The 114,029-nt window shown below is 39.1% G+C and overlaps 1 protein-coding gene and 1 pseudogene across 16 annotated transcripts; one reads left to right on the top strand and one right to left on the bottom strand.

Annotated features, from left to right (window-relative positions):
• Positions 1-28,000: 28,000 nt before the first annotated feature.
• CCDC150 (coiled-coil domain containing 150) lies at positions 28,001-113,282 on the top strand. 15 transcript variants are annotated; one of them, XM_082689021.1, is made up of 28 exons: positions 28,015-28,223; positions 34,788-34,951; positions 36,295-36,515; positions 36,635-36,813; positions 39,976-40,044; positions 44,545-44,661; positions 45,534-45,663; positions 48,750-48,793; positions 50,420-50,512; positions 54,509-54,616; positions 60,362-60,486; positions 60,734-60,911; positions 61,444-61,512; positions 70,451-70,564; positions 74,432-74,515; positions 81,368-81,475; positions 82,677-82,817; positions 87,038-87,166; positions 87,779-87,948; positions 89,750-89,843; positions 90,617-90,786; positions 91,758-91,884; positions 102,250-102,444; positions 102,867-102,935; positions 103,032-103,193; positions 103,849-103,935; positions 112,250-112,369; positions 112,922-113,282. In XM_082689021.1, the coding sequence occupies exons 2-28, from the start codon at positions 34,794-34,796 to the stop codon at positions 113,036-113,038; spliced, it is 3,378 nt and encodes a 1,125-aa protein (XP_082545147.1). In that variant the 5' UTR covers positions 28,015-28,223; positions 34,788-34,793; the 3' UTR covers positions 113,039-113,282. The 15 variants fall into 15 exon arrangements, 14 of the variants coding, with proteins under 14 accessions (XP_082545153.1, XP_082545151.1, XP_082545152.1 ...); XR_014300177.1 differs by lacking the exon at positions 82,677-82,817 and having other exon boundaries at positions 102,802-102,935; XM_082689022.1 differs by lacking the exon at positions 82,677-82,817.
• Positions 43,380-44,518, bottom strand: LOC309843525 (large ribosomal subunit protein uL23 pseudogene; annotated as a pseudogene). The gene has a single exon. The product of its transcript is annotated as a large ribosomal subunit protein uL23 pseudogene (transcript).
• Positions 113,283-114,029: the final 747 nt, after the last annotated feature.

Genomic DNA, 114,029 nt, shown 5'->3' with positions numbered 1-114,029 from the left:
GATCTAATGCAAACCCCTTTAATTCCTAGCCCATGGCAATCCATTCTGTTTACACTATCATTCCCCAAATACTTTTCCTCCCCAAACCAGAAGCAGCCAGGATTGGTAGAGAGTTCTCCTCTCAGTAGACTCCAAATCTACTCCAAGTTTACCTGCATTTACATTTTGCAAAAAGTTACACAGTCCTGAGGTACTATTTCCATGTGAGCTCTAAGAAAGATGGGTAATATCATCACATCATATCCGGGAACGATAGGAGCTTATCTTTGTTTTTATGTGCATAGACTCGGCTCATTTTTGTGTGCAATTCGGCCAGTCTAGCACCTTCAGTATTCATTTGTTTTCCCTGCCCTTCATCCATGTATCTTATTCCATGTGGAATCCAATTCCACATGTGCACTCAACCTGTCAGAGAAAGTATGTTCTTCTACGAACACATTCAGTCTAAAATAAGGTAAATTTTGTCTCCGTTCTTAATTTTTACAAAATGCAGGGAAAAGACACCCAGGTATCCATGATTGAAATTAAACAACCATTAGCTCTTTGCTATATGTATTTTAGGGTTTTTTTGTGTGTTAAATACTAATTTCAGAGCTGATAGCTTAGATGCAGCTAAAAACCCCTAATTCCTACTTTCCTTCTTGCCTTTCTTCCTCAGAAATAACCACTACCCTGAAGGTGGAATATATCATTCCTGTCATTTTTCTTTTTCTTGGTATTTGCTCACATTTCTTTCCATGCGTGTATATCCAGTCACAATATATACTATGGCTCGATTCTAACATGGCGAGGATCCCAACAAGAAGTTGATGGTGGCACAAAGAGTTCATTAGAAAGAGAGTCATAAGGGGGTAATGCAGAGACTCTCACAGAAGTGTGGGCAGTTTTAAAGAACAAGACATGGTAAAACAGCCAGGGAGTAGTAACAGCAGAAAGCCCTCCCCACCCCTGAACATGAAAGGGCAGGGAGAAGGAGCAATGTTTCCAGAAGCTGCTGTGAGTTGCAGCACAAGACAGGGGTTTGCCAGCAGCTTTGACCTTCAGTAGAAGAATTAGAAGATCTCCATTGTTGTCCAAACCAAGATCTACCAGAAGATCAATATCAGGCCCCCTTTCCTCCCTCTTTTGAACACCGGTCTGTGCCTCCCATTGGCCACAACCAGCTAGAAGGCAGGAGAGCCTGTCTGAAGCTGTCTGTCCAGGCCAACTTCTTGTGGAAGAAAACAGGAAAAAGAAGGGAAGCAAATGGATCTGGAGAGGTAGACAGATAATAACTCAATCGTTTTGTATTTTAAGAATTAACATATTATCATAAAGTACATAAAGTTAGGTGTGAACTGTTTCCTTCCAGAAAACCAAAGTTACAAGTTATTTAACCAAAGTTAAATTAAAAATCCAAGTTACTAAACTCAAAGGTTTATCTCTGAACACTCTTTATCCACACGCATTTGGCAATGAATCAAAGAGGAAGAAAGGAAGGAAGGAAGGAAGGAAAAAGGAAAAGAAAGGAAGAGATGGGAGAGGGTGGAAAGAGATTTCACAATCCCTTGAAAAAAGTAGTGGACTTTTCTCTTTTGCTGTTGGCTTGGAGAAGTAGCAAAAGCACAGAACATTCCAGCTTCCTGTCAACTAAGCATCACTGGCAGATTCTCACTTCAGCTAGCCCTAGTGGAAAATAGAGATATGGCAGCTGAAACAGAAGCTCCTAGCAAAGAAACACTGCTGCCTTTAAATAAATAAATAAATAAATAAATAAATACTTTTTAAAAACCAGCTTTATTGAAATTAAAAGCAGCTCAATTGTTTTTAGTGTATTCACAGTTTTGCATCCATCACCACAACCAATTTTAGAACATTTTTATTTCCCCAGTAACAAATTCCACACGCCTTAGCCATTACTCCAATACTCTTTCCTTTTCAACTCATTCGGTAATATGTAATTACCTAACTTACACAATTTACAACTTTCTTGTAAATTCTGACTCCCAAATCTAAGGAACTAAACCTGATGTACTATAGTGACCTATTGAATGTACTGGTAACATTAACATTCTTCCCTTATGTATTACTTGTCAACACAGATGCTCAGATTAATTTGTCAAACATGTCAATAACCACATATTCCCTTCTTACTCTTGTAAGTTACTATTAGACATGCTCTGAGGAGATTGGGATATGCTTTGGGAGATTTCAATCATTTTTGGCTTCTTTCATTGTCTTAGGTGAGTGACATAGCATTTAGGATACAATATATTATGCAAAAATTTAGAATTATATTAATGAGGGCAAACAAAAAAATGACGAGATACCCTGGAAGTAGTTCTGCTTTGTTAAGGATTTATGATAACCTTTATTATCATATCATGCCATGGGCTAGGAATTTATTAATGTTCAGCCTCTAATTTGAGTTCCTTCATTTGAGTGTAATGAACAGAGACCAATGAACATCCTAAGGAGATTTTTAAAAAGATTACAAGAAGGAGTAGGTATAGAGAAAACAGAAGTGGCACTTGCATTGTTTCATTGTGAAAAGAAGACTAAGGAACACCTTGGCTGTCCTCAAGCTTACGGAGAGGATGTTAATTCATCTCCCCAGAAGCCTACATATACACTACCGTCTCCCCAGAAGCCTACATATACACTCTTTCCGGGAAATATCCTCTGCTTTCTTCATTTCAGCTACTATTTATATTCCACTTGTAGACTGTGGATTTATAGCTCCAGCCCCAAACGCCTCTTTTGCATATCCCACTGGACTCCCATATCCCCCTGGACATCTTTACTTGGATGTTTCATGAAACTCAACATGTCAAAACTGAACTCATCTTCCCCCCATTGTGGCAGACAGACTTTAAGGTGGACCTTGATTCCTGCCACAGTGTCCACACCTTTGTACCATCCTTTCCCCTTGAGAGTGGGTGGGACCTGTGAATTGCTTCTAACCAGTAGAAAATGGCAAAGATGATGGGACGGCCCGTCCGGGACGTGATGTTATAGAAGATTCGCTCTTGCCAGCTGCCTCACTCTACAGACTCTCCTTGCTGGAGTAACAAAGTTAGCAGTCATCTAGGAGAGTCCACATGCCAGGGATCTGTGGCCAGCTTCTAGAAACTGCAACGGGCCTCAGGGAGCTGAAGGCAACCTTGCGCTGATCATCACCAATAATGTGGGGCCCTCAATCCTACAACCACAGGACATGAATTTTGCCAACAACCTGAGTGGGCTTAGAAGCATATCCTCCCCAGTTCAGCCTGCACATGAGAATGAAAGTTGGCCTGCACCTTGACTGTAGCCTTGTGAGACCTTAAGCAGAACATCCAACTAAGTCAATGTCAGCTTCCTGACCCACAGAAACTGTGACATAATAAGTACGTTATTTAAAGTTACTAAGTTCGTAGAAATTTGTTACACAGCAAGGCAGAACTCATACTCTCCCAAACTTCATCTTCTTCCTCTTTTCTCTCTGTCTTTAAATGAGTGTATCTTCTACTCTATCGACCAAGCTATCCCGAATTCCCTCTTCTTCACCCCCACATTCAACCAGTGTCTTCAGACCACCACTTCTGCCTCCTGCATAGCTTCCTAACCCATGTAAGTATGTCACATATAAATCCAGATCTTTAGAATCATGTGCCCAACATCGCTGCAGCCTTTTAATCAGTCTCCCTGCCTCTAACCTTTCCTGTTTCCAGCCCATTCTCATAGGACTATCAAATGTATCTTTCTAAAGCATGAATCAAATGAATTCACTTCAGAACAAATTGACTTCAGAAACACAGAAAAATCAGCTTCAGGACAAAATTCAGAGGTCTTGGCATAACTTTGATCTAACCACCCCTATGTCTTGTCTCCTTTCTCACCACTTCTGCTCTACTCGCACCGCACGTGCTGCCCCCTAAGTGCACCTTGCCTTCTTACTGCAAACACACGAGCACAGATTGTTCCTTCTCCCTGGGGCTACCTTTCCGTCCTTAGTCAACTGGAAAACTCTTATTCATCACTTTTTACTTATCTCTGGCATCATCTCCTCCAGAACCCTTTCTCAGACCTCACTACCTGGACCCTGTCTGCAATCCAAGTCACCTGGGCTTTTCTTGATCACAGAAGGTAGAGGTATTTGTTTGCATTTCAATCTCTCATAAGATAGTGAGCTCCTCGTCTTCTGGAATTTTGTCTTATTAATTTCTTTTTTTAAGATATATTTATTTATTAGAGAGAGAAAGAGAGTGAGCTGAGGCAGGACAGAGAGAGGGATAGGGAGAGAGAGAATCTCAAGCAGAAGCCCCACTGATCGCCGATCCCAAAGTAGGGCTCGATCCCATGACCCCAAGATCATGACTTGATCCGAAATCAAGAGTCAGATGCTTAACAGACTGAGAGTCAGATGCTTAGCAGACTGAGCCACCCAACAGTTTACATAGTTTCTGACCCCAGCAACAAATGGCTGAGATACTAAGATATATGGGAGTTGACAGAGAATGCTATGAACACTGGCATTGTGCTTGGAATTGTCCCCAGCTGTGCTGGACTAACATGGGCAAGGGGGACCCAAGGGTCCGCTCTGGGTTCTAAGATGTTAAATTGCATTTCTGATCATGAATTTGCCCCTTTGCTCTAGCCAGAACTGAATCTCCACAGGTTGTGTACTCTTTGGAAAAAACGTCTCATGCCTACAGAATGTTGCTGCGTTCGTTGAGATGCTTATGTTCTCCTTTGGGCAGTTATCACAGATTAGACCCTAAGAACTGCGGAAGCTTGTGCAAACATTTTCATCTCACACTGGAGAAGAAGTCCCAGAAGGAACCAGACTGGGTTTGACAAAGTTCATCTTGAACTGCACTGCCACTGTCCAGCATCTAGTGTTATTTAAATATAACAACACAAGGTGGGTAGGGAGAAGGTGGTGGGATTATGGACATTGGGGAGGGTATGTGCTGTGAAGTGTGTAAACCTGACAATTCACAGACCTGTACCCCTGGTGCTAATAATACATTATATGTTTATAAAAAATTTTTAAAAACATAAATAAATATAACAACACAGGTTTGGGAAATATTTTAAAAAATTCAATCTTTGCTATTTGAAAGTGAGGCATCAAGGTTGTAATCTTGCAACTGTCAAGAGTGCATCTCTTGTATTGATACTGGGCACCAAGATGTCACTCTGGGGAAGGTACACAAGTTATTATGAAGGACATGGTTATTTTCACAATCAATCATCTTGGGAAGAGAAAGACCCTCAGTGGGGTAAGAAGACATTTCTCTTTCTCTTTTCCCTTTCTCTCGCTCTTGGCCTGAGTTCCAAGAATGTACATGAAGCTCCTCATAAGCAGTAAAGGAAAATGGCTTCTACCACGAAGGTCATGTGGAAACCAGGCAGAACAGCACCTGTAGGATGAACCAGGGTTACAGAACAGCCATATCTGGTAGCCAGTAGTCTGCATGTGCTTCCCTTCCCTCTCGCCTGAGAATATAGTCAAGTCTCGTTACAACATAGAACCATGCTTCAGCTCAGTTTGAAGATTTAAGTCTGTTTGCGCTTGATTTGGAGTGCTCTATTCTAAAACTGAAATGAGGAGAGTGTGCTCAAAGGGGTAATGGTAATCGATGGTGTCATATACTACAGAGAGGTCAGGAAGAATGAAGGCAAAAAATAAGGCCAGTGGGACTCTGCAAGGTAGAAATCAACAGTGCCACTCCGGATGACCCTTAGAGGGAAAGAATGAGACTAATCACCTAATTACAGTGCCTGACGATGGATAGATAAAAGAAATGGAAGCGACCAATTTAGAACACTCTTTCCATTACAAACTAAAGAAATAATAGTTTCTAGTTAAAAATTATTTTAACTTTCATACTGTCAAATTGCAGATAAAGGAACTGAGTTTCAGATTACAACTTCCCAAAGTCACCGAACTAGGAAGAGGCAAATTCATACTTTCTTTCTTTAAGTTCAACTATTTTCCCCACTACCTTTAGGAAATGAGCTGGTGGCTTGAGAACCAAGCTATGCGGCTATATTCAGACCAATGGCTCTGAGCAACTTCTGGGAAATCTCTTTAGGAAGGAGATGTGCTCTTCTTTTTTCCTTCTTTTCTGACTTCCAGAACACAGATGTGATGGCGAGGGCCCGAGGCACTGTCTTGGATGATTTGGGGGCACTTACTTGTTAAGAATGATAGACAAGAGAGAAATCATCTAGGATGCTGGCACTGGGGAGCATCCACCAGGCCTCGACTGTCTACCTCCAGTATTTTCATGAGAGAGAAATAACACCCCCCACCACCATCTTATTTAAGCCATTGTTATTTTGAGTGTACTTTCACTCAAAGCAAGATCTAATAATATTAACTGATGCCGCAGGTAAAGGGGGCGAGTGGGGGTAGACATGCTTATAGGAAGGAAATAGATTGTCCTCTTAGTTGGTAATCTCAGTGGAAATTCAGGGTTATGTATCAATATTATCCTTATTGTGGCCTTGCTGGGTCTAGCTAGTAAAGTGACCAACCATGGTGGACATTTGTTCTCTTTGTCTCATCAGCACCCCTCTTTTCCTGGAAAATTTGTTATGTTTTCCATATGATTCTAGTGGGATTGACATTACATTGTTGTCCTCCTATTTAAGGAGGTCTGGAAGTCACTCAGGCAGTTCTGTCTTACGATTGTGCCCCCTTCCATTTATTGGGATAATTGGTTCAATGTTAAGCACTTGACCCAAGCTAATCAAAGTCCTCTGAGATTGTCTTAAATAGCTCTAGCGGGTAAAGCATCATTTGACTCAGGAGATACATGATAAGAAAGGTAAAGCTGGTGCTGGTTGAAGCCTTATTCCTTGCGTCTGTGATAGAAATAATGTCAAGAAGAGATAAGAAGTGAGATTGAGTGGATAGAAGTGGTTGAGAGAAAGAGAAATTGGGCTTCAGACTTGATGGACATAATTTAACTCCTTAGATCCCTTATGCCTGAGCCAACTGCATTAATTTCCTATTGCTACTATAACAAATGGCCAACAACGTTAATGGCTTAAAATATTATCATCTATTACCTTACAATTCTGGAGGTCAGAAATCCAAAACCAGTCTCAGTGAGCTAAAGTAAAAGTTTTGGCAAGCGTTTGTTCCTTCTAGAGATTCTAAAGGAGAATCTGGTTCCTTGTTTTTATCACATGCTAATGGCTACTTGCATTCTTTGGTTGTGACCCTTTCTCCATCTTCAAAGCCAAGAGTGTAGAATTTTCAAATCTCTCTGTCTCTGTCTGTCTCCATTTTTCTTTCTAAACTTCACTTCTGTTATCTCATCATCTCCTTCTATCATTCTGACATTCCCATCTCCCTCATTCCTTGTGATTACATTATATAACCCAGATAATCCAGAAGAATCTCTCCAGGTCAAGATTGTTATCTTTATTGGCAAGGCCCCAAATTAACATATTCAAAACTTTTGGGGGTTAAGCTGTATACATCATTGGGGCTTTCCACCACAAAACCTTTCTGCCCAAAAGCCTTTGGGTCCCTCTATTGTTAATCTTTCTACCACACTAAACCATCCCTGAACTTGCGAAAAACAATTATCTTCCTCTTCTCTTCCTCTTGTCACTTGCAAACCAGAGTCCTAACTGATCATGCAACTTCCCACATGAAAGCTGACAGAATAAATATTTGAGTTCACTTCGCGGTGTCATTGCCATAAGCTTCTTCCTGCAGGCAGGTCAACGTGGCTTCATCACGGAAATTCATCCACCTGCTCTACTCCAGTAAGAATTCTCAGGACTCATGACTACTGATGGTCCGGGGTAAATTAAGCAATGATACTGCATTTTCCGTATTCTTAACCCCAAGAAGTTTAAGATATTAGAGTAAAATTACCACCAAATAGTAACATGTGGATTATTAAGACATTGTTCAGGATGTGCTTATCCCCTGGAAAGCTCAACCTCTTAGTTCTTTGCAGGACCTAAAACCTTATACAAATAAAAGCTCTACACAATATATGAAAAGCAACTACCTGAGAACTCTAAGTAAAAAGCAGCAAATAGATTATGGAGAAGTCTGAAAACCTGAATGGCCTGTATAGCGGTGAATTTGTTCTTCTTTTTTTCTTCTATTTTATCCATTGTTTTAGTGTTGAACTAAAGAAAACTGCAATTGTATGTAACTATGCATTAGAATGGACAATTATTATAACTCTGAAAGAAACCCATCTTTCTAGCCAGAGGACTGGGAAAAAGGGGCTCTCAGAAGTTGGAAAGAATAACAGAAATATCAGAGTGCAGACAGCTGGAGAATAAATTCTAATTCTGCGTATAAGCCAACATAAGCCCTAGGTTCATTCCCAATCTATACATGCATGAAATAGATGTCAGAGCCTCACCATACAACATTCTAAACATCCAGAATATAATCCAAAGTCACTCAACATGTAAAGAACCAGGAAAATATGATCAATTTTTAAGGAAAAACACAATCAACAGATGCAAAGCCTGAGATAACACAGATCAGGGCAAACTTTTTCTGCAAACAGCCAGATAGAAAGAATATTTTCGGTTACGTGGGCCATATGGTTTCTATGGTTATGTGGGCCATATGGTTTCAACTCAACACTCTCATTGTAGTACCAAAGCAGTTACAGACAATAGTGAAATGAATGAGTATGAAAGTATTCCAACAAAATTGCATCTATGGAAACAAATACTTTATCTGAAATGAATGTCAAGAAACTCAGAAAATCCTCAAATACTCTTAATAATTCTCTGCTCCACCAAGATACCCAATAGGATTAAATAATTATGAAGAATGAAATTATGAAGAATGAAACATAATTTCTGAAGAATGAGCTTTTATAGTTCAGGACCTCAGACCTAAGCTTATAGATATTAGATGTTATTTTATTCTTATATGCACTGTGTGGAGGCCAAGAAAAACAAGGCTGTGCCCACCTCGAGTCTAGCCCTGACATAAGTGCAGCCATCTTGATGTTCCAGATTATCAAAATATTTCTTGGGTTCTAACCTACTCAGGTTAGCACTTTAAACAGTCCCTCTCTCCTTTAATGATAGATGTTAACCCCTGGATTCAGCTGCCTCTGTCTTTCATATCTTTCATATCTACACATTCCCCAACAAAACAATGTTGACCCAAGTAGGTAGGGACAACTCTAAGCCCTTATTCAGCAGGAAGAAGTTAGAGAAGATGAGACCTTCCCCCTTCAACTACCTTAAAGATTTAAGGGTCAAAATTGTTCAGGGGGAAATGTGGAGGCCAAGAAAATTAAGACTATCGCACCTCAAGTTTAGCTGATGTGGGAAACAGAGGCAGAAGAAAATCATTAAAATTCCTTACCTACTGACAAGCCCTTGAAACAGACAGAGTGGCTCTCCCCTGGGGATTTAACTGCCCTCACCTTGAGATTTTGCTAAGGACAATCCTAGCTTCACTGACCCCCTACCCCAACAAGTCCAACCAGGATTCTGTAAGTCTACTTTAACAATTCCTTTATCTCTAAACCTCCAAGATAGTGTTGAGAATCATTCCCAAGCATATGGCCCACTGATATACATCTAAAGGGTCTCATGAGAAGATTTTTATTATTGGTAATAAATAACCTTTCTCCCAACAATAGCTAGCCCCTCAAGGTCCGGGAGACCTTGCTTCCGAGAAAGTCCTTGGAAACTTACAATCATCCATAATCCCCTCTGTCCTCACCCACCGCTGAGTCCACCCCGACTCTGCCTTTAAAAACTCTGACTGTAATCTGGTTCGGGGTCCAAGTCCCTACTCCGCTGTGCCGGGTATACCTGGGCCCAAGCTTAAGCTTGTCAAATAAACCCTCATGTGATTGCGTCGGTGCCTGGCTCCTTGGTGGTCTCTCGGACGAAAACTCGGGCATAACAACTGGAGAAAGGGAATAGGAAACGTGTTCTCAACTAAACAATACCTGGAAGATAAAAACATTTTTGTCATTTTTAGTATTTTTTTGTTGTTGTTTTTGTTGTTCTAGCTTTATAGGGCTTTAAGAGTATACATACCTAGGGGTGCCTGGGTGGCTCAGTGGGTTAAAGCCTCTGTCTTCAGCTTGGGTTGTGGTTCTGGGGTCCTGGGATCAAGCCCCATGTCGGGCTCTCTGCTCAGCGAGGAGTCTGCTTCCCTTCCTCTCTCTCTGCCTGCCTCTCTGCCTACTTGTGATCTCTGCCAAATAAATAAATAAAATCTTTTAAAAAAATAAAGAGTATACATATCTATAAAAAATTTTCCAGTGATACGGAAGTATTTATGTTAATACATGAAACATGAAGTGGAAGGAAGTTATTTCTCATCTCTCAACTCCAGTCCTGAAAGAGAAATACCGAAACTTTGTGTATCTACTCAACTATGCACATAAAATAAATGTACTCAAAAGTTTTTCTTCTAAATAAAAATAGGGTCACATACCTATCTTACAATTCATTCTTTTCATCCACTGATGTGATATGTACATTTTCCATTTAGAATATTCAATTTTGGGGCATCCGGGTAGCTCAGTAGGCTAAGCTTCTGCCTTCAGCTCAGGTCATGATCTCAGGGTCCTGGGATCGAGCCCCACATCAGGCTGTCTTCTCATCAGGGAGCCCGCTTCCCCCTCTCTCTCTGCCTGCCTCTCTGCCTATTTGTGATCTCTGTCTGTCAAATAAACAAATAAAATCTTTATTAAGAAAAAAGAATATTCAGTGTTTTTGATGGCTATTTAGTGTGAATATTTTGTTATTACCTAACAACTTTCCTATTGAAGATTATGGTAAATTAATTTATGGATTCCAATTATCCATTCTCCTGTAGTACATCTAACACCCTTACCATGGCTTCCTAGAGGGCTTGGTATAATTTCTGGTATCTTGACTTCGGCTTGGCCAAGTTGCTTACTTTGGCTATTGGAATGTTATTAGATGTGACAGAAGCAGCAGCTTGAAATATGCTTCTGCACTCGTACTTGCCCTCTGGTTCTTCTATTATTCCCAAGAAGAGCATGCCCCAAGGAGCCACTGACCCCTTTTGCCTACCTCCCCGAGAAGGAAACCAAGCAGAGCTTTCCCAGCCAACCTATAGACATTGTGAGTATGAGAATAAATGCTTGCTTCTAGATGGCACTGACTTTCAGAGTGTTTTTGTTAGGTGGTGGAATGATGGCAATAGCGGATTTTGTAATATTATAAAACATACACAACAAGTATCCATCCCTTTAGACATATCTTGCAACTTTAAGCCAGATAAATTCCTAGAAGCATAACAGCTAAGTCAAATCTTATTTTTTTAAAGAGAGCTTCATTTTTTAAAAAAGATTTTATCTATTTATTGACAGAGATCACAAGTAGGCAGAGAGGCAGGCAGAGAGAGAGAGGAGGAAGCAGGCTCCCCGCGGAACAGAGAACCCAGTGTGGGTCTCAAACCCAGGACCCTGAGATCATGACCTGAGCCGAAGGCTGAGGCTTTAAACCCACTGAGCCACCTACAACCCCCAAATATTAGTATTTTTTTTTAAAGATTTTATTTATTTGTCAGAGAGAGGGAGAGAGAGCGAGCACAGGCAGAAGAATGGCAGGCAGAGGCAGAGGGAGAAGCAGGCTCCCTGCCGAGCAAGGAGCCGGATGTGGGGCTCGATCCCAAGACGCTGAGATCATGACCTGAGCCGAAGGCAGCTGCTTAATCAACTGAGCCACCCAGGCATCCCAAATCTTAGTATTTTTGAAACCAGCTAGATAACTTTGGTGGTGATAAATGTTAACATTTCTTAAACATTTTCTACACTCCACTCTAAAGTCTTTCACACGTGTCCAGAACTGTAAAGGGTCTGAAATGTTTTCTATTTGCAAACTAACAAGTTCTCCTGCCACAGTTTTATAGAGGGTGACAGAGACATGAGACTCCTGAATCACAGGACATTGTTACTTATGAGCAGCGGCATAAGTGTCAGCATGTTTTTCTTTGTTCCCCTTGCCCCCAAAGCACCAGAAAGGTGTCACCGATTGGCCCAGACGGGTACCTGCACATGGATTGTGTTATAGGAGGGGATCCTTGAGTTTGGGAACTGAAATCTCTCTTAATAGATGGTAAGCAAACCTGCCTTTTACTCCAGAGGCAGACCCTATCTCTATTTTCCAAAGTTATTCCCTCTATAAATATTCTCGAAAAGATAGGCCCGAACAAAGGGAAGTCAGTGCCTGTCCTCACAAGTCATAAAGAAATATGAGCGAGTATGGACAATTGTCTCCTAGTGGTTTTATTAACTTAATCTTCTCTACTATACAAATATGGAACTAAAGCACAGAGAATTTAGTAATTTTCCCAAAAGCATATAGCTAAAGGGTAGGAGAGTCAGGTATATTGGTCAATATTTCTAAGACAAAGATAGATTTTTAAGAAAAATCTTTAATATTATAATTGTGGAATAAAGAATGTATGAACCCAATTTTTTCATTATCATGTAAAAAGTAGTCCTTTTGTCTTTATTAAGCTGTTCAGTTTGTATAAGAAAAGAAATTGTATCTTGATTGCACTATAGCTAGAGAGAACATTTTCCATAAATAATTCTTTTAAGAAGTCAGAATGCTTTCCAGGAAGGGAGTGTTTGGGGGTAGAAAATGAAACCAGCCAAGCTGTCAAAGGCTTCAAGAGACAATAGGCATTTCAGAGCTAATGTAGAAGCTTGATTTTATCATCAATATGTTTGATTAAATTTACTACCTTGGCGGGTCCTCTGCACTGATTTTTATAGAGAAACAATGAAGAAAGAAATGTAAATATGGATTTTGCTATTTGTTGAGAACCAGAGGAGAAACAATTCTACATTGTAATATAGTCTTATTAAATAATGTTTTATAATGATTAAGGCTTTTATCACTTAATAATTTTCATACCAAGATATACAAGTAATACTTTAAGCTCAACTGAACTTTTTTATAAGATTTATAAATTGGTTGTTTAGAATCCAATGTCTGGGTGAAATGTTGTGTTAATTTTCACTTTTTCACCCATCTGATGTTTTCTATATTTTGGATGAGAAACATTTCTCTTGTAGTGTTGATCCATAGCTTCCCTCAGAGCTTTGTATTTTGAAGGACTGGACTAATCTTTGATGACTATAACGAGGAGCATTCGTATTCTTTTCAGAAATACTTATTGAAATGCATTACTTGCATTTAAATCATCAAATCAGTTAATATATGAATGTGTATATTTTTAATGTGTTCTTAAGAGAGTGATGTGACTTTTCCCAAACCACAGAAAAATAAATAATGTTATCCTTTTCGTTCCATAAATAAAACAATTTTAGGTTCTTCATCTGACTTAATGACTCATGGAATCCAAGGACATACTCAATCTCTAAGAATGTAACAAATCTCAGAAACAACTGGACCAAGGTCCTGACTACAGTTATGATAACATTTCACCAGACATTGAATGCTCAACAACCACTTTATAGATCTTATTTCTCACCAGTTTTACCATTATTGCGTAGGTTCTCCAGGCCAAAAATTAAGCCAAAGAGAATTCTGTGCTGGAGATATACATACAGAACCATGTATGAAAATGGAGATCCCCACAGTCACCATGGAGATGAGGCATAGGTTGTGAGGAAAAGCAGCAGAGCTGGGAGACCCTCAGAGGGACTGTCAATGAGAGCCTTTACCTTCCCTCTGATTTTCTAAAGCAAGTTAGAGTTTACTCCTTCTTTGTGTGTAAAATGCCACAAATAATTTGGAAAATGGGCAAAAAAAGAAAGAGATATAAATAAAAAAACTAAAATAACTAAATATGTGAGGATAATAGTTATGTTCCCAAACCTGCAGGTTAGGAATACAGAACAAACCAATCATTCAATTCTGATATATATGTTGCCAACATTTAGAGTTAATTATATAATAATTATCCCATTTTCTCCAATAAAACTCAGATAATCCCCGTCCTTATGGATGGATTCATTCATTTATTCAACTGCATACGTTGAGATTTTACTATATGCCAGGAATTTTACCAGATTCTGAAATATAGTAGAAGTACATTAAAGGGGCGCCTGGGTGGCTCAGTGGGTTAAGCCGCTGCCTTCGGCTCAGGTCATGATCTCAGGGTCCTGGGATTGAGTCCTGCATTGGGCTCTCTGCTCAGCAGGGGGCCTGCTTCCCTTCCTCTCTCTCTCTGATCTCTTCCCTTCCTCTCTCCTATTGTGATCTCTCTCTGTCAAATAAATAAATAAAATCTTAAAAAAAAAAAAAGAAGTACATTAAAGTATATTTATTTTATTTTGTGAATAAGTCATACATCCAAATGATTTAGAATCAAAATAATAGTAAGATACATGCACTGAAAAGTTTATTCACATAGAAGTTCCCATTTACCTTTGTCTTTATCCTACGTATCTTACAAGCAGGGTGACATACGTCTAGGTTTTCCTGGAACATTTCCAGTTTTTGCCTTTTGTATTGGTTTAATTATTAAAAGTGTCCCCTTTTATTTTCAAAAGTGTTCTTGTTTAAATAATAAACACCAGAGAAAATAATCAATAAATTTGAAAACAGAAAAACAGTAAAGAAAATCAATGAACCTAAAAGCAAGTCCTTTGGAAAAAAAAATCAATAAAATTGATAACCTTTATCCAGATTGACCAAAAAAAAGAAAGACAAAAATTACCAATATTAGGAATGAAAGAGAAACTATCATGACCCCATGACAGATCCACACTGAGAGTGAAAGGATAAGACAAGACCACCAACAACTCTCAGCCTGGAAGTCAACAACTTAGATAAAATGGACAAATCGTTAAAAGATGCAACCTACAAGGGACACCCGTGTGGCTCAGTCAGTTAAGCATTTGACTCAATTTCAGGTCAGGTCATGATCTCAGGGTGATGAGAGTGAACCCTGCATTAGCTTCCACACTGGGCGTGGACCCTGCAAGAGAGGGACCCTCTCTCCCTCTGCCCTTCCCCCCACTCATGTGCAAACATGCTATCTCTCTCTCTCTTTCTCTCTCACTCTGTCTCAAAAAGGAACAAAAAAAGATGCAAACTATCTGAACTCACTCAAACAAAACAACAAAAACCCAAACAAAAATACAAGTCTTAGAACTATTGAAGAAATTGAATTTGCAGTTAAACATTCTTTCAACAAAGAATGTTTCAGGCCTAGATGCTTCACTGGCAAATCCTAAAAAAATACTTAAGAAAAAAATAATGTCAATTCTGCACAATCTCTTTTAGAGAATATAAGAGGAAGCACCCATACGTTTTATAAGGCTAGAATTATCCTACTATCACAACCAACAACCAAACACATTATTATAAAAAAAAATAAAAACTAATATCCCTCCACAAACAAGACACAAAAATTCTCAACAAACTATTAGCAAATCAACTCTAGGAATATATAAGACAGGGTAATGTAGATTGACCAAGTGTGGCAAATCCTGAGAACGCAACTGGTTAAAGTTTTGAAAAACCAATGTAATTCATCAGATTACCAGACTAAAGAAGAAGAAAAAAAAAGGATTATCTCAATTTGACAAAATTCAGTATCTCTTCACGATAAAAACTCATCAAACTAGGAATGGACAGAAATTAAATTAACCTGATAAAGAACAACTAACCCTTCAACTAATCAAATTTAGTGGGAACAAAGCAAGAATATCTTTCTTTTACCACTCCTAGTCATTAGAGTAAAAATCCTAGCCAATGCAAAAAAGTGAGAAAAATAAAGTTATTCAGATTATAAGGGGGAGAAATACTCTATTTGTAGATGACAGCATTGTTTATGTAGAAAATCCCAAGTATACAAAAAAAGCTCCTAGAACTATTAAGTGAGTTTAGCAAGGTCATAGGATAAAATATCAAAATATAAAAGTCAATTATATTTCTATACAGTATTTCCATATTCTATATATTTCTCTATTATAACAAAAAACAGTCAGATTTGAAATTTTTTTTTTTAAAGATTTTATTTATCCATTTGACAGAAATCACAAGTAGGCAGAGAGGCAGGCAGAGAGAGAGGAGGAAGCAGGCTCCCCGCTGAGCAGAGAGCCCGATGCGGGACTCGATCCCAGGACCCTGAGATCATGACCTGAGCCGAAGGCAGCGGCCTAACCACTGAGCCACCCAGGCGCCCTCAGATTTGAAATTTTTAAAAAATTCTAGTTTAAATAATATCCCAGGACCCCCTGGGGACTCAGTCAGTTTAAGCGTCTCACTCTTGGTTTGTACTCGGGTCATGATCTCGGGGTTGTGAGATCAAGATTGAGCCTTGTGTCCAGCTTGGTGCTCACCGGAGAGTCTGCTGAAGATTCTTTCTCTCAGATGCCTGAGTGGCTCAGTTGGTTAAGCATCTGCCTTTTCTGCTGTTGTTGTCATGATCCCAGGGTCTTGGTATGGAGTCCCACAGAGCCTGCTTCTCCCTCTGCCTGCTGCTCCCCCTACTTCTCTTTCTCTCTGACAAATAAATAAATGAAATCTTGAAAAAAAAAAAGTTCTCTCTCTCCCTTTCCCTCTGCTCCTCCCCTTGCCCTCTGCTTGTGCATGCTCTCTCTCTCTCTCAAATAAATAAATAATCTAAAAATATAAAAATAAAATCTAAATAACTATGTCCAGGACCTATACACTGAAAATACCAAAATACTAATTAAAAAAGTCAAGGAAGACCTAAATAAATAAAGAGATGTATCATATTCATGGATTGATAGACTCAATAATATTGTTAAATTCTCCCAAATTTGATATATAGATTCAGCATATTTCCAATCAAAACTCTAGCAGAATTTTGTATAGGTATTATTAACAAGCTGATTAATTGATTTTACTTTGAATAATTTTCTTTGTTGTTAAAATATGGATTATGAAATAATTTTTAAGTTTTCTTTTTAAATTTAAATTCATTAGTTAACATAGTGTAATATTAGTTTCAGGTGTATGATATAGTGATGTAATGATTTCATAATCACTCAGTGCTCATCACAACAATGCACACCTTAATCCCCATCATCTATTTAACCCACTCCACCACCTACTTCCCCTCTGGTAACCATCAGTTTGTTCTCTATATTTAAGAGCCTGTTTCTTGGGGCACCTGGATGGCTCAGTGGGTGAAGACCTCTGCCTTCAGCTCAGGTCATGATCCCAAGGTCCTGGGATCAAGTCCTGGGATCAAGCTCTGGGATTGAGCCCCGCATCCAGCTCTCTGCTCAGTGGGGAGCCTGCTTCCCCCCCTCTCTCTGCCTGCCTCTCTGCCTACCTGTGATCTCTGTCTGTCAAATAAATAAATAAAATCTTTTTTAAAAAATCTGTTTCTTAGTTTCCCTCCTCTCTATTTTTTCCCCTTTGCTTATTTGTTTTGTTTCTTAAATTCCACCTGTGAGTGAAATCATATGGTATTTGTCTTTCTAACTTCTTTTGCTCAGCATAATCCTTTCTAGCTCCATCCATATCTTTACAAATGTCAAGATTCCATTCTTTTTTATGACTGAGTAATATCCCATTGTATATATGTACACCTACAACATCTTCTTTATCCATTCATCAGTTGATGGATGCATGGGCTGTTTCCATAATTTGGCTACGGTAGATAATGCTGCTACAAACATCAGGGTACATGTATCCCTTTGAATTAGTTTTTTTTGGTATTCTTTGGACAAATACCTGGTAGTGCCATTGCTGGATCATAAGCTAGTTCTATTTTTAACTTTTTGAGGCTCCTCCAAACTATTTTCCATAGTAGCTACATTGTTTGCTTTCCCACCAACAGTGCAAGAGGGTTCCCCTTTCTCCACATCCTTGCCAACATCTGTTTTTTCTCGTGTTGTTGATTTTAGCCAATTTGACGGTGTGAGTTGGTATCTTATCATAGTTTTGATTCGTATTTCCCTGACGATCAGTGATGTTAAGCATCCTTTCATGTGTCTGTTGGCCATCTGTATTCTTCTTTGGAAAAATGTGTAGTTATGTCTTCTGCTGATTTCTTTTTTTTTTTTTTTTAAGATTTTATTTATTTATTTGACAGAGAGAGATCACAAGCAGGCAGAGAGGCAGGCAGAGAGAGAAAAGGAAGCAGGCTCCCTGCGGAGCAGAGAGCCCAATGCGGGGGCTCGATCACAAGACCCTGAGATCATGACCTGAGCCGAAGGCAGCGGCTTAACCACTGAGCCACCCAGGCGCCCCTTCTGCTGATTTCTTAATTGGATTATTCATTTTTTGGGTGTTGAGCTTTATAAGTTCTTTGTATATTGTGGATACTAACCCTTTATCAGATACATCATTTGCAAATATCTTATCCCATTCTGTAGATTGCCTTTTAGTTTTGTTGATTGTTTCCTTTGCTGTGCAGAAGCTTTTTATTTCTATGAAGTCACAGTAGTTTATTTTTGTTTTTATTTCCCTTGCCTCAGGAGACATATCTAGTAAGAAGTTGCTACGGCCTGTGTTCTTCTCTAGGATTTTGATGGTTTCAAGTCTCACATTTAGGTCTTTAATTCATTTTGAGTTTGTTCTTGTGTATGATGTGAGAAAGTGGTCTGGTTTCATTCTTGCATGGTGCAAGCATGTTAGCAATTTTTGGTGAAGTCTTTTTGGTTTTCTACATAGAGTATCATGTAATTTCCAAATAGTGAAAATTTGACTTTTTCTTTGCTGATTTGGATGCCTTTTCTGCTGTTGTTGTTGTCTGATTGCTGAGGTCAGGACTTCCAGTACTACACTAAATAACAGTGGGGAGAGTGGACATCCCCATCTTGTTCCTGACTATAGAGGAAATGGTCTCAGTATTTCCTGATTGAGGATGATATTTTTTTAAGATTTTATTTTATTTGAGAGAGAGAGAATGTGAGAGAGAGCATGAAGGGGGGAAGGTCAGAGGGAGAAGCAGACTCTCCGTGGAGCTGGGAGCCTGATGCGAACTTGATCCTGGGACTCCAGGATCATGACCCAAGCCAAAGGCAGTTGCTTAACCAGCTGAGCCACCTAGGCACCCCAAGGATGATATTAGCTGTGAGTTTTCATTAGCCTTTATTATGTTGGGATATGTACCCTCTAAACCTACTTTGTTAAAGATTTTTTTATCGTGAATACATGTTGTACTTTGTCAAATACTTTTGCTGCATCTACTGAAATAATAATATCGTTCTTATCTTTTCTTTTATTAATGGGTGAATCATATTGATTGATTTACAAATATTGAATCACCCTTGCAATCCAAGAATAAATCCCATTTGATCGTGGTGAATGATTTTTTTTAATGTACTCTTGGATTCAGTTTGTTAGTATTTTGTTGAGAATTTTTGCATCCATGTTCATTGGGGATATTGTCTCGTAGTTCTCTTTTTTAGTGGAGTCTTTTGGTATTTTTTTGTTTTTGGTATCAGGGCAATGCTGGTCTCAGAATGAATTTGGAAGTTTCCCTTCCTTTTCCAGTTTTGGAATGGTTTGAGAAGAATAGGTATTTACCCTCTTTTGAATGTCTGGTAGAATTTGCCTGGGAAGCCATCTGGTGCTGGATTTTTATGTGTTGGAATGTTTTTTGACTACTGATTTTCTTTGCTGGTTATCTATCTGTTCAAGTTTTCTATTTCTTCCTATTTCAGTTTTGGTAGTTTATATATTTGCAGGATTTTTTTCCATTTTTTCAGGCTGTTCAATTTGTTGGCATACAGTTTTTTGTAATATTCTCATATAATTGTTTGTATTTCTGTGGTGTTGGATTTTATTTCTCCTCTCTCACTTGAGATTTTATTTGGGTCCTCTTTCTTTTCTTTTTGATAAGTGTGGCTAGAGGTTTATCAATTTCAATTATCAATTGATAAAATAATTAAAATAAGCTAAATTGACTAAATAAATGGAAAGATGTATTGTGTTCATGGATTGATAGACTCAATGATATTAATGTTAAATTCTTGCCCATTTTGATATATAGATTTGGCATATTCCCAATCAAAATCCTAGGAGAATTTTGTGTATCAACAAGCTGATTTAAATATCTCGAAGGGAAAGGACAGGAACTAGAATAAGAAAAACTCTTTTTGGAAAAGAAGAACAAAGTTGGGAAATCACACCTGCTGATTTCAAGAATTATTATAAATTACACTAACTGAAGAAAGTGTAGCACTGATGGAGAGAGAGACATGAAGATCAACAAAACAGAGTTGAGAGCCCAGAAATAGACTCATGATTTTTAAATAGATTGATTTTTGAAAAGATGCAAAGGCAATTCAGTGGAGGAACAATGGATAATTTTTTTCTAACAATAGTGTGAGAATAATTAAATGTCCATAAGAAAAAATAAAAACAAAATCCCTCCAACCTATACCTCATATACCTTATTTTTTAAAATCCACTTTAAATGGATCATAGGCCTAAAGATAAAACAGAAAATAATACAACTTTCAGAAGAAAATGTAGGAAAAAAAATCTACATGGCCTAAGATTAGGGTAGGAGATTTTAGGTATGACCTCCTAAGCACCATTCATAAAAGAAAAAACTGTTAAGTTATACTCCATCAAAATTAAAACTTCTGCTCTGCAAAAGACGGTGCTCAGAGAATGGCAAAACAAGACACAGATGGGGGATAAAATGTGGTCAAAAAATATTTCGATAAAGGACTTGTGTCTGAAAATATCCGAGAAATAAACCATTTATTTAAGAAAACAAACCACTCAATTTTGAAAGTGGGTAAAAGATATATATGTGTGAAAATATGTTCAACATCACTAGTCATCAAGGAAATGGAAATTAAACTGTAACAAGATACCACTGCTCACTGACTAAAATGTGTTAAAAAATGCTAACTGTATCAAGTGTGGACAAGGATGAGCAGCAACTAAGAATGTCACACATTGTTGATGGATATGCAAAATGAAAGAGCCATTTGGGGAAGGCAATTTGGCAGTTTCTTAAAAATTTACCTAATATATAATGCAGCAATTCCGCTCATAGGTGTTTATCCAGGAGAAATGAAAATTTTATTTTCACACAAAAACTTCTATGTTAATGTTGGTAGCAGCTTTATTAATGATCACCAAAAACTAGAAGCGACCCAAATATACTTCAACCAGTGAATGAATAAGGAAACTGTGATGTATACATACAGTGGCACATTAGTCAGCTACAAAAGTGATTATTATTTTTTAAATAAATACAAAAACCCACTTATTTCTCACAGTTCTGGGGGCTGGGAGATCCAAGATCAAGATGCTAACAGATTCCATATCTGGTGAGGACCCTCTGCCTAGTTTTCTGTTGGCTGCCCTGCTGTATCCTCACATGGAAGGGAGACAGAGAGAGAGAAAATCTTATGTCTCTTTCTCTTTTTCTAAGAGCAAGAATCCCACTCTAAAGGGCCCATCCTCAGGATTTAGCCTAACCCTCATCCCCTCTCAACAGTCCCACCTCCAAACACCATTATGTTGGAGATTAGGGCACCAATAGATGAAATATTGGGGACAACATCCAGTCCATAGAACATTCTTCTGCTACATCATGTTTTCTTAAGGTTTGTCAGTGAAAAAATGAGAGAGCTATTGGTAGCCTTTTAGGGAAGCAGTGTCAAGTCAATGCGTTTTGGGGATTGTGGAGACTTCGAGTCTACTTTTAGGCCTATGAGAAGGAACCAAGTGGAGGATGAAGGTGGGTAAGTGGTGGAGTAAGATTCCTGAGAAGTTATTGGAATTGGAGTATGCTGTGTCTCTATAGGAATAAGCAATTCTATGTATTAGTCATTTTTTATTCAATTTGCTCTTCCTTGGTGTCTTCTTGTGATATCATTATCAATCTTTCAGCAAGCTTATTAATTTAAAGTAGTAGAATACTTTAGGTAATCTCCAAGACCATAGTTTATCTGTATAGCTTTTTCTATAAAGTCTACCATCTCAGAACTGAAAAGAATTTTCTGTTAAAAAATGAATTATTGATTCATGTAACAACATGGATGAATCTTAAATACATTGGTGACTGAAAGAGGTTAGACACAAAAGCGCTTTGACTCCATTAGTATGACATTTTTGAATAGCAAAATTATAGGCATGGAAAATAGATCAGTGGTTTCCAGTGGCCAAGAGGTGAGGGGTGGGGTGGACTATAGAGGGGAAGTGTGGAATTTTGAGAGTGAAGAAACTGTTCTGTAAACAAGTATGGTGGGACAATAAGTCTGTAATAAATTGTCAAAAGCCATAGAACTGTATACCACAAAAAGTCAATTTTACAGTATGTAAATTAAATAAAATCAACCGGGATATAGGCAGAACACAAAGTGCATGCAGACTGACCCGCATGAATCTAACTGTATCACAAAGAAATCAAACAGCCGTGCTGAAGCAGGGGGAGAACAAAGGAGCTGATTTTCGTCCCTTTGGAGAACAGTGTTTTGACTGGATACTGTAAGAGTAAAGCAAAAAGAATAATGCTAACGCAATATGCTCTAGATTTTTGTTTTCAAATATTTATTTATTTGAGAGAGAGAGAGTGAGCAAGGGGAGCGGCAGAAGAAAAGGGAAAGAGAGAACCCTCAAGGAGACCCCCTCACCCCTGGGCTCAACCTCAGGACCCAGACAGAGATCATGACCTGAGCCAGAACCAAGAGTCAGCAACTCAACCAACTGAATCACCCAGGTACCCCCAATATACTCTAGTTTTAAATTTGTTTCTCTCTGGGTATGGCTTAGCAATTTTAAAAACTACTTTATATGTGTACTAGGATTGAACAAACAATAGATGCACTGTGGATAATAAGAGTCAGGGTTCCTACAGTCATAGACAGAAGTTAAAACTCATGAAAGGGCAAAGGTTAGAATAAGTTGTGGTGCTGGATTTGAGTGGCATGATTGGTAGGAATTCATGTTTGTTTATGCATATATATGTAAATACATAGAGAGATAGATACAGAACTATAGATACTTATGTATACACATGGGTTGGTATATAAATGTGCATTTCCTATCTCTATCTTTTGAGAGGAACTATCAGCAGTGATTTTATTTTTTTTTTCAGCAGTGTTTTTAAATACCATTCTTCCATAAAAAGGAACAGGGCTCCTTGGAGAATTGGTTGAATCTAGGGTTGGGCAGGGAAAATACAAGATGAGTGTGGAAATCTTGCAGTGAAAGAAAGTAAGGAAGTGCTCAAAATTTTTTTAACAAAAAGGAAGAGGGGACACAGCAGTTCCTTCATGATCTCTGAATGGCCAAAGCTAGAACAATTTTATTGCTGGAGCAATAAATAATGGTAGTATTGAATTTTAAACCAAAGAATAAAGCAAATATCCATAAACCCACACTGATATAAAGAAATGACTGAATAAATCTGAACAAATCAATGGGAGAAAACATACGAATCCTCTCTACAAAACAATTCCAATTAATAAATAAGAAACATGGAAAGTCACTGTTAGCACACCATAGTAATGACTGCTCTTGGCAAGACAAACTGGCTAAAATTAGTGAGTGAAAGTTTAAGGAGAAACAAGATATTTGCATAGCCTCAAAGTATCCCTCCCAAATATTACAAAGAGGAACACAGTAAGATTTTACTGGAGAAATCCAGTAGATATCCCCTAAGCTAGTGATGGACCTTAATTTCAACAATAATAAAACATACATTGTGTACCCCCAGGTATCAGGCACCAAGTAGTGCATCTCAAAGTATCTCAAAGAAGTACTCATCTCAAAATGCATAATCTTGTCTAACCATGAGAAATGATTATAAACTCACACTGAGAGACATTTTATAAAATAACTGCCATGGTCTTCAAAAATCCCAAGGTCATGAAAGACAAAGACTGAGGAAGGAGTCAGGACAAGTAAAAGCAAGGTAAAATCCTGAATTACATCCTGGAACAGAAAAATGATGTGACTGGGCAAACTGATGAAAACCAAATGAAATTTGTCATTAGTTAATTGTATCATACCAGTATTAATTTCTTCATTTTGATCATTATATTATGATTATGCAAGATGTTAACATTAGAGGAAGCTGAATAAAGGGTATACAGGCATTCTCTGTGCTGTTTTTGCAGCTCCTCTGGAAATTAAAATTATTTCATAATACAAAGTTTAAAAAAGTTATATATAAGATGGAAAATTATATGGTTACTCTACCTGCAGAAATAATAAAAGATATTATTTTATTGATTTCTTGGGCATCCTCTCAGTGATTATTTATACAAATACAAAATACTTATCTCTACTATTTCCACACACCGTGCTTTTTTCATTTAAAATATATCCTAGAAACTCCCCATATAAATACACAGACTTGCTTCATTTTCTTTTCATATTTTTTATTATGAAAAAATTTTGAGACATACAGAAAATTGGGATGGCTTAGCATAAATACTCACATGCTACCACCTGTATTTCCTCATTTTCTTTTATAAATGTATGGTATTCCCTTGTGTGGAGTTAATGTACATGTATTTTTTTAAGTGGGTTCCATGCCCCGCAGGGAGCCCAATGGGGGGCCAAAATCACAACCTTGAGATCAAGTCCCTGAGATCAAGACCATCAGACCATTTAACCAAGTGAGCCCCCAGGCACACCAGCTCACATGTATTTCTCATCTCATAGATGCTGAAATTTCTGTCTTGACCCACACTTGTCAAAATGGAGTAGAGAAATGGTAGGAGATAGAATCAAATTGAAGAGCAGAACTTTGGAACCATATAGACCCTAATCTAAATAACCATTCTGTCACTTACTGGCTGCATGGCCCTAGGCAAGTTACTTAACTTCCCAAATCTCGGCTGCCTCATAGGAAAATACAATGACATCTTAAGGTTACAGCCAGGATCATGTGAGATGATATATATAATGCACCAATTCAACAGGTGATGCACATTGTTATTGCTATTATTTAATCGGAAAAGTTCAGAAATATCAGGCAGTTGATCTGTGTAAGCCAATTTCAAAAACACTCATGTTTCTTCCTCTTGCTGATTATGTATCAACCTACCAAGACAAAAAGAGTAATCTTAGGAAACATAAAATAGTGCTGCAGCAGTATCACCATAACCTTGATTGTTCTGAAATTCAATAGATAGAACAATGTGAAACTCTACTTGGCCACAAATTTAGTTGGTAAAAATAAGTGCCCTTATAAGAAGTGTTGTTACTCTTGGCTGATTCAAATGACAGATTCATCTTCCCAGCCCTGGGCCAAAGCACCAATTCATTAAAAAGTCTGAGACTCCTCCAAATTTTGATCTCTATACTGAGAACCAATACTTTACCAAAAGGTCTGGACTACCCACAAAATGTGTTGGACCAGTTAGTGAACTTGCCATTATTTCTCCATTGTACCAACAAGATAAGAAACCCTTGAGCTTTTTTGTTAGCATTTCTCTATCCACAGAACACATTTCGAGTCCCAAGGGGAAGTGGTTGCAGGTAACTTTGGTAGCACTTTTGTAATTGCAATGGCAAATCATTGCCAGCTCTGGAAGAGAGCAGGCGTCTTTCTTTCTTTTTTTTTTTTTGCCTACAAACAGAATATGTATATAAGTAGTCAAGAGAGTGAGAAATAGCCTCTGTCAGGAGAACCATTCAAACTTGATTCACTCAACAAGGAGGACTTACCAAGACTCTATTGTATGCCAGGCACTGTGCTTGGTGTTGAAGATAATAAGATCAAAATAAGAATAAAACTCTTGGCTTCAAGTTACTTAAGGAGAGATAAGACACACTGACAATTATAAAGCAAAGCGGTTGAGTACTTTTGCAGGGAATAGAATGGCATCACTAAAGCAGTTCAATTTCTGTTGGGTTCAGCATACAGACAAGAAAAAGGGTGTGCTGGCAGAGGAGCACAGCCTGCAGGCACAGAGACATGCTGCTAACCTTGAATTCAAGTTTCCTTCAGGCTACGACTTGCAGATGTGGCTGGTGAATTAAGCTGAAGTTATAAGAAGTTTGGTTTCATCCTGCTCACTGGAAAACTACTAATTCAAAAGTAGAACTATTAAATGTTTTTAAGCAAGGGACTAAAATTATTGAGATTTACAGTTGACTTTTGAACAACATGGGTTTGAACTGCATGGCTCCACTTATATGTGGATTTTTTAAAAAGATTTTATTTATTTATGTATTTGACACACAGAAAGAGATATCACAAGTAGGCAGAGCAGCAGGTGGGAAGGGGGGCGGGAAGTAGTCTCTCTGCTGAGCAGAGAGCCTGACGTGGGGCTTGATCCCAGGACCCCGAGATCATGACATGAGCTGAAGGCAGAGGCTCAACCCACTGAGCCACCCAGGCGCCCCACGGAGTTTTTAAAAAATACAATACTGTAAATGTATTTTTTCTTTCTCATGATTTTCTTAACATTTTTTCTCTAGCATACTTTATCATAAAAACAAAAAGTATATGTTAAGTAACTCTACATGATCAGTAAGTCTTCAATAGTAGACTATTAAAGTTTCTGGGGTGTCAAAAGTTATATGAATTTTTGAATGCATGGGGTGTCAACACCTTTAGCCACTGTGTTGTTGAAGGACCATCTGTACTTTTTAAGATCATTTTCAAAGCTGTACGAAGGTTGCATTGGGAAGGGTGATCAGAAAACCAATTAGAAGTTTACCGTGGTATTATAGTGAGAAAGGAGATGGTATTCATGAAATCTCAAGATTTCTGTGACTGAAAAGACCTTGTTTTATCAATGGGTCAGGAAGTATAAAAAGCCTTTATCAATAGAAAATTAAGAGTGAAATCAGAAAAAAAAATTAGTATGTTTAGGCACTTAAATAAAAACAGACCTTTTATGTAATGAATTCTCAGGTATCCAGGACTGATTCTCTACCAGATGAATTAGTTTATTGAAGAATTCAGATTCTTTTTTCTAACTTTGTAATTGCTTGATTTAAGTTCTTATATGTTTTGCCAGATGGTGGAAAGAGGAAAGGAAATGGAAAACAGTAAATTTCATCAATTTGGCTCCCCGACTGCTGCTTACTATGGAGATTCAGGAAAGTGAGGGCCTCATTACATTGAAGTGTGTGGCTATCTGTCGAGTGCATACACATACCCCTCATCTCCCAGAGAAATCAGAGACCACTGAAAGAGAAAATGTACATAAAGAATAATTAGCTTTTTGTGTTAACGCTCTAGAGTACTTTCCCACTTTTCCTATTAAAAGCTTTATTTGGTCCCTTCACCTGAATAATGTATGCAGATAGATTCACAACCTACAGCTGTGGTCTGATGGTCACTGTATTTCGTCTGGAGGTCTGGTTATCAGAAGAACCGGAACAGCAGGAGCATTTCAGTCCTCGCTTGCTTGGCAAATGACGACACATCCGGACTCTGACTGCCTTCGTCTGAGGCTAAAGCTATTCTCAGCAGCGCCCCCAAGGGAAGGAGAGAAATGCGTTAATTGCCCTGATGGTGGTAACAGGTGTTAGTCCTGTTCAGTCCCCTAAACGGAAAGCCCTTTTGTCTTCTCACGTAGAAGGCTTCTCGTCGTTAAGTGTGACTTCCCACTCTCGGAGCAAAACAACGCTGAAACGGCTGCAGTATTATTTTCAATGCTTTCTTGTTTCTCAGCTCTTTACAGTCATATTTAGAAATACCCATTCACTACCCTGTCGAGAAGGCGAGAAATCTATTATGCTGATGAGACAAAAAACAGGAGAACAGAAAACATGTGTTTGACTCTCTGGCCATCATGGACGAGGATGAGGAGGCTTTTGGCTTTTCCTTCAAAGAAAAGAATGTTTGAACTTTGTATTTTTACCATTTCTTAGGCTCCCTAATGAAATCTGTTAACTTCCTACATTTAGAAGTTACCTGATACGTTAGTCCTCCTAAAACTAAAAACACCTTCCAGTCAGGGAGTCTCTCCCGTTGCGGGCCTGTTTGCCACGTTGCCCAAACGCCGCACGTTCGCCCAGGAGAGACCAGGAAGTCTGCAAAGCCGACAGGACGATCTGGGAGGTGAGTGGGAGGAAACTACATATCCCGCCATGCCTCGCTCAGGAGCACAATGGACCCTGTCGTCATCCGGGTCACCGGGCTGCGCGTTCCGTGCGCGCCGCGGGATTCCGGCCTGGGTGCCGGCCCGGGCGGAGGGCCCTCCTGGGCCGGGAAAACTGCAATTCCCGGCATGCGCTGCCACGGATGCGCCTGCGTACAGGAGCGACCGCGCCGGAGCGGGTTGGTTTAAAGCGCGGTGTTAGTTCCATGGAAACCGGCCTGACGGCGGAGGGACCGAGCTCCTGGCGGGCGGACGGAGTGTGAGGTAAGGCTCCCGGCCGTGGACGGGGTGCCGGCCCTGCTGGGGGAGTTGGCGGCTCAGCCAAGACCCCCATCACCTCCTCCTGCCGCCCTCTCACCCTCTTGTCCGAGTTTAGTATCGCCCTCCGGACCTCGGGACCCGGATTTATGGCGCTTCTGCGCTGGATGCCGTGAAACCCGTTTTTAGGAGCTAAGTCTGCATGGGACTGGCTCTGAGGGACGGAGGACCGACGCCCGGGGTCGATAAGCCCGAATACCACTTTTCTTTCTTTGTTAGGTTGGAGGTTATGGGTTCTTAGGAAAGCCATTTCGACGGGTTTTTTGGGGGGGTGGGGTGGGAGGACGGGGGGGTGTTTGTTTGTTTGTTTAGTTTTTGTCACCAGTTACATCCCCGGATCTGCTGGTTAGAATGTAGGCGAGCCGGCATTCGTTCACTGACGTTTTCCCGGTACCTGGCACCGGTGCTGGCACAGGATGGATGTTCCTTAAATTTTTGCTGAGTTTTCCGGTTCTTTGCCGGCCGCGGTGCCCCGCGCGCTGTGCGAAGCTCTGAAGATGGGGAGGAATCCCTCTGACTGCCTCGGAGAACCCGGACTAGCTTGAACGCCCACAGACGCAACAAGTCCCCCTACTTGTTCATTGTGAGCTCCCAGGGACACCCCGTTCTCCCAGTCCTTGCTGTTCTCTGTGAGCGGGTCTTGGGGCTTTACCAGTGGCATGTATGCTGAGACCTGCAAAATTTCTATCCCCAGCGCGCACCTCTCTGAACTCCGAATTCACACGTTCAGTCTTGTATGGGTCATCTTTCCTGTTTTCAATTTAACAATTCCAAAACAACTCAGTCTTTCATTAAAATTAACTCTTCTGACAGGCTTCTGTTGTCTCCATGAATGGCCACACCACCCTTCCCGTTGTTGCCTTGCTCTCAAGTTTCCTATCAAATCGATTGGCAAAACCAATCTTTAAAACATGTCTGGACTCTGGCCAGGTCTTACTCTTCCGTGGCTATCACCCCGGTCCTGGCCAGTGGCACTTGCTGCCTGGATTATTGTGGCAGCTTCCCAGCGGGGCTTTCTACCTCTGTGGTTGTCAGCGCGCCCTCGTGGGAGGGTACCCAGAGTGATCCCGTCAAAAGGTAATTACATCCCAGCACTCCTCTGCTCTGCACAGTCCAATGGCTCTGAGAGTCACTCATGGTAAAAGCCAAAACTTTACAATAGCCTTTAAGACCTCATGTGATCTGGTCCCTTTATTACCCTCTGACCTCCCCTTCTAGAGTTCTCTCCTTCACTTACTCCTCTCCAGTCAGACTGAGCTCCTTACCGTCTGTGAGGATCTTTGTACTCACTGTGTACTCTTTCTGGACTTTTTTTTTTTTTTAAAGATTTTATTTATTTATTTGACAGAGATCACAAGTAGGCAGAGAGGCAGGCAGAGAGAGAGGGGGAAGCAGGCTCCCTGCTGAGCAGAGAGCCTGTTGCGGGGCTCGATCCCAGGACTCTGGGATCATCTTTTCAGTCACCTGGCTCTTACTAGTATATTACCTAAGGCCTTGGTCTTGTTCACGCCATCCTTTCAATGAAGTAACCTACTTAGGAGCTGAATAGAAATACTCTCCTAAATACGAAAACAGAATTGTATTAAATAATGATACATTGATGAAAGTAGCTATGAATGCACTTTTTAAAACTAAAAGTTTATATCTTAGTATTTTTACTATTGCTACCATCAGGCATCAGGCCTTGGGTTCAAGACTACACTCAATGATATTTGCACCTTTTCAAAGACAGCAAAGCAAACGGAAGTCAAGCTATAGCGTCTTTGCCACAATTAGCAATTGGCAATTAGCAGTTAGAGCTAGGTTCTTTTCCTGTAAGACTGTATGTACTTATTAGACTACGAGCTTTTGAGCTATGGCTTTTGAGGATCTGCCACGTGGCCAGTGGACTGTGTGTGGGGCTTGCCAGATGAGGGAGGACAGAGAGATGGGAATCTGTATCCCATTCAAAAGATATAGGAAACTTGTATTCCATTTCTTGTATTTTTTCCCCTAAAATGGACTAATGTTTGTATTAGTATTTTACACTTGGCTTTTGATGTAAATTAACCGAGGCCACCCTTAACATTCTAACCAGCTGCCTCAGCCTACCAGAGTTGCCAGGGAAATTGTCCTCTCTAACATCACCCGCACTGTTCGTCCTTTCTTCTACCACTTCCTTCTACTTGTTTCCACAAACTGTTGCCTGGGGCTGCTGTGTTTCAGAAACATTTTTGTTGCAAGCAACAGAAAAACATGACTAACACAAAAGGCAAAAGTTTATTTTTCTCAAATAAGCAGAGGTTGGTTGTTAATAGTTCTCCAAAAAAAAAGAAAAGAAAAGAAAAACGAAAAAAGGTCAGGTTAATCTGAACTTCTCTGGCCTTTCCTTGTATTTCTCAGATTCTGGTGATCCGAGGCTCTGTTATTTATATCTAAAAATGAGGCACTGCATGGCTGACTGAAAAAGAGCTCTGAGAGCTCTGGGCCTCAGATGTGGAAGTAAAGGACCGGTGCCATCATTTCAGGGTTTTTTCCTATCAGGAAAACAAAAGCCTTCCCAGAAGCTCCTTGCAAACTTTTTGCCTAAAGCCTCATTCCAGAATGTGTCACATGGCTGTGCCAGCTGCAAGGGATGCTGGGACATGAAATTTTCAGCTTCTTTTATAGAGAGAACAAGGGAGCCAGTTCTGTCTACCCCAAATCTTACTAAACACTTTAAGTTTTCTCCCTACTTCAAGCCTGGTATATTTCTAGGTGGGCAGTAACAAGACAGCAAGTGATAGAAAGTAGAAGGAAGGTAAACCCATGTGGTGTTTCTCCACTGTTACCCTTCTATTTATAACCCTGGTGTCATGGAGGCTCTTCCATTACCTGAGGAACACTAGCCTGCTACATGTGGTAGCCTGAGCAGGAATCTCCAAATCTGCCTTTTTTCAGAAACCTAGATGAAACTTACTTCAAGTCTTTGTATGTCCAAAGACAGTTACAGTCTATATATACCTTTGTCTTTCTCTTCAGGAAATTTTGAAAGCATGATAGGAAATTAATAATAGCTTCTTTGCCCCCATGTCCTTAAGCTGATCATTAGAAAATCTTTTAACAAATTCAGATTATATGTGTCAGAAATGCTTTCTGTTTCATAGAAGAGAACCAAAGAGAGAAATCCTAGTCAGAAGCACTAAAATGAAAGTAAAAAGAAAATTTGTACCCTTTGACCTACATCATTCCATTTCCCCCTCCCTCCAGCCCATTCTACTATGTTTCTATGAGATCAACTTTTTTCTATTCTGCATATAAATGATATCAGACAATATTTTTCTTGCTCTGTCTGGTTTATCTCACATAGCTTACTTAATGCCCTCTCAATTCATCTATATTGTTCTCAGTGGCAGGGTTTTCTTTTTATGGCTAAGAAATATAATAATTTATATCACTTTTTCTTTGTCCATTCATCTGTTGAAGGACATTTGGGTTGTTTCTCTGTCTTGGGCATTATGAATAATGCTGCACTGAACATGAGTGAGCACATAACCTCTTCAAAATCCTGCCTTTGATTCCTTTGGATATATATGAAGGAGTGGGATTGCTGGATCATATAATAGTTCTATTTTTAATTCTTTGAGGAACTTCCATACTGTTTTCCATAATGGCTGTACCATTTTATATTCCCACCAACAGTATATGAGGGTTCGCTTTTCTCCACATCTTTACCAACATTTGTTATTTGTCTTTTTGTTTTGTTTTTAAATTTATTCATTTAATCAATTATCTCTTCACATAGCAAATGTTTCTTAAGCATTTGACATATGGTGCACAGTAGATGTTAAAATGTATTACCTGTTACCAAGGAGTCTGGTAGAAAAATTTTTCTTTTTTACATAAAACTATCGCTTTATTTTTTTTATACTACTCTATCTTTTTTTTTTAAATTTTTTAAATCTTTAAAATTTCTTTTCAGTGTTCCAGAATTCATTGTTTATGTACCACACCCACTTCTCCATGCAATATGTGCCCTCCATAATACCCACCACCAGGCTCACCCAACTTCCCACACCCACCCCTTCAAAACCCTCAGATTGTTTTTCAGAGTCCATAGTCTTTCATGATTCGTCTCCCTCTCCAATTTCCCCCAACTCCCTTCTCCTCTCCATCTCCCCATGCCCTCCATGTTATTCCTTACGCTCCACAAATAAGTGAAACCATATGATAATTGACTCTCTCTGCTTGACTTCATAATCTCCTCCAGTCATGTCCATGTTGATACAAAAGTTGGGTATGCATCCTTTCTGTTGGAGGCATAATACTCCATAGTGTATATGGACCACATTTTGCTATTTGTCTTTTTGATAATAGCTATCCTAACAGGTATAACAGGTGTGAGGTGATATCTCATTGTGGTTTTGATTTGCATTTTCCTAGTGATTAGTGATGTTGAATGCCTTTTAATTGACCTATTGGCCATCTGTATGTTGTCTTTGGAGAAAATGTCTGTTCAGACTCTCTGCCCATTTTTAAAACTTTCTTTGCTTTTTTGCTGTTGAGTTATATGAGTTTTTATGTATTTTAGACCTTAATCGCTTATCAAATCTGTGGTATGCTATTATTTACTACCATTCTGTAGGTTATCTCTTCAAGTAAGTTCTGAGGATCTAATGTACAGCATGGTAACATAGTAGTATGTTGTATAGTTGAAAGTTGTGAGAGTGGATCTTTAGCACAACACACACAAAGTTAAACTATGTTATTACCTGTGGGAGGTGATGAATGTGTTAATTATTTTGATCTTGGTAACCATTTTACAGTGTACATGTATATCAGATCATCACATTGTACACTTTAAATATACACAATTCAATTATTCCTCACTAAAGTTTAAAAAAAAAAGAAACTAGGCTATTCTCTGGGACCTTTGTGGGGAGATAAAAGGTGATTGGAGAGCTATTTCAAGAAATGTTCTTGATGTAGTATATATATATATACAATGGAATATTATGCAGCCATCAAAAGAAATGAAATCTTGCCATTTGCGACGGGAGGATGGAAGTAGAGGGTATTATGCTTAGCGAAATAAGTCAATCAGAGAAAGACAACTGTCATGTGATCTCACTGATATGAGGAAGTGGAGATTCAACGTGGGGTGGGGGTTGGAGGGTAGGAAAAGAATAAATGAAACAAGATGGGATCAGGAGGGAGACAAACCATAAGAGACTCTTAATCTCATAAAACAAACTGAGGGTGGCTGAGGGGAGGGGGTGCAGGGAGAAGGTGGTGGGGTTATGGACATTGGGGAGGGTATGAGCTATGGTGAGTGCTTTGAAGTATGTAAACCTGGAGATTCACTAACCTGTACCCCTGGGGCTAATAATACATTATATATTAATTAAAAAAAAAAGAAATGTTCTTGATATTGTCAAGAAGCTCAGTCTCTTCACTGCCCCTCATCATGCTTCTCACCCCTTTTAAACCCTGCCACCATTCTTCCCCCTTATTTAATTCTTTCCTTGAGTGATGGAGACTGCTTTCAGTTACTTGGTCCTGAGGTAGTCACCACTTCCACTGCCTGGGAGGTGAGGGGAAGGAGAGATATCTGATTACACAGCAAATGGGAGAGAAAAAAATGTGTTCCTAATATCCAAAGTGGGATCTTTGTGAACATGTACCCATAGGAGCACTGTTGCTAATAATGGTTAAGGTTTGTAGTTGGATTAGTATAGAACCATCTATACAGGTCGGAGTTGCAGGAAAATGTCCTTTAAATTTCTTTCCCCAGTGACCTTGTCTTTGAACTTTGGGCCCATGATTCATCTATTTGTTGGGACTGCTTCTTCTATGCTAATTCTGCCTAATTCTGTCACTAATATTTCAAAAAGTACACTTACACAGTTTTGGGAGAGAAGACAGGATATTTTATGTCAATAGCTATAGAAGAGTCTTTGCTAGGCTATGATTAAATTTGCAAATTATTTTTTTAAATCACTGCTTCAGTGTAGTTGAAGCAAATGCTCAGAAGTCTAAGAAGTCTAAGAAGTATAGGATTTTTTTTGAAAGATTGGTTGGAATATGTTAAAATGATGATGGCTGCTAATGAAAGAAGTGATAATTCCCTTAGCCAAGTCATAGGTCCTAGTATGTGTCTAATAGTAGCAGACAGGCTAGAATAGATTATGATGCAATAACAAACTACTCAACAATCTCAGTGGCTTATAACAACACACACTTATTGCCCTCTCACACTGGGTGTCATGGACAGGCCATAGCGCTTCTTCGTGTCTTCACTGTAGGATCTTGGCACACGAAGCTGGCCGTATCTGGGTTGTTGCTCATCTCGTGGAGGGGGGAAAAGAAGGAGGTGATGAATGACAAGTTGGCTCTTAAAGTTTCCACCCACATTACATTGACCAAAACAGGACACATGGCCTTTCCTGATTTCAATGGGACAGGGATGTGTAATTCCCCCACAAGAAGGGACAATGACTATTTTGAACCATAATAAAACCTACTGTACTAATATTGTGACTTTAATCTCAGGTGCATATGGAAACTACAGTGTCCAGACCAGTCCTCTCTCCAACCCACATCAATGCTACAGCTTCTGAAACTTTCACGGTACTTCAGGAAAGGATGAGAATAGTTGAGGAACAGACCAGTTCTCTGAGGGATGACCTAATAATGTTGGACTTTGGTGAAAAAAGGTAACAAATGGAAAATGAACTAGATCTTTGTAGGCTGAAGGATTCTTAGGAGTCTTAGTGCAAATGGTTTGGCAGATGAAATTAGGTATTTATAAAAGAATTGAGAAAAAACAGTTTCCATTTGAACATTAATTAGAACATTAATGAACAGTTTCCATTTGAACATTAATTTGCAAGACAGAGTTGCCAACTTGTAATAGAGCTACTACCACTTCTCCCCTGAACAGATATTTATTTATGTGAAGAGGTGGGTGGGGGAATCAGGTAACTAGGTGAGGGCCATTAAGGAGGGCACGTGATATAATGAGCACTGAGTATTATAGGCAACTGATGAATTCCTGACCTCTACCTCTGAAACTAATAATATGCTGTATGTTAATTAATCGAATTCAAATAAAATTTTTAAAGTGTGCTAATTAGGTACACAAACTTTGATAACCTGCTGACTTTCAAAACTTGGTTGAAAACCAATATGGAATTTTTGTATAATTAGAAAAAATTTAGTTCTTATCTTTTTAAATCAAAAATAGATTTTGGTATTAGTTAAGGTGAACATCTGAACTTGATTCATGCCATTGATACAGTCTTCATTTTCTTTCCCCAGACTTACTGTAAATTAAAAGAAAGCTTTTAAGTCCTTAAAAAAAAAAAAATCAGAATTTAGAATGAGGTACTCAAAAAAACAAAAAACAAAACAACAACAACAAAAAACAACCACCTTTTTTTCCCCTTGGCTAAAGAATGTATTGCCATTAAAAGCTGGAGTATTAATGGCCTGAGGAATCTGGGTGCTTAAGCAACCAATCTCAAATTTGCTGGTGTGATTTTCTTTAAGATTATAATATATTTCCTTAGTGTCTCTTATGAAAACCCAAGATTATTATAGTTGGTATTATAGCAACCATAGAAAGAATAATTCTTCAGTAGTTAAAGATTAAATTTGCATAGATGCTGAGTATGTTAGAAGTAGGAATGTTTATTATGATCTTATTTTAAAATTTTCTAAAAATATGTGAATATATCGACTCCATGCTAACTTTAATTCTTAGTTTATAATTATAGATTTCGCATTTAACATGTTTTATGTACCACGTAAAAGTTTACAAAAAATTCACATTAAAAGAAACAATCGTTATAAAGTCAGTGGTCTCTATCCATCTGACATTAGTCTCATCCTCTTTACCTAATGGTGCTTTCTATATATAAATCTGGAGAAGGTAACAGGTGCTTAACTAAGGAATCTAATTTTTATTCTTGGTAGAAATGTTACATTGACCTGATGGTGGGGATTACCAAGTACACATTGCATTGCATAATATTATTAAATTGGGATCTTTATCCAGAGGCCAACTGGAGAGTCCAAAATGTGTAGAAGAGCCTGTGAGCCAGAATATCATTAGTCCCATCCAGAATGAAGTGATTTGTTCAGGAAAACCAGATATCCTATGGAAGAACTGTGAGTTTTTGGTAAATCGAATGTGCCGTCTGGAAAGCCTCATCCAATCCTTAAAGATGAACATCTTTCGTCTGCAAACTGAAAAGGATTTGAATCCACAGAAAACAGGTACAGAGAGAAGGGAATCATCAGAAATTTGGTCCTGTATGAGTGCTTAAGGGGCTTATGATTCTTTTTCCTTTCCTGACCTTTCAACTGCTCCATGACCCTCCTGTGCTGTCGGGTAGCTTTCCTGAAGGACCGACTGAATGCGATACAGGAGGAGCATTCCAAGGACCTAAAGCTGTTGCATCTCGAAGTGATGAATTTGCGCCAGCAGCTGAGAGATGTCAAAGAGGAAGAAGACAAGGCACAGGAAGAAGTGCAAAGGTTGACGGCCACCTTGGAGATTGCCTCAGAGACAAAGGTTTGAACCCAGATTTCTGAAATACAGATTCACTGTTCTCTGTTAGCTGGAGGAGGCAACAGACGCATAATTGACTTTTAAAAATAGGTGATAAGATGTGAGGATTCTTGACATTTCAAAGTTACCTACATTGATAAACTATTATGCCCTCTCGGTAATGTGGTATTCCTAGAGCCCTTACCCTGTACGCATGAGAGCGGGAGTCCAAAAGTTATGAGGTAGAGTTTCTGCTCACCCAAGGCCATATGCTTGTTGGAGAACAAGGAATATCATGAAAAACTAAATAGAGAAAAAATAAGGGCATAGGAATTGTTAAAAGACAGCGGAGAACAGTAAGTGACTATTGACAAGTGTTTTGTGTTCAGGAGGGTTTGAGAGGGTGGGTACGCCCTATCTAGAGTAGATTAGGGTAGGCTTCAAGAAAGAGATATGAGAAAAAAAAAAAAAAAGAAAGCGATATGAGCTGAACTTTAAGAAGGCCAAGTAGAGAGGTGAGGACATGTCAAGGAGTAGGCACAGAGGCAGGGGAGAATACAGAGTAGGATGATAAGCTGACAATTCTGCTCTCCCTTCAGGGGCACGCAGCATACTAGATGGTCAGTATGTTATTTGTTTAATTTTTGAAAAACCTTATGACAGGATGATATTGTCCCCATTTTAGTAAAAAGAGCAGTGAGCCCCGAGAGAACTCATGTCTCTCAGATCCCAATTCCCTGTCTTTTTCCTGTTACCCAGGTTTGAACTTAGACCTCTGCACTGGTACAGTTAGAGGAAATGCATAAACTAGCCTGAGAGGAGTGAGGATTTGGGGTGGCAGATAAATTGGAAGGTAGCTAGGGATCACGTCATAAGGATTTCAAAATCAAGACTAATTAGGGCTTGATATCAAGGGGGTGATTATCATTTTTGATAATGAAGTGCATAACAAAAACAGGAAAACTAATCTGGCAGAAGGCTAGAGTTTCGGGAAACCAGTTAGGAGTCCATTGCATGATTTGAGGCACAAGCCTTATTGGATATGACTTAGGGGGGCGTTTTGAAAAGAAAGGGATGTTTTATGAAGAAAGATAAGCTAGAATATGGTACTGGACAGGAGCTGAGTATAGGACAGAAGGCAAAGATAACTGAGGTTTTACATCTTGGATTGTGGTGCCATTAATAGTGACATAAAAGAGAATAAATAGTGAAAGATGTATTTTTGATCATTTGCTCCTAAGCACGGATAACATTTGAGGCAAGAAGAGATTGATTACTTAAAAAAAAAAAAAAAGGAATATACACTATAAGAAAAAGTTCTATCAATTACCGGATTCTTTCATTATTGAATTTTACATATAAAGTGAATGTGTTTGGGGTGCCAGGGTGGCTCAGTCAGTTAAGCATCCGACTCTTGGTTTCAGTTCAGGTCATGATCTCATGACCTTTTATCTTTTTTTTTTTTTTTTTTTTTTATAAATTCAGGGGCACCTGGGTGATTCAGTGTGTTAAGCCTCTGCGTTCAGCTCAGGTTATGATCTCAGGGTCCTGGGATCAAGCCCCGCATTGGGCTCTCTGCTCAGGGGGAAGCCTGCTTCTCTCTCTCTCTCTCTCTCTCTCTCTCTCTCTCAAAAAAATAAATAAAATCTAAAAAAATAAAAAAGAAAATATAAATTCAATTAATTAACATGGTGTATTATTAATTTCAGAGGTAGAGTTCAGTCATTGATCAGTTGTGTATAACGCCTGGTGCTCACATCATGTGCCTCCTTAATGCCCAGCACCAGTTACCTTATCCCCCCACAACCTCCCCTTTAGCAGCCCTTAGTTTGTTTCTTATAGCGAACAGTCTCTTATGGTTTGTCTCCCTCTCTGATTTCATCTTAACCTTATTTTACCCTCCCTTCCCCTATGTTCATCTGTTTGTTTCTTAAATTCCATATGAGTGAGATTATATGATAATTGTCTTTTTCTGATTGACTTATTTCACTTAGCATAATACCCTCTGATTCCATCTACTTTGTTTCAAATGGCAAGATTTCATTTTTCTGATGGCTGAGTAATATTCCATGGTGTATATATACCTTTATTGTCTTTATCCATTCATCTGTCAATGGACATCTGGGCTGTTTCCGTAGTTTGGCTGTTGTGGCCATTGCTGCTATACACACTGGGGTGCAGGTGCCCCTTCCATCCCTATGTTTGTATACTTTGGGTAAATACCTAGTAGTTCAGTTGATGGACCATAGGGTAGCTCCATTTTTTTTTTTTTAAGATTTTATTTATTTATTTGACAGACAGAGATCACAAGTAGGCAGAGAGAGAGAGAGACAGGGGAAAGTAGGCTCGCCGCTGAGCAGAGAGCTCAATGTGTGGCTCTATCCCAGGACCCTGAGATCATGACCTGGGCTGAAGGCAGAGGCTTTAACCCACTGAGCCACCCAGGAGCCCTAGGTAGCTCCATTTTTAACTTTTTTGAGGAACATCCATACTGTTTTCCTCAGTGTCTGCGCCAGCTTGCATTCCCACCAACAGTGTAACAGGGTTCCCCTTTCTCTGTATTCTCGCCAACATCTGTCCTTTCCTGAGTCGTTAATTTTAGCCATTCTGACAGGTGTGAGGTGGTATCTCATTGAGGTTTTGATTTGTATTTCCCTGATGCCGAGTGACGTGGAGCATCTTTTTGGGTGTCTGTTGGCCATTTGTTTATCTTTGGAGAAATGTCCGTTTGTGTCTTCTACCCATTTCTTGACTGGATTATTTTATTTTTGTGTGTTGAGTTTGATAAGATCTTTATAGATTATGGATACTAGCCCTTTATTTGATAAGACATTTGCAAATATCTTCTCCCATTCTATCGGTTGTCTTTTAGGTTTGTTGACTGTTCTCTTTGCTGTGCAAAAGCTTTTTATCTTGATAAAATCCCAGTAGTTCATTAAAATAAATAAATCTTTTTTAAAAAATTAAAGGGAAAATAATAGAAGTAATGAATCAAGGTAATAACTTTCTTTTTAAAGATCTCATTATAATAATTATTTTAGACTCATAAAAGAAGTATTTATAACCATATTCAGAATAGCATTTATAGGTCGCTAGAAAAAAAGTCTATATTTGAACTGATGTGCCTATAGACAGTTTCTTTCTTCATTTCAGATTATTTAGAACCTTTTCCCCTTGTACTTTTAGAAGAATGCAGCCATTATTGAAGAAGAATTGAAGACCACAAAACGTAAAATGAACCTGAAAACTCAGGAGGTAAGATACAGAAAGGTTCTGGAGGGTGGAGGGGGCGTTGGAATTGCTGAGGAGAAGTCAGGAAAGTGGAAAGCATGAAAAACTTTGAAGAAGAAAATATGTTACTGTGGAGTAGGGAGATTTTAAAAATATGCCACATGTAATTCAAGTGAAAGTGGCTACACTTATTTGACATTGAGTTCCTTTTGCCTCAGAATGGCCCTACAACCAGAAATAAAGTCAGTGCTTTGTGAGCCAGGAAGGAAATTAGTTACCACAAAATTCATGTGCTAGAGCTAAGTGAACATCTTCATACAAAGACCTTTTAAACTAAAGTTGTGTTTAAAACAAAAAGCTTTTAATAAGACCGCTCATCTAATTTTACCTTGAAAACCTCCCTTTCAGCCCAAGTTTTAGTAGATAACAGATTGGGAGTTGTGAAGTAGGTGGCTGCTAAATGTTGCTGGGCTGAAAAATGGCAGCTGAAAACAGTGGAAGCGTCAGGAGAATTTGTAATCCAACACTCCCTGGCCTAAAAACCTCAATATTTCCTGACAGAATAATCATTGATGTCCATCCAAATCAAAAGGATCCAATTATATTTAAAATACTAAGAAGTAGATATGCCTTTTAAAGAAAATTCTCACGTGAAATTACTTCTTAAGGTATGGTTTTTGGTGCTTAAGGTGTTAAGTATAGCTATCTGAAAAATTCTCTTATGTACTTTGCCAGTAACTACTGATAAAATCATGAATTTTCATAGCATGTATTACATTTCATGTAATTTTATTTTAGTTTTCAGATATTTTAGTAGACTTTTTTTTTTTTACAGAAACTTCACATTTATAGAAAAATTGCACAGAAAATAGTTCTCATAAACCTGCTCTCCCCATCCCTCCAATTTCCCCTATTATATTAGCGTGGTGCATTTGTTAAATTTGATGAGCTAGTATTCATAAATTGATAAGTCATTATTAGCTGAAGCCCGTAGTTAAGATATTAAGATTCACCCTTTCTTCATTACATTATCTTACAGAATAGTATCACTCCCCTAAAAATGCTCTCTGCTCCGTATACCCATCCCTTGCCCCCTCTCTTCCTGAGCCCCTGGAAACCACTGATCTTTTCACCCTCTGTAGTTCTGTTATGGTTGGAATGGTTCAGTGTGTGGTTGTTTTGGACTGGCTTCTTTAGCATATGCACATAACATACCTCCAAGCTTTGTCATGGTGGGATAACTCATTGCCAAACAATATTCCATTGTATGGACGTACCACAGTTTGTTTTATCTGTTCATTTATCGAAGAACATCTTGGTTACCTCTGAGTTTTGGCAGTTGTGAATAAAGCTGCTATAAACATTCACGTGCAGGTTTTTGTATAAACTTGTTATCTACTCATTTAGATAAATACCTAGAGCACAATTGCTGGACCATATGGTAAGCTTTGTTACCTTCATAAGAAACTGCCAACCTGTCTCAAAAAATGGCTGTACCATTTTGCATTCACACCAAAAATGAGTGAGTTCTTGTGGTATATATCTTCCTAAAAGGTAAGATATATATATAATCTTTCTGATAAACATAAAGCTGGTTGCTTTTAATAATGCTTCAGAATTAATACCTCAATAGTATAATTATAAAATAAAGTTTCCTCTGTAAAGGACTTAAATTATATCTCAAGTACATTTTATTATGTAATTTGATCCAGAGCTTAGAAAACTATAGTAAGTTACTCTGTATTACAAAGTAATTATAATTCAATACTATAGTTAGTATTAGATTATTAATATGCACCAAAACAAAAACTGGTTAATCCTTAAGTAAGATTAGAATGATGAGCTGAAGTCTGAGCTGAAGTCTGAGCTGAAGTCAGAGGTAATGATGATAAAGATGATAATGATGATGAAGGATAAGGAACTTCTAAACTTGAAATGAAGGAACAGAATTATAAAAAGTTCAAAAGATTTGAACACATAAGAATTTAAAATTCTACATGTAAAAAAAGGGGGGCAAAAAACAAAACTAGGAAAATCTAGCACAACTAAATATAGTTAACAGTCTTTCCTTGTAAAGAACTTAAAATTAACAAAAAACAAAAAATAGTGGTCAACTAACATTTTAAAAAATATATAATGCCTCAGAAAATATACAGAGATAATAACCATATTAGAAAATGTTTAATCTCACTAGTAACCAAAGAATGAAAAGCTGTCAAGATGTTATTTTTAATTTATTAGATTAGCAAAGATTTAAGAAAACAACAATACATAATACTGGTGGGATTTATTCTACTATTACCAACAGGCTAAAATTGGGAGGAAATTTTATACTACTATTGATAAGCTAAAATTAGAAGGAAATTTATACTACTATTGATAAGCGAAAATTATATACCAAATCTATCAAAAGTCTAAACACTATTAAGCCTTTAACCTAGGGTTTCCTCTAGTAGGAATCAGAAACGCAAAGAAAGATTTATTCACAGGCATGTTCAGCAGAACAATATTTAGAATAATGAAGAGCTGGAAAAACCTTTGATATGGGGATATGATTAAGAACTTTATAGAACTTTGGGGCACCTGGGTGGCTCAGTGGGTTAAAGCCTCTGCCTTTGGCTGAGGTCATGATCCTAGGGTCCTGGGACGGAGCCCCACATCGGGCTCTCTGCTCCATGGGAAGCCTGTTTCCTCTTCTCTCTCTCTGCCTGCCTCTCTGCCTACTTGTGATTTCTGTCTGTCAAATAAATAAATAAATTTTTTTAAAAAAGACTATTATAGAACTTTTGCAAAATGGGCTGTGATGTAAGTTTGATGCCAACACACTTTTCATGTCTTTCAACTTTTCAAAAAGTTTTTAAACACAAAATATATCATCCGTAGAGAAAACACATGTAAAATAAATATGTACAATTTAGGAAAAGACCTATAAAATGTACTCTTACATTATCTTCACTGGGGCTTAAAAACAATTTCTTTTGACTTAACACCACTTCATAAAAGGAATAGCATTTGGCAATTTCCATTTAAGTTTGAAAGGATCTAAGATTTTATTTATTTATTTGAGAGAGAGATCACAAGTAGGCAGAGAGGCTAGCAGAGAGAGAGAGAGGAAGGGAAGCAGGCTCCCTGCTGAGCAGAGAGCCCGATGCGGGACTCGATCCCAGGACCCTGAGATCATGACCTGAGCCGAAGGCAGTGGCTTAACCCACTGAGCCACCCAGGCGCCCTGAAAGGATCTCTTTACCTCATGAGAAAAGAGATTCTTTTTTATATCTTTATCTAACTCATTGTCATTTATGGAGAGAAGAGACAAGGTTAGTGTACCCAGTTCTTTTTTTTTTTTTTTTTTTTTTTTAATCATGAAAAAACTGTATTTAGATTTAGCCAGCTGGACTCAGTTTAGATGATCCCAATTTTGTTGACAACATCCAAAGCATCATAGTCAGGGGCCAGCCGAACGTATGCCTTCTCTCCATCAGGCCTGATTAAGGTGTTGACCTTGGCTACATCAATGTCATCGAGCTTCTTCACAGCCTGTTTGATTTGGTGCTTGTCGGCCTTGACATCCACAATGAACACGAGTGTGTTGTTGGTGTTTTCTGTTTTCTTCACGGCTGACTCAGTAGTCAGGGGGAACTTGATGATGGCATAGTGGTCAAGCTTGTTTCTCCTGGGGGCGCTCTTTCGAGGGTATTTGGGTTGCCTTCGGAGACGCAGAGTCTTGGGTCGTCGGAATGTGGGTGATGTGCGGATCTTTTTTTTTGTGACTGTGGACGCCTTTCAGCACCGCTTTCTTGGCTTACAAAGCCTTTGCTTTGGCTTCGGCTTTGGGAGGGGCAGGGGCTTCCTTCTTAGCTCTCGGCGCCATCTTCCGTGTACCCAGTTCTTGAGTGGTGTTTTTAATCCACTACTTTTAAGTTACTTTGCTTCATTATTTCCTTAGACCTTTTAATTCCAAAACAGAATTGGGACACCTTTCAAAGTTATGTTTATAATTCTACGGGATAAAAAATATTTAAAAAATAATAGGGAGATAAACTAATAAAATATAGAAAAATAGGAGTTAAAAGTCAGAAAATACAGAAGTACGTATATACTAAGGTGTGATATTAATGTTTTTCATCTTTTTTTGACAGGTCTGTTGTGACACATACTGTCACACCATACATAAATAATATACACAACATCTAATGAAGCATTACTTACCCTTCTTTATTACATGCTGTATGCTCTGATATTTCCCCCTTTTAAAGTGCTGCTTGCAACTTACTAACGTGTCTTGACCCACTATTTGGGGGGGGGAAGACACAGTGGGAAGACCGAGGCAACGGATTTGATGCTTCCTTTCTTAGTAGTTTATCCCTTGGGGAGACACTGCAGCTTGTTTCGGGCCGTCGTTATTGAATGAGGAGTGTCGGGGAGGGAAATGGCGTGTCTCGTGGACTTTTCATGGTGAGGCCAATCTTGGGCAAACTGCTGCGATGTTCCTTTGGTCTTGCCTAACTGCAGTTTCTTCTGTAGCTGCGGAGACAACTGTCTCAGGAGAAGTACCTAAGGGAATCTCTGGAGAAATCCGCGTCTGCCATGCTTTTCAAAATACAAGAAATGGAATCAACAGTGGAGGTGGAACGGAAGCAGGTAGACTTTCCTCCCCTTCTGTCAAGGAAGTGAGCCCAAAGAGAAAGCTGATATTTTACCTATAAGTGTTTAGTTTTGCTAATTTTCTCTAGATCAAATTTTTGCCTGTAGTATTACTTGAAATACCTGCAGGTAATTTAGACTATTCAGTTCTAAGTACTGAAGGCAGTTAGTAGTTCCAAATTCTAATAACCTGTATTTGGATTACATAATCTTTACTTTAACCAATGGCTGTCCTTCATAATAAAATTATTTATAAAGGTTCTACTTAAATACTAAATAAAGGTTCTACTTAAATTTGTTTTTGTTTCATTTTTTTAAGAGTTTTTTGTTTGACAGAGAGAGTGTGAGAGACCATAAGCAGGGGGATCAGCCAGCTTCCCACCAAGCTGGGATCCTGATGTGGGGTTGGATCCCAGGATCCCAAGATCATAACCTGAGCAAAAGGCAAACGCTTAACCAACCTACTGAGCCACCCAGGCCCTCCTACTTTAGGAATTTGTAAATGATCCTTTATTGCTCTAACTTGTGCCACCAATATAGTAGCTACTAGCCACATATGGATATTTAAATTTAAATTAGTTAAAATTAAATAAAATTAAAATTCAGTTCCTCAGTCACTCTGGCCACACTTCAAGTGCTCAGCAGTTACTTGTGCCTGGTACGTGTTGTGCTGGAGAGTGCACAGAAAGTTCTGTCAGATGGCCCTGCTGTAAAACACTGCACCCTGCTGAAATCTTAAATGTAATGGAGAAACTCCCCTTCTCCCTCCAGTGATGTGTAGATAGGAAAATCTGCCTTACACATGTGCTCTGAGGTGGTTTGGTAGAAATCTTGACCTTGAAGAAAGGACTTTTTCTTCCACATTACAGGTGCAGATTTTGCAGCAAAACTGCGTTGCCCTGCGCAGTTCTATACAGACCACCCAAGATCTGCTGGCACAGGAGCAACAGAAAAAAGGAGAGTTGGAGACTTCTATCTCTCAGCTCAAGTCTGACCTAAGTATGAAAATAGATGCTAGAAATTACATTTCTGTTAGGTGCTTTTGAGATTTCATGCAAAAGCTCTTAATATCCAAAGTTCTGGAAGAGACCATTGTTACTGAGATTTTCCACAGGACCACAAGTAAAAAATTGTTGATTGCCTTTTTTCTGTGGCACTGGGGAAAAAAAAATGTGTTGGTAATAAAATAGAATTCGATCTTCTCAACTGTAGACTGTTCTATACATAAATTCTTTCTCAGATTTATTTAAGTGTTCATGGACTTGGGAATACTGGGTTTCTAGAAATCTAGATTGAATATTGGAGAATAGAATATTAATAAGGAAATAAGGCCTTTAATACTTGCTAACCTGACTCTAACCATTTATCGTGTCAGGCTCCCATTCAGGTTACCAGTCTATTGATCTGTATTTGTATCAGTGGATGGTTGTAACTTACCTTAGAGCTTAATGTCCTCATTTTACAGATGGGTACACAGAGTCCTTACAGGTGATCGAGCTAGGAAATGGATGAGTCTAGTCGTGATCCCATGTTGTTCAGTCATGGTTCTTCCAACCCAGCAGTCCTTGGCATATTTACTATTTTTTGTTTGTTTGTTTGTTTAAGATTTTATTTATTTGACAGACGGAGATCAGAAGTAGGCAGAGAAGCAGGCAGAGAGAGAGAGGAGCAAACAGGCTCCCTGCTGAACAGAGAGCCCAATGTGGGGCTTAATCCCAGGACCCTGGGATCATGACCTGAGCTGAAGGCAGAGGCTTTAACCCACTGAGCCACCCAGGCGCCCCTTTGCTATTGTTAATATATAGTTGTTGTTGTTTTTTTTTTTATAAGAATGGCTTGATTTTTTTTTTTTTAAGATTTTATTTATTTATCAGAGGGGGGGGGAGAGCAAGCACAGGCAGACAGAATGGCAGGCAGAGGCAGAGGGAGAAGCAGGCTCCCCGCCGAGCAAGGAGCCGGATGTGGGACTCGATCCCAGGACGCTGGGATCATGACCTGAGCCGAAGGCAGCTGCTTAACCAACTGAGCCACCCAGGCGTCCCTTGTTAATATATAGTTGTAAAGCAGTTTCAGCCAGCATCAAATATAGGGATCACATTTCAATGCTTCACATGAGTAACACTTCATGGTTTACATAGAGCTTTCAGGAAAACAATCTCTGTAACATGCTAAACTATCCCTACTTCCCAAAGTTAAAGCAAGGCCTGAGCCTGCATCTTCTAGATCCTGGCCTCCTGCCAGTGTGCCTGCTATGCGCTCTGGCTGTAGTGAGGTCAGGGAATACCAAAAGGGAAATGAAAATTTTAAAAAGCATGGAACAAAGAGTAATCTATTCAGTGTTTTGTTTTCCTGCTTTTAACAGAAAGTACTGTTTTTCTTATAGTTGTAGATTAATGAATTACCTGTGGAGTTCTCGCTGTTAATATCCCAAGATAATTGTCCATCTGTCTGTGATTGTGTGGCTACCAAAAATACATGTTATATTTGATGGTGCTGCCACATTATCTCATTTGACCTTACAACCTTGCAAGATAGTTAAGAAAATACACCCCATTTTGTGGAAGCATAAAAAGGTCTGTATCTAAGGACCCATGGCAAAGAGGACAGCTAGGACTAAAACACAGATTTTTCCATTATAGGAGCAATTTTTTTAATGTTACTTTTTCATTGGCTAAATGCTTTAGTTTTGAATTTTGTAAAGAATATATGGAAGACCATTTAAAAAAGGAAAATTAAACATTAATTAAACCTAACACAAGGAAAAGGAAGCCTGAATACCAACAATATGTTTATATTGAATAACACTCTTTACATGCATGCAATTTGATTAAGGTATAGTTATGCTAACTAGATTAATAAAAGGAATGTCTCTAGATATTTGCTTTAATGAATTTAAAAATGTAATTATTAACAATAAACTTTTATATACACACAGTAACAGGATGAAATTGTTCTCCCAAGTAAGATAAACGTTCCCCTTTCATTCTGACTTTGATTACTGGAACTTTTAAAATGGGTCGTATAATGATCCTTTTTATCTTTAACATATTTTAAATAAACATTTACCTTATTTAAAATGAGTCTTGGACTTACATACTCAAAAATTATAGTTTTTCTGATTATATCCTATGTAAAATGTTTTTATGCGTTTTGTAATTTTCTGGCTTTAGACTATTTAAGTGAAACAAAACTAATAGATCTTTATGAATTTTTCACGAAGCCAAAACATTACTCTCAGAAAAGTTTACTTTGGGCTACTAGTGCACAGTGCCAAACTGTTCCCCTGTTTCTATCTTTGGTTTTTATTTTCACTGTATATACTCTCTGGGTAGTTTCAGATATTTTTTTTTCCACATACGATCCTCTTCCTGAGCTCCAGACGGTATCTTAGTGCCAACTAGACATCAATATAGGGATGTCTTACAGAGACCTGCAAACACACGGTAAATACTTAAACACAGCAATCATTCATACTCGTTCTGTCCCGCGAACCTGCTCCTCGTCCTGCAGTCCCTACTTGCAGAGTCTGCCACCCGCCCCATTGCTTACATCTGGACACGAGATCTTCTCCTTGACTCACCTGTTGCCTCTACCGCAGCAGCCAGCTGCCAAGTCCGACCGACCTCCCTGCTTGCTGGATTTCCGGAGTGTGTTTTCCCTCCGCACCCCCATAGCCCTTCCCTGAAAGCCGCCTTTCAGTGTTTTATACTGTGGTAACTGCTCAGTTACTAAACTGATTTCCTCTTCCTTATTGAGCCTCTGCCAGAGAGTTCTCGCTAACAAAAACCCTCCATCAGGTGTCTCTCCGGTTTAAAATCCCTCAGACACATCAGCCTCCCTGCCTGCAGTAAAGTCTGACCTCGTTTACTATCGCATGTGACTGTGCACTCTTTTCTTGATAATTTCATGACTTCGTTTCCAGTCTATAAAAATATGGTAGAAATACTTGCATTCTCCTTATTTTCACAACATACAGACTGGGAAAAAAAAAGAAAGCAAGCTGTTCCGGGAGAAGATACTATGTGATTTAAATGTCGTTGTAGTAAGTTATTATTACCATAGTTATGTGGACTCTTTGTTTTTAGTTTCTAGAGATGAGGTCATTTCCAAGTTGGTTGAAGAAAATAAGGTAAGTTTTGAGGTTGTAGAGTTCAGAGATGTTCTTTCCTCTTTCACTAAGTAATGTTTCCTCAGTCATGTTGGTTTGCAGTTGTTCTGATTCTCCTGAAATCCTTACTAGAAAAAAGTTGCAGTGTAAATGAGTCGTATGTTCAGACTCATTGGGTATTAAGCTGGGTATTAAGAAGTCATTTCAGCACATTATTATGGTTTGAAAAAAAAGATGAGTTAGCAAAAATTATGAGATGAATTTGCATCTTATCTTTATTGTAAAATAATTGCTATAAAATTTATGAAATATGAAAAATATTAACTACTTTTGGTTACTATAAGAAATATTAACAATAATGTGAATATACTTAATGCCACTGAACTTAACACTTAAATATTTTTAAGTGAACTGTACATTTTAAAATGATTAAAATGTGAAATTTTTTTTTTTGAAGATTTTGATTTATTTGACAGACAGAGATCCACAAGTAGGCAGAGAGGCAGGCAGGGGCTGGAGGGGAAGCAGGCTCCCTGCCAAGCACAGAGCCCAATGCGGGGCTCCATCCCAGGACCCTGGGATCATGACCTGAGCCGAAGGCAGAAGCTTTAACCCACTGAGCTACCCAGGTGCCCCTAAAATGTGAAATTTTATGTTATTTATATTTTATGAAAATAAAAAATGAAAAAAAAGAACTATTACCACTTTTATATCTTAATACATTTCTAAATCAACCTTAATGTGAAGATCCTGTTTGGAATAATTTTTCTGGGTTCTATCTCATCCTGTAGTAGGTGATGTTTAAGTCTTGAGATGCTTTTCCTGGAAAAATAGAAGCGTGGTCCTCTCTCTATAGGGAGAGGACTTGCACTTTGCCCTTCCCATTTCAATAACTACCTGTTAGAGGGGAAAAGTAGTTCATATCCCTGTCACCTATTTGGTTGTTTGTTTTTAGAGCAAAGGTGTTTTCTTTTGTTCCACACCCAGGTAATCCTTGATGAAAACATTTTCACCTACAGAAAACTTTAAAAGATCCTTGGATGTGTTTGAAATCACAAAAGATAACTGCTTAGGGGAAAAAATATGTATGTAGTATAACAAATATTCATCTTAGCAGAACTTTCTTGACGAGAATGCTGGTTAAATATTTACATTATGGTTTTAGGCAAATTCTTTCCAGTTTGAAACACTGTATGAGAACATTTTAATTAACAGTTTTTATAATTTATGGAGGATCCAGGTGGTGGGTATTATGGAGGGCACGCATTGCATGGAGCACTGGGTGTGGTGCAAAACCAATGAATTCTGTTACGCTGAAAAGAAATAAAAAAAAATGAAAAGTTTGAGAGTTGAAGATATCAGGATTTTTAAAAATTCTTTACAAGATGCTTATCTATAAATATCATTAGTACTAGAGCACTGGATGTTACACCAACTAATGAATCTTTGAACACTACATCAAAAACTAATGACATACTATATGCTGGCTAATTGAACATAACAACAACAACAACAAAAACAACAAACTTGAACTCATAGTAGCCAAAATACAGAGCAGGTATTTTGATAGAGATATTCATAATAGCTCTTACATGTTAAAAAAATAGAGAGAGAGAGAGATAGAACTTACTATTTTTGCTCTTACAGAATGTGCAGATGTCTTTGAACAAGGAACATGAAGAAAATGCATACTTGAGGTCTGAATTAGTAGCTCTTCATGAAACATCAGAAAAAGCACAGGTAGATCTTATTTCTGTAGTTTTTAGATGTTAATTTTGTTTAATTAAGGAATCAAAAACAAAGATTAATCCTGATTATATTAATTCATACTATCATGGTAGGTATAATTGGTATATAGCATTATATTTCAGGTGTACAACATAATGATTCAATATTTGTATACATTGCAAAATGGTCACAGTAATTCTAGTTAACATCTGTCACCATATTTAGTTAAAAAAATTTTTTTTAAAAGATTTTATTTACTTATTTGACAGACAGAGGTCACAAGTAGGCAGAGAGGGAGGCAAAGAGAGAGGGGAGGGGGAAGCAGGCTCCCCGTGGAGGAGAGAACCTGATGTGGGGCTTGATTCCCAGGACCCTGGGATCACTATCTGAGCCTAAGGCAGAGGCTTAACCCACTGAGCCACCCATTTGCCCCCCCCCCCAAATTTTTTTCTTGTGATGAGAACATTTAAGACTCACTCTCTTAACTTTCAAATATGCAATACAATATCATTAACTATAGTCATCATGCTGTACAGTACATCCTCCTGATTCATTTATTTTATAACTAGAGGTTTATACCTTTTGACCCCTGTCACCATTTTCTCCCATCCCTTATACCTCCTGCCTCTGGCTCCCACCTTCCTGTTCTGTGTATCTGGGGACTTGATATCATTTTTTTGTTTTTTGTTTTAACATTCCACACGTAAGTGAGATTATATGGTATTTTCTTCCTCTGCTTGACATATTCCATTTAGTATGCATTCAGGGTCCCCCCATGTTGTTGCAAATGGCAAGAGTAAATTCTTTTTTGTGGCTGAATATTATCTATCTATAACTACATGTACACACATACCACATTTTCTTTATCCATTCATCTATTGATGGACACTTAGCGTTATTTCCATATCTCGTCTATTGTAAATGATGCTGCAATGGATGTAGGGTTGCAAATATCTTTTTGCGTTAGTGTTTTTGATTTCTTCATGTGAATGCCCCCGACGAGCAGTTGCGGGATCATACGGTAGCTCTAGTTTCAACTTTCTGAGAAACCCCAGTATTGTTTTCCTCAGTGGCAGTATCAATTTACGTTCCCTTCAACAGTGCCCAAGGATTCCTTTTTCTCCACATCCTCTCTAATACTTATTATTTCTTGTCTTTTTGGTAATAGCCATTCTAATAGGTGTGCGGTGATATCTCGTCATGGTTTTGATTTGCATTTCCCTGATTAGCGACGCTGAACATCTTTTCATGTACCTCTTGGCCATTTGTATGTCTTTTTTGAAAAATGTCTGTTCAGATCTATGGCGCATTTATTTTTTTAAAGATTTTATTTATTTATTTGACAGAGATCACAAGTAGGCAGAGAGGCAGGCAGTGAGAGAGGAGGAAGCAGGCACCCTGCCGAGCAGAGAGCCCGATGCGGGGCTCGATCCCAGGACTCTGGGATCATGACCTGAACCAAAGGCAGAGGCTTTAACCCACTCAGCCACCGAGGCACCCCATTTGGCCCATTTTTTAATCAGATTTTTTTAAGCTACTGTGTTTTATTCTTTATATATTTTGGGTATTAACCCTTTATTAGATATATGATATTAATACATGATTACCAATATTATCTCCCATTCAGCAAGTTGCCTTCTCATTTTGTTGATGGTTTCCTTTGCTGTACAGAAGCTTTTTAGTTTGATATAGTCCTATTTGTTTATTTTTGCTTTTAGTGTGAGACCAAGAAAATTACCTATGTTTTCTTCTAAAAGTTTTACGGTTTCAGGTCTTATGTTCAAGTCTTTGATCCATTTTGAATTAGTTTTTATGTATTGTACAAGATAGTGGTCTAGTTTCATTCTTTTGCATATGCCTCTCTAGTCTTCCCAACACCATTAATTGAAGAAACTACCCTTTCCTCATCAAAAAAAAAAAAAAAAAAGCACAGATAAATCTTCCAATTTTTGTGTTTACATGTTAACATAATTTTGTTCAGTTAAAAAAAACCAAGAACCAAAATTGATTCTAATTGTATGCATTCATACCATTGCCATGATCCATTTTTTAAATTTTCTTAAAATCTGTTTCATCTATGAACCATTATCACATTAACTACATTTCCCATTTCACCAAATCTCCTGTGACACGTAAGTATATGAGATATACTACTAAATCATGCACTAATCTACATTTTACCTTTGTCTGCTTTATATTTTGCTCATTAAATATATAGCTTTCATCTATGCCTATGAACTTCTAAGCAGTCCAGTGCTACAGGCTATGCTTATACTTTCTTTGTATGTTTTATAACAAACAGCGTAGTAGGAACATAGTAAGTACTTACTGGATTTTAGAGTACTGTGTATTATTTTCTGTAGGATGGTGGTTTCCAAATTTAGCTAATGGGGTGTGTGTGTGTGTGTAGGCAAACAAGTTATTTCTCATAGGGTCAATGAAATTGTATTAATCACTTAAAAGAACTTTTTGTTAGTATGATTTGATTGCTTCAATACTGGGATCATAATGTTGCTGTGCTCTCTTTATGATAAAGGAAATAGAAAATAAATGTGTTATTTTATAAAATAATAATGAAAATTACTACTTTTGCTATGATAGTAGTAATTAACATTTACCAAACTCATTCTGTGTTCCAGGCATAATTATAAGCACCTTATGTTACTAACAAATTGCAATGCTTATAATAGCACTATTACAGAAACTTATTATTCTCATTTTAATGATAAGGAAGTTGATATATACAGAGAGGTTCAAACATAGCTAATAAGTCACAGAGTTAGAATTTGAGCTCAGACACTTTGGCTTCAAAGAAAATTAACTATTTCTTTTCAAGGATCAAGAGTTTATCTTTGTCTTACCCCTAGGTATTCCTTAGTGAATAGTTTCTACATTTGGTTATAATTTTCAAATGCCCCTGAACATGGGCCTTCCTTCTTTACTATACTACCACTTATGCTTTCCAGATAGTTTTTCATTTCTTTACTTTCTTAACATTTTTTGAGTGTTTTTTAATTGATCCTATTGTTATTTGTTCCCGTTCTTGAAGAATCTTTTCATTAAAGGTAAGATCCCTGGGGTGCCTGAATGCCTCAGTCTGATGGATACCCAACTCTTGATCTTAGCTCAGGTCTTGATCTCAGGGTCATGAGTTCATGCCCTATATTGGGCTCCACACTGGATGAGGAGCCTACTTTAAAAAAAAAAAAAAAAAGGATCCTTGGCAAATACACTTTGCAAAAATAACTAATAAGATAAATGTTTTCCACAGGAATAAAAATTTCAAATGTCAAAAAGACAACAGAATTATATGATAGATTCCTTGTACAAAAGATCTTAGTTTTAATTTGGATGATCTGTCTTGTGAAAAGGTACAATTATCTATATTTTGCTTTTGTGGATACTGTAATTGATGGTGAAAGAACTTAGACAATTTGTATTATTCGCTAAACAATTCTGAACACTCATCTAATTGTGGGACTGAATTTCTGTAGTACTGGCCAGGCATCTACAATGTGAAGTCCATTCTGTAGATGTCTTACTCTGTCTCAACAGTGTTCAAAATTGTGAACAGCTAATTATTGAATGCTTCGGTCGCTCCACCAAATAAATTTCTCCTTTGATTGAGAATTATGTGGGGTATTGACTCCAAATATTAGAAAGTATTATCTAATGAAATACCAGTTGGAGATAAGTAAATTAAGTTCACATACAGAGTGAAATACTATAACATTAAAAATGCGGTAAGTAGGGGCGCCTGGGTGGCTCAGTGGGTTAAGCCACTGCCTTCGGCTCAGGTCATGGTCTCAGGGTCCTGGGATCGAGTTCCGCATCAGGCTCTCTGCTCAGCAGGGAGCCTGCTTCCTCCTCTCTCTCTCTGCCTGCCTCTCTGCCTACTTGTAATCTCTCTCTGTCAAATAAATAAATAAAATCTTTTAAAAAAAATGCGGTAAGTAAAAGTAATTATTTACTGGAGAGATCTGTAACTTGCTGTGTATACCATCTTAGGTTTCGAATGACCAGCTGACTAGAAAGTGTTCAGAGCTGAACAGCATGCTTGAGACTGTTAGTATGGAAAATGCCAGAATTATTGCTGACCATCAAGCCATTCTGCAGGTATTCGCTTAAAACTTGTCCATTTCTGATAGAATCACAAGAAAACCCCTTGACTAAGAAATTAGGAAATGTGTATGACCAATTGGATATATAAAATATTTTAATAGTTTCAAGAAATTTTCTGAATTACTTTATTTTTTATTAGTGGTTTTCAATTTTCATCAGAGGGATCATTTAGCCTTATGCTCAGTCCTTTCTTGACAGTTTCTTCTCAAATACCATTATTTTAAGAAAAGTGATTACCTGGCCCAAATACTCAGTATTTCCTCAGACACCTGTGGTTTTCCCATTTTGCTTATGCTGTTTCCTTGACTGAGAAAGGTCTTTATTTCATCTTCAGCTATTTCAAATTCTATTTATTAAGCCTCAAATTCATAAGGAAGCTTGATCACTCAAACCAGAAGGATGAGTTTTCTCTGTTAACTCCTACTCCTAGGACATTAAACAGACTTTCATAATAATAGTTCTCACTTTTTGGAGAGTGTGCTTACTGTATAGCAAGCCTTATACTAATGATTATACATATATTACCTCCTTTAATTCTAGCATCCAGTAGGTAGAGGAATATTTATTATCCTCATAAATAAGGAAAATGAGGTTTAGGGAAGTAGATCAGCTTGTCTGAAGCCGCATAGCTAGTAAGGGGTAGAGCTGGATTGAAACCAAGGTCTGACTCCAGAGTCCATGCTTTTAATTTTTGCATTATACTACCTCTCTAGTTTGCACTGTGTAGCAGTGTATTTGCATGGCTCATTTCCTGGATAACACTGTGAGCTTCCTTCTTACACATCTTTGCTATTTCCCATCGTGCTTACTGCTGCACATAGTGTAACACTAAGTAAAACCAATGTTTACTCTGTGTTGTTACAGTACTAGGTCTAGAGGAGATTATAGTCCTGAACAAAATAAAATCTCTACTTTCAGGGACTAACAATAGTAGAATAATGTAATAGTAGAATAATGTGATGCGTGGAAGTAATCCTGTCACAAACACTTTTTAACTTTGGAATGTTACACAGATGGGATTTTTTTTTCCAAAGGTGTGAAGGTTTGCTTTGCAGTCAAGTATTGTTAAGATAAAAGTGTTTTAAAATACGTGTACAGAAGTAATTGTTAATATGTACTATACTTGAAAAAGTTTTATAAATTGTAGGTAGAAGTGATGTGTCTAAAAATGTTGTTTTGAGAAGTCCAAAACGGTGAGCCAGAGAAAATAAATTATGCAAAACAATTATAAGCATATGTTGTTTTTTATTTATTTTTTTTTTTAAGATTTTTTATTTATTTATTTGACAGAGAGAAATCACAAGTAGATGAAGAGGCAGGCAGAGAGAGAGAGAGAGGGAAGCAGGCTCCCTGCTGAGCAGAGAGCTCGATGTGGGACTCGATCCCAGGACCCTGAGATCATGACCTGAGCCGAAGGCAGCGGCTTAACCACTGAGCCACCCAGGCGCCCCTAAGCATATGTTGTTTTATCGTGCTTTGTAGATGATTGCATTTTTTACAACTTGAAGGTTTATAGCGATCCTGCATCCAGCAAGTCTACTGGTGCCATTTATCGACAGCATTAGCTCATTTTATGTCTCTTTGTCATATTTTGGTACTTCTCACAGCATTTCAAATTTTTTCATTATTTTTGTTCTGGTGATGTGTGATCAGTGATCTTTGATATATTATTGTAATTGTTTTCAGATGCCACAAACCATGCCCATTTACGATGGAAAACTTAATAAATATTTTCTGTGTTCTGGCTGCTTTGATCGGCTCTTCCCCATACCTCTCCCTCTTCTCAGACCTCCTATTTCCTAAGACCCAACAATATTGAGATTAGGCCAGTAGATAACTCCTATGATGGTCTCTAAGTGCTCGTGCGAAAGGAAGTGTTTCATGTCTCTTACTATAAATCAAAAGCTAGAAATGACTAAGCTTAGTGAAGAAGGCGTGTCAAAAGCAAGATAGGCCTCTTGCACCAAACATTGAGCCAAGTTGTGAAGGCAAAGGAAAAGCTGTTAAAGGAAATTAAAAATGCTACTCCAGTGAACACATGAATGATAAGAAAGTGAAACAGCCTTATTGCAGATACGGAAAAAGTTTTAGTAGTCTAGATAGAAGATCCATCCATCCTCAACATTCCCTTAGACCAAAGCCAGAGCAAGACCCTAACTCCATGAAGGCTGAGAGAGGTGAGGAAGCTGCAGAAGAAGAGTAGGAAGCCAGCGGGGTAGTTCCTGAGGTTTAAGGACAGAAGCTGTTTCTGTAATATGTAAGTACAAGGTGAAGCAAGTTCTCCAGAAGATCTAGAAGATCATCAATGAAGGTGGCTACATTAAACAACAGACGCCATTGGAAGAGGTTATTTAGGATTTTCATAACTAGAAAGAAGTCAATGCCTGGCTTCAAAATAGGTCTTTTGTTTTTCTCCCACTCAGTGTCAGGGAAACTATTAAAGCTTCAGGGCCATGTGGCTCAGGCAGGAGGCTGACCTGTGGGTGAAGAAAAAGCTGACAGCAGGGCCTTTGTTCACCATCCTCTCGGGGCACAGGTTGTTGGTGTGGCTGTGCTTCCTGCAGCAGTTGACCGTGTGGGCTTCAGGCAAGCACAACACTTGGAGTAGGCAATCTCGTCACAGTTGTATTTCTGGGTGAGCTAGAGGTGGGTAGGCCTTGATGATGCGATGATGCAGCCCCGCAGATAAAGCACCCAGCACAGGGTGAGCTCTTTCTGGACGTTGTAGTCTCAGAACATGTGACCATGGTCTGCTGTTTGCCTGCAAAAATCAGATAATGCTGGTCGCGGAATGCCCTCCTTGTCTTGGATTTTGGCTTTGACCTTTTTTTTTTTTTTTTTAAGAGCAGGGAAGGAGCAGAGGGAGAGAGAAATCGAATCTTTTTTTTTTTTTTTTAAAGATTTTATTTATTTATTTGACAGAAATCACAAGCAGGTAGAGAGAGGAGGAAGCAGGCTCCCCGCCGAGCAGAGAACCTGATGCGGGGCTCGATCCCAGGACCCTGGGATCATGACCCGAGCCGAAGACAGAGGCTTTAACCCACTGAGCCACCCAGGTGCCCCCCCCCCCTTTTTTTTCAAGATTTTATTAGAGAGAGAGAAGAGAGCAGGAATGAGGGAAGGAGCAGAGGAAGAGGGAGAAGCAGAATCCCCACTAAGCAGGGAGCCTGACCTGAGGCTCCGTCCTGGGACTCCAGGATCATGACCTGAGCTAAAGGCAGATGTTGGGGTCCGTGATCAAAGGAACAAGACTGATACAAAGCAAGATCAAGCAAAGCTTTATTTCGCGCCAAGCATCAAGAATCAAACCAACCAGTTGGGGCATCTCTTACAAAGAAGTGACCTCTCCCAGCCTCACAGACTAACTTTTATAGAGATGGTTGAGCCTGGCTATACACAGGTGGCCAATGAGATTGCAATACACAGAGAAAACTGCACAGTTATGCTAGATCACACACAGGTGGCCAATTGAATTTCAATTTACCCTAGTAGATATATGCGGTGCCCCACTGATTGGATGTCTCCACCTGGCCTGACCCGCCCTCGTATCTGGGCTTTGCAAGTAAGTTCCTCTGGGAGGAGCAGGGTCAATCTAAGTTCACTGCATAAACTCAAAATGGCTCCCTCTGGCTAAGTAGGCCCTTACAGCAGACACTTAACCAACTGAGCCACCCAGGCATCCCAGAGAGAGAGAATCTTAAGCAGGCTTCATGCTCAGTGCAGAGCCCTGATACTGGGCTCATTCTCATGACCCTGAGATCATGACTTGTGTTGAAATCAAGAATCAGACACTTAACCAACTGAGTCGCCAAGGCACCCCTTGGCTTTGACATTCTAAGTGGTGTCACTGGGCACAATCTACAGGGTCAGAGTAAGGTTCAGGTTCTTCACAAAAATCTGCATCTGTGCATCTGTTGCTTGGCCCACTCACTGAAGAGAAAGCTCCACGCTGACTTTGTTTGGGCCCAATATAGCTGGCAACTTTAAGTGAAAGCCAGTGTTCCTTGACCATTCCAAATATCTTAAGACCCTTAAGAATTATGCTAAATCTCCTCTACCTGTGCTTTATAAATGGAACAACAAAGCCTGGATGACAGCACATCTGGTACAACATGATTTACTGAAAATTTTAAGCCCACTGTTGAGCCCTCCTGCTCAGAAAAAAAGATTCCTTTCAAAATTGGTCACCCAAGAGCTCTGAAAGAGATGGGCAAGATTAATGTTTTCATGCCTGCTAATACAACATCTGTTCTTCAATCCATGAACCAAGGAGTAATTTCAAGTCTTATTATTTAAGAAATCTGTTTCACAAAGCTATAGGTGCCATAGATAGTGATTACTCAGATGGATCTGGGAAATCGAAAGGAAATCGAAAACCTTTGGAAAGGATTCACCATTCTAGATACCTTTAAGTACATTCGTGATTCACGGTAAGAGGCCAGAACATTAACACTTCCAGGAATTTTGAAGAACTGGATTTCAACCCTCATTGAGTTCAAGGAGTTCTGAACTCCTCAAGGAGTTCAGGACTTAAGTGGAAGAAGTACCTGCAGATATAATAGAAATAGTAGGAGAGCTAGAATTAAAGGAGCTTGAAGATGTGACTGAATTGGTATAAACTCATGACAAAACCTGAATGAATGAGGAGTTGCTTTTTATGGATGAGCAAAGAAAATGGATTCTTAACACTCCTGGTGAAGATGCTGTGATTGCTGAAATGACAACGGAGCATTTAGAATATCATATAAGCTTAGTTGATAAAGCAACAGCAGGGTTTGAGAGGACTGACTCCCATTTTGAAGGAAGTTCTACTGTAGGTAAAATGCTGTCCAAACAGCATCACATGGTACAGAGAAATAGCTCCTGAAAGGGAGAGTCAATGTGGCAAACTTTATTGTTTGTCTTATTTTGCCTTATTGTCTTATTTTAAGAAACTGCCACAACTACTCTAACCTTTAGCAAACACCACCCTTATAAGTCAGTAGCCATCAACACCAAGGCAAGACCCTCCACCAGCAAAAAGTTTATGACTCACTGAGAGTTCAGATGATGGTTAACATTTTTTAGCAATAAAGTGTTTTTAAGTTATGTACATTGCTTTTTTTTAAGACATAATGCTACTACACATTTAATAGACTATCACTTGTATATGCAGTGGGAAGCAGAAAATTATTTGCCTAGGTTTATTGTGGTGGTCTGGAAGTGAACCCACAATATCTCCTAGGTATTCCCATATAGTGCTTCTGTAACAGTAGCTGAGTGAAATTTCAAATATTTTCAAATGAGTTCACAGCAAATTATTAACATGATTGCCCCTGGAGAAGTGGGATTATTTTAAAGGAGGGGGAGTGTAAGTGAAGAGATCTTTTCACTTTATACATATTGATGTTGTTTTTAAAAATATGTATTATATTACAATTTTGAAGTACCAAAATATTCCTAGTAGAATTTTATATCTAAAAATACATTCATGTTAAGAGTTTTATAAATTTTGCAGCAGCCTGGGTAAATAATGCATCTTCACTGTTGCCTGGTAGAGCTATAAAATGACAGAATTGTGGTCAGGTGAGAGTGGGGACAAAGAGAAACCTGAACATTAAATTCTTTAAAAAGAGGTTTTATGTATATAAAAATGTATCTCTCAAAGCTAAGTCACTATCTTTGATCAGTCATTTTCAGTGGCACCCTATTAAATGACTTCCTGGCATCTCAGCTTTTAATATTACTTCCAAAACTCAGGTAGAGAAGAAAATGATGACGCAGACTTTTCAAGAACAAAACCTACTCCTGGATGCAGCCCATGCCAGTATCACTAAGGAGCTAGAGACTGTTCAGAATGAGAAAATCCAACTCCAAACACATCTGTAAGTAAACTAGGCAACTTCTGTATCTTTTGTTCTCGCATTTGTATTTCTTGTCTTTAATGGAAACGTTTAATTCTGCATTTCTTGGGCCAGACACAAAGATAAAATAAAGACTTTGCCCTCAAGGAACTAGTTTTGTTAGAACGTTTTGGCAACTGCTCTCAGCCAGCGTGTTCTGGGAGAACGGGGGTCTATTAAATAAAGAACTCTCAGTCAACGCTCATGTCTCCTCGTTCTCTTCTTACAGGGACCATTTAATTTTTGAGCATAATCAGTGTACCCAGAAAGCACAGGACGCGGAGAGGAGGACAGCCTTGCAGAAGGAGCTGCTAGAAACAACTATTGCAAGACTGCGCGGTGAACTGGAAGCATCAATCCAGGAGAAGAAGTCTCTGCTGGAGGAGAAAGAAAGATTTCAGGGAGAGGTGGGTAGCAGCAGATTTATGTTACCTCCTGGTTGTGGTGGTGATCTTGTTTTAAAACTCTTTTAAGTGCCAAAGATAAGAAATACAGCCCAGATGCAGTTAGTCTGAGTTGCCCATTAAAGAAATCTTGAGGTGGCTAATCTCTGTCCGGTAGCATGTGATGTAGACTGTGCCAAACAGCCCGCCCTTGCACAGCATTAACTAGTGGCTCACATATCCTCATGGTAGCAAAGGTGTCAGATTTAAAAAGCTGATTTCCCCTGAAGGCATGGGATAGTGGAGGTTAAGGGGGAGCAGCTCTGTCTTCCTGCTGAGGAAGGAACCCGCAGAGTCTGACGTGCAGACGTGTCTTTCTAATTTCAGGGCTATTTGTGAAGTCTGCTCTGCCTCAGAGACTCCCTGAGTGGCCCCTTTTCTGAGAGGATGTGCTATCTCGGCAGTGTAGGTATCCGTGAGCAGGGTGTGTCTGCTGTAGTAGAGCCTGCCCGCCGTGCTGACACTGAGCCTTTCTTTGTTTCCCCTCCTCGGGCAGGTTGATAAAACAGAGAAAGAAATAGCGCAAGAAAAATGCAATTTGGAAAAGGAATTAGCCAAAAACAAGGTATTCCGCATTTTATTTGTTGATATTTCACTGTGTTTCCTTCTGTATCTCTGCCTCCTGTATGAGCTTATTTTACTGAGGAGATGGGTTATTCAGTTGATTACCAGGATGTGGAGGGGGAAAGAAGCTACTGAGGTGGGTGCGCCGCAGAGTGCTCCGGTCACGGCTCCAGCCGCGCCGGCACGGGGCTGCTGCTGGGCCGCGTTCAAGCATCTGGTGTTGGCCACTGAGTCACGACAGCCTCTGGCCCTAGTGTTCACTCAGTATTTTAGCCAGGAAGTCCCTCAATGGCCCTTTGGGAGGCAAAGAGATCATTGTTGACAGTGCTGTTTTGTTTTGTTTTGTTTTGTTTTGTTTTGTTTTTTAAAAAGCCAACTTAGGCTTCCTAAGTACCTGTTAGCACTTGTCACTCATTTGTAAGATACTCTCTCCTGGGTTCTAAAAAGATAGAATGGCCAGAGACACAAATACTCTTATTAAAATAAAACAAAAGCCGGTCTTTAAAGCATTGCTGTTTGTGTTTCCAAAATTTGAAAAACATAAAGGTTATGTATCACTGTCATCCGGAATCATCTGGAGCGTCAGGGAGAATTAGCCTACCCCAGATGGTAAATTCTGCGACACGTGTCTGTATAACCATTGATCCTTGATTGCTGCTTGGCTTCTGGCCCTATTAAATAGTATTCATGTTACCAGAACCATATATGTGTGAACCTGTAATTTAAGAAGTTTCTGAGCCCAAGCTCTGATATATATAGTTCACCTCTCTGTCATGTAATCAGTGGTTTAGTGACTAAGCTATAGTGATTTGAAAAATCGTCCAACCTAAGAATCTTTTTAAAAAGCTTACTTCCCATGGTGAGGACTTGCTGGTGTCAGTTTGCCCTCAAATATGCTTTTTAAAATTTGGAAAATTGGTGGATACTATTAAATTCATGAATGCTTTTCGCTTGAATGTAGGGAATGTTACATGGCGAAGGCAAATGTTCTGTGTCTTTGATTAAAACATAGAATCATTTCGCTTGTCTAATTTTATTTGTCTGAACGTAGGCAAAGTGTGAGTTCATGGGGCTGAAAGAGAGGTTCTCTTAGACCAAATGGTAATGCTTATACTGAGTCCTATGTTTTGGGGGGGTCTGATTTGATATTTTTCAAATGTGTGTTTATTGTAAAGCTATGTTTTTCTGAAGTCAGGCTTTTAAGTTATACATAGTGAAATTCACCCTTTTTTTAGTGTACAGTTCTGTGAATTTTGGCCAACACATCAAAATACAGAACACTTTTATCACCTTGGGAAGGTCCCTCATACCTCTTTATCTTTAACGTCTTGTACCACCATCCTTTGGCAACCACTGGCCTGTGCTTCTGTTCCTATAGTTATGTCTTTCCCAGAATATCCTATAAATGGAATCATATAAAGTGTAACACTTTGAGTCTGGCTTCTTTTGTTTAGTGAAAGACATTCGAAGTTCTCCCATGTTCTTGTCGTGTGTTTCAGCTGTTTGTGTTCCATGATACGGGTATATCACAATTTCTTTGTCCATTTGCCACTTGAAGGACATTTGGCAATTATGAATAAAGCCTATAAAATGTTCACATCTGAACACGTATTTTTATTTCTCTTGGCTAATTATCTGGAGTTGGAATTCTAGATCCTATGGGAAATACATATTTGACAAACAATTCAGCAGCTATTTTCCAAAGAATATGTACTATCTTGCCTTCCGTCAATACTGTAGAAGAGTTCTACTCTCACTGCATTCTCACCAGCACATGGTAGCGTTGGTTCTTTGAGTCTTGGCCATTCTAACTGCTGATGTAGACTGGCATATCATTGTGGCATAATTTGCATTTCTCTAGTGATTAATAATATTGAGCATCTTTTCATCTGCTTATTGGTTATTCACAAGTTTAAGTGTCTCTTTGAATATTTTAACCATTTAAATTCCATTTGTCTTCTTATTATTGATTTTTCAGGGATTTTAAAAATATTCTCATGTTGATTCTTACATAAAAAAAGTTCATACTTTTTGTTTATGTGCAGATCTTCCAAGTGCTTTACATATTTTTCTCCCATTTTATGCCTTGTTTTTTCATGCTCTTTCAAAGAGCAGAAGTTCACATTTTGATAAAATCCAACTTGTCAAATTTTTTATTTTTGGATCATACCCTTTGTGTCCTATCTAAGAAATTTTTGACTAACCTAAAATCACAAAGATTTTCCTTTTTGTTCTCTAGAAGTTATATAGTTATAGATCTTATATTAGGTCAATGGTCTGTTTTTAGTTAATTTTCATATATCATGCAAGGTTCGTTTTATTTTCAGATGGATTGTCTGATCTAGTACATTTTATTATTGAGATGTAATTAATACACTATAAATTCACCTCCTTAAAATATACAGTTCAGTGGTTTCTTAGTTTATTCAAAAGTCTGTGCAAACATTACCACTTAAAAAAAATTTTTTTTAATTTCTTTTCAGTGTTCCAGAATTCATTGTTTATGCACCACACCCAGTGCTCCATGCAGTACGTGTCCTCCATAATACCCACCACCAGGCTCACCCAACCTCCAAAACCCTCAGATTGTTTTTCAGAGTCCATAGTCTCTCATGGTTCGTTTCCCCCTCCAATTTCCCCCAACTCCCTTCTCCTCTCCATCTCCCCATGTCCCCCATTTTATTCCTTATGCTCCACAAATAAGCGAAACCATATGATAATTGACTCTCTCTGCTTGACTTATTTCACTCAGCATAACCTCTTCCAGTCTCGTCCGTGTTGCTACAAAAGTTGGGTATTCATCCTTTCTGATGGAGGCATAATCCTCCATTGTATATATGGACCACATCTTCCTTGTCCATTCGTCCATTGAAGGGCATTTTGGTTCTTTTTTTTTTTTTCTTTTTTTTTTTTTTTTCTTTTTCTCGGGCATTTTGGTTCTTTCCATAGTTTGGTGACTGTGCCCATTGTTGCTAGGAACATTGGAGTACAGATGGCCCTTCTTTTCACTACATCTGTATCTTTGGGATAAATACTCAGTAGTGCACTTGCAGGGTCATAGGGAAGCTCTATTTTTAATTTCTTAAGGGATCTCCACACTGTTTTCCAAAGTGGCTGCACCAACTTGCATTCCCACCAACAGTTTAAGAGGGTTCCCCTTTCTCCACATCCTCTCCAACACGTGTTGTTTACTGTCTTGTTGATTTTGGCCATTCTGACTGGTGTAAGGTGGTATCTCAATGTGGTTTTGATTTGAATCTCCTTGATGGCTAGTGATGATGAACATTTTTTGTGTGTGTCTGTTAGCTGTTTGTATGTCTTCACTGGAGAAGTGTTTGTTCATGTCTTTTGCCCATTTTTTGACATGATTATCTGTTTTGTGTGTGTTGAGTTTGAGCAGTTCTTTATAGATTACCACTATCTAATTCCAGAAACTTTTTATCACCAAGAAGAAACCTGGTACCCATTAGCAGTCCCTTCCCATTCTGGTCTGCCTCCAGCCTCTGGCAACCACTGTTCTACTTTCTGTCTACATGGGTATGTCTATTCCCACATTTCATATGAATGGAGTAAACCGGTGTGTGTCCTTTTATGTTTGGCCTCTTTACTAGGTTAATGTTTTCAAGGTTTATCCATACTGTAATATATGTCAGTATCTCATTCCTTTTTATGGCTGGGTAGTATTATATTGTGTGACTATACCACTCTTCATTTAGCCATTCATCAGCTGATAGACATTCAGGTGGTTCCCACTGTTTTGGCTGTGAAGAATAATGCTATGAACATTTGAAATATCTCATTGTGTTTTTTTCAATTAAGGTGAAATTCACATAAAAGAAAATCATACACTTTAAAGTGAACAATTCAGTGGCATTTTGTATACTTACAATGTTGTATAACCACTAACTCTTCTAGTTCCAAAACATTTTCATCACCCCAAAAGGAAACCCTGTACCCATTAACTAATTACTCCCTATTCCCCTCTTCCCCTAACTTTAACAGCCACTAATCTGCGTTCCATCTGTATAGATTTACCTATTTTAGATATTTCATATATTCATACGATATGTGATCTTTTGTATCTGCCTTCTTAGCATAACACTTTTGGGGTTCATCCATCTTGTACATAGCAATATTTCATCCCTTTCATTCATTTTATGGATGAGTAATAATTCACTCTTTGTGTGTGTGTCATGGTTCCCTGGTTCATACCTCAAAGACCAACCACCTGGGGTATTCTGTTTGTAGAAATCTAGGTGTATCTTACATCAGAGGCTGATTTCATGGGTGTACAGAATATTCTGGTAGATATCCAGCTCAATTCAGGGACTAGTTAAAAATAGGGTCCCTTACTCCTCTGCCATCTTTGCAGAGGTTCCTGTTTTTTTGTTTTTTAATAATAACCATCCTAGTAGATGTGAAAAGAGGTACCGTGTGGTTTAGATTTGCATCTCCCTAATGACTACTGATGTTGAGTATCTTTTTATGTGCTCATTGGCCATTTGTATATCTTCTTTGGAGAAATGTCTATTCAGATCAGTAGCTCATTGTAAACTGGTTTGTCTTTTAATTGTTCAGTTAAAAAGAGTTTATATATTCTAGATCGTAGACCCTATCAGATATGTGGTTTGCAGATATTTTTCTCCCATTCTCTGGGTTCTGTTTTTAAATTTTTAGATTTTTATTATGTTCAATTTACTTTTTTTGTTGTTGTTGCTTATGCTTTAAATGTCACATTTGAGAAACTTGCCTAATCCAGGGTCACAAAAATTAACAGTTTTTTATTCTAAGATTTTTTATAGTTTTACATATATAGGTCTTTGTTCATATATGGGTTGAGGTAGAGGTTCAACTTAATTATTTTGCCTGTGGTTATCCAGTTGTCCCAGCACCATTGTTGAAAGCTCTTTTTTCTTTTGAATAGTCTTGACTCTCTTGTCAAAACGCAATTAACCATAGATGTATGGGTTTATTCTAGACTCTCAATTCTGTTCCACTGGTCTGTATGTCTTTCATATGTCAAAACCACACAGTTTTGATTACTGTAGCTTTGTAGCAAGTTTTGAAATCAAGATGCATGAGTCCTCCAACTTTGTCTCCCCCTCCCCCACCAAGATTGTTCTGACAATTCTGAATACTTATGTTTCTATATGAATTTTAGAGTCAGCTTTTCCATTTTTGCAAAAAAGGCAGCTATAATTTTGATAGAGTTTGCCTTGAATCTGTAGATTAGGGGACTTTTGCAATAATCATAATACCTTGTATTTTTTTCTCTATAAGAATGTATCATCTGAAAATAGAGATAGTTTTATTTCTTCCTTTCACATTTCACTGCCTTTTCTTTCTTTTTCTTGTGTAATTGCCTTCAGTAGAATCTCCACTATAATGCTGAGTAGAAACGTTGGAGCAGACAGACATCCTTGTCTTGTTCCTGATTTTAGGGGGAAAGATTTCAATCTGTCACTGTTAAGTACAGTATTAGCTCTGGGCTTTTTCTAAATGCCCTTTAGCAGGATGAGAAGATTCTCTTCTATTCCTAATTTGGAGAGTTTTTATCATGAAAGTATGTTGAATTTTGTCAATTGCGTTTTCTATGCTATCGAGATAATCTGGTAGATTATTTTACATTGTTTGATTTCAAATGTTGAACCAAGCTTTCATTTGGGGGATAACTTTTACTTGCTCATGAGTGTAATCCTTTTTATATTGTTTCATTTGGCTTGCTAACACCTTTTTGAGGATTTTTGAATTGTTATAAATATGGGATATTATTTTATAGTTTTCTTATGATGTCTTTGGTTTGGGTATCAAGGTAATAGTGCCCTCTTAAAATGATTTGGTAAATGTTCCCGCCCGTTCTATTTTTGGGAAGAGTTTTTGAGGGATTAATGATATTTCATCTTTTTAAAAAATATTTTATTTATTTATTTGACAGACAGAGATCACAAGTAGGCAGAGAAGCAGGCAGAGAGAGAGGAAGGGAAGCAGGCTCCCCGCTGAGCAGAGAGCCTGATGTGGGGCTTAAACCCAGGACCCTGAGATCATGACCTGAGCTGAAGGCAGAGACTTTAATCCACTGAGCCACCCAGGTGCTCCTGATAATTCATCTTTAAATGTTTGTAGAATTCACCATAGTTCTAGGTTTTTCTTTGTGGGGAGTTTTAAATTTTATTTCTTTTTAATTTTTATTATTAATTGAGTCTCTTTATTTATTAAAGGCCTATTCACATTTTCTACTTCTTTCTTTAGTCAGTTTCAGTAGTTTGGTCTTTCTAGGAATTTTCCCGTATCACCGAGGCTTTCTAATTTATTGGTATACAATTGTTCAGAGTAGCTCCTTTTCTTCATTTCTTTATATTCAGTGTAATGTTCCTTCTTTCATTCCCAGTTTCAGTAATTTGTGTCTTTTTATTATTGGTAATATAGCTAAAGGTTTGTCCATTTTGTTCATCTTGTCAAAGAACCAGCTTTTGGTTTTAGCAATCATGTCTGTTGTTTCTCTTTTCTGCCTTTTGTTTCTGCCCTAATCCTCATTATTTTCTTCCTTCTGCTTGCTTAGGTTTAATTTGTTCCTTTTCTAGTTTCTTAAGAGAGTAGCTTAGGTTGTTGGTTTATTTCTTCTTTTTTAACATTGGTGTCTACAGCTATAAATTTCCCTCTAAGCACTGCTTTAGCTGCATACTATACATTTTGTCATGTTTTCATTTTCATTCAACTCAAAGTATCCTTAACTTCCCTTGTGATTTTCTTTTTGACTCATTTGATATTTATGTTTGTTGTTTAATTTTCTCATATATGTGACCCTCCCAAATTTCCTTCTTTCATTAATTTCCAATTTTATTTCATTGTGGTTGGAGAACATATTTTGTATAATTCCAGTCCTTCAAATATATTGAGAGTTGTTCTATGGCTTAACATATGGAACATTCTGGAGAATGTTGTATGTGCTCTTGAGAAAAATGGTATTCTGCTATTGTTGGAATGAGTTTTCTATAGATGTCCAGTTCTTCATAGTGTTTTTCAAGTTATGTCTCCTCACTGATCTTGTAATTTTTCTATTCATTACTGGAAGTGGGATATTAAAGTGCCCAGCTATGTTGAATCATTTTTCTCTACCTTTAATTCTGTTAGTTTTTGCTTCATTTACACTGGGACTCTGTTGTTAGAGGCACATATATTTATAAATGTTATATCTTCTTGATGTATTGACCCTTTTTTCAATATGTAATGTCTTTTTTAAGTTTCTGGGCCCAATTACAACATGTGTGTGTGGGGGGGTTCCCACACACATAACACCAAACAGATTTTGGATACCAGCAAAGTGTCCAAGAATTGTACTCAATTCTTACACTACTACCCAGAAATAGCATTTAGTCCTACAGGACTGTTCCCACTCTTGAACTCCTACTTCAGATACAAGTTGCACGCTCCAGGTTGTTAACACCAGGCTGTTGTGCTTCTGACCTATTGGCTATAGATTGGAGGTTCCAACAATCTCCTCCTTAGATTCTTTTAATTTGTTAAAGTGGCTCACAGCACTTACGGAGATACATTTACCAGTTTATGAAAGGATATGATAAATGATACAAATCAACAGCCAGATGAAGAGATAACATAGGACGAAGTATGGGGAAATAGCAGTGAGTTCCATACCTCTCCAGGGGCACCACTATCCCTAATTTCCATGTGTTCACAACCCAGAAGCTCATAGAACTCGGTCCTTTGGGGGGTTTATGGAGGCTTCACTGCATAGTCATGACTGACTAAGTCATTGACCATTAGCTGATTCAGTCTTCAGTCCCTCTTCCCTCCCTGGAGGTTAGGGACTAGGACTGAAAGTTCCAACCCACTAATCACATGGTTGGTCCTCCTGGCAATCAGCCTCTATGCTTGGGTGGGGACCAGAAGTCACCTTCATTAATAACAGGAACACATTTCACCATTATGGCTCTGTTCCACAGTTCTCAGGAACTGTAAATGAAGGCCACATATATCTGCGACATACATTTTGGTCATCTGAGTGACCACACTTATTTCTTATAAACCATTATGATAAAAGGCCTTATTTATCTCACACATTTTTGTTTATTTTGTCTAACCACTCCAGCTCTTTTCAGGTTACTGTTCACATGATATTTTTTTTCCATTCTTTTTCTTTCAACCCATTTGTGTTTTTGAATCTAAAAATGTGTCTTTTATAAACAGCATATAGTTGGATCTTTTAAAAAATTCATTTTGCCTGTATCCTTTTTTTGGTGGGGTGTTTAATCCATTTATATTTATCATAATTAATGATAGGATTTACATCTGCCACTATACTTATTTTTCATGTCTTATATGTTTCTTATTCCTCTCTCCATTACTGCTGCCTTCTTTGTTAAGAAGATATTTCTAGTGTACTTTTTAAATCCCCTTATTCTTTATTTTACTATAAATTTTTGAGCTATGGGTAATAGAGTTATTAACATCTTTTCTTCTCTAATCTATTGATATAGTGAATTATACTAATTAATTTTGAATGTTTGACAAGCTTTGTATTACTGGGATAAATAGTCCTGACTTGTTATCCTTTTTATATATTGCTGAATTCATTTTACTAGTGTTTGGTGGAGACTTTCTGCATCCATATTCATAAGCTGAAATTAATATATAAGTAAATACCAAGTTCCAGAGATTTTCTACTTCTAGTAAATGTGAGTGATGTAATTTGTCATAGCCATCCTGCTGAAGACAACTAAAAAAGCTGAAAATTTTTAAAAGAAAAGAAAAAAGTTTACAAAATTATAGAGCTATCAGACTACAAATCCCTGCATTTAGAGACAGGAGGACATGTCCATGCAATAAGCTCTAAATTACAGTTTAAAATGTCATTTTTAAAATAAGGTAATATTTTTGAATCTAGCATAAATAGATTTCTTTTCCCCTTTTGTGTTTCAAAGATAGATATAAATGCATTAACCCAAAACCTGCGCATTCTAGAGGAAAAGAATAAACACCTGGCAGAACAAATGGCTTCCCTAGAACTTCGGCAAGTCACTTCTGATTACAATGGGGTGGGTATAAAAAGGTCAGTCTAAATTAAGAATTAAGAATTTAAAAATCAAAGTCAGAAGATGGGTTTTCTTCATTTATTGGTGTTTTAATAATTATTATTAAGTCCTGAGTAACTCAGGCTAAATATAACAGAGAGCCTTATGAGTACTTAAACAATAAGAGATTTAAGAAAAGAATTTAAGGCAACTATTAAATATCTGCCTCCACAGATGATCTATATAATACTGAAAAGCACAAATATTTATAATGCTTAAAAATATTTCCTCTACTGGGGCCCCTGGGTGGCTCAGTGAGTTAAAGCCTCTGCCTTCAGCTCAGGTCATGATCCCAGAGTCCTGGGATCAAGCCCTGCATCAAGCTGTCTGCTCAGCAGGGAGCCTGCTTCCTCCTCTCTTTCTGCCTGCTTCTCTGCCTTCTTGTGATCTTCGTCTCTCAAATAAATAAATAAAATCTTTAAAAAAAATATTTTCTCTATCATAAATTATGAGGAAGAAACTTAAATTTTTCTTTTCTTTGTCTAAGAGTTCCATTAGGCAATCAGTAATAAGTACAGTTTCTAAAAGCTGTTTGACAAGGTCAGTGCAAAACAAATAAATGGTAGAGTTCACAAAACCTCTCTCAGTGAAGGGTATTTAAAGAGATGATCATTTTGTTAAACAACTAATAAGTTTTCCTGTGTGCTTTTGAGTACTTGAAAAAATAATTGTTTCTATAGCATGCTGATCACCTTTGAAAATTGCAGATGGCCCCCATGTGAGTCTCTCTTAATCTGAGTTAAATTCTTTCAACTTCTATCATAAGCTTCTCATTACTTCAATTATGAAAACCTAGAGAGTAATTCTAAATCCAGTACATTTTCATAGCTTTAGAGTCAGACTGCCTGTGTTTCAATTTTGGCTGTGACCTCTCAGATCCTCAGTTTCTTAATCTGTCAAAGTAGGGAAATTAATACCTTTATTAGGAAGTTAAGGATTAAGTATGTTAATCCTGTAAAGCATGTAGCAGATAACTACCATTTACTGAACTTTTAGTATCTGAGCCATCCCAGAAAAAAAGCCTTTAAGTTGCTATTACAGCAACAAGTTGCATTAGTTCTAATTCCTCATACTATCTCAGACCAATATTCCCACCCCCAAGTTTAAAGATTTATCCATGTCCACTACTTGCTCATTGGCCATGCATCAGCTGGGCTTATCAACCCACCTGCTTCTGGTCCCTCTGACGACCACATCTCAGTCTGCCTGATTCTTTCATGCCCCACTGCCGGTGAGTAGGCCTGTGGCCTCATCCTAGTAGTGATTTTGACAGATCCTGACAATGATTCGATCAGTCAGTGTTGATTCTTTCCTGCTCATAGCACCTCTTAAGGTCTCCCAGTAATAAACCACACCTCAATTCCGCCTTGCAGTTTTGTGCTTCTTCATAGAATTTTCTCTGACCATGCCTGCCCAGAAGCCCTACCATTTGGCGGTATGAGTCTTGAGAAATGAGGTTGAGGTGTCAGGATTTGGGATTTTGTTTGTTTGTTTTTTTTAATCTCAACAGTATCATTAAACCTATCACCATTCAATGTTGGCAGTGTATTTTTGTTCTTTGGGAATTAACACTTGAAATTCTCAATAAAAGCTGCCTTCTAGTATAACTTCTTCCTTGATTTTGGAGAGAATGCTTATGAGTATGTGCTGTATATGCCACACCTGTGATTTGAACTCAGACAAACCTGGTTTCAGCGCTTGGTTCCATTGACTGTGTGACTTGTGCAAGCCTTAAACTTTAGGGCCTTTGGCACTAAGAGGATCCCTCCTAACCATGGGTTTCCTACAGTACACTGTGCTTGTACATATCAAAATAATAACTTCATTGATTAGAATTATGTATCTGCCTTCACTCTCTTCTAATGCAAGAACTATAGTTACTTATCTTTATACTCCCTTACCTAATATAGTACCTAATACATAATAGGTATTTAAGAAAGATTAATTCAGTAGAATATAAGGAGGGTCATATGTCTTGCCAGGACATGAGGAGTAAATGTCATACTGTATGTAAAGTGCTCATCACAAGAGCTTAGCATACTTTATCCATGTTTAAACCAGTATTTTTTTTTCCTCCTTCACACTGATTTTGGGTTTATTTCTATTATTTCAGCCTTTAAGGATGGTACAATTTAAGTCTCTTAACACAGGGAACCATAGTGAGGAATGATGAAAATGGGGGAGATTTACAATTGAATCCTTGTCAACCTGTCTTTTATATCTTAAGATAATTCTGTTTGCTTCCTGCTTTTTCCAAAGAGTGAAATCTTTGAATCAGTTAAAATGCATATTCTAACCATTAGCATTTTTCTTTGTATGGTTCTTAAGTGATTCTTCAATTTTTATTTTGCTTTGCATATTAATAACTTATATAGTATATTGACAAGATTATTTAAGCAAAGGTTAATCTCTTTTTTGCCTTTCACAACTCAGAATCCAAGATAATCACTCATTCAAGTGCTCTCTAATTTCTGGTCTCCCACTGATTCTCTTATATATAAGGCCTATTTAAATAGTCTGGAAAAAATAATTTAAATTATTGCCTTAATATCTGCTTTCCTTTAGCAACTAGAATAATTTCTTTTTTGTTTGTTGTGAATTTAAATAAAGGACCTTGTGTCAAATATGAATCACATTTTGATTTTGCTAGGTGACCAAAGAAAGGGAAATTATTTTTAAAGCATATTTAAAAGATTAATAGAATTTCTTATGCCTTTGCTTAAAAGAGGGAATTTTATTGAGGTCAAAGTACCACTATTTTAAAAATTCCTGGATACCTTTTATAAGAGACGCAGATCATCTAAAGTTACTACAAAAAAAACCTTTTTCATATTCCAAAAAGGCAAGCAGTTTCTTCTGTTTGTTACAGCTAGCATATTTTAGGTTAAGTCTAGTTCTTGGTGTTTTATACACCAAATCTGCTCTTTACTATACATTGGGTACCTCAATTTGTAGAATTTAGAATTGAATTTTAAATAACTGAGTTTTTATGATTATGGTATATCTTTGTTTTTGTAACATCAGTGGCCAAAACATAATCCCAAATGTTGTGTTCATGGAATATTTTTACTTCAGTTTCCAAAATAGAAGTATTGTGGGAAAGGGGAGTTTCCACTGACAGAAAGTTGATTAATTTTATGATAATATATCGCTATTAGTCTCCTTCTTATTGATAACAATCTATAGCTCTCTTAGGTTACTTTGAAACCAATACTTTATTGGGTCTGAATGCTTTTTAAACATATTTTCCTTTGCATTAGTAGGAAGCACACATAGTGATTAAAAATGAAACTTTAACAGGGCACCTGGATGGCTGCTAAACATCCAACTTTTGATTTAGGCTCAGGTCATGATCTCAGATCTTGAGATCAAGCCCCATACTGGGCTCCGCACGAGCCTACTTACGATTCTCTCCCTCTCCCTCTCCCCGCTTGCACTCTCTCGCTCCTCCCTTGCACATTCTCAAGCGCTCTCTGTCTTTAAAAAAAAAAAGAAGAACAAGGAGGAAAGAAACTTTGAGAGACAATGTACAAATATGTGTAATTATGTATGAAATAAATACTGGTCTGATAGGACAAATACTCAGAGGGCCATAATAGTTAACCTACTGTTGCTTAATATTGGATATAAATTTTTATATTGAATGTGCATAATTTGGGGGTAGGTTGTATAGAAGTACTGGTCACTCTAGGGAAGAGCTAAGAGGCAGCAGAGGCAAATGAATATGTATCCTGGTTTGGGCACTGTAGAAATGCTAAGGTATAAATACTTGTTCAGAAGTGGTTATTCCGTTTTATGCCTCAGTGCTGACACCTGTGTTTGCTTTGTCAGCTTGCCCAGCAGCAAGTGGAAAAGGCCTTGGGAAAAATTACTGAGAGTAAAAATAAACTGGCCTATGAAAAGGGAAAACTGCAGGTATGAGATTTTATTTTCTGATTTGTGTTATATAATTTTTTAATAACAGTTTTCATACTAAATATTGCTAGGTTTTGAGAAATTCTGTAACTTTGGACCAAAGTGTTTGAACGCCCCCCCTTAGTTTGTTGCCTTATTAAATAAAATCCAGGTGACTTCTATTCACATATCTGTAATGTAATACTGAATATGTATGAAATTATGAAACCAAATTTTGAAACCAAAACCCATTCTGTGACTATTTGAAGCTGTATTATAATTGTTTCATGCTTGCATGGTCATTCATGGAGAATGTAGACAGCCCATGCTCTCTTTTTTGCTGATATTTTATAATGTTCTTAAAAAGAAATAACCCTGGGGGACACCTGGGTGGCTCAGTGGGTTAAAGCCTCTGCCTTCAGCTCAGGTCAGGGTTTCAGTATCCTGGGATCGAGCCCCACATCAGGTTCTCTGCTCTGCGGGGAGCCTGCTTCCCCCTAACCTCTCTCTCTGCCTGCCTCTCTGCCTTCTTGTGATCTCTCTCTCTGTGTCAAATAAATAAATAAAATCTTTAAAAAAAAAAAAAAAAGAGAAAGAAAGAAGGAAGGAAAGAGCCCTGGAATTGGGATATCAGGCAATAGACTTAAGTGAATGGGATGATACTGTCTTGCTGCCTGTGGGCAGGAAGTGTGCCGCTGATAACCGGCTCCATGTGGAAATGCTGAAATCTGAATAAGTAGTTCACAGCTTAGCTACACATGACCGTTTGAGGAATTTTTAAACACCTCATTGTGGGAAGTGTATGATGTCTGCCATTTACTCTGGAATGAACGAGAAAAAAAAGAAAAAATCGTTTGGTGGCTCAGTAGAGGAAACTGATAGATGATTTGATACGTGATGAGCAAGTATAAAAAAATGGTAGGATTTGGGTGACCGTGTTCTCATTCACAGTGAAACTTTCTCAATTTTTCTGTCTACCTAAATCCCATGACAAGGCTTGCCCCCCAGAGCAACCGGATCAGAATCTCAGGGACCAGGTCCTCGGCTTCAGTGCTTTTTGAGTCCCCAGGGACTCCAGTGTGCAGCTGTGTACTTGAGGACCCCGGATTCGATGGTATGAAGTGTAGTCCCGTTAGGCTCAGAGACCATGAGCTGATCTGATTAAGTCATCTCCCTACAGACTGTAAAACACGTCAGTGCTAAGCTCATCTCATCTGCTCTGAGCCTGTTAGGAGAGTAGCGCACAAGATCGGCGCAGATATGTGAAAGGCAGTTGGTAAACCATGGCTGTGAAACAATATATTGTCCCCTAAAAAATAAGACTATTTGAGCACTGTTTGTATGCTCTTAATTAATATATTCTGGAGTCCATGATACATTTAAATATAATCATTTATATTTGTATAACCTTGGGTATGTCTTAATTTTCTTAAAATTTCTTTTTTTTTTTTTTTAAACTCAGTTCCTGGGGTACTGAGGTAGCCCAGTTGGTTAAGCTTTGGACTCTTGATCTCAGCTTAGGTCATGATCCTCAGTGTCGTTGTCATGAGATGGAAAGATTCTCTCTTTCAAGGGGCGCCTGGGTGGCCCAGTTAGTTATACGTGGGCTCAGGTCATGATCCTGGGATCAAGCCCCAGGTCAGGCTCCCTGCACAGCGGGGAGCCAGCTTCTCCTTCTCCCTCTACCACTTCCCCTGTGTATCTTCTCTCTCTCAGAACTAAATAAAATCTTTAAAAACAAACAAAAAAATTCTTTCTTCCCTTTCCCTCTGCCTCTCCCCCCCTTAACCCACTTTGTGCACTCTATAAAAAAAAATTTAGTTCTTTTAAAAATCTTTATTAAAATGTTCAGAAATAATTGTGATACTTAAATATTTGTTTCTTTTTTAATGCATTCCATAACAACAGCTAATGGTGTTCTAGTAAACTCTATAATTTCAAACCAGTGATAAGCACAAACAGCTGTTCAAGATATTTGCAGTAACTGTTACGTGATATGAAAATATCTGTGATGTCTGTTGGAGAAAAAGTAAGAGCTTCTGCTAATACTGCTGTGGTTTACTGCCTATATTTTTAAATTTTTAATTGAAGCACCATTGACATATTATAGAACTTTTGACACACAACATAGTGGATCAGTAATTATGTATATTATGAAGTGCTTACCATGGGTGTAGATACCATGTGTCACCATACAAAGTTATTATAACATTATTGACAATATCCCCAATACTGTACTTTTCATCCCTGTCACTTACTTATTTCATAATTGGAAGTTTGTATCTCCTAATCCCCTTCACCTAATTCATCCACCCCATCCTCCCCACCTCTAAAAACCATGTATTTTTGAATCTGTTTCTGGTTTTCTGTTCATTTGTTTTGTCTTTTAGGTTCCACATAGACGTGAAATTGTAGGGTATTTGTTTTTCTCTGACTTCTTTCACTTATCATCACACTCTCTAAGTCCATCCGTGTCATTGCAGATGTCAAGATTTCATTCTTTTTTATGGCTATTCTTCCCAAATATTCCAAAATATAAGAGGAAGAAAAACTTCCAAAAGACAGAACAAATTAAAAACAAAAACAAAAACCAGTAACAGATTCATAAACACAGAGAACTGATGGTCGTCAGGGTTGGGGGTGGTGAAATAGGTGAAGGCGATTAATAGGTACAAACTTCCAATTATGGAATAAATAAGTGACAGGGAAAATTATATAATATCCTGTGTCAACTGTAGTTAAAATATTTTTAAATGTAGGCAATAAACCACTGTAGTATCAGAAGAACTTGTTACTTTATTTTTTTTTTAATTTTATTTATTTATTTGAGATAGAGAGCAGGAGCAGGGGCAGAGGAAGAAGCAGGCTCCTACTCAGCAGGGAGCCCAATGCAGGGCTCAGTCCCAGGACTCCAGGATCATGACCTGAGCCAAAGCCAGGCACTTAACTCACTGAGCCACCCAGGTACCCTAGAACCTGTTACTTTAAGGGTTTGGTGGAAGTCACCTGTGAAGTCATCTGATCCTTGACTTTTGTTTTTGGGAAGTTTTTTGAGTACTGATTTAGCTAGTAATCAGTCTGTTCATATTTTCTATCCCTGATTCATTTTGGGGAGATTGTATGTTTCTAGGAAATTTATCCATGTTTTCTAGGTTGTCCAGTTTGTTGACATATGATTTTTCATAATATTTTCTTATAATCCTTAGTATTTCTGTAATGTGTTTATTTCTCCTCCTTCATTTCTGATTGTATTTATTTGAGTCCTTTTTTTCTTGATGAGTTTGGTTAAAGGTTTATCAGTTTAATCTTTTCAAAGAACCAGCTCTTGGTTTTACTCATCTCTTCTATTACTTTTTCAGTCTTTATTTTGTTTATTTCTGCTCTAATCTTTACTATTTCCTTCCTTCTGCTAGCTTTAGACTTTTTCTTTTTCTAGCTCTTCTAGGTGTAGGGTTAGGTTGTTTATATGAGATTTTTCTTTTGCCTTGCTAGACACTTCCCTCTTAAAAGTGCTTTTGTTGTGTCCTTTGTTGTTTGATTAGAGCACTTAGTCCCTTTACATTTAAAGTAATTATTTTCTTTTCCTGTCTTTCTAACTATGTTTATTTTCTTTCTTTTTTTAAGATTTTTATTTCTTTTCAGCATAACAGTATTCATTGTTTTTGCACCACAGTGCTCCATATAATCCGTGCCCTCTCTAATACCCACCACCTGGTTCCCCCAATCTCCCACCGCCCCCCTTCAAAACCCTCAGATTGTTTTTCAGAGTCCATAGTCTCTCATGGTTCACCTCCCCTTCCAATTTCCCTCAACTCCCTTCTCCTTTCCATCTTCCCTTGTCCTCTATGCTATTTGTAAAGTAATTCTTGATAGGTACTTATTGGCATTTCGTTAATCATTTTCTGATTGTTTTGTTTGAATTTCATCTTTTTCACCTATAAAATGAGGGAGAAGCATATCTCTTATCTCCTTTTCACTAGGAAAATTAGTCAACATTAAAGTCTGGGTGTGTAGATTGCTATTTAACCTTTTATATCTCAATTACATATGTTAGTGGTTATCCTCAGAATCTTAAGGAAAATATAACCCTTTTTCTGCTCAGATTCCTACAACAAGTATTATTTTATTATTAGGGCTTAAGGTTTTTGATAGTCTTTGAAAGCTGAAATACTTGAAACTACTGACTCACTGGTGTTTTTATGTTATACTTTGGGTTGGCACATTCCAAAGGGACTGACCATCAACCCAAGGGAAGTTGCTCTTATACCATAATACTCTTACAAGTTAATTTTAAGGAAGAGCTGCATACTAAACGTGATCAAAATAACCTTCTGTGTTCTCTCTAAATTGAACAATCGATTAAAATATTACCTATGAATCATTTGATAAAAGGTTACTTTTTAGAATTGACTTAATGATTGGTATAAAGACTGGGTTTTAGGTGCTAATATAGACTGAGTGAGAAACTGCTTCCCCAGATTCAGACATGATCTGAATTTTATTTTCAATATAATTCAATGTAATAATTTATAAAATGGCAAAAATAGATTTATTCTTTCTTTTATTGATGGACATTCAGGCAGTTTCCAGTTGCTTACAAACAACACCGATGTGATGAATTATTGTACATGTTTCCTTGTACTCAAATGTAGGAAAATTCTTTAGGCTAAGTATAAATCTCAGGGGGAAAATTCCTGGATTGTAGGATTACAGATTTTGAATTTACTAGAGTTTATGAAATTACTCCTGAAAGAAGTTATACCAGTTTTGAAAGCAGTCTCTGCAAGAGTGTAGACATACGTGTGAAAATGGACCAGTCTCATCAAATAATACTATACATGACTTAGGGACACATTTATAGTCTAATTATTTTTATTTATTTATTTATTTATTTATTTGTCAGAGAGAGAGAGAGCGAGAGCGAGCACAGGCAGACAGAGTGGAAGGCAGAGTCAGAGGGAGAAGCAGGCTCCCTGCGGAGCAAGGAGCCCGATGTGGGACTCGATCCCAGGACGCTGGGATCATGACCTGAGCCGAAGGCAGCTACTTAACCAACTGAGCCACCCAGGCGTCCCTATAGTATAATTATTAAAAAAGATTAAGAATGATAAACTAAAGACCTTAATCTAAATTACCACTTTTTCTGAGACTGGCTGATAAGCTAGTAATGGAAACTGCTTGAATTTTAATGACACCGAAAACCCTGGTCTCTCTCGGGCAGCACAACGTATTTGCTTCTGTGTTCTTTCCCATATGAATGTCCCGAATTCAAAATCATGCCAAATATGATAATACAGAAACTAAAGTGCTTATAAATGAGAAAATGCCATCTGAAAAGTTTCAGGGCATTTTACTGTGTACCTAGAGGTTGAGTTAGGCAAATTATCTGAGAAATATTGTGAAATAAGGATATATTCTGTGTTTTGCTTGAAGAGAAGCAAATCTAAAGGTTTTCAGAATTAATCAGCCATTTTCCATTAGATTCTACAGGCTCACAGCAGTCTGCTTATATTTAAGATAAGAATAATTATTGTATCAATATCTCCCTTTAGAGGTGGCATTTTAATTCTGAAACTTTAAGTGAAAACCATGATGGCTTTAGGGAACCACAACACATATTTTATAATGTGCTTTGTGGAAAAGAGCAACAGAAATAAGCAAGGATAAAAGAAGGATACTAGAGAGATTTCCTGAGACAAAATGTGCTTTTATGCCGTCTTTGGGAAAAAACCAATATTAGCAATCATATTTTTAATAGTTTCTGAAAGGGTCCAGTAACTATAGCCAAGAAATGTTTACCCTCTATGGGTAGGAAACAAGACACAGGGAGAGGGAAAAGTTGATTTAAATTTTTAAAATCTTGGATAAATTTTTTCTGATTCAGGGATAGGCTCAGTAATGTTAATTGTTGATTCGTATGAAAGGGTTAGGTATGATAGGAAGAAAATTTGGAAAAACACAATTTGGAGATTAGTGAGTAAATATGAATGGTTTCATTCCCTCAAATGATCATTTTCTTTAAAGAAAGATATGTCATCTTTCTCAGTGTTAAAATATAATTCATCATTTGAGAACTTCCTTTATTCAGCTTTTATAATTTTGTTGATAAAATAAGACTCTGTCATCTTGCATAATGACAATTCTAATTATCTATATTCAAAATGTTTTTTGAATGTTAGATACCACAATTTTTTTAATTGAAATTATTACTCACAAAGTCTCACTGTTATATTCATGAGTCATGTTAATTTGGAGTTTCCATAAGCAATAGAAACCAAATGAGTCATCTCATTACATGTAAACGGCTGTAGCCTACTTTAAGCTATTGAAATAGCTGTGTTAATTGAGGTAGCATTCTTTGCATGATTAGAAAAACTCAGGATTGGGGCGCCTGGGTGGCTCAGTGGGTTAAGCCTCTGCCTTCGGCTCAGGTCATGATCGAGCCCTGCATTGGGCTCTCTGCTTGGTGGGGAACCTGCTTCCTCCTCTCTCTCTCTGCTTGCCTCTCTGCCTACTTGTGATCTCTGTCAAATAAATAAAACCTTTAATAAATAAATAAATAAATAAATAAATAAATAAAACCTTAAAAAAAAAAAAAGAAAAGAAAAAGAAAAACTCAGGATTGCTTTTATAACTTTAAGAATTCTCTGTGATTTTTCCAAACTCATGACATCTTTTTCCTTTTAGAGTACGTGTGTATGTATAATATATATATCCTTTTAGAGTGTGTATATGTATGTGTATGTATATCTGAATATACTTGTATATATGTGTGTGTATGTAATATATATATTCTTTTAGAGTGTGTATGAATAATATAGATACACCTAAAATTAATAAGCCTTATTTTATTATTCTTCTGTTTTACCCTAGATAAAAGTTAAACAGCTAGAAGAACAACTACATTCTTTTACTGAAACTAGTTCACAGAATGACCATCTACGCAAGTTGAACAAGGCTCTAGAGAGCAAATATGCTCAGGTGTGATTAATAACTACAAACCAGATTGCTGTTACGCTGTTTTAGTTAGGTTTTAAAAAATTGATGCCTCTCTCCCCACCTTACCATACAGTCCCAGAAAGATGAATATTCCCTCACATGACTCAATTGGCAAACATTTTTTAAAAACCACCAATGTCCAGGGTTTTGCTGCACTGTAAGAAGGAAAGATGCCTGAAGCAGGATTGGGACATTCAACTTATTTATGCTCTAATTGGAGGCTTAGGAATATACTCATAAGCTTTATTATAGAATTAAAATTTATGTCTTTTAGAAGCAAGATAGAGTTATGAGTGTTCATAGAGAGCATCATTGTAATGAAAGCATCAAGAAAGACTTTCATAGAGGAAGTGTTTTGATAAATATTGGCAAGTTCAGAACTCAGTGCCAGCAAGATACACTCACAACAGACAGCTCACATGAGAGAGGCATTGGTACAGTGCTTACTTGTTACCATGGTGGCTACTAAGGCTGTAAACCTTTTGTAGATCACATAACATTTTAACAAATGAATGGGGAAAGTTCGACAAAGAAGAGAATAAAACATTTCATGAAGAAAAATAATCCAGGAATGTGTTACCAAGAAAAAGTGATTCGTTTCAATGATTTACAGATTTACTATGTATGATATTAAAAAAAAAATCAGTGTATGTCTAACTTCTATATCGATAATATTTTTGTTTGTATAGCACTGGTAACCAAGGAGTTAGAATGTGTCTTCAAATAGAATACCGTTAGGGTTCTAACCATCTGACCATACTGGAAAAGGGGGTCTCATTAGATATACTCTCCTACAGGGAATTTGATTTAAGGAAGGTCAGTTTCTTCATTAGGACAACTTCACAGTGTGATTTCTTCATTCTTGAAAGCAAAGGAACCCATTTTCAAGTATATTTTCCATCAGAGCTTCATTCAGAATATTGTGTCGCTCCTCCTAATAAAAGGAGCATTCACTGAAAAATAAGTCTAGGTTTAGCCATTTTACTGTTTGTAATTGGTGATGCCTCCAAGAAGAAGGAAATCTCCGGAGAGGCCTGCGTCTTCGAAGTTGTTTGAAAGCTACAGGCCGCATGTAAACAGCGTAAAAGAAAGAACTTCGTCCATTGGTTTGCCCAGTGTCATTCCCAACTCTACACGCCGTGTGACCTTTGCACCTACTCTGACTTCTGTGAGAGCTTCTCAGGATATTGCAGACTCTAGAATCTCTCTAAAGACTCTTTTGAATGCTATTAAAACCATGGAAGGAAGGCTGGAAGGTAAAATAGACATTCTTGCTTCAAGACCATTAATAAACGAGTCACCAAATTTTCTTAAACAGGATTCGGTAAGTGAAGACCACAAATTAAGTCATAAGGAAATTTCAGATTTATACAACAATGAAGAAAAGTAGTAACAATCCAGAAAGATAATGTTTGGAGCAATGAGAAACAACAGGGAAGTTAGGTTCTTCATAAATAAGAAAAACTGACAGTGTATATTGAAACCATCATTTTGTATATTGAAACCATCATTCCACTTATGTAAAATTTTTAGACAAAAAGACTTGGATTAACATTGACACCTTTTTAATCTGATTTTGATTTTTTTAAATTCATGATATCTATATAATGTTAATATTCATGGTAAAATATTTAGATAAAGCCCGCTTTTAAAATAGAAATACATTAATGAAATCCCCATGAACTTGAACATTGGAAATATTTTCCAAAGAAAACTTTTTAGAGCATCCATCTTTCTTTGATATTTAAAAATAGAAATTACTATATAACTTGTCTTCTAGAGTTGATTACTATTTATTTTTTTTTTTAAGATTTTATTTATTTATTTGACAGACAGAGATCACGAGTAGGCAGAGAGGCAGGCAGAGAGAGAGAGAGAGAGAAAGAGGGAAGCAGGCTTCCTGCGGAGCAGAGAGCCCGATGCGGGGCTCGATCCCAGGACCCTGAGATCATGACCCGAGCCGAAGGCAGCAGCCCAAACCACTGAGCCACCCAGGTGCCCCGAGTTGATTACTATTTAGATCTTTTCTGTAAACATTTCTGCTAGGGCCTTTTCATATGTATCTTAAAAACACTGGTAAAATTATAAAAACTATATTCTTTCCTGAGTCCATTTTTAGAACAAAATCCAGGACATTTTTAGAGTCTTAGTTGGCATCTTTTGTAATGTTCTTGGGTCCTTAAAGAGGAAGTATTTCAGATGTTACAGGTGAAAAGTTTTAAGGAAGTATAATAATACTGAAGAAGATGTGGATAAAAGATACTGGGTTTTGTTGCTGTTGGAAGTGTAAAATGTTATGACTTCTTGTGGGGGGGGGTGGATAATTTAGTATCTATCATTTCACCTCACCATTATATTTCTAGGACTTTATCCTGTAGATATACCAGCTTATATATGGCATATTTATAAGATTACTTACTGAAGTATTGTTAACAGCAAAAGACTGGAAGCAAACAGAATTTCATCAATAAGAGACTAGCTAAATAAATCATGGTGTATTCATGATTTGAAATACTGTTTGAATATATGTATTATTAGGTTAAAATAGTCAAGGTTCAGAAGAGTATATGCAGTATTTTAACATTTTGTGTAGTAAAAGGGGTAGGAGGATAAAAATATATATACATATGTGAGTGTATATATATATATATATATTCACTTATAATGCATAGAATTGCTCTACAATGAATCACAGATTGGCAGCATTATTTTTGAGGAAGAAAATTGGATGGCTGGAAATTTTTCACTTTACCCTTTTGTATATATTTTTTTAATATTTATTTGCTTGACAGAGAGAGAGATCCCAAGTAGGCAGAGAGGCAGGCAGAGAGAGAGAGGGGGAAACAGGCTCCCTGCTGAACAGAGAGCCCCATGTGGGGCTCGATCCCAGGACCCGGAGATCATAACCTGAGCTGAAGGCAGAGGCTTAACCCATTGAGCCACCCAGGCACCCCACCCTGTTGTATCTAAATAATGTGAATGTGCCACCTATTCAAAGTAATTTTATGAACGCTTCATTTTCAACAAAAGTGAAGGTACAAAAAGAATGCTCTTTTCAGCAAATGGTTTTGGAGCAGTTGGCTATCCACATGCAAAACCAAAAATTCTATGATCCATACCTCACACCATATGTAAAAATTAACTTGGGCACCTGGATGGCTCATTCAGTTAAGTGTCTGTCTCTTGATTTTGGCTCCGGTCACGACCTCAGTGTCATGAGATCGAGCCCTGCTTGCCCCTTTCCCTCTGCTCCTCCTTGCATTCTCTCTCTCTCTCAAATAAATGAATAAATAAATAAAATCTTTAAAAAAACAAATTAACTCAAAATGGATCAGTCTTAAATGTAAAACCTAAAACTGTAAAACTTCTAGAAGAAAACATAGAAGGAAATCTTTGTGGTCTTCTCAGAGATAGATTTGACACCAAAAGCATGATCCATAAAGGAAAAAAAAAAGGATACAATACTTATCCTCTTCAGAGCTATTAAAAAAATAAGATATAAGCTCTTGACTGGGAGAAATTAGTTGCAAATCACTTTTCTTATAAAGGCCTTGTCTCCCGAATGTATTAAACTGTCAAAATTATTAAGAAGAAAACAGTGAAGGGGTGCTGAGTGGCTCAGGTGTTGGGCATCTGCCTTCAGCTCCAGTCACAATCCCAGGGTCCTGGGATCGAGGCCCACATCGGGCTCCCTGCTCTGGGGGGAGTCTGCTTTTCCCTCTCCCACTCCCCCTGCCTGTGTTCCCTCTCTCCCTGTCTGTTTCTGTCAAATAAATAAAATCTAAAAAAATATATATGGATGATAACTAAGTAGTTGAAAAGATGTTAAACATCAGGTGTTAGGGAAATGCAAATGAAAACCACAGTGAGATATACCACACACCTGTTAGAATGTGTAAAACCCCAAAACTGATCATCCCAAATGTTAGTGAGGACGCAGAGCACTGGGACCGTCCTACACTGCTGAGGGGGATGTCAGATGGTCCGACCACCCTGAAAAATAGTTTGGTAGTTTCTTTAAAAATGAAACAGTGTATAACCCAACCATTCCTCTCTCCTATGTATCTACCAAAGATAAATGAAAGCATAAAACCACGCAAAGCCTTGTACACAGCTGTTCACAGCAGCTTTATTTGTAATAGCCTAAAGCTGGAAGCAACTTAAGGGTCCAGAAGGTGAATGGGTCAGTAAGTTGTGGTAGATCCTCCAAAAGAGTACGGTTTAGCAATAGAAGGATTGAACTACTGATAATGAAAGATGGAATCAACTATGCTGAGTGAAGGAAGCCATTCAAAAAGGAGAACACACGATATGATTCCACTTATGTAAAATTCTAGAAGAGAAAATAATTTACTGTGACAGAAAACAGATTAGTTGCCTTGCGTGGAGATACGGGAACAAGGAGAGAGGAGGGGAACTACAGAGGCATGCGAGAACTTTTAAGATGATAGAAACGCTTATCTTGACTATGGTTTCAGGAATTTAAATAGATGTCAGAACTGTGTGCTCGAGATATACACAGCTTATTGTGGGTCATTAACACCTCAGACATGCTGTTCAAAGAAAGGAGAATGTGAATGTGTTACGTACACAAAAGTTAATCACGTTGAAATGTTCGGCATTCTTGAAATGACAAAACTACAGAGGTCCGGAATAAATCATTGGTTGCCCCGGGCCTGGGGACGGGGTTGGGAGAGCGTGTGTACACAGAGAAGCAGCACACGTGAATTCTTTTGCAGCACGATGGGGCAGTTCTGTATCTCGATTGTGACGGTGTTCACAGGAGTAATGTGCGTGGGGTCAGAGGACACAGAGCTCGGTGCATGCACACACACAGATGAATGCAGGGTTTCAAAAACCTGGTGAAAGCAGAGGAAGTTCTGTAGTCCGGTTAATCTGCTAGCAGTAATGTACAAAGGCAGCTTCCCAGTTTTGATGAACTACTGTAGTGTAAGGCGGCACCATTAGAAGCAGGGTGAAGACTGCACGGGACTCTTTGTACTACTTTTACAGCATCCTATGGATGTTGTTATTTCAATACACTTTTAAAAAGTAATATTTAAAATATTTGATCACTTGAAATGATTGTGTAGATATACTCAAAGTATTTCAGCGATATAAAATACTAATACTTCCAATTTAGATGCCTTCTTCTATAGCACTATTTTTTTGACCTGCTTAGTATTTATTTGTCTTTGCTTTCATTAGATTTGCATTTGTTCTATTTTCCAGTTCCATGATACTCCATTTCTTCCCCACTTTGCCTCTGACCTTCATAATCTTGTCTCCCTCATCACTTAGCCTGTGCTTTTCTGATGATTGACATCTGTTAGGTTTGCTCATGTTTATTCACACAGATTTTTTGCTATTGTTTTGTAGTTTTCGTTAAAGGAAAGAATAGCTCATAAAGCTGGTTTTTATTATAGTGGTTAAGTATAGTTAATTCAACATTTTGAGCTTGGTTTCCAAATTGCTGGTCTTACTCTAATTGCTGACTTACAGTGCTTTGGAAAAGTTATTTGTCCTTCCTTGTCCTCTCCTAAGGTGAAATCCATTCTCGAAAAGAACGAGGAGGAGCTCTCACAAGCCATGAGGAGCCGGGACGCAGCCCTGAAGGAGAGCCAGAGGTTGAAAGGGGACCTCGAGGCCCTGGAGGACAGAGAGAGCAAGAAGGCAAGGCGCCCGCCCTCTGTGAGCGCTTGTTGCGGACGCGAGGCGCGTGAGAAATCTGCCACGAGTCCTGTTCCTTCGTTTCTTGTTACCTTGAGCAAGAATGAGGATTGATCAGAGGAGGATTGTGTTTTCTAAAGACAGTTTTAGAAGAGCTGTTAAGTGTTTGCCTTAAAAACATATCCTTTAACTCCCAGTGTCTTTTTGATTCCAGTCTTAAAAAGTCCTCATTCTCTGTTGACACACAGCTGACCTTGGTAGCAATGACCTGTCCACATACGTGTTATTAACATGTTGCTCATTCCGGCGGCCTTCACACGTGTGTTCGGGCCCCGCCGTGAGCTCACCCCGCAGACCGCCCGGGCCACCCCACCCGGAGGCCGGGAGCTGCCGACGCCGGGTCCCCGCTCGTCCGTGCGCCGCGGCAGGGCAGTGGAGGGGCCGCCGCTCTCGCAAGAACTTCAGACGTTGACAAGATAAAACAGGCTGCAGTCATTCCTCTTAGCACGGTGCCACGCTTAGTGTCCGTCCTCGTGCTCAGAAGTGACGGGCCTCAGCCACCGCTGAGTAACCCGAAAGCATCAAACCTCTTTTTCTGGCTCCCTTTCCTTTTAGGTGGGCAACTTCCAGCGACAACTGGCGGAGGCTAAGGAGGACAACTGCAAGGTCACGATCATGTTGGAGAACGTGCTGGCCTCCCACAGCAAGATGCAGGGCGCTCTGGAAAAAGTCCAGATAGAGCTGGGCCGGAGGGACTCGGAGATCGCGGGCCTCAAGAAAGAAAGGTGATGACTCTGTCCTTGTGCGCGTGGCTGTCTGCTGTGGCATAGTAAGGGACAAAGCCACTTTCAAGAACAAACCCATTTGAGGATCCTAGAAACTTGACTGGGGAGCAAGGTTTTCGGTGACCGCACTAACCTCTGCCTCTAGACTTCCCAACCTGCTCTTACCCAAGTCCTGGCCCAGAGCCACAGAGGCCTGGGGGTGCCCGGCCTCCAGCCCGGCCTCCAGCCCGGCCATGCGTGTGGCCCACGGGCTGCCCCTCAGCCCACACCCTTGAATCCTCACCACTCCCCGGCCCAGTGGAGTTGTGTAAGCTGATGTGCTTAATTATTTGTAGTCTTTAGTCAAGGAGATTTTTGTTTGGAACCAAGGACCTCCCTTCAGTCCTGAACAGGTTTTTCCTCCAATTTCAACCCAAAGTTTGACATATTTCCCTCTCCCTATTCTATACTCACTTAATGTGGATGACAGTTCATCCCCTTTTCTGTGCTACACTCGAAAAGTCTTCTATTTTAGCTTTACATTTCAGAAATAGTGAAATGTAGACATGCTTTCAATAAAACACAGTATTATAAAAAAAATAAAGATCTAGAAAATTAGGGAGAATCTGGAATTAGAAATAAACATGATCTTCAAAGATTCCAAAATTCCCATATTTTGTAATGGTGTAAAGGAGTATGTATTCTAGAAGTTTGTGTGCTATATTGCTGCCTTACCCTTTCTATTTCTATACCATTTAAACCTGCTCTGGGGTCTACGGAATAATAATTGTGTAGTCCTCCTGTACCCCTGAGGATAAAAATATATATGTTTATAAAAAATTAAAAATTAAAAAAAATAATTGTCTAGTCAAAATAATTAAAGCTAAGTGCCTAGTTGAGTTTGAATTACTTCTATATTGGTGTCCTATTTAAAGATTAATAATTTTAGAGGAATCATTCCAAGAACTACTTTGAGTCATGTTTGATAAGTAAACTCCTTCTTTGAATGTTTCAAGTTGCATAAAAATTTCCCCTTGATGTTAATAAACAAATGATTTGAGTTTAGTAAGTTCTCTTAAATATATTGTAATGTGTATATTAGTTGTGCATATAGCCTCAGTGTTGGGAGAACAGGTGCCAGTTTTATATTCTCCATTGTACTTATCTTTATTTTTTACATACTATAAATATATGTTACCTCTGAACTTAAAAAGTTACCAGGATGGCAGTAAAAGTTGCCTACCATTCACAATAAAATTCTAGGTAGTTGTATGTATGTATGTATTTGACAGACAGAGATCACAAGTAGGCAGAGAGAGAGGGAAGCAGACTCCCTGCTGAGCAGGGAGCCCGATGCGGGGCTCGATCCCAGGACCCTGGGATCATGACCTGAGCCAAAGGCAGAGGCTTTATTTAACCCATTGAGCCACCCAGGTGTCCCAGGAGTTGTATTTAGAAGCAGAATGTCAACAGCAGGCCCATCTATCTAGAGGGGGTATATCTAGTACTAGTGGTATGTATATATGTTAAAATTACCAGCTCATAAGTTAGTCATTAATAAGTATTGACAGTTTAATGTATCAAGTTAAATTGACTCATAGCTGGGACCAATTTTCCATCTCTAGGACCTTAATTTCTTAACTTGAAGCTGAAGCTGCCAAGTCTCAGATACCCTGAGCATCTCCACTTTACCATATATGCTATTTGAGCTTCTTGGAAGAGTGCCCTCTCAGTGAGAGAGTAACTCCCAGTGGCATCTAGAACATTCCATTCCTAGACGGTTCTCTTCTGCAGTCACTCTCCCTGTGCTGTCCATCCGTAGGGCTCTAAATCAGCAGAGGGTGCAGAAGCTGGAGGCGGAAGTGGACCAGTGGCAAGCCAGGATGCTGGTTGTCGACGCCCAGCACAACAGTGAGGTAAAGGCCACTTTTTTAATAGATGATAATGGTGATAGTTTTGTTTTATTGGGCTACTGCTCTTTTTAGGAAAATGGAGTAAAATAATCAGGGAAATTTCTTTTTTCATCCAAGTCTGAGTTTGGGTCACAAATGAGAATTGGGCCTGCAGCCTTTCATTGGTTCATTTATGGGCAAACCAGGACCACAGTGATGCCTAATTCTCTTACTTATATGGTTTCCTTTTTATTTATTAATGCATAAATGACTGCAGAAGTTAAAGTGTCAGAGAATAACTTGAAACTTCAGTCAGAAGTCATTGAAGTGATCCCGCTGTGAAAAAGGAGACACATTTACATGTGTGTGTTCACAGGTGTATGCACTCGTGAATGTATCTCTACATATATGTGCATGTATTAAAAAGGGGTCTTTCATATAAATAAGCTTCTTCTGGAAGGACATACAGGGACTTGTTCTTCTCACTCTAGGCACTGACACCACAGATCAGAAAGGGGAATTTAACCAGTTTAAAATTAAAAATTAAGTCGGCTCAATTTTTCAGAGCTCACTGGTAATCAGGAAGCAGACTCTCCCCATCACCTTCTGAGAGTCTCCTAAGCGTGGTCTGCAGTCAGTTCTCACGTGTATATTGCAGGCAGCTGGAATCTTTGGTTCTGGTTCCATAATTATCGTGTCAATGGCCCCTGATGATAAAGTGTAAGGAATGCATATACAATGTTACAGACTTCTTGCATCTGTGATAGTGGAATTGAAAAGAGCCTTCCCTCTTTCAGATGGAGCCTCTACAGAAAGCTCTAGATGTAGCTAGAGAAGACAACAGGAAACTGGCTTTGAGCCTGGAACAATCTCTTCAGACAAATAATCATCTACAAACAAAGCTCGATCATATCCAAGAGAAATTGGAAAACAATGAACTTGAGCGACAAAATCTGGAAACCTTCAAGTAAGGGCGGGATAGTCACAGTGAAATTAGGGAAGAGCCTCTGGGAGAGTAAGTCGGGCCCAGTTACATAAACCAGTTCGCGCCCGTCTTCCGCTGGGAACTGGAGCTCCCAGCAGAGCTGTGACAGGGAACGAGGCGGCCCGAGCAGGCGGCGCCGGCTGGGGGGCGCTTGTCCGGATCCCCTTGTCCGCTCTCCCTCACCTCATGTCCAGCTGCTTCGCCATGTGAAGGCTGAACCAAAACTTCACGTTCCTGCCAACCCTTTCCTATCAAAAGCTGATGTGTCCTTCCGAAGCATGATCTGGGGAAGGAATAGCAACAGCCTGGATGGGAATAACCCCTTCTAGGAGTGGGATGGGTTACCCAGACAAACCCTGAACCATTGTTTTCCTTTGGGCCTGAAATTAGGTCAGATCCACCAAGTTCAGGGAAGGCCCTCGATTTGTTTTGTTTTGTTTTGTTTTGTTTTTGTAAAGTGCACCTAGGTGAATAGGGCTGGGATAGAAGTGACATTCCATGAAAATCTTCAGCCTGGGGAAGTGCAGTCTTCACATAGATCTTTATGCAGTTCAGGTAGTGAACATACCGATAGACAAAAGGCATCAATTAAAGCTGAGAAAGTATGTTTTCTAATTTATGATCTGTGCAAATTCTAGAATCTAGGGAAATGTTATTGGCTCAAGAAATAAGCCAGAGAATGTTGCTGGCTGGTTTATTGGTTAAGACAAGAGTATGTGTCTCACTCTTTGAGCTGGGTGTCTTTACACTGAATGACTCTTTGGCCTTTCATGCTATAGGAAAACGTGTTCTTCCCCTGCTCTTAATGGGCTCCAAACCAGTGTGGTTCACCTGGTGCCTGATCTGCGTCTTGTTTGTAAATCACACCTTTTGGATAGTTGCACGTTCCCCTCCAGGCCTTCCTTGCCTCCTAAAGATGATTTCTCAGGGTGACTTTTTTTCCCCCAAAACAGAGAACGAATGACTGAGGAATCCAAAATGGAAGCAGAAATGCACGCTGAACGCATAGAAGCTCTAAGAAAGCAGTTTCAAACTGAGAGAGAAGCGGCCAAGAAAGCAGCACAACGGGAAATGACTGAGGTATGTAGTCAGGTGACAAGTGTCGCTCTAGATGAGTGCCTTCCGAGAGCAGAACCAGTTACAGGAGTTCTAAGCAGGGTTGCAGTTGCTCTTGTCCTTCTGGTCCCTCCATGATAAAGCCGTCTCTGTGCTCTTCATAAATCAAAACACAAGAGGCTTCTGATAGATGGTTCTCTGCCCAGCGAAGGAGTATCTCAGTGAGAGTTTTGTAACTGAGGGACAGAGGAAGGAAGTGGCTGGCCGTTGGGCAGACATCAAATCATCTGTCCCCTCAACTCCTTGGCTAGCACCGTCACTCATTCACCTTTTCTTAGAGCCACGTATGGTCCATGCTCTGCCGTGCGCTATGTGACCTGTACTGAATTGTGATCTCCACTCTTTACAGGAGATAAACAGGGCAAACAGCAGGGGACATTTCCTGAGTAAGTAGCGGCCGTGTACAACTCCGAAGGAACTCAGAGTCAGGGCTGGGTGACAGAGGAGGGGAAACAAGTACACGACGGGCAGAGCTGACAGGGCCAGGACGCCCAGTGTAAGGGGGTGACCCAAGCTTATTTACAAAAATGAATAGGACATGTGGGAAAATGAGTAAGGTTTTTTTTTCTCCTGATCAGAGCCAAGACTTTGGGAAATGTCTGAGAAAGCGTGGGTAGCTTAGATGGTACCCTCTGCTAGCTTATTTTGACTGTCAGAATGTTAGAGGTTACCTTTCAGGTCAAAATGGAGTTCGGTGGCTTTCTAAGAAATGGGCAAGTATGATGTAAGGACGATTTTAGGAAGGGGAGTCTGGTGGTAGTGGAGAGTAGGCAAGAATGAAGAGTTGAAACCGGAAGCAGGTAGACCCCAGAAAACTACAACAGTTACTTCGGGCTTTCAAAGATTAGCGCCAAGCAACATGGTTCCGTTGAAAATAGAGAACAATTAAATCAAAAAGGTATTTTAGGGGCGCCTGGGTGGCTCAGTGGGTTAAGCCGCTGCCTTCGGCTCAGGTCATGATCTCAGAGTCCTGGGATCGAGTCCCACATCGGACTCTCTGCTCAGCGGAGAGCCTGCTTCCCCCTCTCTCTCTGCCTGCCTCTCCATCTACTTGTGATTTCTCTCTGTCAAATAAATAAAATAAAATCTTTAAAAAAAAAAAAAAGATTTCTTTTTTTTTTAAAGAAATCTTAAAAAAAAAAAAATAGAAAAAAATTTTTCTATTTTAATAGAAAAATCATCAAACAGGGACACCTGTGTGGCTCCGTGGGATAAGCCACTGCCTTTGGCTCAGGTCATGATCCCAGGGTCCTGGGATCAGGTCCCACATCGGGCTCCTTGCTCGGCAGGGAGCCTGCTTCTCTCTCCACCTCTGCCTGCCATTTTGCCTGCTTGTGCACGCGTGTGCTCTCTCTCTCTCTGACGAATAAATAAATAAGTAAATATATAAATAAAATCTTAAAAAAAAGAAAGTAAAGAAGAATCATCATCAGACACTAAATGTTCTATCATGAACAAAAGGGAGGGAGGAATTAAAATAACTCCAAGACTTGCTTAGAGTGGCTGGTCTACAGGTTTATATTTTGCCAAATTTGGTGTATTTAGCAACTGCAATTTACAGAGATCTTTTAGAAAATTTGTATATTACAAGCACTAAACTTTAAAACATTATAAAGGGGAACAAAAAGGTACACTGAAATTAAAGGCACTTTTAATCAGACATAGTTGTCAGGATACTTACAGGATTTAAACCCTTTTAACAGGGACCACTGCAGACTGCACTGGTGGGAAACAAGGGGAGAGTGAGTGAGTGATGTCGGGGGCGTTCGCAGCGGGGCGGGCTTGGTGTACACTCAGGAGTCCCGGCTCTGCCTCTTATTAACAGGGTGTTAATTAACTGCGGATAGTTTCAGAGTCTCTCTTTCCTCAGTCATGAACTGCTTTCCAGGGTTTTGTTTTTGTTTTTGTTTTTAAAGTTGGAAAATAGATGTAATTATCACAGTGCCCAGACATAGTAAGGACGAAGTAAGTGATCATTGGTAGGGCTTACCCAGTTTTGGCGAAGTTGTGACTGAGGTAATAGTAGAATGTAAATAAAAAAGCCGGCACTGGGGCGCGGAGACAGGCTCTGAAGGAAAGAGGTAGTGAGAAAGAAAAGCTACAGATAACCTTAGCGGGTCAGACACCGCCAGCTGTCCTGAGCGCCACCTTCTCCCTTCTCTGCTGCCACCTCTTCCGGAAAACCCAGCGGCACTGCTTTAAGGGCACTGGAAGAGGAAAGGAGTTCTATAAAATGATTTAAGTCACGTTAAAAGATAAACTGAGGCATATTAAACATTTTAAGAATTTAACTGAGCAAAACTCAGTTCCAGTCACAGTAGTACCCAATCTAGCAGAGCTCCATGAGAGGAAAGGCTTTCAGAGACAGCCAAGAGCAGGAGTAAGATGTATTAGGCTAAAAAGCAGGTTGATTAGAACAAGTTACTCTCCTCTGGGGGATGGCAGGGGTCTTATCAGACAGATTACCCAACTGTCTTAGATCATTTGCTTTGTGGTTAGCAATGATGAACGTGCATTTCAAGGTTTTAAGAGCACACAGCACACTTGGGGGAGACTGCTGTGATCGTTATAAGCAGGTAATTCCCAATGTGCCTTGTTCCCCGAGACCCAGATCAGAGCCAAGCAAGGGAAGGACTCTGCTGAAGGAGTCACTCTCTCCGGCCGGCCAGCTAGCTCGTTCAGCGATCTCAGGTAGCAGAGCCTCAGCTTCCCCAGAAGTGTCAGTCTAAGTGCCGCAGGGGGGTACTGGCCCCAGCACAAATACCTCCTCACGCAGCTGAAAGACAACTGAGAATATCCGATTACCCAGAACAAGTTCAGGCAGAGTGAAGGGTTTTGTTGGGCAGCTTTTAGCAGATTCTGGAGAATTATGGAGAAGTTTCTTTTCTTTTCTTTTCTTTTTAAATATTTTATTTATTTATTTGACAGAGATCACAAGTAGGCAGAGAAAGAGAGGGGGAAGCAGGCTACCCACTGAGCAGAGAGCTGATGCGGGGCTTGATCCCTGGACACTGGGATCATGACCTGAGTCGAAAGCAGAAGCCCAACCCACTGAGCCAGGCAGGTGCCCCTATGGAGAGGTTTCTGATGGCAGCCGAGGCACTAGGGATCTACCAAAGGAAGCTAATTTTTTTTTTTAAGATTTTATTTATTTGACACAGAGAGAGATCACAAGTAGGTAGAGAGGCAGGCAGGGGGCGGGGGGAAGCAGGCTCCCCACTGAGCCGAGCGCCCGATGTGGGGCTCGATCCCAGGACCCTGAGATCATGACCTGAGCTGAAGGCAGCGGCTTAATCCACTGAGCCACCCAGGTGCCCCAGGAAGCTAATTTTGAATCACGATTGCCTCCTGGTTAAGTCCAGTTTTCAGTCTGTGGCTCAAAACTGTGGAAAGGTGACAGCAATGGAGATCAGTAAAATCTAAGTCTGTGGACCACACTGATTTTCTTCTAGTTCCCCTTGCCTGTGTCACTTTCTTTGTCCAGAACCTGGATGCAAGATTCCCTGGGCTTGGAGTTTTTAACCTGAAGCAGAGAAATTGACCCTGGGGTGTAGGGAGTATGAAACAATGGAGAGGGGCGCAGAGTTGGGCCCAGAGGAACTGAAGCATCAGAAATCAGAAGTGTGTGACGGCCAGAACTACGGGATGACCAGCGGCATGGCGAATCTACCAGGTGTTCGGCTAGATTACACCCTTTGCAATGGCATCATTTTTGCAGGCCAGAGCAAGGCAAAATGTGGGCAAATGAATCCTAAAGACCATCATGGTGTAAGAATTAGGAAAAGGATGGTCAGAGAAGAAAGAATGGAAAGAAACATTCTTGATCTGACATCTTAGGTGGAAGCAGTCTACCCCAAAGTCAGCTACTTCTCTTCTTAGCTAATTTGATTTTGAGGCCTCCGCACCACATAATTACACGGGACCAGACATCAGATGGAGTCTTCTTCAGTTGTGAAATCTGAATCTTCTAATTTGGTGGGAATGTCAGTGCTGGAGAGTACATAGCAGGGTCCTTCCCAGGATCTCCCTTTGCACAAGCATCCAAGAACAACAGCTGTCAATAAATGATAAGACTTTAATATGCTGTTTAAAGATCTGATGAGAGTTAATGATAATAGAATTGACAAGGATATTGGGTTCTATCTGTGATATACAGCAATTTCATAACTGGGATTAAAGGACGTAGCAGATTTTTAGGAATTTCCTACAGTTACTAGAACACCTATTCATAACACACATTGTACAAACACAAGGTTTGTCATCACTAACTTGGCAGTGCTCTCCCTGTAACTGAGCACACCAAATACACCTAATCAGTTTTAACATGTCTCTTTTTTACATGGTGAGACAAAAATCCTTTGAGATTTTTCAGGGATTCTCTGGGAAATCTCAAGGTTACTTTGAGATCAAAAAGGCTCCATTTAGAATTTGATTTGGGGACATTGTCAAAGCATTTAAACATTTGACTAAGATCACAAATTATTATGAAATATTTTTTAAACAAAATGACAATGGAAGTTTCAAAGGCAAATACAGAAAGTTATATAGTTGTGAACAAAAGTTAGCTCTTAAGAAAACCCAATCTTCTCAGTTTTAAGTAATTAAAAACCTAGTAAAAGACAATGTCAACCACAGTAAGTTATTTTGTTAAGATGTAAAATCCTTGTTTTTCAGGGAGTTTACCTAAAAGGTTAAAAAAATAAATGTTGAGCCATCCTTGTAGCCCAGGGATGAATCCCACCTGGTCATGTGGATAATCTTTTTAATGTGCTGTTGGATCCTGTTTGCTAGGATCTTGTTGAGAATCTTAACATCCATTTTCATCAGTGATATTGGTCTGAAATTCTCCTTTTTGGTAGGGTAATGCTGGCTTCGTAGAAAGAGTCTGGGAGTTTTCCTTCTGCTTCAATTTTTTGAAACAGCTTCAGGAGAATAGGTGTTATTTCTTCTTTGAAAGTTTGGGAGAATTCCCCAGGGAATCTATCAGGTCCTGGGCTCTTGTTTTTCTTTTGGGGTGGGGGGTTGATCACTGCTTCAATCTCGTTACTAGATATGGGTCTATTCAGGTTGTCAATTTCTTCCTGATTCAATTTTGGGAGTTTATAGTTTTCCAGGAATGCATCCATTTCATCTAGGTTGCTTAGCTTATTGGCATATAACTGTTGATAATAACTTCTGATGATTGTTTCTACTTCCTTGGTGTTCGTTGTGATCTCTCCCTTTTCATTCATAATTTTATGTATTTGAGCTTTCTCTCTTTTCTTTTGGATTAGTGTCGCCAATGGTTTATCGATCTTTTTGATTCTTTCAAAAAACCAGCTTCTAGTTTCATTGATACGTTCTACTGTATCTCTGGTTTCTACCTCATCTAATCTTGATAATTTCCCTTCTTACACTGTTGGGGGAATGCAAGTTGGTGCAGCCTCTTTGGAGAACAGTGTGGAGATTCCTCAAGAAATTAAAAATAGAACTTCCCTATGACCCTGACATTGCACTCCTGGGTATTTACCCCAAAGATACAGATGTAGTGAAAAGAAGGGCCATCTGTACCCCAATGTTTATAGCAGCAATGGCCACGGTTGCCAAACTGTGGAAAGAACCAAGATGCCCTTCACACACACAACATTCCTTTCTCAAGACTCCTTTTCCACAGACCAACTCTTTCTTTTACCCATTAAGACTTTGTTCTATGTTTTCTCCTTTTTCTCCATCTGGAGCAGACACTTTTCATACAGTTTCCTTTCACCCTTATCACTTTGAAGTAATTTTAATTACACATATTGACTAGAATCCCTAACCCTTAGAATCCTTATTCCTAGGGAAAACTAAGAAATAACCAATTGTGGAGTATGTTACACTAACATTCTGTGGGCTGGCAAGTTTATGAATACATCTCTTAATTTCTAGATGTATATTCTTTGTCCTAGTAAACTTTCTAATTTAGCACAAAACATGTTTATTAACCCAAATATCTTTAGTTTCTCTGTAAAAGAAAGCTGAAAGTGGATAAACCTATGTTTAGTAATTAATGTTTTGGTATTTTATTTGGAAATAATCTAGATATTCAATGTGTCCACCATTTAATTTATTTTAGGGTAATTTCCAGGTTTCTCATTAACAAAAAATTTGGTAGTTTTACCCAAAACTGGAAAATTTTATCCTACATCTCTAACAATTATGTTTAGATTACTCATGAATATTTTGTGAGACATTAAGCCCCTAGCCCTGATCTTTCTTGCTGACAAACTCTATCGCAGACATCGATGAGCTTATCTGACTGTTAATAAACCCGGCAAATAAGCATTCCAACTTGTGTTGATAATTCTGAAGACATGGTTATTTTAAGTAAAAGGTAGCTTGTTTGTTGTTTTATTTGTGGATGATTATCCTAGACCTTGTGAACTTGATGTGTATAAATACTTGTTTGTCTTTAAACCAGTTAAATAGAGCTCTCTACAGATTCATTTTGGCAATACCTTTCAAAGGTAGGAAAAAGAGTTTCTAAACATGCGTTCAAAGACATAAACATACAGACACAAACAGGTCTAACAAGCTCCATTTTACAACTTTGGTTCTAAGACAAGTACCATGATGCGTCGCACTACGGAAGAACAGTTGGATCCAAACTGTGACTTTGGCAAATGGAATAAAGTTAAGATCACCTATGCAGGCGAAAGCTTTTTTTTTTTTTTTTTTTTTTAAGATTTTATTTATTTGACAGAGAGAAAGATCACAAGTAGGCAGAGAGGCAGGCAGAGAGGGGGTAGGCAAGCAGGCTCCCTGCAAGCAGAGAGCACAGTGCGGGGCTCGACTCCAGGACCTTGAGATCATGACCTGAGCCGAAGGCAGAGGTTTAACCTGCTGGGCCACCCAGGTGCCCCAGGCGAAAGCTTTTAATGCCTATTGGTGGGGGAGACTTTTAAGATTTTTCATGGTTCTACTTTTCAAAATATCCTTTCTTTCCTTTTTTTTCTTTTCCTCCTAAGAATTGTCTTCACTCCTGGAGAACACCAAATAGAATTCATACATCTCAAAAGTCACAGAAAAAGAATATATGTTGTACTGAGGAGGATTTTGTTCCCTAAATCCAGATCTTTTACAATATCTGCAAGCCTTAGAGGGATTAGGGGTTTAAGACAGGTGGGCTGTGAATTGTTCTAGAGCTGAATTTCTGTTCTTGGATACTTGATTTACAAGACAAATAGTTTTTAATTTCTCAAGTGATTGGGTCACAACCTTTAATGCTAAACAGACTGACCCACCCAGCCAACTACTTGATCTTTGATTTGCTTCTTTGTATCAGGGAGATCTTCCACTAAGATGGAAATTAAAAGGTGCCTATGTTCTGGATTTAGAGAGAGCTATGTGTCTTTGGACTATTTTAGTAAATCCTTCCATAGAGACTTTAGAATGTTTCTCTTTCTCTCTCTAGGTATGTAGTTTCATTTTAGCTGAGGGGCAGACTTTTTTCCCCAGCTTCCCTCAGACCCAGAGTATCAGCACTGACCAGGGGAACTGCTATTGACCGAAAATACCTTCATCATGTCAGAGGGAGGAAAGGAACTGTGAAGTTTGTCAGGCTCTGAATTTGCTCATCTTCTGACAGTAGAGCTACTTTTTTTTTTTTTAAGATTTTATTTATTTATTTGACAGAAAGATACAGAGAGAACACGAGGAGACAAAGCAGCAAGCAGTGGGAGAGGGAGAAGCAGACTCTCCACTGAGCAGAGAGCCCGATGTGGGGCTTGATCCTAGGACTCTGGGATCATGACCTGAGCCGTAGGCAGACGCCCAACTGACTGAGCCGCCCAGGCACCCCAATAGAACTCCTTTAAATCCTTTCAGATATCTCACCAGCTTTGAGCCAGGACAAACAGTAAATACTCCTAGTAGTATTGAACTACCCCATGGATGTAAGAGAGGTCCCCTCAGAGGGCACAAAAGATAATCCTCACCCAAGTTCCAGAACCACTCCCAAAGAAAACCAAGAGAAATGTCCCGGCCGGCACCAGTCAGTAGGTTCCTGGCCAACCACATTTTTAGAGCCTCTGACTTGATGGTTGCCTAGTCAAGTTCTCAGGACACAAAACCAGATCAACAAGAAGGCAATAGCTGTCCCTAGCAGAGGAAGGATCAACAACCGATGAGTAACTGGAAGCAGATTCACAAGACACAATCAAAGATTTCTCCCTACTGTTACAATTACAGTTCAAAGAATTATCTTAAATCTATCTTTTCCTTATCAGTCCGAATCTGATAGGGACAGGTGTGGAATTTTATCTTCCTCTCTCAACCATGCACCATCGATGGACATCTGAGAGAGCCAACTTTCGTGAGAATTGTCACCTTTTGCTAGCTTCTGCTAGTTTTCCAGATCCTAGCTGTAGGCTCTGGGCAAGTGGGCATGTCTAGTAGGTCTCCCTCTAGTCACCACAGAGGATGAAAAATAGTAATTTTCCTTCTGCCTTTTGTAAGTGCTTGGCCTTGCTCCTCTAGAGTACCTTACATACACATGGATAAACTTACTTAGGTTGAAAGTTCTCCCTGGCAGCCACTGTAATTCAGAATTCTCTGTTCAGCTTTAAAGTTGTACTCACCTGAGGCCTCACACTGGACCTGCTCCAACTCTGGACTCAGTTTGATTTTAGATCAGAAACAGTACAACTCTAGTCAGTTTCTGGACCCAGTCCGGAAAAAGAAAGGCTCAAAGTCTGACAGCTGCTAACACCGAAGCTGCCGGGTGAGGCTCTAGGAGGGATTAGTGCAATGTCCAGAAGCATCCAGGAAGCAGGGGGTGCCATGGGTACCTACAGCAGCTTGCTGCTGGCTCCTGGGGCCCGTTGCTCTCCTTCCTTTTTTTCTTCTGACACCAGATCTGTTAAATATTTACCAAGCTTTAGTTTATCTTTTTTTTTTTATATAATTTTTTATTTTTTATAAACATATATTTTTATCCCCAGGGGTACATGTCTGTGAATCACCAGGTTTACACACTTCACAGCACTCACCAAAGCACATACCCTCCCCAATGTCCATAATCCCACCCCCTTCTCCCAAACCCCCTCCCCCCAGCAACCCTCAGTTTGTTTTGTGAGATTAAGAGTCACTTATGGTTTGTCTCCCTCCCAATCCCATCTTGTTTCATTTATTCTTCTCCTACCCACTTAAGCCTCCATGTTGCATCACCACTTCCTCATATCAGGGAGATCATATGATAGTTGTCTTTCTCTGCTTATTTCGCTAAGCATGATACACTCTAGTTCCATCCATGTTGTCGCAAATGGCAAGATTTCATTTCTTTTGATGGCTGCATAGTATTCCATTGTGTATACATACCACATCTTCTTGAGTTTATCTGTTAAGAGTTTATTTGAACAAAAATTGATTCAAGTTGGGCATTATCCGCTCTAGCAGAGATCTCCAAGGAACAGTACGAAATGAAGGCTTTTTAGGCAGAAGGGAGCAGGAACAAGTTGTACTACCCAGTAACTCAAGCTGCTTTTTGCAAAGTTTCTTTGCTTTAGAGGATGCCGGGATTGGGCAGACCACCCAGCCAGCGCTCATCAGGCAAGTCCTGAAGGACTCATTTAAGGGTTCATTTCTAGGAAAGCCAAAACTCACTCAGTCTTGGTTTGGTGACGTGTGGCTTAGCGTAAGGGACTCCATTTGAGGGCTATTGTCTTGTTTTTAACAGTAATCTCTATGCCATTTTTCCACTAGACAAGCTTATTAAAATCTTTAAAACTGAAAGCAGTATTATAAAAATCTATGCAGTGGTAGTAACGGGCAAGTATTTATATAAATTACCTTCTAATTTTCAGTTCTCCAGACATGAGGTCACAAGCAGGAGGAAGAGAAAAGCTGAAAGCTGAGCAAGTATGCCAGGCTCCCCTTCTTTCTCTGCCTTATCTTGTTCAACTCAGAGTCCCCAGAGATAAGTCATTTGTGTGCTTTGCCATTGATGACCCCGAGGGTCAGGGAAGTCAACTATCCCAAATTACGCAGCGAATAAGTGCTACAGCAGAGATGTGAACTTCGATTGGACTCCAAAGTCCTGCTCTTTAAAAGCAAATGATGAACATGTATTTACGTTGTCTATATCTGTTCTAGGAAAGATTGTGTTTAATGTTAAAAATTATGGGAAAAAAAGATGAAAACCACTTAGAGTTTTGCGCCACCGTTCCTCAGCAGACATCATCATCATCGCCTCGCTTACCCTCGTCTTTAAAAGGCCCAAAGGGAACTAAACACAAAGATGGGCCTAATCATCAGCTTCTCTTCCTAAATGGAAGTTTGAAAATGATGGACTTTTCCCTTCGTGTTCCACAGCTGAAGAAGGCCCTCGATGAAGCCAACTTCAGATCAGTGGAGGTAACCCGCACCAACCGAGAGCTGCGGCAGAAGCTGACGGAGCTCGAGAAGGTGGTGAACAGTAGCAAGGAGAAAATAAAGAATCAAAAGGCCCAAATTAAGCTCCACTTGTCGACTAAGGCGAATAATACTCAGAATGTAGAGCGGATGAAGGTTGTATGAGGCGCGCTCCTTCTCCCCTCACTTCCTTAGTGTCCGGGAGGACCCAGGCAGGTGGTGGGGCCCGGGGAAGGCGGTCCCCGAGTCCCGACAGCACCCGTGTTCTCTGGGGATGACAGCTGCACCTGGGTCGTGGGCAGACGCCTGGGGGGGGGGGTGCTCTCTCTCCAGCAAGATGCTGCTGTGTAAGTGTGTGGTTTCTGTTTAGCTGCCAAGTCCCTTTAACTCGTCTGCCCCCTCCCCGGTGACAGGACGTTGCTGTTTTAGGGTCAGTGCGCCAGACGGGAAGGAGGGCCCCGCGGGAGCCGGGAACTGTGGGTCTCATGTGGGATTCTCTCTGTCACCCCATAGGCGAAAAGAACAAGCCAGTTTTTCTACTGATCGTCTCTCTATGTTATTTCCACATTTACTTTCAGCAAATAGAAACAGAATTGAGGCAAATGGAGTTAATTAAGGATCAATATCAGAAAAAAAATTATGAACAGGTAGAAGACTTTCACAAACTCCATGTTTTTACCATGTGCCTAAAATCTCAGACTCCGACCCATTCACCGACTGCTTCCCTCTCTGTGCCCCACCAGTCGCTGAGCATCCAGAAGTTCGTGTCTGAAATGACCAACCTGCAGAAGGAGATGCAGCTGTTGGCCAAGAGCCAGTACGAGACCTCGGCGCGGAACAAGCAGCAGGAGCTGCGCCTCGAGGCGGAGCGGAAAATAAGGCAGGACCTGGAGAGCCGGTGCCAGGTGAGAGGCTCCTCGGGGTCCTTCAGCGACGAGCAGCCCAGCAGCAGCGGAGCACCTCGGTTTTCTAGATTCTATAAAAGAAACATAAACCTGCGAAAGGAAGAAGCCTGTAGCTTTGAGTGTGCCACGTGTTCCCAGTTTTTCAGTTTATAAAAGATTCATTCTTAACAGCCGAAGCTCGCTGCGCCAAATACTGGTTCCTAAGACATCCAAACTGAATTTCACAGTCCTTTAGGAACTTTCTACCCCTTGGTTCTTCCCGGAAGCTCAGATCGCCCGCTACTGTGATGGGTCTTGCTGCTGTACCCAGCCTCTGGAAGTGCCACATTCTGTCGCGGAGTAGGGACTCCAAGAGACCGTCAGGCTCTTGCCTTCCAGCAGACACTGTCTGCCGTGAAAAAGCATTCCTTCGGTTCTGGAAGGAGATAATTAATCGCTTCCTCTTCAGGAGGATACGTAAAATCAAAATCGGAGATGCATTAGGTGTACTGCTGACCGCAACAGCGTGGGTCTTACCTGTTGGTAGCACCTGAAGTTACAAAGTCTAACCCCATCACGCTTTCATAATGTGGTTGCCCATTTATTACAGTATGGAAGCTTTTTGTTCCATATGGTATATTGGGAATTTGTAAATATCTTCGTATCACATTTTCAGGAACTGGAAGAAACGATCAGACACCTAAGGAAATGTAAAGAGGCAACAGAGCATAAACTGAAAGAAGCCAGTGTAGAATCAGAACAGGTAAGCCACACCCAGTCAAGGTAACATCCTTCACGGACATAGTTCCAGGAATGTCACAGGCAAGAACCAATAACTAAGCCTAATGTCTACTATGAAGAATAATTTTTAGATTGGGATTCTGCCTCCTGATAAAAGAATACTGAAATACTGACTAAGCCAAGTCCAAGTCTCTGCCCCTAAATGTCAGGAGGACCAGCGTGTGGGTAGATTTTAACGAACTACTGCTTGACACCACTGATAGAAAGGCAAGCTCTTTGTTCAGCCAATAACTAGAAATGTAAAGTAGGCCCTATTTTTTTTAAGTTTTAATTTAATCTCTCCACCCAACATGGGGCTCAGACTCACCACCCTGAGATTGAGAGAGGCTTGCTCTTCCGACTGATGCAGCCAGGTACCGCTCGTGGGCCCTTTGAATTTGCGAATTTGCTTTCTCTAATCTTAAACTGACCTTTTTGAAAGTATTTAAAATCATACATTTTTTAGAGGTGGAAAGGACCTATGGAATTCGTTGTGTGACACAACCAGTCCTAATGTCCAGTTAAGAAAAAAGAGGTATCACAGTGATGACATCATCAGTTGGTCATTGGTCATGATTTGTCCTTTTTTTTTTTTTTTTACTTTTAATTTTTTATTTTTTATAAACATATATTTTTATCCCCAGGGGTACAGGTCTGTGAATCACCAGGTTTACACACTTCACAGCACTCACCAAAGCACATACCCTCCCCAGTGTCCATAATCCCACCCCCTTCTCCCAAACCCCCTCCCCCCAGCAACCCTCAGTTTGTTTTGTGAGATTAAGAGTCACTTATGGTTTGTCTCCCTCCCAATCCCATCTTGTTTCATTGATTCTTCTCCAACCCACTTAAGCCCCCATGTTGCATCACCACTTCCTCATATCAGGGAGATCATATGATAGTTGTCTTTCTCCGCTTGACTTATTTCGCTAAGCATGATACGCTCTAGTTCCATCCATGTTGTCGCGAATGGCAAGATTTCATTTCTTTTGATGGCTGCATAGTATTCCATTGTGTATATATACCACATCTTCTTGATCCATTCATCTGTTGATGGACATCTAGGTTCTTTCCATAGTTTAGCTATTGTGGACATTGCTGCTATAAACATTCGGGTGCACGTGCCCCTTTGGATCACTACGTTTGTATCTTTAGGGTAAATACCCAGTAGTGCAATTGCTGGGTCATAGGGCAGTTCTATTTTCAACATTTTGAGGAACCTCCATGCTGTTTTCCAGAGTGGCTGCACCAGCTTGCATTCCCACCAACAGTGTAGGAGGGTTCCCCTTTCTCTGCATCCTCGCCAGCATCTGTCATTTCCTAACTTGTTGATTTTAGCCATTCTGACTGGTGTGAGGTGATATCTCATTGTGGTTTTGATTTGTATTTCCCTGATGCCGAGTGATATGGAGCACTTTTTCATGTGTCTGTTGGCCATCTGGATGTCTTCTTTGCAGAAATGTCTGTTCATGTCCTCTGCCCATTTCTTGATTGGATTATTTGTTCTTTGGGTGTTGACTTTGCTAAGTTCTTTATAGATTCTGGACACTAGTCCTTTATCTGATATGTCGTTTGCAAATATCTTCTCCCATTCTGTCAGTTGTCTTTTGATTTTGTTAACTGTTTCCTTTGCTGTGCAAAAGCTTTTGATCTTGATGAAATCCCAATAGTTCATTTTTGCCTTTGCTTCCCTTGCCTTTGGCGTTGTTCCTAGGAAGATGTTGCTGTGGCTGAGGTCGAAGAGGTTGCTGCCTGTGTTCTCCTCAAGGATTTTGATGGATTCCTTTCGCACATTGAGGTCCTTCATCCATTTTGAGTCTATTTTTGTGTGTGGTGTAAGGAAGTGGTCCAATTTCATTTTTCTGCATGTGGCTGTCCAATTTTCCCAGCACCATTTATTGAAGAGGCTGTCTTTTTTCCATTGGACATTCTTTCCTGCTTTGTCAAAGATTAGTTGACCATAGAGTTGAGGGTCTATTTCTGGGCTCTCTATTCTGTTCCATTGATCTATGTGTCTGTTTTTGTGCCAGTACCATGCTGTCTTGATGATGACAGCTTTGTAATAGAGCTTGAAGTCCGGAATTGTGATGCCACCAACTTTGGCTTTCTTTTTCAATATCCCTTTGGCTATTCGAGGTCTTTTCTGGTTCCATATAAATTTTAGAATTATTTGTTCCATTTCTTTGAAAAAGATGGATGGTACTTTGATAGGAATTGCATTAAATATGTAGATTGCTTTAGGTAGCATAGACATTTTCACAATATTTATTCTTCCAATCCAGGAGCATGGAACATTTTTCCATTTCTTTGTGTCTTCCTCAATTTCTTTCATGAGTACTTTATAGTTTCCGGTGAGTATAGATTCTTAGCCTCTTTGGTTAGGTTTATTCCTAGGTATCTTATGGTTTTGGGTACAATTGTAAATGGGATTGACTCCTTAATTTCTCTTTCTTCTGTCTTGCTGTTGGTGTAGAGAAATGCAACTGATTTCTGTGCATTGATTTTATATCCTGACACTTTACTGAATTCCTGTATAAGTTCTAGCAGTTTTGGAGTAGAGTCTTTTGGGTTTTCCACATATAGTATCATATCATCTGCGAAGAGTGATAATTTGACTTCTTCTTTGCCGATTTGGATTCCTTTAATTTCCTCTTGTTGTCTGATTGCTGAGGCTAGGACCTCTAGTACTATGTTGAATAGCAGTGGTGATAATGGACATCCCTGCCGTGTTCCTGACCTTAGCGGAAAAGCTTTCAGTTTTTCTCCATTGAGTGATATTTGCGGTGGGTTTTTCATAGATGGCTTTGATGATATTGAGGTATGTGCCCTCTATCCCTACACTTTGAAGAGTTTTGATCAGGAAGGGAAGCTGTACTTTGTCAAATGCTTTTTCAGCATCTATTGAGAGTATCATATGGTTCTTGTTCTTTCTTTTATTGATGTGTTGTATCACATTGACTGATTTGCGGATGTTGAACCAACCTTGCAGCCCTGGAATAAATCCCACTTGGTCATGGTGAATAATCTTTTTAATGTACTGTTGAATCCTATTGGCTAGTATTTTGTTGAGTATTTTCGCATCTGTGTTCATCAGGATATTGGTCTATAGCTCTCTTTTTTGGTGGGATCCTTGTCTTGTTTTGGGATCAAGGTGATGCTGGCCTCATAAAATGAGTTTGGAAGTTTTCCTTCCATTTCTATTTTTTGGAACACTTTCAGGAGAATAGGAATTAGTTCTTTTTTAAATGTTTGGTAGAATTCCCCCGGGAAGCCGTCTGGCCCTGGGCTTTTGTTTGTTTGGAGATTTTTAATGACTGTTTCAATCTCCTTACTGGTTATGGGTCTGTTCAGGCTCTGTTCAGGTTCAGTTGTGGTAGTTTATATGTTTCTAGGAATGCATCCATTTCTTCCAGATTGTCAAATTTATTGCCGTAGAGTTGCTCATAGTATGTTCTTATAATAGTTTGTATTTCTTTGGTGTTAGTTGTGATCTCTCCTCTTTCATTCATGATTTTATTTATTTGGGTCCTTTCTCTTTTCTTTTTGATAAGTCGGGCCAGGGGTTTATCAATTTTATTAATTCTTTCAAAGAACCAGCTCCTAGTTTCGTTGATTTGTTCTATTGTTTTTTTGGTTTCTATTTCATTGATTTCTGCTCTGATCTTTATGATTTCTCTTCTCCTGCTGGGCTTAGGGTTTCTTTCTTGTTCTTTCTCCAGCTCCTTTAGGTGTAGGGTTAGGTTGTGTACCTGAGACCTTTCTTGTTTCTTGAGAAAGGCTTGTATCACTATATATTTTCCTCTCAGGACTGCCTTTGTTGTGTCCCACAGATTTTGAACCGTTGTATTTTCATTATCATTTGTTTCCATGATTTTTTTCAATTCTTCTTTAATTTCCCGGTTGACCCATTCATTCTTTAGAAGGATGCTGTTTAGTCTCCATGTATTTGGGTTCTTTTCAAACTTCCTTTTGTGGTTGAGTTCTAGCTTTGGAGCATTGTGGTCTGAAAATATGCAGGGAATGATCCCAATCTTTTGATACCGGTTGAGTCCTGATTTAGGACCGAGGATGTGATCTATTCTGGAGAATGTTCCATGTGCTCTAGAGAAGAATGTGTATTCTGTTGCTTTGGGATGAAATGTTCTGAATATATCTGTGATGTCCATCTGGTCCAGTGTGTCGTTTAAGGCCTTTATTTCCTTGCTGATCTTTTGCTTGGATGATCTGTCCATTTCAGTGAGGGGAGTGTTAAAGTCCTCTACTATTATTGTATTCTTGTTGATGTGTTTCTTTGATTTTGTTATTAATTGGTTTATATAGTTGGCTGCTCCCACCTTGGGGGCATAGATATTTAAAATTGTTAGATCTTCTTGTTGGACAGACCCTTTGAGTATGATATAGTGTCCTTCCTCATCTCTTATTATAGTCTTTGGCTTAAAATCTAATTGATCTGATATAAGGATTGCCACTCCTGCTTTCTTCTGATGTCCATTAGCATGGTAAATTCTTTTCCACCCCCTCACTTTAAATCTGGAGATGTCTTCGGGCTTAAAATGAATTTCTTGGAGGCAACATATAGATGGGTTTTGTTTTTTTATCCATTCTGATACCCTGTGTCTTTTGACAGGGGCATTTAGCCCATTAACATTCAGGGTAACTATTGAGAGATATGAATTTAGGGCCATTGTATTGCCTGTAAGGTGACTGTTACTGTGTATGGTCTCTGTTCCTTTCTGAACTACCACTTGTAGGCTCTCTCTTTGCTTAGAGGACCCCTTTCAAGATTTCCTGTAGAGCTGGTTTGGTGTTTGCAAATTCTTTCAGTTTTTGTTTGTCCTGGAAGCTTTTAATCTCTCCTTCTATTTTCAATGATAGCCTAGCTGGATATAGTATTCTTGGCTGCATGTTTTTCTCGTTTAGTGCTCTGAGACCTTGCCTGCCAGGTCTCTGTGGATAAGTCAGCTGCCAATCTAATATTTTTACCATTGTATGTTACAGACTTCTTTTCCCGGGCTGCTTTCAGGATTTTCTCTTTGTCACTGAGACTTGTAAATTTTACTATTAGGTGACGGGGTGTGGGCCTATTCTTATTGATTTTGAGGGGCGTTCTCTGAACCTCCTGAATTTTGATGCTCGTTCCCTTTGCCATATTGGGGAAATTCTCCCCAATAATTCTCTCCAGTATACCTTCTGCTCCCCTCTCTCTTTCTTCTTCTTCTGGAATCCCAATTATTCTAATGTTGTTTCATCTTATGGTGTCACTTATCTCTCGAATTCTCCCCTCGTGGTCCAGTAGCTGTTTGTCCCTCTTTTGCTCAACTTCTTTATTCTCTGTCATTTGGTCTTCTATATCACTAATTCTTTCTTCTGCCTCATTTATCCTAGCAGTGAGAGCCTCCATTTTTGATTGCACCTCATTAATAGCTTTTTTGATTTCAACTTGGTTAGATTTTAGTTCTTTTATTTCTCCAGAAAGGGCTTTTATATCTCTCGAGAGGGTTTCTCTCATATCTTCCATGCCTTTTTCAAGCCTGGCTAGAACCTTGAGAATTGTCATTCTGAACTCTAGATCTGACATATTACCAATGTCTGTATTGATTAGGTCCCTAGCCTTCGGTACTGCCTCTTGTTCTTTTTTTTGTGTTGAATTTTTCCGTCTTGTCATTTTGTCCAGATAAGAGTATATGAAGGGGCAAGTAAAATACTAAAAGGGTAGCAACAACCCCAGGAAAATATGCTTTAACCAAATTAGAAGAGATCCAGAATCGTGAGGGGGGAGAAAGGGGATAAAAAGAAGTTCAAAAAGGAAAGAAAGAAAGAAAAAGAAAAAAAAAAGAATTTAAAAAAAAGAAGACACCTAAGAAAAATATAAAAAAGAAAAAATATATATTTTAGATAAACTAGTAAAAAATCGTTAAAAAAGTAAAAGGTAACAGTTTAAAAAAAAAAATTTACCCGAAGGCGAGAAAAAAAAACAAAAAATGAAAAAAAAAATTAAATTAACTGCAAGACTAAAAAAAATCACAGGGAAAAAGCCATGAGTTCCGTGCTTGGCTTTCTCCTCCTCTGGAATTCTGCTGCTCTCCTTGGTATTGAAACCGCACTCCGTGGTAGGTGAACTTGGTCTCAGCTGGATTTCTTGTTGATCTTCTGGGGGAGGGGCCTGTTGTAGTGATTCTCAAGTGTCTTTGTCCCAGGCGGAATTGCACCGCCCTTAGCAGGGGCCGGGGTGAGTAATCCGCTCGGGTTTGCTTTCAGGAGCTTTTGTTCCCTGAGCGCTTTCCGTAGAGTTCCGGAGGACGGGAATACAAATGGCGGCCTCCTGGTCTCCGGCCCGGAGGAGCCGAGAGCCCGGGGCCCCACTCCTCAGTGCGCCCTCAGAGAACAGCGCCCAGTTATTCCCGTCTGCCTGACCTCCGGCCGCGCTTCGAGCTCACCGAGCCTGCGGCCGGTTCAAGGTCACCCCGAGCTGCGAGCTCACTGTCGGCTCTGTCTCTTTAGCCGGCTTTCCCGTTCCAATACCCGCAAGCTCTGCAACACTCAGACACCCCCGATCCTTCTGTGACCCTGCGGGACCTGAGGCCACGCTGACCCCGCGTGGGCTTCGCCCCGGTTTAGCCTCTGGAGCGATGTCCCTCAGCGGAACAGACTTTTAAAAGTCCTGATTTTGTGCACGGTTTCTCCGCCGCTTGCCGGGAACCGGCCCCTCCCCCCGGGGTCTATCTTCCCGTCGCTTTGGATTCACTTTTCCGCTGGTCCTACCTTTCAGAAAGTGGTTGTTTTTCTGTTTCCAGAATTGCTGTTCTTTTTCTCTTCGATCTGCCGATGTATTTTCAGGTGTTTGCAATCTTCAGATAAGCTATCTAGCTGATCTCCGGCTAGCTGAAGTAGTCTCAGCCTGCTACTTCTCCACCATCTTGACTCCTCCCTGATTTTCCTTTTTATAGCCATTCGACAAGACAGTAGGACTATCAGAGTGGTGTAGCCAAAGGACTACAGACTCATGAGTTTGATGCCAGCTGTGACCCTTGCTGTGCCCTTGAGGAAGTGACATTTACTTTAACTCATCAATTACCACATCTCAAAAAGTCAGGATAGTAAGACTTACTAATCTGTTATGCAGTAGATGACTCAGTAAGTTTCACTAAATAGTACCTCCCTTCTCATTCACGGTGCAAAATGTGACATGATGTAGGGGCCATTTCTAGCATCTTTCCCTCCATCCCTGGTAAAGAATGCTAGAGAAATGTGGGGTTGGGTTTGAGGGGGCGGTGAGAGTATCGCTGGCATTAGGAGGATATACAAAGTACTTGAGCTTTGTTGCTTTCTAAAGCTTAAATGCCAAGGGGAGCTCTGTTTTCTTACCTCATTATTTTGTACCCACACAGGGACCTGGCTAATCTGGGACAAATACCTAGTCCCACACATTTACTGTGGACCTATCCTATGGTGGGCACTGGATTAGTTGAGGGGACACAGGATGAACCAAGCCCAAGGACGCCCCTGCTTTCAAGGACTTGCCTTCTCCCGGGCAAGAGAGAAATACACCTCTCTCTCTCTGACTTCAAAATCATTTTACTTTTTATTCTAGAGGATATGTTCTGGAGCTCTTTTGAAGCAACTTTTATATAACCTTAAAGCCTGTCAGCTTTACCTTAAAATACTGAAGTAACTCAGATACATACAGAAGTGCCAGGCACATACAGGTACTCAGTAAATATCTGTCAAATAAACGAATACTGATTTTGGATCATCTGCAAAGGCAGATTACTAGAAGGACTGTTTAAGTCTAACAAAGGTAGTTTGGAAGTTTGTGTTTAGGAGCCAAAGCATAAAATATTTTAATGATAAAGGAAATTAAAAGAACACAAGTTACACTAAGCTAGTCCACTCTTTTACTAATTCAATTACTTTCTTAAAGCCCAAAAGAAAGATCTAGTGTAGGGACTTTGGAGAACGATTTAATCTTAGAGAACAGAGCTCAAAAATTCAAACTGTGGTTTGAACTACCATATTCCTCGGCAGAGCCGTCTTGTTCTTTTCGTTCTATTTTCCTCCTGGGTCCTCTTCCTTTCATTCACATCCAGGAAGTATCAATAAATGCAGGGAAGCAGCAGGCTTGCGCGCGTTCAGCTCTGCCTTCAGAAGTCACTCCCGTCTGGAGGTGCAGAAGGACCTTGCACTTGGAATCTGGGTCCTTTAACGTCTGGGTTAAAAAAAAAGTCTCTGGAACTAATACACAGAAAATTTAGAGCTTTCTTCATTGTGATTTTTACTGATAAGACTTTTCTGTTCAGATAACAGCTAACCTGGAAGAAGCTCATCGCTGGTTTAAGTGTAGGTTTGACGGCCTCCAACTTGAGTTGACAAAAAACCGGTTGCAGAGGCTTCCCCGAGAAGACAGGTGGCTGGAAGAGGTAGGGTGCTTAGACATGGCTGTCCTCAGCAATTCTGGATTTGTCCCTTCTCATATTTCTCACCGCAGAACTTCTCTCTTCACACGGCTACTCTTCCCACTAATCTTGGTTTCTCTAAACTGCAAGAAAAACAAAAGAATTTCTTCCTTAAAAGTTGCCCATTTGTGGAACATAACAAATAACATGGAGGACAAGGGGAGATGGAGAGGAGAAGGGAGTTGGGGGAAATTGGAAAGGGAGGTGAACCATGAGAGACTACGGACTCTGAAAAACAACCTGAAGGCTTTGAAGGGGCGGGGGGTGGGAGGTTGGGGGAACCAGGTGGTGGGTATCAGAGAGGGCACGGATTGCATGGAGCACTGGGTGGGGTGCAAAAACAATGAATACTGTTACGCTGAAAAGAAATTTAAAAAAAAAAAAGTCGCCCATCTCCCAAACTGTCTAGATTAGAACCACTCACCTTGATGAGTAGATTATATTCGTGGAGACAGAACAGGTCCTCAGCTCTGCAGGTAGTTGGGAACAGTGTTAGGTCTGTTTTCCTTCCAACAGGACCACAGTAACAGGCACGATGTCGCATCCAGCCAGTCTGCTCTACACCGATGGGAGAATAAACAGAATCTTAAACTTGTCCCCAAGAAGTGTCATTCTGAACTTGAGAGAAAGTGATGTCCTTGATGGAGGCGCTGCTTCATCTAGAGCTACACCGCCATGATTTCCTGCACCCAGCGTCCCGGGCTGGCCTTTCCCGCCGTCATCAGAACATGAAGTCTTTGATGTGGGCTGAAGATTTTGGACTTGAGTTTCTCATATTATGAACTTGCTGGTATCAGTACAGAACCACCCCATCTTATTTGTCCTTTCCCCCCATTTTCCACCCAATAAATTTATATTAATTTGTTGTATGATAAGATATGCTGTTGCATGATACATTTTTCCAAAATGCACATGGAACATTCTCCAGAATAGACCACAGAACAGGTCTTAATTTATTTAAGAGGATTGATACCATATCAAGCAGGTTTTCCACCAAACAGTGTACTGGAAGTCATTACAAGAAGGAAACTGGAAAATTCACAAATACATAGAGATTAATCAATATACTATAGAACAATCAATGAGTCAACATAGAAATCAACAGAAATAAAATACCTTGAGAAAAATGAAAATAAAAATATAACACACCCGAATTTATGGGATGCAGCAAAAACATCTAAAAGTTCTAAAAAGGAAGTTTACAACAAATGCTTACCTGATGAAACAATCTCAAAACAATATTATACTTCAAAAAGCTTTTTCTAGCTCAGTTGCATTGACATGGATGGCACTGGAGTGGATTAGGCTAACAGAAATAAGTGAAGCAGAGAAAGACAATTATATGGTTTCACTCATATGTGGAACATAAGGAACAGCACAGAGGACCATAGAGGAAAGGAGGGGAAACAGAGGAAGAAATCAGAGAGGGAGACAGACCATGAGAGACTCTGGACTCTGGGAAACAAAATGAGGGTTATAGAAGGGAGGCGGATTAGGGGGATAGGGTAACCAGGTGAAGGGTTTTAAATGAGTTCTGGGTGTTTTACACAACTAAGGAATTGTTGAACACTACATCAAAAACTAATGATGTACTATATGTTAACTCATTGAACATAATAAAAAA

This window comes from Mustela nivalis (assembly GCF_964662115.1).
Source record: "Mustela nivalis genome assembly, chromosome: 11".
NCBI lineage: Eukaryota > Metazoa > Chordata > Mammalia > Carnivora > Mustelidae > Mustela > Mustela nivalis.
The sequence above is the reverse complement of the archived record's forward strand: the minus strand, read 5'-3'. Positions and strand labels throughout refer to the sequence as shown.

Coding starts and splice junctions, on each gene's coding strand:
- CCDC150 (XM_082689021.1), top strand. CDS start 34,794: ATGGAAACTACAGTGTCCAGACCAGTCCTCTCTCCAACCCACATCAAT. Junction 102,936..103,031: donor AGAAAAAAAATTATGAACAG/GTAGAAGACTTT, acceptor GTGCCCCACCAG/TCGCTGAGCATCCAGAAGTT. Junction 112,370..112,921: donor AAGACAGGTGGCTGGAAGAG/GTAGGGTGCTTA, acceptor TCCTTCCAACAG/GACCACAGTAACAGGCACGA.